Source organism: Eretmochelys imbricata, chromosome 14 (assembly GCF_965152235.1).
Source record: "Eretmochelys imbricata isolate rEreImb1 chromosome 14, rEreImb1.hap1, whole genome shotgun sequence".
In the NCBI taxonomy this organism is placed as follows: domain Eukaryota; kingdom Metazoa; phylum Chordata; order Testudines; family Cheloniidae; genus Eretmochelys; species Eretmochelys imbricata.
Window position 1 is genome coordinate 49,540,293 of NC_135585.1, and position 142,880 is coordinate 49,683,172.

Below are 142,880 nucleotides of genomic sequence, written 5' to 3' on the forward strand. Positions count from 1 at the left end.
GGCTATCACCAGCAGGAGAGTGAATTTGTGTGGGGGGGTGGAGGGTGAGAAAACCTGGATTTGTGCTGGAAATGGCTTTTAGATAAGCTATTACCAGCAGGACAGTGGGGTGGGAGGAGGTATTGTTTCATATTCTCTGTGTATATATAGAGTCTGCTGCAGTTTCCACGGTATGCATCTGATGAAGTGAGCTGTAGCTCACGAAAGCTCATGCTCAAATAAATTCGTTAGTCTCTAAGGTGCCACAAGTACTCCTTTTCTTTCTGCGAATACAGACTAACACGGCTGTTACTCTGAAACCAGTCCCTAGAAAGATCACCAAAGCAGTGGATCCTGAGAGATTTGAAGATGCTGCACTGTGGGACTCATGGAACCGCTGTGGTTGGTCCTTGCCCATGTACACCACAGAACAGGTCAGACTGACCCAGGTCAGCACAGCCCAGGGGTTAGTTTTGTTGCAATCCAGTGTAATCCCAGTGGTAAATGACATGGACCCCTGAGCTGTCTGGAGCCCTTTTGTGTGTGGATTCAAGGTGCTGGGGGGGTGGGGGGAAGGGGGGAGGTCTGTGCATTATTTAGCACAGTCACCTCCTGTGCCGGCATCTGAGTTTAACCTTCAGTAGTATCTCCCAATGAGAAACCTCATCTCCCTGCTGGGCCTGGGATGTTTGTCAAAGAGTCTTTCCTTCCTAATGGCTGCACTTCATCACTGCTCAGTGCTGTTGTGGGGTGGCAGGCTGGTCTAGCAGTTTGGGCACTGGACTGGACCTTCGGATATCTTGGTTGTATTCCCAATTCTGCCACTGACCTACTGCATGACCTTGGACAAGTCACTGCCCTCTCTGTGCCTCAGTTTCCCTTCCCCACCTCTTGTCTACTTCGTCTGCAACCTGTTCAAGGTGGGCATTGTCCCTCATTGTGTTTTATGCAGGGCCCAGATCTCATTTGGGGGCTGTGGGGACTGCTGTGATCCAAATAAAACTAATAATAAGTTCTATGATACAAATCAGTAACAAGATCAACAGCTTGTAACTTCCCCATCTCCAGCCTGAAGGCAGCATTCTCACATAGACCGGCCTGCAGCTCTTGTGATTCAAGCCTCACTGATCATTTAACCGCTTCTGTTCTATAAAAAGCAATTTTCCAATGTGCTGGGGGGAGGGGACTTGACACCTGGCTCTGCCCAGGCCCCACCCCGACTCCACCCCTTTCCCCAAGGCCCCACCCCAATTCTACTCACCCCATTCTACCCCATCCCCGGAGGGTGCCAATGCTTACTCCTCCTCCTCTCCCCTCAATAGCCCCCACAGCTGAGCTTGACAGGCGGGAGGCACGGAGAGGCACTGATCAGCAGGGCCTGACAGCAGGACCCATGCGGTCGGCACCTATGATAAAAAAGTTCCCTTATTTCACCAGGGGAAGCTGGTTTTAATAAGGATTCCACTTCTTAGATAAAAGTCTCCCATGTCAGGTATCTTTAAAGACTATTTTTTGCCCTTCTTGCCACTCTCCCGGATCATCTATTTTTCAGTAGTATCTCCCATTCAATGAAGGCTTTGGAGAGCTGAATGATGTACACTTGCAACAGGCAACTTCCGGTGAAATGAACCTTGTAACCAAAGTTATTACCATTAAATTTGACAGCAACTCCCTACCTTGTACTCCTGGGCAGCTTCCTCTATAGGAACCACCATGTGAGCTCTGTGCACTTGGGATCTGTCGCACACCACACAGATGGGGGTTTGATCCTCTTCACAGAACAGTTTCAGAGCCTCCTGGCGTTCCCCACACACCCTGCCCCCTCCTGCTCCTTTCGCTGCCTGAAAAGTCAGCCCCTTTGGCTATTTCTACATTTGCCAGCTGCCTGTTGGGCCTGAGGTTTCTCTGTTGCACAGTTTCTCTGCACGGAGGGCAGGAGGCGGCTCTGTCGGGTCCCTCCCAGCACTGGGCGATGCAGGCTCGGCAGAGATTGTGCCCACACTCCAGAGTGACAGGGTGTGTGAAATACTCCAGACAGACGGGACATGTCGCTTCCTCCTGGAGACTTTCCACGGGGCTCTCTGCAGCCATGGCTCTCTCTGGGCAGTGGGACAAGGTTACTTTCACTTTCCTGAGGTCAGGAAGGTAGGGGCAGGCTGGTGGTGGGGGTGCTGTACCAGCACTGATGGTGAAAAAAATCCAAATAAAAACAAAAAACAAAAGCCTTTCCCCCCAACTGCCCCAGCCAGGGCCCCCACAATGCCAGAGCCAGACCCCCATGCCTCCACCCCACTCTGGGCCCCATGCAACACCCCCCCCCCCACACACACTGTCCATGCTAAGGCCTCCACCATACACCCCCACACGCTGTACATACCAGCACCCCCTACTCATTCTGCATTCAAATCCCTCCCCCCATACACTCTGGGGACCCCCTGAAGCAACACGTCTCTGTGCCCCGCCAGAAACCCACACAGCCAGTGTCCCCTTTGCCCCTCTTACCCCCTCCCCCCCACACGATACCACCAGTCCAGTGTGCCCACCAGGACCCACCAACCAACACTAAGAGAAAGACAGGCCAACACACCGAGCAGAACTTTTAATATTTTTTTAAAAAAAGAAAAAGAAAAAAAAGCAGGGGAGCCGACCCGAGGTGCAGCCAGTACACACCCAGAGCAGATCCCCAACAGACAACCCCTCCCAGGCTGGTGCACCCCAGATAACCAAAGACTGACCAATAATTAGCACAGGGCAGTCGAGCCACCCCCAGCCCAGCTGTGCCAACCCCCCCAACTCGCGCAAACCCTGCTGCAGCCTCCGCCTGCCCCTCCCCCACACAGCCTGTGTGTCCCCCCGACCCCAGCTGCCCCACAACAGCCTCCCCGCCCCGGTGCACTGCAACTGCCAGGCCAGCAGGGCAAGGGCAGGTTAAATCGATGCTGCCCTGCTGCAGGTACTGCTATCCCCCCCTCAAACCACAACGCCCCGCCCCCCCCAACCAACAACCTCCCTGCCGTGAACCAGGCGCAGCAAAGCAAGCTGGTGGCTGGGGTGGCCCTGCTGAAGGGGCGGCAATTCGGCAGCAGCCCCTCTCCGTTGTTTCCCGAGGCTGCAATTCACTTCACCTCTGGGTGTCCTCGATCCCACCTGCCACATGGGGCTAATGCTGACCCTGCCTCCTAGGCTGAATCCATTCATGGCTGTGTGATGATGGGGGAAATGGCGATACCAAGGTGAGTAGATTTGGGCTGAATTACTCCACAGTCTGAGAGTGAGAGCCAGCTCCATGCAGGGGGCACGGGAGAGAGAGGGACTCAGGCCAGCTCCACATAGAGGGGGGTCAGGGCTTTAGCCCTGCAGCTTCTGTTGCTAGGGCATCTTGGGGTCCTGAACTGGGGGCTTCAGCCCCACGTCTTCTCCCAGGGTCCAGGGCTTCTCCCACCCACCCTGCGCGGCTTCTGCCGGGGTCCATGGCAGTGTTCCCTGTAATTTTTTATGTCCATGTGCAGAATGACTTTTGTTATGTGCACCAATATGGAGGTGTGTGGTGGGGCTGGGGCCAAGCGGTCTCGGGGGGGTCAGGGCTGGGGCATAGGGTTCGAGTGCGGGGCAGGTGAGGGCTCTGGCTGTGCATGTGGGGTTAGGGGTCAGGCTGGTGATGAAGGGTTTGGGGTGCTGGCTGCCCCGGGTACTACCCTCAGCCCTCTCTCACCGAAGCAGCTTGGGGCCACTTGAGAGGTGCCTCTCCATGGTCACAGCATCTCCAGTGGCTCGGCTGGGGGCATCTGTCCCCCAGCCAGAGCAGGTCCAGGCTAGGCTTGGTGGGGGTCAGGGAAGGGGCGTAGCTGAGAGGGAATTTAGGTCCGGGGCTTCTCCTTTATCCCCACCCTGCCCAGCGCATCTCCTGCCGGGGTCTGGAGCTTCTCCTCCCCCTAATCTGCCACTGCACCCATCCAGCCTGTGCGCATAGGAGCCCTGCAGCACGCCTGGGTGATTTCAAACGGCCTGGAGCTCCCAGCCACCGCTACCAGGACCACCGCAGTGGTGGCAGCCAGGGTCCCCAGGCCCTTTGAAATCTCCTGGGCCCCTAGGCAATTGCCCCCTTGCCCCCCCCCCCAGTGGCCCCTGGTGGGTGAAAGGTGTAACTGCAGCACGTCTCTGACAATGTATTTTCTGCAGAGAAAAAGAAAATTCTGGATGGCACATGAATTCTGTGCCTACGCAGGGGCACAGAATCCCCTGAGCAGTGTTTGATTCTTGTGTTGCTCTCCCTTTTATCTAAGCCCCGGTAAATGCAGTTTCACCCCTTTTAATTATTTATTTTATTACTCTCATTGTTCTTAGTTCACCATCACTTTGGGTAAGACTGTGTAGAGGTATGTCCTTGTGCTACCTGGTTCACGATTGACTTACTTCGCCCGTGTTCACTAAGGGCACTGGCCTATTGTTGGTTTAAAGCCCCTTAAACGGATGAATGTAGCAGCTTCCCTTTGTCCAGGTTAACGGTTACACATGAGAGCAAGACACAATAGCAAAGAGAAGACCCGAGGCCACTCTGGAATTTTTGTGTTGTGTGTGTGTGTGTGCGTCCACACACGCACCCAGTCACAAGTTGGCTGATAGAGTTTGGAGCAGTGAGCAAAGGAAGATTTCTGAGGTTTTTTTGGATGGGTGGGATGGTTTGGTGCCTCCTTAGATAATGGAAACAGAACTTCCTGCATACTTTGTAAATACACTAGATTGTATGAAAATACCAGACTCATCATCAAATTCTGCTCTCAGCTAGAACAGTGCGCAGGGCCTTGAACATCAGCCATCCACTCGGGTCAACCTAATAACACTCTCTTGTATGACATCTCTCTCACAGGCAAATTTCTACTGTAATTTTAACTAAACATAGATATACAGTAGTGATAACCCCAAGAAATCATATGGTACATCATGCATCAAAGAGTTATGATTTAAAACCAAATATGTTTGGGGTTCTTTTCATTTTTTGTTTCTGAGCCTTTAGGGGTGCATTAGATTCATATTTTCACATTTTTTCCAAAACCACAAGTTAAAATTTTTTTTATTGGTATACTTAGTGAAAACTGTGATTCTCAAGCAATCATTTGATTCCAGAAGCTTGTGCTTTCAGAATAAAAACACCAAATACTGCCACCCTCATGGTAAAATGGCAAGAGTCGGTAAAACTGGTGATATGTATTTGGCTATCTAGACACACATGACACTAGTATCAATGAGAATTGCACTGAATACAGCTAAGGACATGGTTACATTATGTTTCTGGATACAGGCCGTAGTTTGCAAGCTGAAATTGCAACCATTGATTGCCTGTTACTGCTCCGAAAGGTTCCATATATCTGAAATGCCTTTATGTTCCTATGACAATCAATACCATTTTGGACTTCCAATGTTATGAACTTTTTATACCTTTTAATTAAAAATAATAAACCTAATGTCTGTAACTAATCCTCCCATTCTGTGAACACTGAAGCATATGCTTTTTGGAGGTAGCTGCCCTGGGACATGTGTAAGGTGATCAGTAGATACTGCCAGGCTTATGGCCTGAGGACGTCCTGATTTTTTGTACCTCAGTGGTGGCAACCCTATTTCAAAGCCTTCGCTGTCCTTCATTCTCACTAGTTTACTTTTCTTCCCTTCCAAACAGGGGCATCGTTTGCTGTGGGCAGGTGCCCCTCCAACCTTGGTTCCCCAGCCCCCAACATTTTCATAGCTCTTCGCCAGGGGTTGTGTGAAAAACAGCCCCCTGTCAGATTTAGCCATCAGGTTTAGCTACCAGTGGGGGTTTCTGATACTATCCATATCACGTCTTGCTTTCCTATCTGAATTAACTACCCGCAACTTTCCACATGGGTGTCTCATTCAGAGGGCCCTGCCTGCCACATCCCTCCTCACCTCTGAGAGACAGCCCCCCCACCTGCCACTCGCCACATCCTTCCTCACCCCCCGCCCCTGTGAAACGCCTGCCTGCTGCTCACCACGTCCCCTGTGAGATCCTTCCCCCACTGGTCTCCAGGTCCCTCCTTTCCTCCACCCCCCAACAAAATCCACCCCCCACTACCATTTGCCTCATCCCTCCTCATCCCCCAGCCCCTGCAAGATCTCCCAGCCCGCGGGTCACTGTGTCCCTCCTTTCCTCCACCCTCCCCGAAAGACTGCCCAGCGCACCCTGTCCCTCCTCTCATCCACCCCCCTACCCGCGAGATGCCTCTACCCATCACTCACTGTGCCCCTCCTCTCCTCCATCCCCTTGCCCATGAGACCCCGCCATACCTCACTCATTATGTCCCTCCTCTCACCCATCGCCTACCCGCAAGACCCCCACCTGCTCGCTGGATCCCTCCTCACCCCTCCTCCCCATCAAGAGCCCTCCCCTCTTGCCGCATCCCTTATCAACGCTGCCCTCACATGGGCAGGAGAGTGATGCAGCCAACGGTGGTGGCTGGGCAGGGTCTGGGGCAAAGTGGGGACAGGGCCAGTGGGGGGGATGGAATGTGGATGCAAGAGGTGGGACAGGGAACTAACCTCCCCCAGGGGAAGCTTCACCCACTGCCCATGTTAAAGCTGTTTTAGTGCTTGAGGGGTTCACAGTTGATACCTGGTGAGTGAAATCTAAATACAGAACAGACAACCAGTGTGGGGTTTGTGCCCTGCTTTGTAACTGCCCTGAGGTTGGACCTCACGTTCTTGAGCTGCCCACAACAATTACAGCTGGGACATTAAGGTGAAGGAAACAAGAAGAATTGTTTGTAGTGTTTTTATTTTACAGTAAGTAGGTGGAAAGCAGGAAAGTAAAAGGAGCTAAGACAGAGTTTAATGACCACAGCATATTGTAAGGAGATCCACAGCTACTCAGAGCAGTTTGCTTAATAGCACTAAAATAGCACCAATGCCCAGGAATTAATATAGGGAATTAATGAGTTACAGTCTCACTTTCAGTAACATGTCATAAATCCCTCTGTCCCTCTCAGGTTCCCTTTCCTTCTCCCTTTTCTTTCATACTCTCCTTCTCTACTCAGCATTTTTCTAGCCCTCACTTGTGATCCCTGTTTATTTTCCTGTGTCTTTCTCACTCTCCTCCCCTCCCTCCCACAGATCAACCCCCTTGGCTGCTCCCTTCTTTCCCCTGATTTTCTGCCTTCCCCTCTTGCTGCCCCAGCGAGATCTAATCCCACAGATCTGCACAAAATACTCCCAGCTGCTACAGAGCTTCCAGCTTCTCCCAAAACCCTGATTGATTCATGCTGGGTCCCTGCCTCCTCCACCTCTGCCTGTCCCCAGCCCGGCTGTTAGTTCTGCCCCCTGCCCAGCCCCCACCTCTGCCCCTCAGGGCCCCTCTGCCCCTCCTGCAGCCCCAGGGGTTCCTTCCCCTCCCCCTCTGTCTCCTGTTGCTGCAGGGAGGGAGGGGGAGGAGCTTCCACTGGTCATAGAGATGAGGGGCCGGGGCTGGGTCGATGGGAGTCCTCCAAGGTCATAGAGACTAGGAGCCGTGAGGCTAGAGAGGCTGATTTCCGGTTCCCCCCTTTGCCGTGGGTCTCAGGGGCGCAGGCGGAGCCGGGATCCCCACCACGCCCAGAGCCAGGGGCGGATTCTCTCCCCAGGGACGGAGCCCGGCGGGAAAGTGAAGATCGGGGCCTCGTCACCAGCATCGATAAATGTCACCTGCCCCCGGTCACAGTCCAGACAAACCCAGATCCTGCTGGGGACCCGGCTCCGGGGCAGGAGGGTCACAGGGGAGGTGAGAGCCTGGAACTGATCCCCGCACCGCTCCACAGCCCAGATCCCCCCCTCAGGGCTACGGCTGATCTCTCCCTTCCTCCCCACAGACTCTCTGGCCACCCCCACAGCCCAGTATCCCCCACCCTCCACCTCCACCTCCCAGCAATGTCTCCCCGCGGTGAATCCCTCACAGCCCAGCACCCAGAGCTCAGTGTCAAATCTCTCAGGGGTGTCGGGCAGATCCTGCCACCTGTCTCCCTGGCTCACACTTTTCCCACCCTCAGACAGGACGAGTTGGGGATGAGCCGTGTCTGGATCCAGAGTCACGTTTGCTGGGGAGAGAGAATCAGAGCGTGAGGGGCAGAGCTCGGCCCTGGGGGAGGGTTTGATGGCGTCAGTGACAGAATCTGCCCCAGCTGGGGAGTGACTCAGAGAAACTCCTTCCTCCAGGATTTACCCGTCAGCTCTGAAGGGGGAGCAGCTCAGAGATGTCAGCACAGTGCAGGGGAGAGTCACGCCCTGGGCAGAGGTGGGCCAGCCATGCAGCCAAAGGGTCACTTGAGCCAGGTCTGGGACTCAGGCTCTTTCCTGTCCTGCTCCACATCTCTCCAGGGAGGGGACTAGAGACCCAGGTTTCATGGGGGGCCCCACAGAGTGGTGAGAAACTGAGCTCCCTCTCCTCAGTGCTCACTGACACGCCTCACCTCTCCCTGCAGTTTCCCATCTTAAACCCCACATTCCCAGATGAGAGAGAGCATTGCTATGGGGAGAGAATAGATGCCTCCCATCCCTGCACCCTCAGCCTACGTGAGAGCAAGGGGAGTGCTGGGGGAGAAGGAGCACGAGGTTCATCTTCCCGTCTGACTCTGGCAAAGACCAGACTAACTCAGCAGACACATATTAACAGACACACACACCCCTCACTCACTCAGCCCTTGCCCAGCATGGGGCAGGAGCGGTGACTGTGGGCAGGGATGGCCTGTGCTGGTGGAGGGTCCAGCCGGGAAATGAAAGGGTCTGAGCGGGAAGGGCAGGGGAAGGGCAGCCTGCCCTGCCACTAGTGAAATGGGGGCACTAGGACCCCGCGGCAGCAGATGATGCAGGGAGGTAGCAAGGAGCTGCAGGGGAGAGACAGGGACACTCTGCTCTGGGGCCCAGGGAGGTGCAAGGGGGGCAACAAGGGGGGAACAGGGGACACTCGGAGGGGGCACGGGGGCGGGGTGGGAGGTGGGGCCAGGGGGAGACCTGGCCCCGAACATTGGTGGAGCCGGGCCCTCAATATTGCTGGAGCCACGAGCCCATATAACTCACCGCTGCGGCTTGCCAGTAGGGCCGTACCAGGGCCTATTGGCTTCCTTTCACCTCTGCTGTTATTACCTGTAAAGCTCCTTTCTCCACTCCCGCTACCCTGCTGTTCTCTGGCAACATATTTTGTCCCTGGGGTTGGCCCATTAGCTGGTGTCCCGTGTGTGTGTTTTATGATACAATCTCCAATTCCATGATCGCACACTGTTTTTGCCACAGGACCCCTGCCTCATTCTTTCACTGCCCAGGATGGATGCACAAGGGGTGAGAATTAAGGGCGTACAGGCCAGGATAAAACTAGCATTTCCTAACTACCAAGTGTTTGACATTTCAACCTAAATCATCTTCTGTTCAGGGGGGTTGTGCAATATTCTGTACTTGTATCATGTCCCTTCTTGCTCCTCTCTTTTAAAGGTAAAAATCCCCCGTTTTTTCAATCTCTCCTTGTGCTGATTCTCATTGCCTTTCTCTGAGCCCCCTTTTCTTCTTCAGTACCCTTTCTGAGGTGGGGTGAGAAGTACCCAACACAGTACTCCCGATGAGGGCAAAACACTGATTTCTATAACGGCTGTATAATATCTCCATGTTGTTCACCATCCCCCTTTTATGGATTCTCAGATTTTGTTTGACCTTTTCCCCAGAGCTGCGCAGTGAGCAGAGGGTTTTGTCAAGCTGGCCACAGTGAATTCCAGGTTGCATTACTGAGGCCTTGGCTACACTTGCACGTTATAGCGCAATAGAGCCGCCCAGAGCGCTCTCCCTCACTCCCCGTCCACACTGGCAAGGCACGTAGAGCGTTCTGACTCCCTGGCTAGAGCGCGGCTGGTTCTCCACCTCCCCGGCAGGGATAAGGTTTGCTGCGTATTGGGTGAGACTCTGCAGCGTCAGTGTGGACGAGGAGTAACGTTACAGCGCTCTGATTGCCCTCCGGAAACGTCCCATCATCCCATTAACTGAAGTGACCGCTCTTGTCTTTGTTGAGAACTCCGGCAGGAATGCGGAAGTGGCCCTTTCAAAGCTCCATTTCGGAGCCGGCTGCTTATCAGCTCGGAGAAAAAAACAAACAGCTACTGTTTGCTTTGAGTGACGGAGAGAGAGGCGGGGGTCTGAACTTACAGACAGTGTGCTGACACACTCTCAGCATCCCAAAAACCCACTCTCTCTCCCCCCACATACACACAACACACTCCACTCCACCCCACGCCCATTTGAAAAGCACGTTGCAGCCACTTGAATGCTGGGATAGCTGCTCATAATGCACCGCTCCCAATGCCGCTGCCAATGTGGCCATGCCCCTGCGCTGTCAGCTCTCAGTGTGGACAGACTGCGGCGCTTCCCCTACTGTGCTCTCCGAAGGCTGATTTAACCCAAAATGCTCTACAGCTGCCAGTGTAGCCAAGCCCTGAGCTGCTGATGCACTTATTTTCAAACCCTGTAATGTGAATGAGTCGCTCAATTTTTTCCCTCCATGATATGTTAATTTATCACCAGTGCACTTCATATCCCACCAGGTTTCCCTTTCATACAGCTTGCGGGGGAAAAAGTCCCTCTGAACCGCCTCACAGTCTTCACTGGACTTGACTAGCCAACCTCAGCTGTGGCCCTCTGGAAGAAGAATCATTCCCCACAGGGACCACTCCCGAAATCCCCTGTGCATCCCTCTATTCCTCTCTCACTCCCTAACCTTACCCCTCCCCATACCACTCCTCTCCTGCCCCATCTTCCCCAAGGAATTCCAGAGCACGCACTGGCTCCCTCTGTGCCCTTACTGGCTTCTCATGCAGCTTGGATCCTGCCGTGTGTGTGATGGGGTCTCGGTATCTCTGTGTGTGACCTATGGGGGTCTGTGTGCAGTGAATGTGCTAAGCCCTGTTGGCTGCCATGTACCTGTGCCACGGCTAGAGCAGCAGCAGCAGCTGTCTGGGCACATGCAACCCTGTTAGGGCTTCTGAAAATTGAAATGAGCAGCCTAGACATTAACCTGGCCCCGGCTAAGCCCTTTTTCCACCCCTCCCTCCCTGAGCCTCCAGCCCCATCAGGGACTCTAACAGCATCTCGCTGAGAATCCTCTGAGCTTCCAGTGGGCACAAAAACCCCTTAGGCACCCAAAATCACAACGTTGGCCAGACAAACCTTTGAGTCTTTTCACCTTAGTACAGAGCCATCCCTGCCCCAAAGAGCTAGTGAAAAATGTTAACTGTATGAGAAAGAGGGACTGGAAGTCTCAGGGCAGGGAAGTTTTGGATATCGATGCAATAGGAGCTGTAGTTACCTGAGCAGACGATGTTTCTTCTCCAGTCTGAAACCAAACACAGAGAGAGGGATGAGAACCCAGCTGAGCGAATGCAGCAACACCAGGGCTCTGGGATGAAGAGCAGCTGGCTTAAGCTGAACCCGAGCAAGAGCAAAGTTATTGAGAAGCAGGAACACATTTTGAAGAACGAGATGAGACTCTGCCCTTCATTTCATTGAATCTGTACAGCCCCCATTCACCAAAGTTGAGGTGCAAAGACTAGGTGACCAGGTAGCATCAGTGTCTAAACAACCCAGCTCACTAGGCCCAGGTCTACACTGGGGAGCCGGGGGGGGGCTAGGGGTGGGGAGATTGACCTAAGATACACAACTTCAGCTACGGGAATAGCGTAGCTGAAGTCAACGTATTCAGGTCGACTTACTTCGGCGTCCTCACGGTGGCGAGTCAATCGCTGCCGCTCCCCCGTTGACTCCGCTTGCGCCTCTCACGGCGGTGGAGAACCGGAGTTGATGGGAGAGCGCTTGGGGATTGATTTATCGCGTCTACACTACATGAGATAAATCGACCCCCAATAGATCGATCGCTACACACCGATCCGCCCTAGGAAACTTTGCATCTTCTTGGGGACAAGAATCTGGCCAGTGATCCCTGCCTCTGCCACCGCCAGGCTGGGTTACTGTCGATCACTGAATCCACAGCTGAGTGTGAAGGCTCCAGCTGCTACCAGATGCAGCTGCCGGCCTTCTCCAGGGCTTAGGCCACAGTGAACCCATCAGGCCCATGTTCCAGTCCCTTTACTGGCTCCCAGTCCCCTTCTGATGCCAGTTTAAGGCCTTGGTTTTAATCTGCAAATCAACCAAAGAACCCAGCCCCAGTGGAGGCTATTTGTGAGCCGTCCAGGTAGGAGGCTACAGAGGTCCCTGCTCCACCCCCACCCCACCTCATTCCACCCCCTTCCCGAAGTCCACAGCCCCACCCTGCCTCTTCCCCTCCTCTGCCCCCAAGTGTGCCACATCCCCGCTCCTCCCCTTCCTTCCCAGAGCACCCTGAGTGCCGTGAAACAGCTGTTTTGCGGCAGGTGGGAGGCACTGGGAGGGAAGGGGAAGAGTTGGTCTGCAAGGCCACCAGTGGGCACTAGGGGGAGTGGGGAGCTTGGCTGTGGGTGGGTGCAGAGCACCCGCTAATTTTTCCCTGTGGGTGCTCCAGGGCTGTTGGCACCTATGGCCAGTGGTGACAGCGATAGCAGCAGCAGCAAGCCAGTTGCAGAGGTGGAGGCAGCAGCGGACATGTTGCTCAATGTCCCCCCAACCCCCAGTCCCCTGACTGACAAAAGTTTCACCGACAAAAGCACCGGTGTGGACAGTGCTATGTTGGCGGGAGACACTCTCCCACCGACATAGCTACTGCCGCTCGTTGGGGGGGGTTAAATTATGCTGGTGGGAGGTCGGCATAGAGCGGCTACACGGGAGAGCCCATTGCAGGGCAGCTGCAGGGGTACGGCTGTGCCGCTATAAGCCTTAAAGGGGCCATTATAGAGCCTTAAAAAGGCTCAGGAGTTAAATTTGCCCAGATTATTGGGTGGGGTCTCAAAGTTTTTCTGGTTTGTATTGCTAAGAGGAACCCTTCACACTGCACCCAGTCCTTGGTGCTGCCGACTCCACCTGGCAGAAGGGTGAGAGATTGATAGATCCAGAGATAGTTTCAACACCACGGAAAAGGCTGCATTCGAGAAATAGAAACACTTACCAAGTTCTCTTTGAAGATCATCTAGGTAACAAAGAATCAGAAACAAATACACACTAATTAAGTGCATCTCTTCTCAGATGGAATCAACCCCAGCCTCCCATCATGCAGCCTGTCCCTCACAAACCCATTGATCCAGGCAATGGGCAGGGAAACTCCTGAGGTCTGGGGAGAAGAGTCCCTTTCCAACCCACGGGCAGGGCACGGAGCACCTGCGAAGCCCCATAGGGTGTGGCTACACAGCAACTGAATACCCCCAATTGACCCATGGCAGCTAACTAGGCTCACAAGACATGGGCTGGGGGCCTGTAAAATTGGGGTGTAGACATTTGGGCTCATTTTGTGTCTACACTAGAGTAAAGTATCAAAAAATAACTGATTATCTGCATGGACTTACAGTTCTGAAAGTTTTGAATTCCCTAGGGAATTAGGGCCAGATTTTTAAAGGTATTTAGGTTCCTAACTCCCACTAATTTCAGTTGGCATTAGGTGTCCAAATACCTTTAAAAAGCTACCCTTAGAGCCCAATGCCGATTCCTTGCATATTCCATGTTCCCATTCACTTCGCTGGGAGCTTTAGGAGTGCACGCAATGTAATATTGGGCCCTAAAATTATCAACATTATTCTTTTAGTGATGTGACTTGTGCATTTAGTGTTGGATCCTACACTCGTTGAAATCAAAGGCACAGCTCTAATTGATGTTAGTGGTGCAGCATCAGGGCATTCAAGTTTTTCTCATTTAAAAAATAAAACACGAGGAGACAAATTTGAACGAAGTTTTCTTGTTGGAGGAAAGGGCACAACACTTACCGATTTTTGTATCACGGTTCCCTAAAAAACAGAAATAAATATAAATTATTGTTAGGAGCCTTTTTCTCATGGATATACAGTTGTCTGAGTTTTGTGAAAGTTGAACATCGTATCTCACTTTCCATAAAACCAGTTGGGGTGAAACTGATCAGGCTTAATCTCATCCCAATTTCCTTTTAACATTAAACGAAAAAATGAACAACTCCTCCTCCAATATAATTACAGACAAGATCCACATTGGACCAAATTATTTACTTGTCAGATGAGGCAAGAGGACATTTGAGGGCACAGAGTCCTCCTGGTCCCCCATGTCATGGTGCCTCTAGCACCATGTGGATTTCACCCTCAGAGAAGATACATTTCAAAGAACATTTTCTTTCTGGTTTTCTCTTACCCACATACTGAATAATTATCAATACATTATCCCTGATATTTCATGTGATACTCAAATTGATCTCTGTTTAATAATTATCATCATAAATAATAAACAGCAAACAACTTAATGGAAAAGGTTCTATGTAGAGTAAAATTGAATTTACTGATTTCTCCAAGATGTTTCCCTAAAGAAATGAAATGAAGCAAACAGATGGAAATACAAGTTATTTAAGAAGATTTCCAGTTAATGGAGATTTCAAGGTGTGTTTTCATGATATGAACGCCTGGCCCCTAAATACCAAACATTTCATTCATGTTTTACTAACCATGTGGCCACACTAGAGTTAAGTGTCCAACAGTAACTGTCTATTTTCAAGGATTTACAATTCTGAAAGGTTTGAATTCCTTATGCAATTAGGGTCTGATTTTTCAAGGCATTGAGGAGCCTAACTCCGACTGATTTCAGTGAGAGTTAGCTCACCATGTACCTTAAAAAAATCTAGCCATTAGAGTCCAATCCTGCTTTCTTGTATTATCTCTCACATTCCCATTGGCTGTGCTGGGAGCTCTGCGGATGCAGACTGGAATTTCTGGCCCTCAAATTATCAGCATTATTTTTTAACGATATGACTTGTGCATTCAGTGCTTAATCCTCCATTCATTGAAGTCAATGGCTAAGATCTAACTGATGTTAGTGATGCAGTATCTGAACTTTCATTGTTTTCTGGTTAAAAAACTCCACCCCAAAAATTCACAGATAAAGAAATACCCTTATGAGGAGTCAAATTTGTACAGAAGTTTTACTTGTTGGAGGAAAGAGCACAACTCTTACAGATTTCTATATCCTGTTCCATTAAAAATAAACAGAAATAAATATAAATTCTTATTAGGAGCATTCTTCCCTTGGTTATACAGTTCTCTGCATTTCATGAAAGTTGCACAGAGATTATACAATTCATGAGCCTTTGAGGGGTTTCATGTTCTCAACACCAGGAGAAAAAGGTTTCCCTTCTCCATCTCTGACTTCTTGTTTCTCACCATAGTCAGAACTCAGGTTAAGGCTCAGAGCTCATGTCTATTCAGACCCCTCTTTTCTACTGTGTATATTTTTTTAATATTATCTATTGGGATGAAATTTGCCAGGCTTTGTCTCATTCCAATTTCTTTTTAACAGTAAATGAAATCACAGACAACTGCTCCCAAAATAAAACAGCACACAATCTTTATGGGGACCCAACTCTGTCCAAAATATTTACTTATCAGAAGAGGGAAAAATACATTAACTAATTCCCAAAGTCCATGGGGACTGAAGAGGGAATAACTGCACAGCTGGGTGGGAAGTGAGCAGAAAAAAGTGAGGAGTGAAGAAGGTTTGGGATCAATCCCCCCCACCTTCCCCAAGCGCTCCACTCAGCTTAACTGAGGCAGTTCTGGGGGAGAAATATTCTGGGTCTGTAAAGGGCTGATGCAGATCACTGCCTCCAAGAGCAAATGGGAACCTTAGTAACATTTCCTTCCCTGTGCTGCTGCGGGGAGCACAGGGCAGGTCCATGCTTCCCCTGCTTGGCCCAGTGTAAAATTTAATTCTTCCCTTTTTTCATTTATTAGAAGAAAATTTCTTGTTAATTTCACTAAATTTTCCCCTGTGACGTTTACCTTTTATTTTAAATAGATAAACAGTGAGGCCAATGAAACCAAACAAAACCAGCAGGATCACACTCAGAGCCACCATCCATGAATTCACCCTCGGGAAAAAGGAATCTGAAAAATAACCCCCCAGGATTTGCATTAGTTTGGAAGCAGGGACAAAACTAATTTTTTTTCTATTGCATGTAAATATATAAATAGTCCCCAGCAGGACGTATGTGAAGTAAGAGTGAAAACATGACCCCCCGGCCCCCATGCTGCACAAAAGACCAAAACCTGATTTTAAAAATTACTCCAACTAACACAGCTTTAGCACTGATTAAGCTGTGAATGAACAGGCCTGGTTTGATTCATGGTATTCAGAGCTGTATTGAGTTCAGGGGCAAATTCTCTGCTCACAAAACCGCATTGACTTCAGTGGAGTTATGCCAGCAAACAATTTGGACCTCACTGTTCAGCAACATTCAGAAATTGCAAGAGTAATTAGAATGTTTTTCATAGATTCAAAGATACTGAGGTCAGAAGGGACCATCATCTAGTCTGACCTCCTGCACAACGCAGGCCACAGAATTTCACCCACCCACTCCTGCAAAAAACCTTTCACCTATGTCTGAGCTATTGAAGTCCTCAAATTATGGTTTAAAGACTTCAAGGAGCAGAGAATCCTCCAGCAAGTGACCCGTGCCCCATGCTACAGAGGAAGGCAAAAAACCTCCAGGACCTCTTCCAATCTGTCCTGGAGGTAAATTCCTTCCCAACCCAAATATGGCGATCAGCTAAACCCTGAGCATATGGGCAAGATTCACCAGCCAGATACTACAGAAAATTCTTTCCTGGGTAACTCAGATCCCACCTCATCTAACATCCCAATACAGGCCATTAGGCTTATTTACCATGAATATTTAATTTCCAAAATCATGTTATCCCATCATACCATCTCCTCCATAAACTTATCGAGTTTAATCTTAAAGCCAGATAGATCTTTTGCCCCCGCTGCTTCCCTTGGAAGGCTATTCCAAAACTTCACTCCTCTGATGGTTAGAAACCTTCGTCTAATTTCAAGTCTAAACTTCCTGGTGGCCATTTTGGTGAGTCACTAATAATTTCCCCAATTATTTTGATGTATCATAATTGCAATGAATCCAAACATTAAGTGCTAGAAATTGATTCATCTTCCTTTGCTGGTCTTGTGTTTACAGCATTTACATCATCTAGCCAGGGTGGGCATTTCAAACATGCCTAAGGCCTTCTCCACACAGGATTCATGCACTGGTTTAGTGAAATTGGTGTAACACTCATGCAGTCATTGTTACATTGATTCCACAGCTGACCACGTCACAGGACTCCCCCAATTTAACTAAATTGTAAATCAGCTGAAGACTGTCCTTTATCCATTTAGTATAAATCAGTAAGGAACTGACTTATACTAAATGCACAGGACACTCTGAAACTGACAGAAGAGCGTTTAGACAAGGGGTTTCATCAAGAACTCAGGAGATAATCAGGGCGGCTTTTGTGTGTAGACAAAAGCAAAGTGAGTTATGAGCACAAGTCCTATTGAATGTCAACAGAAACAAGCCCTCATCATTTGGTGACATTTCACTAATTGAAAAGGTAGCAAACAAACGATGGTGTAAAAATTGCTACATTCAAAAAAAATCACTGAGGGGAAGTTAAGTTTTTAGGAACAAACTCTTTCAAGGTTTGGTGAATATTTCTTCCCAAAATCATTCTTTTTTTTTAATTATTTTTTTTAAGTAAGAGTTTCAGGAGTATCAGAGTTAAGATTAAATTTACATGAAACCCAAAACTCTGATAACTCTGAATATGCAAAATTAAGGCAATCAGATTGCCTGAGTTGTGACCCTGTTAAGGTACCAGTATCTGAACTTCTTTGTTTTTATGTAGGTTGTAAAATATGCACAACTGATGCTTCAGTTCTTTGTTTCTTAGGTTTGGTTTTGTTTCTGATGGAGGTGATTTCAGTATGTGGGTTTAGCTGGTAACTGACCTGCTATATAAACTGTTGATTCCTTTTCTTGATTGAGAATGGTGTTCCTGATCAAACAGGACAGGTTCTGGTTTGAACGTTCTTTTATAATAATAGAATTTTCTGTTTCAAACAGGCCACTATCCCCGAGGGATTTTGCTTCAGAGAGCGATGGTAATTCTTTCCCACTGAGATCTCTCCAAAGAACCTTGGGCTCTGGATACCAACCAGCCGATTGACAAACCATCCGGATCCCTCCATCCTGGTGACTCGCCACAGAGATGAGAGGATTGGAGCCCAAACCTAGAGGAAAATTACATAAATGTGTGATAAATCAATGGGGTAACTTAACAGCTAAAAAAGGATGAGTGATAGATTGTGGATCCATTACTCCCACTCGAGATCACTTGCTTATATAGAAGGGATAAATAAACACTGGAATTTCTGAATTCCCAATATGCATGGACACAGGAAAACACGTGAACAAATATTTAAAATAATTTCACTGAATAAGGAGAGATATTGTCCTCTCCACCCAAGACCAGTGGAACATTGAACACCTTTGGAAATCCGGCCACTTCGTTTAAATACCTAGTGGGATATGAATTTTTCAAAAAGCCAGATTTTAGTATATTCGATAAACATTTTGATTGTTCTCTTTTTAAATAAATAAATAAATAAATCTAACTGGCTCCATGGTTCCTGTGTCAGAGCAGCAGGGGACAAACGCTTGGCCTCATCTGCTAGCAGTAAATACTTAACTTGTCCCCGCCCCCACCTTTATGTGGCCTCAGCCAATCAGAAAGCTGTAACTGATTTTGACTGCACCCCTAAATAACCAGCAGTAGTGACCATGTCAGAAGGCTTGTACGCCTGGCAGTCCCACCGTAGCCAGGCCTCAGAACCACAGCAGAGGAATTGGAAGACCAGGGGCTGTCCACACGTGAGAGGCTCCAGCAGCGCAGCTTCACCGCTGTGGTGCTTCAGTGTAGACACTACTTACCCCAAGGGCAGGACTTCTCCTGGCGTCCCAGGTGACACCCCTCTCTGAGAGGCAGGAGCTAGGTTGACAGAAGAATTCTTCTGTTGACCCAGCCCTGCCTGCATGGGGACTTAGGTCAGCTTAGTTATGTCGCTCATGGGGGGTGTATTTTTCAAATCCCTCAGTGACATAGTTAAGCTGACCTACTTTTCTAGCGTAAACCAGGTCCATATTTGTCCAGAAGTCTTTTCCCTCCTTTCTCTCCCTCCTTTTGGAGTCAGTCAAGAACATCTTTTGGGCAAGGAAATCTCTTGACCATTCTGAAAATGTCTTTAATAAAACATTGGGAAAGTTTTCAGCATATTTTCCAAAGTGTCTGAATGTGGTCGTGTGCTGAAATCTAGTCACACTGTGTTACTCTAAAATAATTCACAAGTTGCTCGTCACAGTTGTTGCAGTAGAAAAGAACAAAAACTGCAGCCCAGGCTGAGATAATACAGACAAGAACAGCTGACCTGCTATCTTCAGTTCCAATATGGCTTCTTCATAAGAAGGACCATCTTGAAGAAAACAGTGGTATTGTCCTTCATCTGAGCGTCTGATATTAAGAATCTGCAAGGAAACATTCCCATCTAGGATGCCATCTTTCAAAAGCTCTGTCCTTCCATGATAGTCTGGCATCTGCTCTCCATATTGATCCTTTCCTCCATGATACAGGTGCACAACTGAAAAGAACTCAGATCGGAACCATCTCACCTCCATGTTCACAGCGCGCATCCTGGGGGACAGGTGACAGGGTAATACAATGTTCTCACCCACAACGGCAGTGACAGGGTGACCAGGACCCATCACTCTGAACTGAGCTGTGAAATACACCAAAGCAAAAAGAGAACAACCTCAGAGAGAAAATAAAATATATTCATGATCGATTCAATAGGTTCAAACTTTCCAAAAATTCATCCTGGGGCAGACACCTGGTATGCAAATTTCCAGCCTGAACATTGAAAATTTGGCACAATAAGAAACAACTGAAAAGGGAGGGGGGGAAGAGTTACATTAATAAGTGACAGGCCAGCTCACATATAGGTGTCACTGATCACTCCCCATATATTAATTTGACATGCCACAGAGCCATTTCAGTGCCCCGTGAATGGACAGGGTGACCTGAGTATATACACTGTGTACCTGAGCTCTGTGATCTGTTCTGACCATCACTATATTTCTGATGTGATTTCTCAGCATTGGTTTTAATATGAGAAGGATGAAAAGATGAAATCCTGACTCCACTGAAGTCAACAGAGATCTCCTAGAATTTCACCCTAATGTTTTGGGACCCAGCTTCTTTGGAGACCACCACCTCTCACCTCATATGAGGACACAATTTTCATTGAGATCAGCTGAGGTTCTTGAGTTTTCCTCCTTTGCCCCTCTCCACCTGTATTTAGTGAGATGGGGTCACTGCCAGGACATTTTCAGTAAAGGGTCTTCAACTCTGGGACTCACGTGCCTTGGCCTCACTGAGCCAAATCACTTCAGCTTTAGGCCAGGTTGCCTTGGTGTTTGAGAAAGGATTGTGTCACAGAGGATGCAAGCATGTAAACTAGGATGCTCAGCGTGACCCAAGGTGCGTAGGGCTGCCCACAGTGGAAATGCCAAGCTCAGGGAAGGCTGCAAAAAGGAGAGCAGCTTCTCCCAAAACTGGTGGTTTACACTATAGTTAGATTCACCAACCAGTCACAAACTGTGCTCCTGATCCTCCACACTGGATATCAGAAAAGAAATCAAACAGCCCCCTTTACTGCATTCCAATCTCTGGCTCCCAATCAGCGAATAGGTTCAGTACAGTGAGACATTACTTAAAACTCTATTCACTTTACAAAATGTTCTTTTAATTCCCCAAAGGACCAGACACATTACCAGATCAATACTAATTTGAATCTTACCCAAAAGACCATGCTGCCAGCCAATCCTTTAGTATCTAAAACTAAAGGTTTTATTAGAAAAGAAAAGGAACGAAAGAGAAGAGAGTTGCTAAATGGTCAAAGCAATCAGATAGATAGATAGATAGATAGATAGATGAAAGAAAGTGACTTCAGAATCCATATATCAGGTTCTTAGCAGCACTGGTGAATTTGCTAGCTTGCAAAGTCCCTCTGGAACACATCCAGAGCTTGGATGGGTCTATCAGTCCTTTGTTCAAAGCTTCAATTTGTAGGGAAGTTACTCCAGAGGCGAGAAGCAGGACTGCAGACAAAATGGAGAAGATGCAGCTGCCTTTTTATATCCTTTGCCATGTGGCGTGTACATCCTTTGTCCCAAACACTAACTCACAGCACATGGGCATAAAAAGGTACTTGGAGTCCCCTGTCCATAGGCATGTCCTTACATCTCCTGAAAAACAACGAGGAGCCCGGTGGCACCTTAAAGACTAAGATTTATTTTGGGCGTAAGCTTTTCCCAAATAAATCTGTTAGTCTTTAAGGTGCCACTGGACTCCTCGTTGTTTTTGTGGATATAGACTAACACGGCTACCTCTCTGATACTTGTCTACATGTCCTGCTGACTCATAGCCCCGGGCTTCTCTCAATGGTTCATTCTACAGCTGATTGCCTTTGATGGGCCATCAAGAGGGCCGGATAGTGCTGATGCTGGACTGTCTGGGGGTGTCACCCAAATGCACAGCACAAGATTGACACACAAATATACCACACATATTTATATCTCACCATACAAAGATGATATTTACCTATAAACAAGCTTATCATATTTAGCAAATCATGCCTTTTCCACTGATACCTTACATAGAATCATAGAACTGGAAGGGACCTTGAGAGGTCATCGAGTCCAGCCCCCTGCACTCATGGCAGGACCAGCACCACCTAGACCATCCCTGACAGGTGTTTGTCTAACCTGCTCTTAAAAATCTGCAATGACAGAGATTCCACAACCTCCCTGTGCAATTGATTCCAGTGCCTAACCACCCTGACAGTTAGGAAGTTTTTCCTAATGTCCAACCTAAACCTTTCTCGCTGCAATTTAAGTCCATTGCTTCTTGTCCTATCATCAGAGGTTAAGGAGAACAATTTTTCTCCCTCCTCCTTATAACAAGCTTTTAGGTATTTGAAAACTGTTAACATGTCCCCTCTCAGTCTTCTCTTTCCCAGACTAAACAAAACCAGTTCTTTCAATCTTCCCTCATAGGTTATGTTTTCCAGACCCCTAATCATCCTTGTTGCTCTACTCTGCACTCTCTCCAATTTGTCCGTATCTTTTCTGAAATGTGGCGCCCAGAACTGGACACAATATTCCAGCTGAGGCCTAATCAACGCAGTGTAGAGCAGTAGAATTACTTCTCGTGGCATATCTTGTATAAGATTTATTGCGATTTTGTAATATTGGTATCAATGCTACTATAAATGGTCACCCATATTCCATACAGCCTCACACACAGATACTATAATAAGTATCTAGATAGATAGAGAAACTGCGTTGCCTCATATGCAGCGGGTGGAGAATTACTCCTCCAGAAGTGCTGGGGAGGAAGTGGAGACTTATTTATTGATATTGAGCCAATCTGAAATTCGTGTTACGGGTGGGTTTGGGGGTTGTTTTGGTTTTGGTTTTTTTTTTTTTCCCCCAGTTTTGTACAAAGGAGTGGAATAGGCATAATTTATAAATCACTGCGATGAAACAAATCCTACAACCAGCAGCAGGATCAGTGGGATTCCTACCTGATTCCAGCTTGTGAATGTGATAAGTAATGAAGAAAATGACCAAATGAGGCAGAGAGGTGATCATTGTGGAGCTAGGACAGAATGAAAGAACCTTCCTCTTCACTGTAACTTGATCTGGACAACAGGCTAGGGAAGAGAAAAATACTTTACCAAAACATGTTTTGCATTCAAATCTGATTTGTTAGAAAAAGGAACTATTATCTGTAGTTAGTGAATTGAACGGATTGTTTCTGGTCACCATGTCCTTCAAGATTTTAGAGCTGGTAGACCTCATCCTCTCACACCTTGTTTTTAATGATAGGTTGGAAACGGAAAACTAACTTTCCTGCTTTTTCAACTCCCAACTGGTTTCTCAACTTTGAATGGACGAGTCATTGAACTGAGCCAGTTGGGTTCATTGAAATGAATAAAATATTTTCTCTGCACTTGCAGAAGAAGCTATTGCTGTCAAAAGCTGGGTGAGCCCTTCAACAAATTCTGGTTGCACCACTTCGTTGATCTTATTTTCTTTAAAACTTCTCCAGCAAACACGTACTGCTTGAATGTTATACATTACATATATGCCTTAGCACCAGCTGTCATAATTTTAATTTGAAAGATAATTTCTAATTTTAAAAAATCCAAGTTAAAGAAAAGCCTCTGATCTAAATTTTCTTTTAAAAAATCATTTTTAAAGATGAATTTTCATCCACCCTGAGTGTCTGATATTTCCTTCAGATCCCATTGCCAAAGAACTACAGCACTTTGAAGATTTACATTAATAGGTGGGATACATTGGATTGGATGAATTATTGAAGAAAGCTGAAAATTGTTTGTCTCTTTCAAAAACAGAGCAGCAGCACTGCCAACCACAGTATCCAAAAATCAAAAGTCAGTGTAACCCCGGCCCACCCTAACGTGTTCGGTCTGTGTCGTATTGTCCGGTCTTGTGTTGTCTGCAGTGGCACTTGAACAGTTTTTAAAGTGTGGGTGCTGAAAGCCAGTGAAACTGCCCCACACTTTTCACCTCGTGCCGCCCTTACCTCTCTCCATGGCCTACACCCCCTCCCCTCAGAGCTGGGGCTGGGACCAGGGCTGTGTCTCTAGGAGTGCAGGGACACAGACAGGGGTCAAGGGGCTGAGGCTGGTGGCAGACATGGGGCCAGAAGTGGATTCCCCACATGCGGGGCCAGGAGGGGAGCCCCAGGCATGGGACCGGGAGTGGAGCCCCATGTAAAACCTGGGGATGCTGTAGTACCCCCCAACGCCCCTGCTTCCCATGCCTATGATTGTCTGGTCTTGTAGCTTTGATAAGCTGTAAAACTGTATAATTGTTTAATTTTATTAGAGCATCCATGAAGAATGTGGTATTTGGGAACATATGCAAGTTGTACATTGTTGTGGTTGTTTTGTGCTTTAAAATGTTTGTTTCTTTATGAAAATCAATCCAAAAAATCCTCTCCTCCCTCCCCATCATGCACACACATAATTGAAATAAAAATCACAATTGGGTCAAAAAAATATAAGTGATTGACTTAAAATCAATATTTTAAAAAATACATTTTGAGTTCCTATTTTTTGCCATTTGGTTTTTGAACCCTGACTGTGCACTCAGGTCTTAATCTTAAACTTTGCCCTGCAACCATAAAAGCTAGAAATTCATGTTTACTTGAAATGAAATCTGAGATTCTCACATCAATTTATAACTAGAGCATTCGGGCTTTCAGAAAATTACCGAATACTGTGAGACTTAAAATAAAAATCACACAAAGTTATGAGAGTTGACAACACTGGAGCTGGTCAAAAATGTTTAAACAAAAATGATTTTTTCAATCGAAAATGGCGTTTGGATTTTTTTTTAAAAAACTGATGATTTCCTATTATTGTAATGTTTCTAATTTCTCAGTGAAATGATGCTAAATGAAAAAAATATTTCAAATTGATTCAAAATGAGAAACCCTAATCAAATGGAATAAAAACATTTTATTCGCCCATCCCTTATCCTGTCTCAAAGGAGGAAAGGGAGCAAAAATGAAAACGGAAAAAGAAAAACTAAAATCGAATTTTTTGTTCAATAATACGTGATTGAAATTTGAAAAATAAGCAAATTCTTTTAAACAAAAACATAATTTGTAAATAGCTGTACTCCAACAGATTTCTTCATGATATTGCCCCTTGAATGGCTTTTCACACAGGAGGAGATAATCTGTTACACAATGTATAAATTTCCCTTTTTTAGTATGGCCTGAAGTCCCTACTCAGTGACACTCCTGAACACAGGATCAACTTGAGGCACATGCTCACTTCCCACTGAGTTCAGGAGGAGAAAAGGAGGCAGTTTTCTGCTTTGATTGATTCTGAGCATAATTGTATTTTTTACAAGAACAAAAGGATTCACCCCCTCCCCGCAGTCAAGAGGCAGAAAACTGCAATGAGAGCACAGGCAGAAAACTAGACTGATGGCCGCTGGGTTTGGTGCAGGAAATTTTCTGTATTCAAAATAGAGGAAGTTACAAATCTCCCCCAAGAACAGTCTTGGGTCCACTGCTCTTGAATAAAATTCAGCAAAACAAAGAAATGACGAATTCAACAAGCTGTAAAAGTCTTGTGTTACATTACTGTGAAAACAATCCGCAATGTATGTGACAGTCCATCACTTTCAATGTAGATGTACTGTCAAGTTCCCAGAAAGAGAGAAACAAATTCTCACAGGATTATTTACTCCTTGTGTTTTGAATAATCTGTCCAAGCAATAAGGAGCGTGCATTAGACGTTAGAAACAGTCCTTCTGGAGCAAAATTAACCCACCTGGTTGGGTCTTCTGAGCAGTCGGGTGTGGTCAGACTTGGCTCCTCTGGCTGGGACAGTCCCAGGCTCGGTGACTGTTCCCGTCGGTCACGGAGGCGGCTCAGCTCATTTTAGCGATTGAGGAGCTGCAGTTTTGTCTCGGGGCTTCTCCAGGGAAGGTTGTGAACAGAAACAGGGTTTGTTCCGATCGATAAACGTGGCTCAGCTCGCGGCCTTCGCCCGGGGACAGTGAAAGTAACACTGGAAATTGCCTCAGTCCAACCCCTGTCCCGGGGAAGGGAGAGTCTCCTCTTAAAGACACAGCCCCAGTCCCGCGGGGCCGCCAGTGCGGGGGGGACCGGAACTTTCTGTTAAAATTTAACATAAAGGGGGTTTGTTGTTGCGGGAGAGGGGGTTTGTTTTGGGGTTGTTTTTTTTCCTATTTAGTTGACTAGACGCAGCAAAAGCAGGAAGCAGATTCTCTCTGAAATCAGGCCTGGATTCAGGTAACTGGGTCACCTGAACAGCGGACTCTCAGCCCAGTCCGGATTTCAAAAAGAGAAAAGCTTTTGCTGACTATCATAAACTAAATGGCAACCGCCCCCCCCCCAGCCAACAACAAAGCCCCTTTTGTTAACATACAGTGACAGTTTCCCACTGACGATCGTGACCTTCCAAAACAGCAAGGTCATCAGAAGTGATTTGCTCTGTGCCGTGCTGGCCCCCGTCTATGAGAGAGACAAGGTGGAGGGTGTTTGATCTTTTACTGGATCAACTTCTGTTGGGGAAAGAGACAAGCTTTCCAGCAACACAGACCTAAAGAAGAGCTCGGTGTAGCTCCAAAGCTCCTCTCTCTCAACAACAGGAGTTGGTCCCCTAAAAGATTTGATCTCCCCCACCTGGTCTGAGTTCAACAAAACTCAAACTTCTGAAAACCAAGAAATACAGAGTTAAGGTAAAAAGAAAAGGAGTACTTGTGGCACCTTAGAGACTAACCAATTTATTTGAGATGCACAAATCCAGGTTTTCTCACCCTCCGCCCCCCCCCCCACTGCTGGTAATAGCCCATCCAAAGTGACCACTCTCTTCACAATGTGTATGATAATCAAGGTGGGCCATTTCCTGCACAAATCCAGGTTTTCTCACCCCCCCACCCCCCATACACACACAAACTCACTCTCCTGCTGATAATAGCTCATCCAAAGTGACCACTCTCCCTACAATGTGCATGGTAATCAAGGTGGGTCATTTCCAGCACAGATCCAGGCTTTCTCAACCTGCTCCCCCCCCCCACCCGGGAACACACACACACACACACACATAAACTCACTCTCCTGCTGGCAATAGCTCATCCAAACTGACCACTCTCCAAGTTTAAATCCAAGTTTAACCTGAACGTCAGGGGGGGTGGTAGGAAAAAGCAAGGGGAAAATAGGCTACCTTGCATAATGACTTAGCCACTCCCAGTCTCTATTTAAGCCTAAATTAATAGTATCCAATTTGCAAATGAATTCCAATTCAGCAGTTTCTCGCTGGAGTCTGGATTTGAAGTTTTTTTGTTGTAAGATAGCGACCTTCATGTCTGTAGTCGCGTGACCAGAGAGATTGAAGTGTTCTCCGACTGGTTTATGAATGTTATAATTCTTGACATCTGATTTGTGTCCATTTATTCTTTTACGTAGAGACTGTCCAGTTTGACCAATGTACATGGCAGAGGGGCATTGCTGGCACATGATGGCATATATCACATTGGTGGATGTGCAGGTGAACGAGCTTCTGATAGTGTGGCTGATGTGATTAGGCCCTGTGATGGTGTCCCCTGAATAGATATGTGGGCACAGTTGGCAACGGGCTTTGTTGCAAGGATGGGTTCCTGGGCTAGTGGTTCTGTTGTGTGGTATGTGGTTGTTGGTGAGTATTTGCTTCAGGTTGCGGGGCTGTCTGTAGGCAAGGACTGGCCTGTCTCCCAAGATTTGTGAGAGTGTTGGGTCATCCTTCAGGATAGGTTGTAGATCCTTAATAATGCGTTGGAGGGGTTTTAGTTGGGGGCTGAAGGTGACGGCTAGTGGCGTTCTGTTATTTTCTTTGTTAGGCCTGTCCTGTAGTAGGTGACTTCTGGGAACTCTTCTGGCTCTATCAATCTGTTTCTTCACTTCCGCAGGTGGGTATTGTAGTTGTAAGAAAGCTTGATAGAGATCTTGTAGGTGTCCCTCTCACACTCCCTTTCCTTCTCCCTTTTCCTTCATTGTCTCTTTTTCTACTCAGCATTTTTCTAGCCCTCACTTGTGATACCTATTTATTTTCCTCTCCCACTCTCCTCTCCTCCCTCCCACAGATCATCCCCCTTGGCTGCTCCATTCTTTCCCCTGATTTTATCCCTTCTCCTCCTGCTGCCCCAATGAGATCTAAGGACACAGATCTGTACAAAACGCTCTCTGCTGCTGCAGAGCTTCCAGCTTCTCCCAAAACCCTGATTGATTAATTCTGTGCCACCCTCACCTCTGCCTGTCCCCAACCCGATTGTTCATTCTACCTCCTGCCCAGCCCCCACATCTGCCTCTCAGGGCCCTCTGGCAGCTCCAAGGGGCTCTTCTTCCTCCCCCTCCCGTCCCTGAGGCTGCAGGGAGGGCGGGGAGGAGATTCTAGGGGTCATAGAGATGAGGAGCCAGAGGGTTGGGTAGGCAGAAGTCCTCTACGGTCATAAAGACTAGGGCATGCGAGGATAGAAAGGCTGATTTTGGGGCCCCCAGTGGGATATTCCGCCCCCTGTCTCAGGGACATAAGCTGAGCCTTGATCCTCCCACCCCCAACCAGAACCAGGGTCGGATTCTCTCCCCAGGGATGGAGCCTGGTGGGAAAGCGAAGATCGGGGCCCCATCATCAGCATCACTAAATGTCACCTGCCACCGGTCACAGTCCAGACAAACCCGGATCCTGCTGGGGACAGTGGCTCAGGGGCAGAGGGGCCTCAGGAGAGGTGAGAGCCCGGAACTGCCCCCCGCACTGCCCCACAGCCCAGATCCCCTGCTCAGGGCTAAGGCTGATCCATCCCTTCCTCCTCACAGACTCTCTGGCCACCCCCACAGCCCAGAGTTCCCCATCCCCCACCTCCACCTCCCAGCAATGTGTCTCCACGGTGAATCCCTCACAGCCCAGCACACAGGCCCGAGAATCAAATCTCTCAGGGTTGTCGGGCAGATTCTGCCATGTGTCTCCCCATCTCACACTTTTCCCATCCTCAGACAGGACGAGTTGGGACTGAGCCGTGTCTGGATCCAGCGTCACATTCACTAGGAAAAGAGAGAATCAGAGCGTGAGTGGCAGAGCTCAGCCCTGGGGGAGGCTGGGGCCATTTCTCACACTCCCCAGCAGCCCCATCCTGGCTGGGACAGGCCTGGATCCCAGGGAGCTGCCTCTGACCTGGGCTCCTAAGACTGAGCAGGGATGTCACTGCACTTCCTCAGTCTTTTTCTCTTCAGCTGCCAGCCAGGAAGGTGTCAGAAGTTTTTATTGAGGAGGGAACAGAGGAGGCAAGAACCAGCTTTAAACCCCAGAGGGAAGCTCCCTCCCCAATGCAGAGACGGGTCCGTGATGGAGTGAAAGGATCTTTCCCCTCCTGCGCCCACCTCTCCCCAGGGAGGGGACTAAAGACTCTGGCAGCCCCAGCAGATGGTACAACTCAGTGAACATTGGCAGAGCCTCCCCGCACCCCACCTTCAATCTCACTGTGTCCCAGCTCCCCCTGTGCTGGACTTTGCTGTGGGGCCTCCCCACTGCACCCGGCCTGCTCTGAAATGTCACAGCTCGGACAGCAACAGGCCACACGCTACCAGGACTGAACCTGCCCAGAATGGCACTGCTCAGCAGCAATCACAGCACAAAGGTCCAGTAGCCTGGGGGAGGGAGGGGTCAGCACCACTGAAGGGGGTTCATGGTGGAACGAGGCAGAAGCAATGCGTGTGGGGGGAGCAGGGGCAAACTAGGGTTTTGTGAGGCCCTGGGCCAGAGCAAGTGGGGGCTTCTCCCGACCTCTTCTCCCTGAAGTCCGCCATCCCCCCCTGCGCTTCTTCCAGGGAAATGGGGTCAGGGCACAGGGGCTTGCCACACTCCGCCCACCTGGCGCTCCAGGCGGATAGCAGGGCAAGCCCCTGCACCCCCAACTTCACTCCCCGGCTGAAGTGCCAGGTGGGTGGAGTGGGGCAAGCCCTTGAGCTCTGACCCTGCTCCTTGGCAGGACTGCTGGGCAGGCAGAACAGGTTGGGGCCCAGAGGCGTCCATTTTTCTGGGGCCGCCCAATTGGCTGGGGCCCCTGGGCACAGGCCCTGTTAGCCCAGTGGCTAATCCGCCACTAGGAGGATATGTGGAACAGGTGGCAGGTGGAAATAAGGAGAGGGTCATGCCAGTGATGTGGAGACTGAAGTGACGTCCTGTTTACCAGAGACAGGAACATACTTGGGCCATGGTGGATAGAGAGAGGAGAAAAGAGACAAGCTCACAGCTCTGATCATAGGAGCTTCCTACATCTTTATAATGGACCCAAGGGAACCCTTCTCTGTGATCAAGGCTTGAGGCTGGAGCAAGGGTCTCACACAGACACAGTCCTTGCTCACCCCATCAGTGTGGGGTCACTGCAGAGCTCCTGGCTTTCTTCAATGGGAAAAAGATGAAGGAAGAAACAGGGAGACACTGGAGATCAGCCATCAGCACAGGAAGATTAAACAAACTGCCCCTGGAGAAGTGGCTGTGGACTGGATCTGTACAATGAGTAGGAGCTGCAGTCTCAGATCTCTGCAGGGTGCAGCGCACATGCTGGCAGTGGAGGGGAAGGAAGAGTAGATGCGATATGATGTCGATTCAGTATAGTGTGGTAGGACATAGGCACAAACCCTGCCTCATGATGCGCAGTGAAATGCCGGGTGCTGGGGAGGTCTGCCCTGAACGATCACATCAACCCCCACATTCGAGGAAAAAAGGGGCACATTGCCTCATGGGAACAGATATTTGGACATTGATAAAATATGATCTTAAATTACCTTCTTCTATAGGTGCCACAGATCTTCTCCACCCTAAAACCAGCCACATAATTAGAGATGAGAGCGGATCTGAACACGTATTGCATGATTCAATATTGTACAAACTAATGACTGATGGAAAAAGAAAGTTCTTCCAGACATATACTAAAATGTAAAGCATCAGAACCTCCATTAGGTTGCATGAGTGTCTCTCTCCCAGGGTGGATCTTCACTGCAGAGTTAGCCCAGGATCTTACTTGTCTGCTTCCCCAAACTGTTACTTGTGCAAGCCCAAAAACTCTGACTCAAGTTTGGTGGTGTTTTACACCCAGGCTAGCTGGCAAGACTTTGGGTACAGGCTATTGCCCAGGGTCCACTTTAATTCAGGTTGGTTACGTCCCACACTTTGCAGTGTGGATGGAGGTTAATCATCTCAGGGGCTGATAGTTCACCAGAGCCTTCTGACAATTCCTCCTGGGCCATATTTTTTTGGCCACTACCCACTTTATTACTGTATTGCTTACCAATTTGTCAAATTAGCTTTTCGTGTGAAATTCATCCAGTCTAGTCTTTCCCCATATTTTATAAAGTTACATGAAAAAGCAACCACCCACATCCCCCAAAGGAATGACAGTAAAAAAGCAAACAAACAAAAAAGGGTTTCCAAGGGCAACAACTTTAAAAATTAAATTTAAAAGCAAACATCTCCACCACAATTAAACAAACTGCCACACAAAGATCGAATTTTGTTACAAAAACTTTCTTCTCAGAGCAAGGACAATGATACTTACTTATTTCTTTATCTCGTATGGCTAAAAATTAAACAGAAATAAATACATATTTTTGTTCGGCATTTCCCTTTTCTTATTTTTTAGCTTTCTTTATCACCAATATGACAGTGAAGGCTGAAAGACAACAAACTCATCCTCAAAATGTCAGACTAGAGGGCCCAGTGGTCCCTTCTGGTCTTAAACTCTGTGACTCTATGTGACTCTATTATCAGTTTTTCAAAATAGCTTTTGGTGTGAAATCTCTCCAATTTACCATTACCCCATATTTTACAGAATTACAGTAACCCTTCCCAGAATAATAATAAAAAGAAAGGAGAGAAACCAAAAGATGTCATATTGCAACAAAAGTGTAAACGTTAAATTTAAAATTGAACAACTCTACAAGAATGAAACAAGCTCCCACATGAGGATCCAATTTGATACCAAAAATAAATAAATGCTTGTCTGAGGAAGGACAATGACACTTACCAATTTCTGTATCTCGTTTGTCTAAAAATTAAACAGAAATACATATAGTGTTTGTTAGAAGTGTCCCTTTACTTATATTTTATTTCTCTTTATCATCAATACTAATGTTAAGGCTGAGAGATTGTTTCTATTCAACCTCCTCTTCAGGACAGTAAGGTGAGAGGATCCAGTGGCCCTTTCTGGTTTTAAACTCTGTGACTCTATAATTAATTCCTTCTCAGTTTTTCATTGGTGTGAAATATATCCACTTTAGTCTTTCCCCAGACAGTATAGAGTCACATTACAAAACAACCCGCCATCCTCCCCCAAAAGAATAATAATAATAATAAAATAATAATAATTAATAATAAATCATTCATAATAAAGCAACAAGCAAACAAACAAAAGGTTTCATATTGCAAGAACTTTAAAAGTTACATTTAAAAACGTTCTTGTCAGAGTAAGGACAATGATACTTACTTATTTCTTTATCTCGTAGGTCTAAAAATTAAACAGAAATAAATACATATTTTTGTTCAGCATTTCCCTTTTCTTATTTTTCAGTTTTCTTTATCACCAGTATGACTGTGAAGGCTGAAAGACATCAAACTCATCCTCAAAATGTCAGACTAGAGGACCCAGTGGTCCCTTCTGGTCTTAAACTCTGTTACTCTATGACTCTATTGATCATCAATTTCTCATATTAACTTTTTGCAAGAAATTTATCCAGTTTAGTCTTTCCCTACATTTTGTTAAGTTACAATACCCCCCACAAAAGAATAATAATAAAAAGCAAGTAAGCAAACAAAAAAAAAGTTTAATATTGCAACAAAATTGTAAAAGTTAAATTTAAAAGCACACAACCCCACCACAATTAAACCAGCTCCCACATGAGGATCCAATTTGGTATTAAAATTTTCTTGTCAGAGAAAGGATAATGACACTTACCAATTTCTGTATCTCTTTTGCCTGAAAAGCAAACCGACAGACACATATTGTTTGTTAGGACTTCCCCTTTTCTTATGTTTTATTTCGCTTTCTCATCAATATGAAAATTAAGCCTGAGAGATATTTTTTTCTATTCAATCTCCGCTGGAGGAGGTCAGATTAGAGGAGCCAGTCATTTCTTCTGTTCTTAAACTGTGTGACTCTATGATTCTATGGCTTATCAATTTTTCATATTAGCTTTTGCTGTGAAATTCATTCAGTTTAGTCTTTCCCCACATTGATTAAAGTTACATTACAAAACAAACCCCTGTCTGCCCCCAAAATAATTCTAGTAATAATAAAAAGCAAGCAAACAAACATAAAAGATTTCATATTGCAACAATTTTGAAAGTTCCATTGGAAAACAAACTTCCACATGAGGATCCAAACTGGTACAAAAAGTTTCTTGTCAGAGGAAGGAGAATGACACTTACTTATTTCTTTATCTCGTAGGTCTAAAAATTAAAGAGAAATAATATATACATTTGTTAGGCGTTTCCCTTTTCTTAGGTTTTATTTCTCTTCTTCAGGACGTCAGACAAGAGAGGGACAAGTGATTCCTTCTGGTCTTAAACTCTGTGACTCTATTGTTTATTAGTTTTTCAAATTAAATTTTGGTGTGAAATCTCTCCAATTTAGTGCCTCCTTCCCACATTTTATCACGTTACTGTAACCTCCCTCAACCAAAAAATAATAATAAATAAAAAAACAAACACGCAGACAAACAAAAACAGGTTAAATGTTGCAACTGAATTGTAAATGTTCAATTGAAAATCAAACAACTCCACAACAATTAAACAAACCCCCACATGAGGATCCAATTTCATACAAAAAATTTCTTGTCAGAGGAAGGATAATGACACTTACCAATTTCTATATTTCGTTTGCCTAAAAATGAAGCAGAAATACACAAATTGTTTGTTAGGTGTTTCCCTTTTCTTATGTTTTATTTCTCATTATCATCAATGTGATAAATAAGGCTTAGAAATTTTTTCTATTCCGCTGCCTCTTAAGGAGGTCAGACTAGATGATCTGGTCGTCTCTTCTGCTCATAAACTCTGTGATTCTATTAGAATCATAGAATCCTAGGACTGGAAGTCTAATCCCCTGCACTCGTGGCAGGACTAAATATTATCTAGACCATCCCCGACAGGTGTTTGTCTAACCTGCTCTTAAAAGTCTCCAAAGATGGAGATTCCACATCCTCCTTTATTCCATTTATTACTTACTCTGCCAGTTAGGAAGTTTTTCCTAATGTCTAACCTAAACCTTCCTCATGGCAATTTAAGCCCCTGCTTCTTGTCCTATCCTCAGAGGTTAATGACAACAATTTACTTCCCTCCTCCTTGTAACAACCTTTGATGTACTTGAAAACTGTTATCCCGTCCCCCCTCAGCCTTCTCTTCTCCGAACTAAACAAATCCAATTACTCTATTGCTTACCAGTTAATCAAATTAGCTTTTTGTGTGAAACTTACCCAGGTTAGTCATTCCCCACATTTTATAAATTCATATTCCCTCCCCCCATGAGAATAATCATAAAAAACAAGTAAGCAACCAAAAAAAAAACAGGTTTAATAATGCAAAAATAAATAAAAAGGGTAAATTTAAAGCAAACAACTCCACAACAATTAAACAATCTGCCGACGATGGAGTACAGCAGTTTAGAACCATGCCCTTGGGACGACATGGGGCCGCTGCCACTTTCCAGCAGCCAATGGACAGAGTGCTGCGGCTGCAGGGATCCGACACGGCCACCTACACGGACGATATCATCATCTGCAGGGAGAGCTGGGACGAGCGTATGGAGCATGTCCCTGAGGTATCTGGGGCTCTCAAAGAGGCGGGTTTGACGGCCAACCCAACCAAGTGTCAGCTGCCCACCCAAGAAGTCACTTACCTAGGGAAGGATGCCGGGGGAGTGGGGGGCGGGGTGGGGGAGGGGGAGATACGATCTTTGGTACAAAAGTCTTAGTGGGCTGCCCCGTCCCTTTCACAAAGTAGCAAGTCCGGTGGTTTATGGGATTAGCAGGATACTATTGACAGTTCATCCCGAACTTTGCTACCATGGCTGCCGAGTTGACAGACCAGGTTAAGGACACTGCACCCATGTCAGGCATTGGGAGAAGAAGAACACCCTGTTCTCTATCCCAGCAGGAAGCTATTTCCACAGGAGGTAGCCTAATCAGTCATCAAGAAGGAGGCCCTGGAGGTGAAATGAGCCACTGATGCCCTTACTTGTAGGGTTAGCCCTTCCACCTAGTAACTGACTGTGCACCAATCCACTGGCTGCGCTCAGTGACAGGCCATAATCCAGGCATTATTCAGTGGCTTCACTCAATGAAGCCATACAGCTTTCGGGTGGTAAAAGCGTGGACTTCTTTTTCACAGGATGGTGGGGACATGAACTGGCCCCAGGACACCCCAGCCCAGGGTCTGAGAGGGAGGGTGGGCGAGGGAGTATACAAACCCCACACTGCGTCTCACGTGGTGAAAGGACAGTACTGGGCCCAGGTAGCCCCGCACATCCAGCCCTGCAGAGCATGCTTCAATTGGAGAGAGGGCTGGAAAGGGAGCAACCCAGCTCAGACGGGAGAGGCTGGGGAGGAGGACAGACCTGCCCTGAAGGCTCCTGACAAAGGACTGACCGTATACTTAGCCCCATCAGGGCTGATGGTTTCATTGCCTTTTCTTTTTCTTTTCACCTTATTTTGGATTGGAACCGGGGGAGACCAGCAGTTGGTTGGAAGTGACCCAGGGAGGGCAACTCGGAAAACAACTTTGGGGACCAGACACTGTTGAACCTCCTAAGGCCCTGGCTCAGAGCCCAGAAGAGTGGGTGGGCCCAGGCTCCCCTTCCACTGCCCACCTCCCTGCCCTTCTGATTCAAAGAGGGCCAGGACTGCAAGATCTGCCCACTGGGAGGGGGCACTAAGTGTGCTAACCACTAGGTCACATAACCACCGATGACCCTATCACGCTCCTATAGGGGGATCCAATTGTGTACAAAAAATTTCTTCTCAGAAGGAAGAAAATGACACTTACCAATTTCTAGATCTCGTTTCACTAAAACATAAACAGAAATATGTTATAAATTTTTTATGAGCTTTTCTTGCCTTATGTGTTATTTCTCATTATCATCAATACAAAGTTAAGGCTGGGTGATTATTTTTACTCAACTTCCTTGTTTCTATTGCTTCCCCATCAAAAGGGAAAGTTTATCTAATTTAGACTTACCCCAAATTTTATTAAACTTGTTTAACACACCCTGTCCTGGGGCACAGCCCCATCCCAGTCAGGAAAAGACGAAAACTCCTCTGGGCTCAAGTGGCCTCATTCCTGCAGGGCCAGCTCCATTTGGAGGAAATGATCTCAAAAGAGAGAGGTTGTCACAGGAAGGGGGCCGCAACCAGCAAAAAGGCTGCTGAAACTCAGAGGAGCTGATTTCTGCAACAGAACCACTGGGAGGAAGAGAACGTGTGACCCTCTGCCACTCACAAGGGCCCTTCAGACCAGGTACAAGCAGGGATGTGTGCAGAAATTTAAATTTGATCCCTTTTGGAGGGGCACATTCTGTACCCATCCCTGGAGCTCGCTCCCCCCACTGTTCTGGCCAGGGAAGGACTTTGCTCTTTCCCCTATGCCCACCTTGGCAGAGCACTCTTCCCTCCCACACAGGAGCTTGCTCTTTCCCCCACACCAGCAGGAGTTCGCTTTACCTTGCCTCCGCCCTGGCCCTGGCAGCAGGTTACTCTTCCCTGCCTCTGCAGCCCTGGGGTTGTAGAAGCTCTGTGCCCTCGATGATTATTTGGGGCCCCGTGCCTCTGCTTGACCCCCCTCCCCCCATGCATGACCCTGGGTACAAGCTGACTGCAGCAGGAGTGGCTGAAGATAAATCCTGTCATGGGGTTCAGCTGTTCTTAAACTTCTGTCATGAATTCACTTGATCGATGCTACACTCCCTGGTGACTGGACTTGCCATTATTTTCTCAGATGCTCCATCGATATGTGGTCTAAGGCCCAGACAACTAAGCAGCACCCAGACTTATGTCTTCTAGCCTGCCCTGAGAGCAAACAGTCCTTTTACCCCAATGGATAGCAATGTCACATTAGAGGAAACTGAGGCACAAAAAATTCATTAAAATAATGCAGAAAATTCCCATTTCAGCACACCTTCATTGACAAGCCAGATCTCTATAGATTCTTCTCAAAGACTCTGAGACTGAGGCTGGTTTGCATTGAAAACTTACACTCCTCGTACACGTAGCTATGCTGACCTAACCCCCTAATTCAAAGGACTTTTAAGGGGAAAGGGTCTTTGGAAACATCCAAACAGGCCCTGAAATGGTCCAACCTGTTACACATACTAACCCTCCCCCACCCAACAAACACACAGAAATAAAAATAAATCAGAGAAACCAACAAGCGTATATGCAATTGTGTAACTTGGTCAAAGTCTGTATTTGTGGAAAAAAGGGAAATTGAAACTTACCAACTTCTTCAGTAAGTTTCGCTGAAAAGTACAGAAATAAATGTAAATTAATATCATCTCCTTGCTTCATTAAAAGTGTTTGAAGACGACTTCCTATAGGTACACAATTCATTAGGAAGGAAGTCTGATTGATTTGGAAATCAGGCAGATATTCTTTATGGATGAAGTTCAGCAGGTTAAGGACAGCTGTGCCTGAGTTATGTGACAGTGGGTATGATTTTTTAATTTCCTAACTGAGGAAGAAATGTGTTTCTTTACTGATTTACCACAAGGGCATTTCTACAGGGCCTCTCACTGTAATGTCCGGGTGCACTACACTTTATCAGCAGAAAAGAGATTTGAAGGACAAATATGAGAGGCTAGGCTTTGCAGAACCTTCTCTCAAGTGGGACCAGAGACAGACAGTGGTAATCTCCGGAGAACTAGCAGCAGAGGGAGATGAAGGACCAAGCAGAACACAGATGTATCTGCTATGATCCGATTCTCTGACTCAGTTCTATTGCCCAAGACTCTCCTCTCTCCTATTCTACTCCCCACTCCCTACACACACAGTCCTCTTCCGCTCTCCCCCCCACAGCCCTCCCCACCACCCTCTATCAATAAATTCACATGCATTCTTCTTCTTTATACAGGACAAGATCAGCAGATCACACCTTCTTTTAATATTAAATTCCTAAATTGCTCTAATTTATTTATTAGAACAAAATCTTTATTTACAGTATATTTCTTCCTCTGATATTTACCTTTCATTTTAAAGAGATAAACAGTGAGGCCAATGAAAGCAAACAAAACTACCAGGATCACACTCAAAGTCGCCATCAAGGGATTCACCCTCGGGAAAAAGAGATCTGAAAAACAAAACACCAGAACTTGTCTTAATTTGGCTGATTACAGTCAGATGTTTTGATTTCATACAAATACATAAATGGTGCCCAGCAGGATTTGTGCAAGACAAGAGTGAAAGAATGGCCATGTGTACACTACACAAAAATGTGTAGACCGCTGGGTTTGCTCTGGCCCCTTCCTAAGGGCCAGAGCATACACACTCCAGGGAGGCCCTGTTCCTGCCTAAGGGCCGGAACCCCTGGACTATTTGGGGTTCAGCCCCATTACACCGGTTGGGATGCTAACATCAGTTTGCTAATTTCCCCTGAGACTAGGCAGCAATCCCAGTGGTATAGTGAGGCGGTGTGGCCTCCCTCCAATCCAGAGTGGGAGGGACGACCACCGCACCACTACACGAGGGTAAAATGAGTCCATTTGTGGATCTTGACCAAACTGATGTAAGAAGCACAAGTCCAACTGAATGTCATTAGAAACAACATCACATGACGTAGGTGACGTTTCCCACAACAAGCAATGAACAGTGAGTTGGTGCAGCAACAAGATCACAAAGAGGCCACATGACAAACCTTACCACATTCAAAAAAATCACTGAGGTGAAGTTAAGGTTGCAGGATCATATTGTGTCAGTGGATTGAGTGAACATTTCTTCTAAAAAATGCTGGAAGATTTTTGTGTGTGTGCATACATGCGTGCAGGCTAGTATCAGGAAAGTCAGACTTCACATTAAATTTACATGAAATCCCAAACTTTGATTTTCTGAATACTCACAACTAAGGGAATCAAATTACCTAAACTGTGATCCCGTAAATATACCAGTCTCCTATTTTCTGTGTTTGTACGTGGATTCTGAAATATCCACCACAGATGTTTCCGTTCTTTTCTTCCTATGTTTTGTTTGGTTTCTGGTGGTGGTGAGTTCAGTGTGGGGTTTGGATGGTGACTGACCTGCTATATAAATGGCTGATTCCTTGTCTTGATTGAGAACGGTGTTCCTGATGCAACAGGACAAGTTTTGGTTTGAATGTTCTGTTATAATGAGAGCAGTTTATGTTTCAAACAGGTTGTTATCGCCACGGGATTTTGTTTCAGAGAGTGATGGTAAACGCTGCCCATTGAAATCTTTCCACAGCACCTCAGGCTCTGGGTACCAGCCAGCTGATCGACAAACCACCCGGATCCCTCCATCCTGGTGACCCTCCACAGAGATGAGAGGAGCAGAGCCCAGACCTAAGGGGAAAACACATAAAGGTGTCAATTCCATGAATTAATTTATAAAGCAGAAGGGATGAGGGACAGTTTGTGGATCCCTTACTCACACTAGAAAGCACTTGTTCACGGGGGTAGTCAGGAGAAGGGATAAATGAATACTGGATAAATGAGGGGATAAATGAATACTCAGTCTTGTCTAAGAGTGGTTAATATGTAGCTCCCCATCACCACCATCACCACTATAGAGTCTCAGCAAATAAGGCTGCATTTGATTTTAACTACACCCCTACATAACAACCAACCCATAAGAAGGCCATAAAAGTCTGGCAGCCCCACCTTAGCCACACATCCTAGAAACCACTGCAGAGCAATTGGAAGGCTTTATGTGTCCAGAAGGCCTTTCCCTCTTAATTAAAGACCCCTTTGGGAGTCAATCAAGACTGGGCAAGAAAGTGCCTTGCCCATCCTGAAAATGTGTTTAATAACACGTCGGGAAAGTTTTCAGCATATTTTCCCAAGTATGAAAGTGGCTGTTTGCTGAAAGTTAGATACACTGTGTTACTGCAAAATATTTCACAAGCAAGGAGTCACAGCTGTTGTGATAGGAAAGAACAAAGCCTGCAGACCACACACAGTTAAAACTGACACAAGGTACTGACCTGCTACCCGCAGTTCCAATACGGTTTCTTCATAAAAAGTACCATCTTGAACAAAGCAGTGGTATTGTCCTTCATCAGAGGGTCTGATATTGAGAATCCTCAAGGGAACATTTCCATCTGTGAGTCCGGCTTTCAAAAGCTCTGTCCTTCCCTCATACTCTGGCATCTGCCCTTCATACTGATCCTTCCCATCACGGTACAGGTGCACAAAGGATACAAATTCAGGTCGGAACCATCTCACCTCCATGTTTGCAGCGCTCATCCGGGGGGACAGGTGACAGGGGAACACAGCTTCCTGACCCAGGATGGCAGCGACAGGGTCAGGGGGTCCAATCACCGTGAATTTTGCTGGAAAATGCACCGGGACAGCAATAACAACAACAACAACCTTGGTGAGGCAGAGAACTGGGAATGGACATGCTCGGTGTATAGTTGAGACAAGCTATTCAAGTAGCCCCTTTTTCTAAGTGCTCTCAAATTGACACGCTTACTGACATTGGCATGAGATTTGCTGGTCCTCACCAGGAATAAGGGGAGGGTTGGTGGGCCATATCTGGTGTTCTTCCACCAAGGCGCTCCTGAGATCTAGGCCTATTGCTCTAGGCAACTGTTGAACTATTGTGGTTCAATACTTCATATGATCAAGAGACCAATTAACCAAACGTTGCCAAATGTATTGCCTAAGGACAAATCAGTACACTATGAAAAGGAGACATACATATCCTCCTTCTGGAAAGCAATCCTTACCTTGCAGTGTGCTCACCTTACACAGAAATTGTGCTTCAAAAATACACCACCAAAACCACTTATATTTATACCAGGGGTGTTTGCAAGTGAAAAAGCACTTTATCCATCACCCCCTCCAACCCCCCACTTCTTAATCTTGTTCTGTACGTTCCTTATTGCTGTTTCGGACAGAACATTCCAAACCAGGTGGGAGCACACGTACATCCCAGCCACTGCTAGGACATGCCATTCATGTCTCTTGGCTTTGATAGGCTTCTGATGTTCTACCGTGAACACTAACTTAACTTTAGCAAAGTTTGGTGGGATATTTGATGTGGGTGAACAGAATTGTTAGAAGAGCATAATACATTCCGTTAATTTCCCAGCACCACATGTAAAGAGAGAATTACTGTGCATATAATACCTAATAATAAGGTGGTGTATACTACACCTAACATATATGTATTAGCTAACAGGCCCAATAAAAAAAGTCACATGACATAGAATATCAGGGTTGGAAGGGACCTCAGGAGGTCATCTAGTCCAACCCCCTGCTCAAAGGGGGACCAATCCGCAATTTTTGCCCCAGGTCCCTAAATGGCCCCCTCATGGATTAAACTCACAACCCTGGGTTTCGCAGCCCAATGCTCAAACCACTGAGCTCCCTCCCCCAAATAGACTCCTAGTGGAATCAAAACGAGCTCCGATATTCCACAGTGGAGAGAGGAGGCGGCGCAATTGTCATGTAGGGCCCTCACCAGGGGCCCACACCATCAGGTATTGATACCTGTCCCCAGCCTCTCTCAGATATTCTAGTTCTTATTTCATTTTTGTGCACATGTGGGGCTCTAACTATGGCTCCGATCTCTGGATATCTCAGATCCTCTAAGATAATTTATGTACTTTATGAATTATTCTTGTTATGGTTAAACTCTTCAACAAGTGTCCAGTCAATGCTCTGGGCATCCTTGACAACCTTTTCAAGAGACTCGTGTGAAGAAACAGACCTGAGCCCTATCCCAGGAGCAAATAAAATAACCCCGCAGCAGCAACAGAATGAGAGCAAACAATGGATAATGAAGGTGCTGATCTTGTTGCGTGGTTACATTTACACACCGGGAGTAGTTACATTGACTCTGAGTGGAGCATGTTGTTCAGACACTTCAGGAGCCTCAATAAATTCTCTAAGAAACAGCAGCCACGGGGCGAATTCCTACCTGATCCCATCCTGTGAACAGAACAGGTAAGGAAGCAAATGATAATCCCAGGGAGAAGGGAGCTGTGGCAGGATGAATTCGTTAGTCTCTAAGGTGCCACAAGTACTCCTTTTCTTTAAACCTTCATCTGCACTGTAACTTGACCTAGACAACGGGAAGAAGGAGGAAAGAAAACTCATCTTAGTGAACATAACACTGAGACTAACAGGAAATCATTAAAGTCAAACATTAAAGAGGACACATTAAATAAGAAAGGAATAAATGCATTATTAAGTGAACTTTTTCATATTACGTAGTTAGAACAGCCATTTAAATAAACTGAATATGTGTTTCCTTTATGAGTCTGAATTTGTCCCATCCCTACAAAATCCACATTAAAAAAAGTCAGATCCGTGTAGAAGTTGGTAGTAATTCCATCAATGGAGAAAAAAGTTTTAAGGAATGAGAAACAGTGTGTGTTTGTCAGGTTTCAGAGAAGCAGCCATGTTAGTCTGTATTCGCAAAAAGAAAAGGAGGACTTGTGGCACCTTAGAGACTAACAAATTTATTTGAGCATAAGCTTTCATGGGCTACAGCTCACTTCATCGGATGCATGTGTGTTTGTGTATGAGAGAGAAAGATTCTTTGTTTTTTACCCATTTCTTTTCTTTCAACATATCAGAGGCAAAATGATTTAGTCCCATAAACAGAATTATCAAGTATCAGAGATAACAGAGAAAGAGGCTGCCCAAAAAGTTGGATTTGCAAGCATTTGTAACTTACTTTTCAAAACAGAAATCTACAATAAGTTAATTCATAGCCAGACTCCCTTTGAATGCATTGAGAGCAGGATCAGGTCCAGTTTTCCTGAATAAAATATAAAGAGGAAAGACAAAAAATTCTTACATTGAATAGCCACAATACACTGGTGTTAAATTCCAATGAAAGGGGAGGAAACAAAATCGCTCAGATAAAATTTGGAATATATAGTTCAAAAGCAAAGTTTATATTCAGAGTCAGATACATTTATCTGGGATTACTGGATCATTTTGCAGCTATTTATTCACCCAAAGACTAAATGTCTCGTAGGAGCTATCAAAGAGCAGCAGAGAGAGTATTCAAGTGACAGAAGCTCACCTACCTGATGACTCCTGGAAATCAGCTTTGGGACCGTTTTGAGCTCTCCCTGGCATCTCCGGGTTTTCTACAATCCTCATCCATTCTCCTCTGGGGGGTTTACATTTTCAGTGATGATTTCAGTGAGGCCAAATTAAGCGAGGAGAAATGACAGAGACAAGGAGCTGGATCCCAGGCTTTGCTTCCAAATATCTGCCAAAACGGTGTCTCTTTTTTGTCAAGACACTGAAGCGAGATGTGTCTCTCTCGAGGCCTCCACCACACTAGAAAGCGAAAGTAGGAAAGGGAGGGGCACGCGGGGGGGGGGTTCCGTCCCTTCACCCCCACATTGCCCTTTGGGGTGAAGGATCCTCTCCCGGAGAAGTCCACCCAGGGGTCCCGTCTTGACTCAGATCTACCCAAGGGCCCCAGTTTGGCGGAAGCCCCGTGAGAATTTCGCAGAGACTCGGCTCCCTGCTCCGCGAGACCTGCTACCTGCGGGACCGGATTTCTGACGGCGCTGGGTTCACACGCATCAGGGGCCCCCCGGTCGCTCCACTTCTGCTGCAGCCCAGCGGCCGCGGCGCCGGCTCCGCTCTCCAGCCCCTTCCCCTAGGACCGGCCCCGGGGCTTCTCCTCCGCCCCCCACCCCGCCCACTCGCTCCTGCTCTCCGCTGGCCGGCTGAGGGCTCCTCTCGTCCCCCCCGTCCCCCCCCGCCCGTCACTGGCAAGCAGCCTGCGGGGGGCCGGAGAGGAGCCCTCAGCCACTGCCCTGCCGCTCCTCCGGGCTGCCGGTGCCGCTTCGGGCTCCCCCGGGGTCAGGCAGCCCAAAGCCAGGGACTGTCACCCAGCCGCCCGGGGGGAGCGGAGCGGATGGAGTCCCTGCCTGCCGCTCAGCTGGGGGGGTGGGGGGGGCGCTAGGACTAGGGAGAAGGTGGGCGGGGGGGGATCCTGTTTACCCCTCCCCCGCCCTGCTGGCCTGCAGTTTACTCCTGGCACCTCCCTCGCTCCAGGGACCAACCCTAGCTCCCCCCCCCGCTGTGCTTTTGCCCCAGGCCCTGCCCCGCTCCAGTCAGCAGGGATTAATCCTCCCCCCATGCCCTACTGTGCTCGTCTTGCCCCTGGCCCCTGCCTCGCTCCAGCTGGGGACCAATCCTTCCCCCCCCACACATGCCCCCCTGTGCTCTTGCCCCTGGCCCCTGCCTCGCTCCAGCTGGGGACCAATCCTCCCCCCCCCGCACATGCCCCCCTGTGCTCTTGCCCCTGGTCCCTGCCTCGCTCCAGCTGGGGACCAATCCTTCCCCCACATGCCCCCCTGTGCTCTTGCCCCTGGCCCCTGCCTCCCTCCAGCTGGGGACCAATCCTTCCCCCCACACACATGCCTCCCTGTGCTCTTGCCCCTGGCCCCTGCCTCCCTCCAGCTGGGGACCAATCCTTCCAACCCCACTGTGTCTCGCTGTCAGGGCAGATAACAATCAATGATTTTTAAAAAAAATTAAAAAATTGGATTTTTTCATTTAAATTGGATTTTTTTGAGAAAATGCTTTTTGAGAAAAAAACCTATCTAAAGATGAGATATCTTTGAGCTATAACCTATCATAGAATAGGGATGATAAATTATATTTCTATAGTATGAGACAATATATTCATGTAATGTTTGAGAAAAGTTTTGTAAATGAGTTCTAATAGTTCATGGATTAGGGACCCAATCTTATGGGGTTCCACAGGCTTCTCTATAGATTATTTAGGTTAATCTTTCCATCTACCCAATGGGACTCAGTGCTCAGTCTAGAAGACACCATCAGAGATGCTTAATTTTTCAGTTCTCAAACTGCGGATTTGGGTCTCCAGAGGTAACATGCTTGTTAACAGCAAAAATGTTTTAAAATAAATAAATAATATGTAAAGGTGAGAAATAACAGACCTCAACTCTATTGTCCCTCTGCAAATTTGTGTACATGGAGTCAATCCCTTTGTACCTCTCTCTAAAAGTGCAAAGTTTCAAAAAGTTCAATGAATAGAAGACTGTTGGGGGCACAATAGATCTGGACAAGGAGAAGAAGTCTGGACATAAATGTGAAAAGCGAGGGACATATGCTTTTTTGTTAAAATATTATATGTTTGCTGTTGAAGAAAAAAATCCAGAATACTTAACGTTGTTTTCGTTAAATAAAATAATTGAAATGTCTGTCTGGTGATGTTCTCCTCCTAATACAGCCAGGCAAGAAAATCCTTCAATTATTAATGATTAATCTGTTGAATTGGAGATGGTTCACCTCCCAATGACAATAAATATCTGCTTCAATTACCTTTGGTAAATGAAATAACCAATCATTCATTTTCTGATATAGCTGTAAAACTAATCTGAAAAGTTTTCAAAATAAATCACTGTTTAAAAATGTATAGTGTGTACCTTCTAAAAATGAAACCTACATCGATCTCTGAGTTGTGAAGAATATGTATTAAGGTTGTAACAACAATCAAGAATGCACATGTATATAGAAAACCCTGATTAAATCGAGACTTCCTGACTAGTGATTTAAATCATGATTTAAATCAAATGCACCCTGCCTGCTGTGCTCTTGCCCCTGGCCCCTTCATTCCCCAGGGGGCCCCACAAATATGTTTGGCGCCAGGCTCACAAAAAGCTAATCCGGCCCTGTTTAATACAATCATAATAACCATTATATTTTTCATCTGCTGCGCCAAATGAAAACTCCCCTTTTAATTACTTCAGTAATAAACAGCCCTTGTACGCTACACTGGAGTTTATGGTGAAGGGAGTGTCTTTATTGCTGTAAGGTCGAAGGTTAAAGCCAAACCTCTCTCTGTTCTCAGCTACAAATCAAACAGGGACCAAACTGCGTAAGTTGTTAGTTCTAAGTCCTCACTGGTCAGCAGACATAGTGCTCCCCTTGTGACAGGATCCCCCGCGTGCAAACTGGATCTGGGGTACCACTGTGGCCCCTTACGTCTCCAGCCTGGGCTGTCTCTCACAATGCTTTGAAGCAGTAAACCCCATTGGGAGCTGTCATCACTCAGCACAAAAATAGGTGGAACCCCACACCCAGCTGGATTGCCTGAATGCTCCCAGAGCCACTCACAAATCACACAGAGAAAGGCACCAGCCAATATCCCCCAGCTCCCCAGCCTTGCACCCCAGTGTAAGTTTATTGCCCAGTGTGGAGAGGACATGCACCAGCCAGAAATGGAAATCCAGCTGAGGTGAGAAAGGAAAGCTTGCCAGAGATGTGGCTTGTTACCAGGGCTGCTGTAAACTTGGATACAATGTTGCACTATTTAATGCACTACACTGTGGAATTTGTATGTTCTTGCAGCTGAATGGTGTAAGCTGAAATTATTTTCCTTTAGGGGAAGGCTGTCATTGCTCCTTGTTTTGCTGGGGAATGCATGGCTGGAGATCTGTAGCCATCAGTCACTCGCCTTCATACTGCTGCTGTTTCATGTGGCTGGGCCCTGCAGCCAGAACTCTTCTGTGGCAGAGTGGATCTGAGATCAGGATCAAGAGGGAATCTGGGGAGTGGCCTTCTGGAGCCAGAACAGGAGCTGCAGCTGCAATGGGAAAGGTGTGCTGGACAGAGGCATCCTGGGGAAGCAGCTGGTTACTTCCTGAGCAACCAGATACAATATTATTACAGATCCTGTCTCACATTGTGATGAGATACATTGCTACCCTTGTGTAAGGCAAACTGGCTACATGGTTGTAAACTTGCTTCTAACCAGCCTTGCTGCTTCATGGCATCCAGATGCTGTCAGCTCTGGTGCATGGGCTCAGGGTGAGAATCTCACTGCTGCTGGGTTTTTGTTGCTGGTGAACGAATTGCCTGAGAATTGCAGTCATCAGTCAGACACTTTCTCCCCCCAGTTACAAAGTATTTGAGAGGCTGCACAAGGTCACTTCAGGTGGAACTGGGAAAAGAACCCAGCTCTCCAATATGGAAAACCCAGGTGCTAGCCACTCATTCCTACTGCCTTTGGGTTGAATGCATAAAATAGATATGATCTGGTTACCACCACTGCACAACAGAGCCAGGCACAGAACCTTGGAGCTCTGACCTCTAATCTGGCTCGTAAGCATTTGTGTACCTGATGGAACAGTGTGTCAAGTCCCCCAACAGTGATTGGCCTCAGAAATAATGGTGGGGGACCGGGGAGGCCATGTTACAAATCCTGCTGCTGTGGGAGTGGGGACTGAGGGGTATTAAAAAAAGAAAACTAAAATATATAATTTAATTCACCCGCTCGTTGAAAATGTTATAAGCAATTGATTGAGGGGCAATGTGCCCTGAAATCCTGGTATTCCAGATTGAAAACATCAGTCTCAAAATATGGGCTGGGATTTTCTCAGGAGCCGAGTCCCCATTGAATTCCTGCCCTGAAGCCCTGGGGATTGCACTGGTTGGACAGACATGGTCTAAGAAGCATTAGGGCCAAGCCCCATTAGACAGGCTGATTTGATGTAAGAATGGTTGGGCTTTGCCCTAGTGCTGTCCTGAACACTCTCAGCAGCAATGCCTTCCGGGTAGGTATCTACAGTCCCAGTCCCTAGAAAGATCACCAAAGCAGTGGATCCTGAGAGATTTGAAGATGGTGCACTGTGGGACTCATGGAACCGCTGTGGTTGGTCCTTGCCCATGTACACCACAGAACAGGTCAGACTGACCCAGGTCAGCACAGCCCAGGGGTTAGTTTTGTTGCAATCCAGTGTAATCCCAGTGGTAAATGACATGGACCCCTGAGCTGTCTGGAGCCCTTTTGTGTGTGGATTCAAGGTGCTGGGGGGGTGGGGGGAAGGGGGGAGGTCCGTGCATTATTTAGCACAGTCACCTCCTGTGCCGGCATCTGAGTTAACCTTCAGTAGTATCTCCCAATGAGAAACCTCATCTCCCTGCTGGGCCTGGGATGTTTGTCAAAGAGTCTTTCCTTCCTAATGGCTGCACTTCATCACTGCTCAGTGCTGTTGTGGGGTGGCAGGCTGGTCTAGCAGTTTGGGCACTGGACTGGACCTTCGGATATCTTGGTTGTATTCCCAATTCTGCCACTGACCTACTGCATGACCTTGGACAAGTCACTGCCCTCTCTGTGCCTCAGTTTCCCTTCCCCACCTCTTGTCTACTTCGTCTGCAACCTGTTCAAGGTGGGCATTGTCCCTCATTGTGTTTTATGCAGGGCCCAGATCTCATTTGGGGGCTGTGGGGACTGCTGTGATCCAAATAAAACTAATAATAAGTTCTATGATACAAATCAGTAACAAGATCAACAGCTTGTAACTTCCCCATCTCCAGCCTGAAGGCAGCATTCTCACATAGACCGGCCTGCAGCTCTTGTGATTCAAGCCTCACTGATCATTTAACCGCTTCTGTTCTATAAAAAGCAATTTTCCAATGTGCTGGGGGGAGGGGACTTGACACCTGGCTCTGCCCAGGCCCCACCCCGACTCCACCCCTTTCCCCAAGGCCCCACCCCAATTCTACTCACCCCATTCTACCCCATCCCCGGAGGGTAACAATGCTTACTCCTCCTCCTCTCCCCTCAATAGCCCCCACAGCTGAGCTTGACAGGCGGGAGGCACGGAGAGGCACTGATCAGCAGGACCTGACAGCAGGACCCATGCGGTCGGCACCTATGATAAAAAAGTTCCCTTATTTCACCAGGGGAAGCTGGTTTTAATAAGGATTCCACTTCTTAGATAAAAGTCTCCCATGTCAGGTATCTTTAAAGACTATTTTTTGCCCTTCTTGCCACTCTCCCAGATCATCTATTTTTCAGTAGTATCTCCCATTCAATGAAGGCTTTGGAGAGCTGAATGATGTACACTTGCAACAGGCAACTTCCGGTGAAATGAACCTTGTAACCAAAGTTATTACCATTAAATTTGACAGCAACTCCCTACCTTGTACTCCTGGGCAGCTTCCTCTATAGGAACCACCGTGTGAGCTCTGTGCACTTGGGATCTGTCGCACACCACACAGATGGGGTTTGATCCTCTTCACAGAACAGTTTCAGAGCCTCCTGGTGTTCCCCACACACCCTGCCCCCTCCTGCTCCTTTCGCTGCCTGAAAAGTCAGCCCCTTTGGCTATTTCTACATTTGCCAGCTGCCTGTTGGGCCTGAGGTTTCTCTGTTGCACAGTTTCTCTGCACGGAGGGCAGGAGGCGGCTCTGTCGGGTCCCTCCCAGCACTGGGCGATGCAGGCTCGGCAGAGATTGTGCCCACACTCCAGAGTGACAGGGTGTGTGAAATACTCCAGACAGACGGGCCATGTCGCTTCCTCCTGGAGACTTTCCACGGGGCTCTCTGCAGCCATGGCTCTCTCTGGGCAGTGGGACAAGGTTACTTTCACTTTCCTGAGGTCAGGAAGGTAGGGGCAGGCTGGTGGTGGGGGTGCTGTACCAGCACTGATGGTGAAAAAAATCCAAATAAAAACAAAAAACAAAAGCCTTGCCCCCAACTGCCCCAGCCAGGGCCCCCACAATGCCAGAGCCAGACCCCCACGCCTCCACCCCACTCTAGGCCCCATGCAACACCCCCCCACACACACACACACTGTCCATGCTAAGGCCTCCACCATACACCCCCACACGCTGTACATACCAGCACCCCCTACTCATTCTGCATTCAAATCCCTCCCCCCATACACTCTGGGGACCCCCTGAAGCAACACGTCTCTGTGCCCCGCCAGAAACCCACACAGCCAGTGTCCCCTTTGCCCCTCTTACCCCCTCCCCCCCACACGATACCACCAGTCCAGTGTGCCCACCAGGACCCACCAACCAACACTAAGAGAAAGACAGGCCAACACACCGAGCAGAACTTTTAATATTTTTTTAAAAAAAGAAAAAGAAAAAAAAGCAGGGGAGCCGACCCGAGGTGCAGCCAGTACACACCCAGAGCAGATCCCCAACAGACAACCCCTCCCAGGCTGGTGCACCCCAGATAACCAAAGACTGACCAATAATTAGCACAGGGCAGTGGGTGCCACTCCCCTCCCCCCACCAGCCCAGTCGAGCCACCCCCAGCCCAGCTGTGCCAACCCCCCCAACTCGCGCAAACCCTGCTGCAGCCTCCGCCTGCCCCTCCCCCACACAGCCTGTGTGTCCCCCCGACCCCAGCTGCCCCACAACAGCCTCCCCACCCCGGTGCACTGCAACTGCCAGGCCAGCAGGGCAAGGGCAGGTTAAATCGATGCTGCCCTGCTGCAGGTACTGCTATCCCCCCCTCAAACCACAACGCCCCGCCCCCCCAACCAAAAACCTCCCTGCCGTGAACCAGGCGCAGCAAAGCAAGCTGGTGGCTGGGGTGGCCCTGCTGAAGGGGCGGCAATTCGGCAGCAGCCCCTCTCCGTTGTTTCCCAAGGCTGGAATTCACTTCACCTCTGGGTGTCCTCGATCCCACCTGCCACATGGGGCTAATGCTGACCCTGCCTCCTAGGCTGAATCCATTCATGGCTGTGTGATGATGGGGGAAATGGCGATACCAAGGTGAGTAGATTTGGGCTGAATTACTCCACAGTCTGAGAGTGAGAGCCAGCTCCATGCAGGGGGCACGGGAGAGAGAGGGACTCAGGCCAGCTCCACATAGAGGGGGGTCAGGGCTTTAGCCCTGCAGCTTCTGTTGCTAGGGCATCTTGGGGTCCTGAACTGGGGGCTTCAGCCCCACGTCTTCTCCCAGGGTCCAGGGCTTCTCCCACCCACCCTGCGCGGCTTCTGCCGGGGTCCGTGGCAGTGTTCCCTGTAATTTTTTATGTCCATGTGCAGAATGACTTTTGTTATGTGCACCAGTATGGAGGTGTGTGGTGGGGCTGGGGCCAAGCGGTCTCGGGGGGGTCAGGGCTGGGGCATAGGGTTCGAGTGCGGGGCAGGTGAGGGCTCTGGCTGTGCATGTGGGGTTAGGGGTCAGGCTGGTGATGAAGGGTTTGGGGTGCTGGCTGCCCCGGGTACTACCCTCAGCCCTCTCTCACCGAAGCAGCTTGGGGCCACTTGAGAGGTGCCTCTCCATGGTCACAGCATCTCCAGTGGCTCGGCTGGGGGCATCTGTCCCCCAGCCAGAGCAGGTCCAGGCTAGGCTTGGTGGGGGTCAGGGAAGGGGCGTAGCTGAGAGGGAATTTAGGTCCGGGGCTTCTCCTTTATCCCCACCCTGCCCAGCGCATCTCCTGCCGGGGTCTGGAGCTTCTCCTCCCCCTAATCTGCCACTGCACCCATCCAGCCTGTGCGCATAGGAGCCCTGCAGCACGCCTGGGTGATTTCAAACGGCCTGGAGCTCCCAGCCACCGCTACCAGGACCACCGCAGTGGTGGCAGCCAGGGTCCCCAGGCCCTTTGAAATCTCCTGGGCCCCTAGGCAATTGCCCCCTTGCCCCCCCCCCCAGTGGCCCCTGGTGGGTGAAAGGTGTAACTGCAGCACGTCTCTGACGATGTATTTTCTGCAGAGAAAAAGAAAATTCTGGATGGCACATGAATTCTGTGCCTACGCAGGGGCACAGAATCCCCTGAGCAGTGTTTGATTCTTGTGTTGCTCTCCCTTTTATCTAATCCCCGGTAAATGCAGTTTCACCCCTTTTAATTATTTATTTTATTACTCTCATTGTTCTTAGTTCACCATCACTTTGGGTAAGACTGTGTAGAGGTATGTCCTTGTGCTACCTGGTTCACGATTGACTTACTTCGCCCGTGTTCACTAAGGGCACTGGCCTATTGTTGGTTTAAAGCCCCTTAAACGGATGAATGTAGCAGCTTCCCTTTGTCCAGGTTAATGGTTACACATGAGAGCAAGACACAATAGCAAAGAGAAGACCCGAGGCCACTCTGGAATTTTTGTGTTGTGTGTGTGTGTGTGTGTGTCCACACGCGCACCCAGTCACAAGTTGACTGAGAGAGTTTGGAGCAGTGCGCAAAGGAAGATTTCTGAGGTTTTTTTGGATGGGTGGGATGGTTTGGTGCCTCCTTAGATAATGGAAACAGAACTTCCTGCATACTTTGTAAATACACTAGATTGTATGAAAGATACCAGACTCATCATCAAATTCTGCTCTCAACTAGAACAGTGCGCAGGGCCTTGAACATCAGCCATCCACTCGGGTCAACCTAATAACACTCTCTTGTATGACATCTCTCTCAGAGGCAAATTTCTACTGTAATTTTAACTAAACATAGATATACAGTAGTGATAACCCCAAGAAATCATATGGTACATCATGCATCAAAGAATTATGATTTAAAACCAAATATGTTTGGGGTTCTTTTCATTTTTTGTTTCTGAGCCTTTAGGGGTGCATTAGATTCATATTTTCACATTTTTTCCAAAACCACAAGTTAAAATTTTTTTTATTGGTATACTTAGTGAAAACTGTGATTCTCAAGCAATCATTTGATTCCAGAAGTTTGTGCTTTCAGAATAAAAACACCAAATACTGCCACCCTCATGGTAAAATGGCAAGAGTCGGTAAAACTGGTGATATGTATTTGGCTATCTAGACACACATGACACTAGTATCAATGAGAATTGCACTGAATACAGCTAAGGACATGGTTACATTATGTTTCTGGATACAGGCCGTAGTTTGCAAGCTGAAATTGCAACCATTGATTGCCTGTTACTGCTCCGAAAGGTTCCATATATCTGAAATGCCTTTATGTTCCTATGACAATTAATACCATTTTGGACTTCCAATGTTATGAACTTTTTATACCTTTTAATTAAAAATAATAAACCTAATGTCTGTAACTAATCCTCCCATTCTGTGAACACTGAAGCATATGCTTTTTGGAGGTAGCTGCCCTGGGACATGTGTAAGGTGATCAGTAGATACTGCCAGGCTTATGGCCTGAGGACGTCCTGATTTTTTGTACCTCAGTGGTGGCAACCCTATTTCAAAGCCTTCGCTGTCCTTCATTCTCACTAGTTTACTTTTCTTCCCTTCCAAACAGGGGCATCGTTTGCTGTGGGCAGGTGCCCCTCCAACCTTGGTTCCCCAGCCCCCAACATTTTCATAGCTCTTCGCCAGGGGTTGTGTGAAAAACAGCCCCCTGTCAGATTTAGCCATCAGGTTTAGCTACCAGTGGGGGTTTCTGATACTATCCATATCACGTCTTGCTTTCCTATCTGAATTAACTACCCGCAACTTTCCACATGGGTGTCTCATTCAGAGGGCCCTGCCTGCCACATCCCTCCTCACCTCTGAGAGACAGCCCCCCCACCTGCCACTCGCCACATCCTTCCTCACCCCCCGCCCCTGTGAAACGCCTGCCTGCTGCTCACCACGTCCCCTGTGAGATCCTTCCCCCACTGGTCTCCAGGTCCCTCCTTTCCTCCACCCCCCAACAAAATCCACCCCCCACTACCATTTGCCTCATCCCTCCTCATCCCCCAGCCCCTGCAAGATCTCCCAGCCCGCGGGTCACTGTGTCCCTCCTTTCCTCCACCCTCCCCGAAAGACTGCCCAGCGCACCCTGTCCCTCCTCTCATCCACCCCCCTACCCGCGAGATGCCTCTACCCATCACTCACTGTGCCCCTCCTCTCCTCCATCCCCTTGCCCATGAGACCCCCCCATACCTCACTCATTATGTCCCTCCTCTCACCCATCGCCTACCCGCAAGACCCCCACCTGCTCGCTGGATCCCTCCTCACCCCTCCTCCCCATCAAGAGCCCTCCCCTCTTGCCGCATCCCTTATCAACGCTGCCCTCACATGGGCAGGAGAGTGATGCAGCCAACGGTGGTGGCTGGGCAGGGCCTGGGGCAAAGTGGGGACAGGGCCAGTGGGGGGGATGGAATGTGGATGCAAGAGGTGGGACAGGGAACTAACCTCCCCCAGGGGAAGCTTCACCCACTGCCCATGTTAAAGCTGTTTTAGTGCTTGAGGGGTTCACAGTTGATACCTGGTGAGTGAAATCTAAATACAGAACAGACAACCAGTGTGGGGTTTGTGCCCTGCTTTGTAACTGCCCTGAGGTTGGACCTCACGTTCTTGAGCTGCCCACAACAATTACAGCTGGGACATTAAGGTGAAGGAAACAAGAAGAATTGTTTGTAGTGTTTTTATTTTACAGTAAGTAGGTGGAAAGCAGGAAAGTAAAAGGAGCTAAGACAGAGTTTAATGACCACAGCATATTGTAAGGAGATCCACAGCTACTCAGAGCAGTTTGCTTAATAGCACTAAAATAGCACCAATGCCCAGGAATTAATATAGGGAATTAATGAGTTACAGTCTCACTTTCAGTAACATGTCATAAATCCCTCTGTCCCTCTCAGGTTCCCTTTCCTTCTCCCTTTTCTTTCATACTCTCCTTTTCTACTCAGCATTTTTCTAGCCCTCACTTGTGATCCCTGTTTATTTTCCTGTGTCTTTCCCACTCTCCTCCCCTCCCTCCCACAGATCAACCCCCTTGGCTGCTCCCTTCTTTCCCCTGATTTTCTGCCTTCCCCTCTTGCTGCCCCAGCGAGATCTAATGCCACAGATCTGCACAAAATGCTCCCAGCTGCTACAGAGCTTCCAGCTTCTCCCAAAACCCTGATTGATTCATGCTGGGTCCCTGCCTCCTCCACCTCTGCCTGTCCCCAGCCCGGCTGTTAGTTCTGCCCCCTGCCCAGCCCCCGCCTCTGCCCCTCTGCCCCTCCTGGAGCCCCAGGGGTTCCTTCCCCTCCCCCTCTGTGTCCTGGGGCTGCAGGAAGGGAGGGGGAGGAGCTTCCACTGGTCATAGAGATGAGGGGCCGGGGCTGGGTAGATGGGAGTCCTCCAAGGTCATAGAGACTAGGAGCCATGAGGCTAGAGAGGCTGATTTCCGGTTCCCCCCTCTGCTGTGGGTCTCAGGGGCGCAGGCGGAGCCGGGATCCCCACCACGCCCAGAGCCAGGGGCGGATTCTCTCCCCAGGGACGGAGCCCGGCGGGAAAGTGAAGATCGGGGCCTCGTCACCAGCATCGATAAATGTCACCTGCCCCCGGTCACAGTCCAGACAAACCCAGATCCTGCTGGGGACCCGGCGCCGGGGCAGGGGGGTCTCAGGGGAGGTGAGAGCCCAGAACTGACCCCACCACCACTGCACAGCCCAGATTCCCCCCTCAGGGCTACGGCTGATCCCTCCCTTCCTCCCCACAGACTCTCTGGCCACCCCCACAGCCCAGTATCCCCCACCCTCCACCTCCACCTCCCAGCAATGTCTCCCCGCGGTGAATCCCTCACAGCCCAGCACACAGGGCCAAGAGTCAAATCTCTCAGGGTTGTCGGGCAGATCCTGCCACCTGTCTCCCTGGCTCACACTTTTCCCACCCTCAGACAGGACGAGTTGGGGATGAGCCGTGTCTGGATCCAGAGTCACATTCGCTGGGGAGAGAGAATCAGAGCGTGAGGGGCAGAGCTCGGCCCTGGGGGAGGGTTTGATGGGATCAGTGACAGAATCTGCCCCAGCTGGGGAGTGACTCAGGGAATCTCCTTCCTCCAGGATTTACCCGTCAGCTCTGAAGGGGGAGCAGCTCAGAGATGTCAGCACAGTGCAGGGGAGAGTCACGCCCCGGGCAGAGGTGGGCCAGCCATGCAGCCAAAGGGTCACTTGAGCCAGGTCTGGGACTCAGGCTCTTTCCTGTCCTGCTCCACATCTCTCCAGGGAGGGGACTAGAGACCCAGGTGTCATGGGGGGCCCCACAGAGTGGTGAGAAACTGAGCTCCCTCTCCTCAGTGCTCACTGACACGCCTCACCTCTCCCTGCAGTTTCCCATCTTAAACCCCACATTCCCAGATGAGAGAGAGCATTGCTATGGGGAGAGAATAGATGCCTCCCATCCCTGCACCCTCAGCCTACGTGAGAGCAAGGGGAGTGCTGGGGGAGAAGGAGCACGAGGTTCATCTTCCCGTCTGACTCTGGCAAAGACCAGACTAACTCAGCAGACACATATTAACAGACACACACACCCCTCACTCACTCAGCCCTTGCCCAGCATGGGGCAGGAGCGGTGACTGTGGGCAGGGATGGCCTGTGCTGGTGGAGGGTCCAGCCGGGAAATGAAAGGGTCTGAGCGGGAAGGGCAGGGGAAGGGCAGCCTGCCCTGCCACTAGTGAAATGGGGGCACTAGGACCCCGCGGCAGCAGATGATGCAGGGAGGTAGCAAGGAGCTGCAGGGGAGAGGCAGGGACACTCTGCTCTGGGGCCCAGGGAGGTGCAAGGGGGGCAACAAGGGGGGAACAGGGGACACTCGGAGGGGGCACGGGGGCGGGGTGGGAGGTGGGGCCAGGGGGAGACCTGGCCCCGAACATTGGTGGAGCCGGGCCCTCAATATTGCTGGAGCCACGAGCCCATATAACTCACCGCTGCGGCTTGCCAGTAGGGCCGTACCAGGGCCTATTGGCTTCCTTTCACCTCTGCTGTTATTACCTGTAAAGCTCCTTTCTCCACTCCCGCTACCCTGCTGTTCTCTGGCAACATATTTTGTCCCTGGGGTTGGCCCATTAGCTGGTGTCCCGTGTGTGTGTTTTATGATACAATCTCCAATTCCATGATCGCACACTGTTTTTGCCACAGGACCCCTGCCTCATTCTTTCACTGCCCAGGATGGATGCACAAGGGGTGAGAATTAAGGGCGTACAGGCCAGGATAAAACTAGCATTTCCTAACTACCAAGTGTTTGACATTTCAACCTAAATCATCTTCTGTTCAGGGGGGTTGTGCAATATTCTGTACTTGTATCATGTCCCTTCTTGCTCCTCTCTTTTAAAGGTAAAAATCCCCCGTTTTTTCAATCTCTCCTTGTGCTGATTCTCATTGCCTTTCTCTGAGCCCCCTTTTCTTCTTCAGTACCCTTTCTGAGGTGGGGTGAGAAGTACCCAATACAGTACTCCCGATGAGGGCAAAACACTGATTTCTATAACGGCTGTATAATATCTCCATGTTGTTCACCATCCCCCTTTTATGGATTCTCAGATTTTGTTTGACCTTTTCCCCAGAGCTGCGCAGTGAGCAGAGGGTTTTGTCAAGCTGGCCACAGTGAATTCCAGGTTGCATTACTGAGGCCTTGGCTACACTTGCACGTTATAGCGCAATAGAGCCGCCCAGAGCGCTCTCCCTCACTCCCCGTCCACACTGGCAAGGCACGTAGAGCGCTCCGACTCCCTGGCTAGAGCGCGGCTGGTCCTCCACCTCCCCGGCAGGGATAAGGTTTGCTGCGTATTGGGTGAGACTCTGCAGCGTCAGTGTGGACGAGGAGTAACGTTACAGCGCTCTGATTGCCCTCCGGAAACGTCCCATCATCCCATTAACTGAAGTGACCGCTCTTGTCTTTGTTGAGAACTCCGGCAGGAATGCGGAAGTGGCCCTTTCAAAGCTCCATTTCGGAGCCGGCTGCTTATCAGCTCGGAGAAAAAAAACAAACAGCTACTGTTTGCTTTGAGTGACGGAGAGAGAGGCGGGGGTCTGAACTTACAGACAGTGTGCTGACACACTCTCAGCATCCCAAAAACCCACTCTCTCTCCCCCCACATACACACAACACACTCCACTCCACCCCACGCCCATTTGAAAAGCACGCTGCAGCCACTTGAATGCTGGGATAGCTGCCCATAATGCACCGCTCCCAATGCCGCTGCCAATGTGGCCATGCCCCTGCGCTGTCAGCTCTCAGTGTGGACAGACTGCGGCGCTTCCCCTAGTGTGCTCTCCGAAGGCTGGTTTAACCCAAAACGCTCTACAGCTGCCAGTGTAGCCAAGCCCTGAGCTGCTGATGCACTTATTTTCAAACCCTGTAATGTGAATGAGTCGCTCAATTTTTTCCCTCCATGATATGTTAATTTATCACCAGTGCACTTCATATCCCACCAGGTTTCCCTTTCACACAACTTGCGGGGGGAGAGGTCCCTCTGAACCGCCTCACAGTCTTCACTGGACTTGACTAGCCAACCTCAGCTGTGGCCCTCTGGAAGAAGAATCATTCCCCACAGGGACCACTCCCGAAATGCCCTGTGCATCCCTCTATTCCTCTCCCACTCCCTAACCTCATCCCTCCCCATACCACTCCTCTCCTGCCCCATCTTCCCCAAGGAATTCCAGAGCGCGCACTGGCTCCTTCTGTGCCCTTACTGGCTTCTCATGCAGCTTGGATCCTGCCGTGTGTTTGGGGGGTTGCAGTCAGTGTGTGATAGGGTCTCGGTATCTCTGTATGTGACCTATGGGGGTCTGTGTGCAGTGAATGTGCTAAGCCCTGCTGGCTGCCATGTACCTGTGCCACGGCTAGAGCAGCAGCAGCAGCTGTCTGGGCACATGCAACTCGGTTAGGGCTTCTGAAAATTGAAATGAGCAGCCTAGACATTAACCTGGCCCTGGCCCAGCCCTTTGTCCACCCCTCCCTCCCTGAGCCTCCAGCCCCATCAGGGACTCTAACAGCATCTCGCTGAGAATCCTCTGAGCTTCCAGTGGGCACAAAAGAGCTCCTTGGGCACCCAAAATCACAATGTTGGCCAGACAAACCTTTGAGTCTTTTCACCTTAGTACAGAGCCATCCCTGCCCCAAAGAGCTAGTGTAAAATATTAACTGTGTGACAAAAGGGGACTGGAAGTCTCAGGGCAGGGGAGCTTTGGATATCGATGCAATAGGAGCTGTAGTTACCTGGGCAGACGATGTTTCTTCTCCAGTCTGAAACCAAACACAGAGAGAGGGATGAGAACCCAGCTGAGCGAATGCAGCAACACCAGGGCTCTGGGATGAAGAGCAGCTGGCTTAAGCTGAACCCAGGCAAGAGCAAAGTGATTGAGAAGCAGGGACACATTTTGAAGAACGAGATGAGACTCTGCCCTTCATTTCATTGAATCTGTACAGCCCCCGTTCACCAAAGTCGAGGTGCAAAGACTAGGTGACCTGGTAGCATCAGTGTCTAAACATCCCAGCTCACTAGGCCCAGGGCTACCCTGGGGTGGGTGCGGGGAGGGGGAGATTGACCTAAGATGCACAACTTCAGCTACGGGAATAGCGTAGCTGAAGTCGACGTATTCAGGTCGACTTACTTTGGCGTCCTCACGGTGGCGAGTTGATAGCTGCCACTCCCCCGTCGACTCCGCTTGCGCCTCTCGAGGCGGTGGAGAACCGGAGTTGACAGGAGAGCGCTCGGGGACTGATTTATCACGTCTACACTAGATGGGATAAATCAACCCCCGATAGATTGATTGCTACCCGCCAATCCGCCCTAGGAAACTCTGCCTCTTCCTGGGGGCAGGAATCTGGCCAGTGATCCCTGCCTCTGCCACCGCCAGGCTGGGTTACTGTCGCTCACTGAATCTACAGCTGAGTGTGAAGGCTCCAGCTGGTACCGAATGCAGCTGCCGGCCTTCTCCAGGGCTTAGGCCACAGTGAACCCATCAGGCCCATGTTCCAATCCCTTCACTGGCTCCCAGTCCCCTTCTGATGCCAGTTTAAGGCCTTGGTTTTAATCTGCAAATCAATTAAAGAATCCAGCCCCAGCGGAGGCTGTTTGTGAGCCGTCCAGGTAGGAGGCTACAGAGGCCCCTGCTCCGCCCCCACCCCACCTCATTCCACCCCCTTCCCGAAGTCCCCGGCCCCACCCTGCCTCTTCCCCTCCTCCCCCAAGCGTGTCACATCCCCGCTCCTCCCCTTCCTTCCCAAAGCATCCTGAGTGCTGTGAAACAGCTGTTTTGCGGCAGGTGGGAGGCACTGGGAGGGAGGGGGAGGAGTTGGTCAGCGAGGACGCCAGTGGGCACCGCGGGGAGGGGACAGCTTGGCTGTGGGTTGGTGCAGAGCACCCACTAATTTTTCCTTGTGGGTGCTCCGGGGCTGTCGGCACCTATGGCCAGTGGTGACAGCGAGAGCAGCAGCAGCAAGCCAGTTGCAGAGGTGGACGAAGCAGTGGACATGTTGCTCAATGTCCCCGCCCCCCCACCACACACACACACACCTTTCAGGGTTGGGAGGTGAATCCATGTGAGGGCACCTCTGAACTCTGGGTCTTGGCTGATTAAGAACAACCACCTGTGAGTGGGCTGCAGCGGCGGGAGAGGGGAGTGGTGTGTTACAGGTCATTCGCTCATTGGATTTTCACACGGCAAGGTGGGAAACTGAGGCAAAGGACACTGCCCAATGTACTGTGGGGTGGGGGTTTGCTTAGGGTAACATGCTTTCAAATCATGGCTGTGGTGTTTTCCCAAAACAATGCTGGGTTCCCTTTGCCTTGTAATAAAAGTTTTCTTTTGTTACACTCAGGGCGGGTGAGTGGGAAGGTTTGTCTCTTACCCTGTATCTACACTAGCAGGCCCCTGACTGACAAAAGTTTCACCGACAAAAGCACCGGTGTGGACAGTGCTATGTTGGCGGGAGACACTCTCCCACCGACATAGCTACTGCCGCTCGTTGGGGGGGTTAAATTATGCTGGTGGGAGGTCGGCATCCAGCGGCTACACGGGAGAGCCCATTGCAGGGAGGCTGCAGGGGTATGGCTGTGCCGCTATGAGCCTTAAAGGGGCCATTGTAGAGCCTTAAAAAGGCTCAGGAGTGAAATTTGCCCAGATTATTGTGTGGGGTCTCAAGGTTTTTCTCTTCTGTATTGCTAGGAGGAACCCTTGACACTGCACCCAGTCCTTGGTGCTCCCGACTCCACCTGGCAGAAGGGTGAGAGATCGAGAGATCCAGAGGTAGTTTCAACACCAGGGAAAAGGCTGCATTCGAGAAATAGAAACACTTACCAAGTTCACGTTGAAGATCATCTAGGTAACAAAGAATCAGAAACAAATACACACTAATTAAGTGCATCTCTTCCAGGATGGAATCAACCCCAGCCTCCCATCCCATCTGCAGCCTGTCCCTCTCAAACCCATAGAACCAGGCAATGGGCAGGGAAACTACTGAGGTCTGGGGAGAAGAGTCCCTTTCCAACCCACAGGAAGGGAACAGAGCACCTGCAAAGTCCCATAGGGTGCGGCTACACAGCAACTGAATACCCCCAATTGACCCATGGCAGCTAACCAGGCTCACAAGACATGGGCTGGGGGCCTGTAAAATTGTGGGGTAGACATTTGGGCTCATTTTGTGTCTACACTAGAGTAAAGTATCAAAAAATAACTGATTATCTGCATGGACTTACAGTTCTGAAAGTTCTGAATTCCCTAGCGAATTAGGGCCAGATTTTTAAAAGTATTTAGGTTCCTAACTCCCACTGATTTCAATTGGCATTAGGTGTCCAAATACCTTTAAAAAGCTACCCTTAGAGCCCAATGCCACTTCCTTGCATATTCCATGTTCCCATTCACTTTGCTGGGAGCTTTAGGAGTGCACGGAATGTAATATTGGGCCCTAAAATTATCAACATTATTCTTTTAGTGATGTGACTTGTGCATTTAGCGTTGGATCCTACACTCGTTGAAATCAAAGGCACAGCTCTAACTGATGTTAGTGGTGCAGCATCAGGGCATTCAAGTTTTTCTCATTTAAAAAATAAAACATGAGGAGACAAATTTGTACAAAGTTTTCCTTGTTGGAGAAAAGGGCACAACACTTACTGATTTGTGTATCACGGTTCCCTAAAAAAACAGAAATAAATATAAATTATTATTAGGAGCATTTTTCTCATGGATATACGGTTGTCTGAGTTTTGTGAAAGTTGAACATCGTGTCTCACTTTTCATAGAACCAGTTGGGGTGAAACTGATCAGGCTTAATCTCATCGCAGTTTCCTTTTAACATTAAATGAAAAAATGAACAACTCCTCCTCCAATATAATTACACACAAGATCCACATTGGACCCAATTATTTACTTGTCAGATGAGGCAAGAGGACATTTGAGGGCACAGAGTCCTCCTGGTCCCCCATGTCATGGTGCCTCCAGCACCATGTGGATTTCACCCTCAGAGAAGATACATTTCAAAGAACATTTTCTTTCTGGTTTTCTCTTACCCACATACTGAATAATTATCAATACATTATCCCTGATATTTCATGTGATACTCAAATTGATCTCTGTTTAATAATTATCATCATAAATAATAAACAGCAAACAACTTAATGGAAAAGGTTCTATGTAGAGTAAAATTGAATTTACTGATTTCTCCAAGATGTTTCCCTAAAGAAATGAAATGAAGCAAACAGATGGAAATACAAGTTATTTAAGAAGATTTCCAGTTAATGGAGATTTCAAGGTGTGTTTTCATGATATGAACGCCTGGCCCCTAAACACCAAACATTTCATTCATGTTTTACTAACCATGTGGCCACACTAGAGTTAAGTGTCCAACAGTAACTGACTATTTTCAAGGATTTACAAATGCAGGAACACCAGGGCTCTGGGATGAAGAGCAGCTGGCTTAAGCTGAACCCAGGCAAGAGCAAAGTGATTCAGAAGCTGAGACACATTTTGTAGAACTAGATAAGACTCTCCCCTTCATTCCTGGGAATTTGTACAGCCCCCATTCACCAAAGTCGAGATGCAAAGACTCAGGTCCCATGTGACCCTTCCCTAGGCCTAGTTGACCAGGTAGCATCAGTGTCTAAACATCTCAGCTCACTGGGAAACTCTGCATCATCCTGTGGGCAAGAATCTGGCCACAGTGATCCCTGCCTCTGCCACCACCAGGCTGTAGATCACTGAATCTACAGCTGAGTGTGAAGGCTCCAGCTGGTATCGAATGCAGCTGCCGGCCTTCTCCAGGGCTTAGGCCACAGTGAACCCATCAGGCCCATGTTCCAGTCCCTTCACTGGCTCCCAGGCCCCTTCTGATGCCAGTCTAAGGCCTTGGTGTTAATCTGCAAGTCAATTAAAGAATCCAGCCCCACTGGAGGCTGTTTGTGAGTCGTCCAGGTAGGAGGCTACAGAGGCAGAGCATTGTACAGGGCACCCAGGTTGCAGGGTGGGACCGACACAGCTACCCATTACTCTGGATTGTACCCTGGGTGTGTCACAGTCACACCCTGAATTAAAACTCACTGGCTAAGCAGGGGGCAGAGATGCCAAAGCCCAGTGAAGATCAGAGGGGGTGGGGACAGGTGTTCCTGCCTGATGCTATGAACTCCCCTTCGAGAGCCCTAGGTACCATTTGACCCTCCCCTCCCCTCTCCCGTGTTGAAAGCCAGAGCTGATTAGACTCCATGGAGAGCCCTTGTTTCAGTTCAGTGGTTGCAAGAGCTGAAACCATTGATGAGCAGGCCTGGGGCCAAGTCGCAGACCTGGTGTGGGGACAGGGCTGCAGGGAACAGCATGGAGACGCAGCAGGAGACACGGCCTGCTGGAGCCCCTGGGCAGGTCGGGGAACCTCAGAAGGCGCCGTTGCGGAAGTGGCAGTGGGTGGCCAGCAGCAGCCGTGGTAACCCCAGTGGAGCTGAGCGGTGGCAGAGGTAACAGCAGCAGAGAAACCAGCAGAACCCGCGGCAGAGGCATCAGCCAGCGGGGCAGAGACAGCAGCCGCCGCGAGCCAGTTCCAGAGGCAGGAGTGGCAGCAGAGGCGTTGCTCGACGTCCCTCACCCTTTTTCAGGGATGGGAGGTAGCGAGCAGCCAGGGGCCTAGGTGCCGACTTCCCCTCTGGCCGGTGGGTGCTGAGCCCCTGCTCCACACCAGGCCTCGCCCCCACTCCAGCCCTTCCCCCAAACCCCTGCCCCACCTCTTCCCACCCCTGCTCCACCCCCCCACTCCACCCCTTCCCCAAACCTCTACCCCACCTCTTCCCACCCCTGCTCCACCCCCTCATTCCAGCCCTGCCCCAAGTCCCCACCCCTGCTCCGCCCCCGCCCCACCTCATTCCACTCCCTTTCCGAAGACCCCGTCCCCACCTCGCCTTTTCCCCGCCTCCTCCCCCTTCTTCTCAGAGAATTCTGAGTGCCGTGAAACAGCTGTTTTGCGGCAGGCAGCAGGTACTGGGAGGGAGGGGGAAGAGTTGGTCAGCGAGGCCGTCAATGGGTGAGATGCACTGGTGGGAGGGGGGAGCTTGGCTGTGGGTGGGTGCAGAGCACCCACGAACTTTTCCCCATGGGTGCTCCGGGGCTGTCGGCACCTATGGCCAGTAGTGACACTGATAGCAGCAGCAGCAAGCCAGTTGCAGAGGTGGAGGCAGCAGCGGACGTGTTGCTCAATGCTTCCCCCACCCCCACCCCCCAGCACCACACACACACACAAACACCCTTCAGGGGTGGAAGGTGAATCCATGTGAGGGCACCTCTGAACTCTGGGTCTTGGCTGATTAAGAACAACCACCTGTGAGTGGGCTGCAGCGGCGGGAGAGGGGAGTGGTGTGTTACAGGTCATTCGCTCATTGGATTTTCACATGGCAAGGTGGGAAACTGAGGCAAAGGACACAGCCCAATGTACTGTGGGGTGGGGGTTTGCTTAGGGTTACATGCTTTCGAATCATGGCTGTGGTGTTTTCCCAAAACAATGCTGGGTTCCCTTTGCCTTGTAATAAAAGTTTTCTTTTGTTACACTCAGGGCGGGTGAGTGGGAAGGTTTGTCTCTTACCCTGTATCTACGCTAGCAGGCCCCTGACTGACAAAAGTTTCACCGACAAAAGCACCGGTGTGGACAGTGCTATGTTGGCGGGAGACACTCTCCCACCGACATAGCTACTGCCGCTCGTTGGGGGGGGTTAAATTATGCTGGTGGGAGGTCGGCATCCAGCGGCTACACGGGAGAGCCCATTGCAGGGAGGCTGCAGGGGTACGGCTGTGCCGCTATAAGCCTTAAAGGGGCCATTGTAGAGCCTTAAAAAGGCTCAGGAGTGAAATTTGCCCAGATTATTGTGTGGGGTCTCAAGGTTTTTCTCTTCTGTATTGCTAGGAGGAACCCTTGACACTGCACCCAGTCCTTGGTGCTCCCGACTCCACCTGGCAGAAGGGTGAGAGATCGAGAGATCCAGAGGTAGTTTCAACACCACGGAAAAGGCTGCATTTGAGAAATAGAAACACTTACCAAGTTCACGTTGAAGATCATCTAGGTAACAAAGAATCAGAAACAAATACACACTAATTAAGTGCATCTCTTCCAGGATGGAATCAACCCCAGCCTCCCATCATGCAGCCTGTCCCTCTCAAACCCATAGAACCAGGCAATGGGCAGGGAAACTACTGAGGTCTGGAGAGAAGAGTCCCTTTCCAACCCACAGGAAGGGAACAGAGCACCTGCAAAGTCCCATAGGGTGCGGCTACACAGCAACTGAATACCCCCAATTGACCCATGGCAGCTAACCAGGCTCACAAGACATGGGCTGGGGGCCTGTAAAATTGTGGTGTAGACATTTGGGCTCATTTTGTGTCTACACTAGAGTAAAGCACGAAAAAATAACTGATTATCTGCATGGACTTACAGTTCTGAAAGTTCTGAATTCCCTAGCGAATTAGGGCCAGATTTTTAAAAGTATTTAGGTTCCTAACTCCCACTGATTTCAATTGGCATTAGGTGTCCAAATACCTTTAAAAAGCTACCCTTAGAGCCCAATGCCACTTCCTTGCATATTCCATGTTCCCATTCACTTTGCTGGGAGCTTTAGGAGTGCACGGAATGTAATATTGGGCCCTAAAATTATCAACATTATTCTTTTAGTGATGTGACTTGTGCATTTAGCGTTGGATCCTACACTCGTTGAAATCAAAGGCACAGCTCTAACTGATGTTAGTGGTGCAGCATCAGGGCATTCAAGTTTTTCTCATTTAAAAAATAAAACATGAGGAGACAAATTTGTACAAAGTTTTCCTTGTTGGAGAAAAGGGCACAACACTTACTGATTTGTGTATCACGGTTCCCTAAAAAAACAGAAATAAATATAAATTATTATTAGGAGCATTTTTCTCATGGATATACGGTTGTCTGAGTTTTGTGAAAGTTGAACAGCGTGTCTCACTTTTCATAGAACCAGTTGGGATGAAACTGATCAGGCTTAATCTCATCGCAGTTTCCTTTTAACATTAAATGAAAAAATGAACAACTCCTCCTCCAATATAATTACAGACAAGATCCACATTGGACCCAATTATTTACTTGTCAGATGAGGCAAGAGGACATTTGAGGGCACAGAGTCCTCCTGGTCCCCCATGTCATGGTGCCTCCAGCACCATGTGGATTTCATCCTCAGAGAAGATACATTTCAAAGAACATTTTCTTTCTGGTTTTCTCTTACCCACATACTGAATAATTATCAATACATTATCCCTGATATTTCATGTGATACTCAAATTGATCTCTGTTTAATAATTATCATCATAAATAATAAACAGCAAACAACTTAATGGAAAAGGTTCTATGTAGAGTAAAATTGAATTTACTGATTTCTCCAAGATGTTTCCCTAAAGAAATGAAATGAAGCAAACAGATGGAAATACAAGTTATTTAAGAAGATTTCCAGTTAATGGAGATTTCAAGGTGTGTTTTCATGATATGAATGCCTGGCCCCTAAACACCAAACATTTCATTCATGTTTTACTAACCATGTGGCCACACTAGAGTTAAGTGTCCAACAGTAACTGACTATTTTCAAGGATTTACAAATGCAGGAACACCAGGGCTCTGGGATGAAGAGCAGCTGGCTTAAGCTGAACCCAGGCAAGAGCAAAGTGATTCAGAAGCTGAGACACATTTTGTAGAACTAGATAAGACTCTCCCCTTCATTCCTGGGAATTTGCACAGCCCCCATTCACCAAAGTCGAGATGCAAAGACTCAGGTCCCATGTGACCCTTCCCTAGGCCTAGTTGACCAGGTAGCATCAGTGTCTAAACATCTCAGCTCACTGGGAAACTCTGCATCATCCTGTGGGCAAGAATCTGGCCACAGTGATCCCTGCCTCTGCCACCACCAGGCTGTAGATCACTGAATCTACAGCTGAGTGTGAAGGCTCCAGCTGGTATCGAATGCAGCTGCCGGCCTTCTCCAGGGCTTAGGCCACAGTGATCCCATCAGGCCCATGTTCCAGTCCCTTCACTGGCTCCCAATCCCCTTCTGATGCCAGTTGAAGGCCTTGGTGTTAATCTGCAAATCAATTAAAGAATCCAGCCCCACTGGAGGCTGTTTGTGAGTCGTCCAGGTAGGAGGCTACAGAGGCAGAGCATTGTACAGGGCACCCAGGTTGCAGGGTGGGACTGACACAGCTACCCATTACTCTGGATTGTACCCTGGGTGTGTCACAGTCACACCCTGAATTAAAACTCACTGGCTAAGCAGGGGGCAGAGATGCCAAAGCCCAGTGAAGATCAGAGGGGGTGGGGACAGGTGTTCCTGCCTGATGCTATGAACTCCCCTTCGAGAGCCCTAGGTACCATTTGACCCTCCCCTCCCCTCTCCCGTGTTGAAAGCCAGAGCTGATTAGACTCCATGGAGAGCCCTTGTTTCAGTTCAGTGGTTGCAAGAGCTGAAACCATTGATGAGCAGGCCTGGGGCCAAGTCGCAGACCTGGTGTGGGGACAGGGCTGCAGGGAACAGCATGGAGACGCAGCAGGAGACACGGCCTGCTGGAGCCCCTGGGCAGGTCGGGGAACCTCAGAAGGCGCCGTTGCGGAAGTGGCAGTGGGTGGCCAGCAGCAGCCGTGATAACCCCAGTGGAGCTGAGCGGTGGCAGAGGGAACAGCAGCAGAGAAACCAGCAGAACCCGCGGCAGAGGCATCAGCCAGCGGGGCAGAGACAGCAGCCGCCGCGAGCCAGTTCCAGAGGCAGGAGTGGCAGCAGAGGCGTTGCTCGACGTCCCTCACCCTTTTTCAGGGATGGGAGGTAGCGAGCAGCCAGGGGCCTAGGTGCCGACTTCCCCTCTGGCCGGTGGGTGCTGAGCCCCTGCTCCACACCAGGCCTCGCCCCCACTCCAGCCCTTCCCCCAAACCCCTGCCCCACCTCTTCCCACCCCTGCTCCACCCCCCCACTCCACCCCTTCCCCAAACCTCTACCCCACCTCTTCCCACCCCTGCTCCACCCCCTCATTCCAGCCCTGCCCCAAGTCCCCACCCCTGCTCCGCCCCCGTCCCACCTCATTCCACTCCCTTTCCGAAGACCCCGTCCCCACCTCGCCTTTTCCCCGCCTCCTCCCCCTTCTTCTCAGAGAATTCTGAGTGCCGTGAAACAGCTGTTTTGCGGCAGGCAGCAGGCACTGGGAGGGAGGGGGAAGAGTTGGTCAGCGAGGCCGTCAATGGGTGAGATGCACTGGTGGGAGGGGGGAGCTTGGCTGTGGGTGGGTGCAGAGCACCCACGAACTTTTCCCCATGGGTGCTCCGGGGCTGTCGGCACCTATGGCCAGTAGTGACACTGATAGCAGCAGCAGCAAGCCAGTTGCAGAGGTGGAGGCAGCAGCGGACGTGTTGCTCAATGCTTCCCCCACCCCCACCCCCCAGCACCACACACACACACAAACACCCTTCAGGGGTGGAAGGTGAATCCATGTGAGGGCACCTCTGAACTCTGGGTCTTGGCTGATTAAGAACAACCACCTGTGAGTGGGCTGCAGCAGCGGGAGAGGGGAGTGGTGTGTTACAGGTCATTCGCTCATTGGATTTTCACATGGCAAGGTGGGAAACTGAGGCAAAGGACACTGCCCAATGTACTGTGGGGTGGGGGTTTGCTTAGGGTTACATGCTTTCGAATCATGGCTGTGGTGTTTTCCCAAAACAATGCTGGGTTCCCTTTGCCTTGTAATAAAAGTTTTCTTTTGTTACACTCAGGGCGGGTGAGTGGGAAGGTTTGTCTCTTACCCTGTATCTACACTAGCAGGCCCCTGACTGACAAAAGTTTCACCGACAAAAGCACCGGTGTGGACAGTGCTATGTTGGCGGGAGACACTCTCCCACCGACATAGCTACTGCCGCTCGTTGGGGGGGGTTAAATTATGCTGGTGGGAGGTCGGCATCCAGCGGCTACACGGGAGAGCCCATTGCAGGGAGGCTGCAGGGGTACGGCTGTGCCGCTATAAGCCTTAAAGGGGCCATTGTAGAGCCTTAAAAAGGCTCAGGAGTGAAATTTGCCCAGATTATTGTGTGGGGTCTCAAGGTTTTTCTCTTCTGTATTGCTAGGAGGAACCCTTGACACTGCACCCAGTCCTTGGTGCTCCCGACTCCACCTGGCAGAAGGGTGAGAGATCGAGAGATCCAGAGGTAGTTTCAACACCACGGAAAAGGCTGCATTCGAGAAATAGAAACACTTACCAAGTTCACGTTGAAGATCATCTAGGTAACAAAGAATCAGAAACAAATACACACTAATTAAGTGCATCTCTTCCAGGATGGAATCAACCCCAGCCTCCCATCATGCAGCCTGTCCCTCTCAAACCCATAGAACCAGGCAATGGGCAGGGAAACTACTGAGGTCTGGGGAGAAGAGTCCCTTTCCAACCCACGGGCAGGGCACGGAGCACCTGCGAAGCCCCATAGGGTGTGGCTACACAGCAGCTGAATACCCCCAATTGACCCATGGCAGCTAACCAGGCTCACAAGACATGGGCTGGGGGCCTGTAAAATTGTGGGGTAGACATTTGGGCTCATTTTGTGTCTACACTAGAGTAAAGTATCAAAAAATAACTGATTATCTGCATGGACTTACAGTTCTGAAAGTTCTGAATTCCCTAGCGAATTAGGGCCAGATTTTTAAAAGTATTTAGGTTCCTAACTCCCACTGATTTCAATTGGCATTAGGTGTCCAAATACCTTTAAAAAGCTACCCTTAGAGCCCAATGCCACTTCCTTGCATATTCCATGTTCCCATTAACTTTGCTGGGAGCTTTAGGAGTGCACGGAATGTAATATTGGGCCCTAAAATTATCAACATTATTCTTTTAGTGATGTGACTTGTGCATTTAGCGTTGGATCCTACACTCGTTGAAATCAAAGGCACAGCTCTAACTGATGTTAGTGGTGCAGCATCAGGGCATTCAAGTTTTTCTCATTTAAAAAATAAAACATGAGGAGACAAATTTGTACAAAGTTTTCCTTGTCGGAGAAAAGGGCACAACACTTACTGATTTGTGTATCACGGTTCCCTAAAAAAACAGAAATAAATATAAATTATTATTAGGAGCATTTTTCTCATGGATATACGGTTGTCTGAGTTTTGTGAAAGTTGAACAGCGTGTCTCACTTTTCATAGAACCAGTTGGGGTGAAATTGATCAGGCTTAATCTCATCGCAGTTTCCTTTTAACATTAAATGAAAAAATGAACAACTCCTCCTCCAATATAATTACACACAAGATCCACATTGGACCAAATTATTTACTTGTCAGATGAGGCAAGAGGACATTTGAGGGCACAGAGTCCTCCTGGTCCCCCATGTCATGGTGCCTCCAGCACCATGTGGATTTCACCCTCAGAGAAGATACATTTCAAAGAACATTTTCTTTCTGGTTTTCTCTTACCCACATACTGAATAATTATCAATACATTATCCCTGATATTTCATGTGATACTCAAATTGATCTCTGTTTAATAATTATCATCATAAATAATAAACAGCAAACAACTTAATGGAAAAGGTTCTATGTAGAGTAAAATTGAATTTACTGATTTCTCCAAGATGTTTCCCTAAAGAAATGAAATGAAGCAAACAGATGGAAATACAAGTTATTTAAGAAGATTTCCAGTTAATGGAGATTTCAAGGTGTGTTTTCATGATATGAATGCCTGGCCCCTAAACACCAAACATTTCATTCATGTTTTACTAACCATGTGGCCACACTAGAGTTAAGTGTCCAACAGTAACTGACTATTTTCAAGGATTTACAAATGCAGGAACACCAGGGCTCTGGGATGAAGAGCAGCTGGCTTAAGCTGAACCCAGGCAAGAGCAAAGTGATTCAGAAGCTGAGACACATTTTGTAGAACTAGATAAGACTCTCCCCTTCATTCCTGGGAATTTGTACAGCCCCCATTCACCAAAGTCGAGATGCAAAGACTCAGGTCCCATGTGACCCTTCCCTAGGCCTAGTTGACCAGGTAGCATCAGTGTCTAAACATCTCAGCTCACTGGGAAACTCTGCATCATCCTGTGGGCAAGAATCTGGCCACAGTGATCCCTGCCTCTGCCACCACCAGGCTGTAGATCACTGAATCTACAGCTGAGTGTGAAGGCTCCAGCTGGTATCGAATGCAGCTGCCGGCCTTCTCCAGGGCTTAGGCCACAGTGAACCCATCAGGCCCATGTTCCAGTCCCTTCACTGGCTCCCAGGCCCCTTCTGATGCCAGTCTAAGGCCTTGGTGTTAATCTGCAAGTCAATTAAAGAATCCAGCCCCACTGGAGGCTGTTTGTGAGTCGTCCAGGTAGGAGGCTACAGAGGCAGAGCATTGTACAGGGCACCCAGGTTGCAGGGTGGGACCGACACAGCTACCCATTACTCTGGATTGTACCCTGGGTGTGTCACAGTCACACCCTGAATTAAAACTCACTGGCTAAGCAGGGGGCAGAGATGCCAAAGCCCAGTGAAGATCAGAGGGGGTGGGGACAGGTGTTCCTGCTTGATGCTATGAACTCCCCTTCGAGAGCCCTAGGTACCATTTGACCCTCCCCTCCCCTCTCCCGTGTTGAAAGCCAGAGCTGATTAGACTCCATGGAGAGCCCTTGTTTCAGTTCAGTGGTTGCAAGAGCTGAAACCATTGATGAGCAGGCCTGGGGCCAAGTCGCAGACCTGGTGTGGGGACAGGGCTGCAGGGAACAGCATGGAGACGCAGCAGGAGACACGGCCTGCTGGAGCCCCTGGGCAGGTCGGGGAACCTCAGAAGGCGCCGTTGCGGAAGTGGCAGTGGGTGGCCAGCAGCAGCCGTGGTAACCCCAGTGGAGCTGAGCGGTGGCAGAGGGAACAGCAGCAGAGAAACCAGCAGAACCCGCGGCAGAGGCATCAGCCAGCGGGGCAGAGACAGCAGCCGCCGCGAGCCAGTTCCAGAGGCAGGAGTGGCAGCAGAGGCGTTGCTCGACGTCCCTCACCCTTTTTCAGGGATGGGAGGTAGCGAGCAGCCAGGGGCCTAGGTGCCGACTTCCCCTCTGGCCGGTGGGTGCTGAGCCCCTGCTCCACACCAGGCCTCGCCCCCACTCCAGCCCTTCCCCCAAACCCCTGCCCCACCTCTTCCCACCCCTGCTCCACCCCCCCACTCCACCCCTTCCCCAAACCTCTACCCCACCTCTTCCCACCCCTGCTCCACCCCCTCATTCCAGCCCTGCCCCAAGTCCCCACCCCTGCTCCGCCCCCACCCCACCTCATTCCACTCCCTTTCCGAAGACCCCGTCCCCACCTCGCCTTTTCCCCGCCTCCTCCCCCTTCTTCTCAGAGAATTCTGAGTGCCGTGAAACAGCTGTTTTGCGGCAGGCAGCAGGCACTGGGAGGGAGGGGGAAGAGTTGGTCAGCGAGGCCGTCAAAGGGTGAGATGCACTGGTGGGAGGGGGGAGCTTGGCTGTGGGTGGGTGCAGAGCACCCACGAACTTTTCCCCATGGGTGCTCCGGGGCTGTCGGCACCTATGGCCAGTAGTGACACTGATAGCAGCAGCAGCAAGCCAGTTGCAGAGGTGGAGGCAGCAGCGGACGTGTTGCTCAATGCTTCCCCCACCCCCACCCCCCAGCACCACACACACACACAAACACCCTTCAGGGGTGGAAGGTGAATCCATGTGAGGGCACCTCTGAACTCTGGGTCTTGGCTGATTAAGAACAACCACCTGTGAGTGGGCTGCAGCGGCGGGAGAGGGGAGTGGTGTGTTACAGGTCATTCGCTCATTGGATTTTCACATGGCAAGGTGGGAAACTGAGGCAAAGGACACTGCCCAATGTACTGTGGGGTGGGGGTTTGCTTAGGGTTACATGCTTTCGAATCATGGCTGTGGTGTTTTCCCAAAACAATGCTGGGTTCCCTTTGCCTTGTAATAAAAGTTTTCTTTTGTTACACTCAGGGCGGGTGAGTGGGAAGTTTTGTCTCTTACCCTGTATCTACACTAGCAGGCCCCTGACTGACAAAAGTTTCACCGACAAAAGCACCGGTGTGGACAGTGCTATGTTGGCGGGAGACACTCTCCCACCGACATAGCTACTGCCGCTCGTTGGGGGGGGGTTAAATTTTGCTGGTGGGAGGTCGGCATAGAGCGGCTACACGGGAGAGCCCATTGCAGGGCAGCTGCAGGGGTACGGCTGTGCCGCTATAAGCCTTAAAGGGGCCACTATAGAGCCTTGAAAAGGCTCAGGAGTGAAATTTGCACAGATTATTGGGTGGGGTCTCAAAGTTTTTCTCTTTTGTGATGCTAAGAGGAACCTTGGACACTGCACCCAGTCCTTGGTGCTTCTGACTCCACCTGGCAGAAGGGTGAGAGATCGATAGATCCAGAGATAGTTTCAACACCACGGAAAAGGCTGCATTCAAGAAATAGAAACACTTACCAAGTTCACGTTGAAGATCATCTAGGTAACAAAGAATCAGAAACAAATACACACTAATTAAGTGCATCTCTTCGAGGATGGAATCAGCCCCAGCCTCCCATCATGCAGCCTGTCCCTCTCATACCCATTCATCCAGGCAATGGGCAGGGAAACTCCTGAGGTCTGGGGAGAAGAGTCCCTTTCCAACCCACGGGCAGGGCACAGAGCACCTGCGAAGTCCCATAGGGTGTGGCTACACAGCAGCTGAATACCCCCAATTGACCCATGGCAGCTAGCCAGGCTCACAAGACATGGGCTGGGGGCCTGTAAAATTGTGGGGTAGACATTTGGGCTCATTTTGTGTCTACACTAGAGTAAAGCACCAAAAAATAACTGATTATCTGCATGGACTGACAGTTCTGAAAGTTTTGAATTCCCCAGGGAATTAGGGCCAGATTTTTAAAGGTATTTAGGTTCCTAACTCCCACTGATTTCAATTGGCATTAGGTGTCCAAATACCTTTAAAAAGCTACCCTTAGAGCCCAATGCCGATTCCTTGCATATTACATGTTCCCATTCACTTTGCTGGGAGCTTTAGATATGCACGGAATGTAATATTGGGCCCTAAAATTATCAACGTTTTTCTTTTAGTGATGTGACTTGTGCATTTAGCGTTGGATCCTACACTCGTTGAAATCAAAGGCACAACTCTAACTGATGTTAGTGGTGCAGCATCAGGGCATTCAAGTTTTTCTCATTTAAAAAATAAAACATGAGGAGACAAATTTGTACAAAGTTTTCCTTGTTGGAGAAAAGGGCACAACACTTACTGATTTGTGTATCACGGTTCCCTAAAAAAACAGAAATAAATATAAATTATTATTAGGAGCATTTTTCTCATGGATATACGGTTGTCTGAGTTTTGTGAAAGTTGAACAGCGTGTCTCACTTTTCATAGAACCAGCTGGGGTGAAATTGATCAGGCTTAATCTCATCGCAGTTTCCTTTTAACATTAAATGAAAAAATGAACAACTCCTCCTCCAATATAATTACACACAAGATCCACATTGGACCCAATTATTTACTTGTCAGATGAGGCAAGAGGACATTTGAGGGCACAGAGTCCTCCTGGTCCCCCATGTCATGGTGCCTCCAGCACCATGTGGATTTTACCCTCAAAGAAGATACATTTCAAAGAACATTTTCTTTCTGGTTTTCTCTTACCCACATACTGAATAATTATCAATAGATTATCCCTGATATTTCATGTGATACTCAAATTGATCTCTCTTTAATAATTATCATCATAAATAATAAAACAGCAAACAACTTAATGGGAAAGGTTCTATGTGGAGAAAAATTGAATTTACTGATTTCTCCAAGATGTTTTCCTAGAGAAATGAAATGAAGCAAACAGATGGAAATACAAATTATTTAAGAAGATTTCTAGTTAATGGAGATTTAAAGGAGTGTTTTCATGATATGAACGCCTGGCCCCTAAACACCAAACATTTCATTCATGTTTTACTAACCATGTGGCCACACTAGAGTTAAGTGTCCAACAGTAACTGACTATTTTCAAGGATTTACAAATGCAGGAACACCAGGGCTCTGGGATGAAGAGCAGCTGGCTTAAGCTGAACCCAGGCAAGAGCAAAGTGATTCAGAAGCTGAGACACATTTTGTAGAACTAGATAAGACTCTCCCCTTCATTCCTGGGAATTTGTACAGCCCCCATTCACCAAAGTCGAGATGCAAAGACTCAGGTCCCATGTGACCCTTCCCTAGGCCTAGTTGACCAGGTAGCATCAGTGTCTAAACATCTCAGCTCACTGGGAAACTCTGCATCATCCTGTGGGCAAGAATCTGGCCACAGTGATCCCTGCCTCTGCCACCACCAGGCTGTAGATCACTGAATCTACAGCTGAGTGTGAAGGCTCCAGCTGGTATCGAATGCAGCTGCCGGCCTTCTCCAGGGCTTAGGCCACAGTGAACCCATCAGGCCCATGTTCCAGTCCCTTCACTGGCTCCCAGGCCCCTTCTGATGCCAGTCTAAGGCCTTGGTGTTAATCTGCAAGTCAATTAAAGAATCCAGCCCCACTGGAGGCTGTTTGTGAGTCGTCCAGGTAGGAGGCTACAGAGGCAGAGCATTGTACAGGGCACCCAGGTTGCAGGGTGGGACCGACACAGCTACCCATTACTCTGGATTGTACCCTGGGTGTGTCACAGTCACACCCTGAATTAAAACTCACTGGCTAAGCAGGGGGCAGAGATGCCAAAGCCCAGTGAAGATCAGAGGGGGTGGGGACAGGTGTTCCTGCCTGATGCTATGAACTCCCCTTCGAGAGCCCTAGGTACCATTTGACCCTCCCCTCCCCTCTCCCGTGTTGAAAGCCAGAGCTGATTAGACTCCATGGAGAGCCCTTGTTTCAGTTCAGTGGTTGCAAGAGCTGAAACCATTGATGAGCAGGCCTGGGGCCAAGTCGCAGACCTGGTGTGGGGACAGGGCTGCAGGGAACAGCATGGAGACGCAGCAGGAGACACGGCCTGCTGGAGCCCCTGGGCAGGTCGGGGAACCTCAGAACGCGCCGTTGCGGAAGTGGCAGTGGGTGGCCAGCAGCAGCCGTGATAACCCCAGTGGAGCTGAGCGGTGGCAGAGGGAACAGCAGCAGAGAAACCAGCAGAACCCGCGGCAGAGGCATCAGCCAGCGGGGCAGAGACAGCAGCCGCTGCGAGCCAGTTCCAGAGGCAGGAGTGGCAGCAGAGGCGTTGCTCGACGTCCCTCACCCTTTTTCAGGGATGGGAGGTAGCGAGCAGCCAGGGGCCTAGGTGCCGACTTCCCCTCTGGCCGGTGGGTGCTGAGCCCCTGCTCCACCCCAGGCCTCACCCCCACTCCACCCCTTCCCCCAAACCTCTACCCCACCTCTTCCCACCCCTGCTCCATCCCCCCATTCCAGCCCTGCCCCAAGTCCCCACCCCTGCTCCGCCCCCACCCCACCTCATTCCACTCCCTTCCCGAAGTCCCCGTCCCCACCTCGCCTTTTCCCCGCCTCCTCCCCCAAGCGTGCCACATCCCTGCTCCTCCCCCTTCTTCCCAGAGAATTCTGAGTGCCGTGAAACAGCTGTTTTGTGGCAGGCAGCAGGCACTGGGAGGGAGGGGGAAGAGTTGGTCAGTGAGGCCGTCAATGGGTGAGATGCGCTGGTGGGAGGGGGGAGTTTGGCTGTGGGTGGGTGCAGAGCACCCACGAACTTTTCCCCATGGGTGCTCCGGGGCTGTCAGCACCTATGGCCAGTGGTGACAGTGATAGCAGCAGCAGCAGCAAGCCAGTTGCAGAGGTGAAAGCAGCAGCGGACGTGTTGCTCAATGCCCCTCACCACACACACACACACCTTTCAGGGGTGGGAGGTGAGTCCATGTGAGGGCACCTCTGAACTCTGGGTCTTGGCTGATTAAGAACAACCACCTGTGAGTGGGCTGCAGTGGCGGGAGAGGGGAGTGGTGTGTCACAGGTCATTCGCTCATCAGATTTTCACATGGCAAGGTGGGAAACTGAGGCAAAGGACACTGCCCAATGTACTGTGGGGTGGGGGTTTCCTTAGGGTTACATGCTTTCGAATTATGGCTGTGGTGTTTTCCCAAAACAATGCCGGGTTCCTTTTCCTTGTAATAAAAGTGTTCTTTTGTTACACTTAGGGCGGGTGAGTGGGAAGTTTTGTCTCTTATTCTGTGCATAAACTAGCACGTTTGTCAGTAAAACTTTTGTCAGGTCGGGGTATGAAAAAAGCAGGCCCCTGACTGACAAAAGTTTCACCGACAAAAGCACCGGTGTGGACAGTGCTATGTTGGCGGGAGACACTCTCCCACCGACATAGCTACTGCCGCTCGTTGGGGGGGGTTAAATTATGCTGGTGGGAGGTCGGCATCCAGCGGCTACACGGGAGAGCCCATTGCAGGGCAGCTGCAGGGGTACGGTTGTGCCACTATAAGCCATAAAGGGGCCACTATAGAGCCTTGAAAAGGCTCAGGAGTGAAATGTGCCCAGATTATTGGGTGGGGTCTCCAAGGTTTTCTCTTTTGTGTTGCTAAGAGGAACCTTTGACGCTGACCCCAGTCCTTGGTGCTGCCGACTCCACCTGGCAGAAGGGTGAGAGATTGATAGATCCAGAGATAGTTTCAACACCACGGAAAAGGCTGCATTCGAGAAATAGAAACACTTACCAAGTTCTCTTTGAAGATCATCTAGGTAACAAAGAATCAGAAACAAATACACACTGATTAAGTGCATCTCTTCGAGGATGGAATCAACCCCAGCCTCCCATCATGCAGCCTGTCCCTCTCATACCCATTGATCCAGGCAATGGGCAGGGAAACTCCTGAGGTCTGGGGAGAAGAGTCCCTTTCCAACCCACGGGCAGGGCACGGAGCACCTGTGAAGCCCCATAGGGTGTGGCTACACAGCAGCTGAATACCCCCAATTGACCCATGGCAGTTAACCAGGTTCACAAGACATGGGCTGGGGGCCTGTAAAATTGTGATGTAGACATTTGGGCTCATTTTGTGTCTACACTAGAGTAAAGTATCAAAAAATAACTGATTATCTACATGGACTGACAGTTCTGAAAGTTTTCAATTCCCAAGGGAATTGAAGCCAGATTTTTAAAGGTATTTAGGTTCCTAACTCCCACTGATTTCAATTAGCATAAGGTGTCCAAATACCTTTAAAAAGCTACCCTTAGAGCCCATTCCCGCTTTCTTGCATATTCCATGTTCCCATTCACTTTGCTGGGAGCTTTAGGAGTGCACGGATGGTAATATTGGGCCCTAAAATTATCAACATTATTCTTTTAGTGGTGTGACTTGTGCATTTAGTGTTGGATCCTACACTCGTTGAAATCAAAGGCACAGCTCTAATTGATGTTAGTGGTGCAGCATCAGGGCATTCATGTTTTTCTCATTTAAAAAATAAAACACGAGGAGACAAATTTGAACAAAGTTATCCTTGCTGGAGAAAAGGACACAACACTTACTTATTTTTGTATCACGTTTCCCTAAAAAAAACCCAAAAAAACAGAAATAAATATAAATTATTATTAGGAGCATTTTTCTCATGGATATTCGGTTGTCTGAGTTTTGTGAAACATCGTGTCTCACTTTTCATATTACCAGTTGGGGTGAAATTGATCAGGGTTAATCTCATCCCAATTTCCTTTTAACATTAAATGAAAAAATGAACAACTCCTCCTCCAATATAATTACACACAAGATCCACATTGAAGCAAATTATTTACTTGCCGGATGAGGAAAGAGGACATTTGAGGGCACAGAGTCTTCCTGGTCCCCCATGTCATGGTGCCTCCAGCACCATGTGGATTTCACTCTCAGAGAAGATACATTTCAAAGAACATTTTCTTTCTGATTTTCTCTTACCCACATGCTGAATAATTATCAATAGATTATCCCTGATATTTCATGTGATACTCAAATTGATCTCTCTTTAATAATGATCATCATAAATAATAAAACATCAAACAACTCAATGGAAAAGGTTCTATGTGGAGAAAAATTGAACTTACTGATTTCTCCAAGATGTTTCCCTAAAGAAATGAAATAAAGCAAACAGATGTAAATACAAGTTATTTAAGAAAATTTCCAGTTAATGGAGATTTAAAGAAGTTTTTTCATGATATGAACGCCTGGCCCCTGAATACCAAACATTTCATTCATGTTTAACGAGCCATGTGGCCAAACTAGAGTTAAGTGTCCAACAGTAACTGACTATTGTCAAGGATTTACAATTCTGAAAGGTTTGAATTCCTTATGGAATTAGGGTCTGATTTTTCAAGGCATTGAGGAGCCTAACTCTCACTGATTTCAGTGAGAGTTAACTGACCAAATAAAAATCTATCCATTAGAGTCCAATCCTGCTTCTTGTATTATCTCTCACATTCCCATTGGCTTTGCTGGGAGCTCTGGGGTGCAGACTCGAATTTCTGGCCCTCAAATTATCAGCATTATTTTTTTTAGCAATTTGACTTGTGCATTCAGTGCTTAATCCTACACTCATTGAAGTCAATGGCAAAGATCTAACTGATGTTAGTGACGCAGTATCTGGGCTTTCATCTTTTTCTGGTTAAAAAAACTCCACCCCAAAAATTCACAGAAAAACAAAGAAATACCCTTATGAGGAGTCAAATTTGTACAGAAGTTTTACTTGTTGGAGGAAAGAGCACAACTCGTACAGATTTCTATATCCTGTTCCATTAAAAATAAACAGAAATAAATATAAATTCTTATTAGGAGCATTCTTCCCTTGGTTATACAGTTGTCTGCATTTCGTGAAAGTTGCACAGTGATTATACAATTCATGAGCCTTTGAGGGTTTCATGTTCTCAACACCAGGAGAAAAAGGTTTCCCTTCTCCATCTCTGACTTCTTGTTCCTCACCATTTTCAGAACTCAGGTTAAGTCTCAGAGCTCATGTCTATTCAGACCCCTCTTTTCTACTGTGTATATTTTTTTAATATTATCTATTGGGATGAAATTTGTCCATGGGGACTGAGGAGGGAATAACTGCACAGCTGGGTGGGAAGTGGGCAGAAAAGAGTGAGGAGTGGAGAAGGTTTTGGATCACTCTCCCCCCCCTTCCCCAAGTGCTCCATTCAGCTTAACTGAGGCAGTTCTGGGGGAGAAATATTCTGGGCCTGTAAAGGGCCGATGAAGATCACTGCCCCCTGGAGCAAATGGGAACCTTAGTAACGTTTTCTGCTGCGGGGAGCATAGGGCACGTCTGTGCTTCCCCTGCTTGGCCCAGTGTAAAATTTCATTCTTCCCTTTTTTCATTTATTAGAAGAAAATTTCTTGTTAATTTCACTAAATTTTCCCCTGTGACATTTACCTTTTATTTTAAATAGATAAACAGTGAGGCCAATGAAACCAAACAAAACCAGCAGGATCACACTCAGAGCCACCATCCATGGATTCACCCTCGGGAAAAAGGAATCTGAAAAATAAACCCCCAGGATTTGCATTAGTTTGGAAGCAGGGACAAAACTAATTTTTTTTCTATTGCATGTAAATATATAAATAGTCCCCAGCAGGACGTATGTGAAGTAAGAGTGAAAACATGACACCCCCCCCCCCCCCCCCACGCTGCACAAAAGACCAAAACCTGATTTTAAAAATTACTCCAACCAACACAGCTTTAGCACTGATCAACCAGTGAATGAACAGGCCTGGTTTGATTCATGCTATTCAGAGCTTTATTGAGCTGAGGGGCAAATTCTTTGCTCACAAAACCTCATTGACTTCAGTGGAGTTATGCCAGCAAACAATTTGGTCCTCACTATTCAGCAACATTCAGAAATTGCAGAAGTCGTTAGAATATTTTGGTGAGTCACTAATAATTTCCTCAATTATTTCGACGAATCATAATTGCAATGAATCCAAACATTAAGTGCTAGAAATTGATTCATCTTCTTTTGCTGTTCTTGTGTTTACAGCATTTACATCATCTAGCCAGGGTGGGCATTTCAAACATGCCTAAGGCCTTCTCCACACAGGATTTGTGCCCTGGTTTCGTGAAATTGGTGTAACACTCATGCAGTCATTGTTACACTGATTCCACAGCTGACCATGTAAGAGGATTGCCCCAATTTAACTAAACTGATTTACAATTTAAGGTTTTCTCAATCAGGTTAATAGTGTCCTTTATCCATTTAGTATAAATCAGTAAGGAACTAACTTACGCTAAATATATAGGACACTGAAACTGAAATAAGAGCATTCAAACAAGGGTTTTCATCAATAACTCAGGAGATAATCAGGGCAGCTTTTGTGTGTAGACAAAGGCAAAGTGAGTTATGAGCACAAGTCCCACTGAATGTCAACAGAAACAAGCCCACATCATTTGGTGACATTTCACTTATAGAAAAGGTAGCAAACAAACGATGGTATAAAAATTGCTACGTTCAAAAAAAATCACTGAGGGGAAGTTAAGTTTTTAAGAACAAACTCTTCTCAAAATCAGTCTCTCTCTTTTTTTTTTTAAAGTAAGAGTTTCAGGAGTATCAGAGTTAAGATTAAATTTACATGAAACCCAAAACTCTGATAACTCTGAATGTGCAAAATTAAGGCAATCAGATTGCCTGAGTTGTGACCCTGTTAAGGTTCCAGTTTCTGAACTTCTTTGTTTTTAGGTAGGTTGTAAAATATGCACAACAGATGCTTCAGTTCTTTGTTTCCTATGTTTTGTTTTGTTTCTGATGGAGGTGATTTCAGTATGTGGGTTTAGCTGGTAACTGACCTGCTATATAAACTGTTGATTCCTTTTCTTGATTGAGAAGGGTGTTCCTGATCAAACAGGACAGGTTCTGGTTTGAACGTTCTTTTATAATAATAGAATTTTCTGTTTCAAACAGGCTACTATCCCTGAGGGATTTTGCTTCAGAGAGCGATGGTAATTCTTTCCCACTGAGATCTCTCCAAAGAACCTTGGGCTCTGGAAACCAACCAGCCGATTGACAAACCATCCGGATCCCTCCATCCTGGTGACTCTCCACAGAGATGAGAGGATTGGAGCCCAAACCTAGAGGAAAATTACGTAAATGTGTGATAAATCAATGGGGTAACTTAACAGCTAAAAAAGGATGAGTGATAGATTGTGGATCCATTACTCCCACTCAAGATCACTTGCTCATGTAGAAGGGATAAATAAACACTGGAATTTCTGAATTCCCAATACGCATGGACACAGGAAAACACGTGAACAAATATTTAAAATAATTTCACTGAATAAGGAGAGATATTGTCCTCTCCACCCAAAAGCAAGGGAGCATTGAACACCTTTGGAAATCTGGCCACTTCATTTAAATACCTAGTGGAATATGAATTTTTCAAAAAGCCAGATTTTAGTATATTCGATAAAAATTTTGTTTGTTCTCTTTTTAAATCAGTCAATCAATCTAACTGGCTCCATGGTTCCTGTGTCGGAGCAGCAGGGCACAAACGCTCGGCCTCATCTGCTAGCAGTAAATACTTAACTTGTCCCTCCCCCACCTTTATGTGGCCTCAGCCAATGAGAAAGCTGCAACTGATTTTGACTGCACCCCTAAATAACCAGCAGTAGTGACCACGTCAGAAGGCCTGTACACCTGGCAGTCCCACCGTAGCCAGGCCTCAGAACGACGGCAGAGGAATTGGAAGACCAGGGGCCGTCCACACGTGAGAGGCTCCAGCAGCGCAGCTTCACCGCTGTGGTGCTTCAGTGTAGACACTACTTACCCCAAGGGCAGGACTTCTCCTGGCGTCCCAGGTGACACCCCTCTCTGAGAGGCAGGAGCTAGGTTGACAGAAGAATTCTTCTGTTGACCCAGCCCTGCCTGCATGGCGACTTAGGTCAGCTTAGTTTTGTCGCTCATGGGGGGTGTATTTTTCACACCCCTGAGTGACCTAGTTCAGCAGACCTACTTTTCTCACGTAAACAAGGCCCATATTTGTCTAGAAGTCTTTTCCCTCCTTTCTCTCCCTCCTTTTGGAGTTAGTCAAGAACATTTTTTGGGCAAGGAAATCTCTTGACCATTCTGAAAATGTCTTTAATAAAACGTTGGGAAAGTTTTCAGCATATTTTCCAAAGTGTCTGAATGTGGTCGTGTGCTGAAATCTAGTCACATTGTGTTACTCTAAAATAATTCACAAGTTGCTAGTCACAGTTGTTGCAGTAGAAAAGAACAAAAACTGCAGCCCAGGATGAGATAATACAGACAAGAGCTGCTGACCTGCTACCTTCAGTTCCAACAGGGCTTCTTCATAAAAAGAACCATCTTGAACAAAACAGTGGTATTGTCCTTCATCTGAGCTTCTGATATTAACAATCTGCAAGGAAACATTCCCATCCGTGATGCCAGCTTTCAAAAGCTCCGTCCTTCCACGATATTCTGGCATCTGCTGTCCATACTCATCCTTTCTATGCCGATACAGGTGCACAAATGAAGTGAACTCAGATCGGAACCATCTCACCTCCATGTTCACAGCGCTCATCCTGGGGGACAGGTGACAGGGTAACACAATGTTCTCACCCAAAATGGCAGTGACAGGGTGACCAGGACCCATCACTCTGAACTGAGCTGTGAAATACACCAAAGCAAAAAGAGAACAACCTCAGAGAGAAAATAAAATATATTCATGACTGATTCAATAGGTTCATACTTTCCAAAAATTCAGCCTGGGGCAGACACCTGGTATGCAAATTTCCAGCCTGAACATTGAAAATTTGGCACAATAAGAAACAACTGAAAAGGGTGGGGGGGAAGAGTTACATTAATAAGTGACAGGCCAGCTCACGTATAGGTGTCACTGGTTACTCCCCATATATTAATTTGACATGCCACAGAGCCATTTCAGTGCCCCGTGAACAGACAGGGTGACCTGAGTATATACACTGTGTACCTGAGCTCTGTGATCTGTTCTGACCATCACTATATTTCTGATGTGATTTCTCAGCATTGGTTTGAATATGAGAAGGATGAAAAGATGAAATCCTGACTCCACTGAAGTCAACAGAGATCTCCTAGAATTTCACCCTAATGTTTTGGGACCCAGCTTCTTTGGAGACCACCACCTCGTACGAGGACACAATTTTCATTGAGATCAGCTGAGGTTCTTGAGTTTCCCTCCTTTGCCCCCCTCCACCTGTATTTAGTGAGACGGGGTCACTGCCAGGACATTTTCAGTAAAGGGTCTTCTACTCTGGGACCCACGTGCCTTGACCTCACTGAGCCAAATCACTTCAGCTTTAGGCCAGTTGGCCTTGGTGTTTGAGAAAGGATTGGGTCACAGAGGATGCAAGCATGTGAACTAGGATGCTCAGCGTGACCCAAGGTGCGTAGGGCTGCCCACAGTGGAAATGCCAAGGTCAGGGAAGGCTGCAAAAAGGAGAGCAGCTTCTCCCAAAACTGGTGGTTTACACTATAGTTAGATTCACCAACCAGTCACAAACTGTGCTCCTGATCCCCCACACTGGATATCAGAAAAGAAATCAAACAGCCCCCTTTACTGCATTCCAATCTCTGGCTCCCAATCAGCGAATAGGTTCAGTACAGTGAGACATTACTTAAAACTCTGTTCACTTTACAAAATGTTCTTTTAATTCCCCAAAGGACCAGACACATTACCAGATCAATACTAATTTGAATCTTACCCAAAAGACCATGCTGCCAGCCAATCCTTTAGTATCTAAAACTAAAGGTTTTATTAGAAAAGAAAAGGAACGAAAGAGAAGAGAGTTGCTAAATGGTCAAAGCAATCAGATAGATAGATAGATAGATAGATAGATAGATAGATAGATAAAAGAAAGTGACTTCAGAATCCATATATCAGGTTCTTAGCAGCACTGGTGAATTTGCTAGCTTGCAAAGTCCCTCTGGAACACATCCAGAGCTTGGATGGGTCTATCAGTCCTTTGTTCAAAGCTTCAATTTGTAGGGAAGTTACTCCAGAGGCGAGAAGCAGGACTGCAGACAAAATGGAGAAGATGCAGCTGCCTTTTTATATCCTTTGCCATGTGGCGTGTACATCCTTTGTCCCAAACACTAACTCACAGCACATGGGCATAAAAAGGTACTTGGAGTCCCCTGTCCATAGGCATGTCCTTACATGTCCTGAAAAACAATGAGGAGCCTGGTGGCACCTTAAAGACTAAGATTTATTTTGGGCGTAAGCTTTTCCCAAATAAATCTGTTAGTCTTTAAGGTGCCACTGGACTCCTCGTTGTTTTTGTGGATATAGACTAACACGGCTACCTCTCTGATACTTGTCTACATGTCCTGCTGACTCATAGCCCCGGGCTTCTCTCAATGGTTCATTCTACAGCTGATTGCCTTTGATGGGCCATCAAGCGGGCCGGATAGTGCTGATGCTGGACTGTCTGGGGGTGTCACCCAAATGCACAGCACAAGATTGACACACAAATATACCACACATATTTATATATCACCATACAAAGATGATACATACCTATAAACAAGCTTATCATATTTAGCAAATCATGCCTTTTCCACTGATACCTTACATAGAATCATAGAACTGGAAGGGACCTTGAGAGGTCATCGAGTCCAGCCCCCTGCACTCATGGCAGGACCAGCACCACCTAGACCATCACTGACAGGTGTTTGTCTAACCTGCTCTTAAAAATCTGCAATGACAGAGATTCCACAACCTCCCTATGCAATTGATTCCAGTGCCTAACCACCCTGACAGTTAGGAAGTTTTTCCTAATGTCCAACCTAAACCTTTCTCGCTGCAATTTAAGTCCATTGCTTCTTGTCCTATCATCAGAGGTTAAGGAGAACAATTTTTCTCCCTCCTCCTTATAACAAGCTTTTAGGTATTTGAAAACTGTTAACATGTCCCCTCTCAGTCTTCTCTTTCCCAGACTAAACAAAACCAGTTCTTTCAATCTTCCCTCATAGGTTATGTTTTCCAGACCCCTAATCATCCTTGTTGCTCTACTCTGCACTCTCTCCAATTTGTCCGTATCTTTTCTGAAATGTGGCGCCCAGAACTGGACACAATATTCCAGCTGAGGCCTAATCAACGCAGTGTAGAGCAGCAGAATTACTTCTCGTGGCATATCTTGTATAAGATTTATTGCGATTTTGTAATATTGGTATCAATGCTACTATAAATGGTCACCCATATTCCATACAGCCTCACACACAGATACTATAATGATATAAGTATCTAGATAGATAGAGAAACTGCGTTGCCTCGTATGCAGCGGGTGGAGAATTACTCCTCCAGAAGTGCTGGGGAGGAAGTGGAGACTTATTTATTGATATTGAGCCAATCTGAAATTTGTTTTAGGGGTGGGTTTGGGGGTTGTTTTGGTTTTCGTTTTCTTTTTTTTCCCCCAGTTTTGTACAAAGGAGTGGAATAGGCACAATTTATAAATCACTGCGATGAAACAAATCCTACAACCAGCAGCAGGACCAGTGGGATTCCTACCTGATTCCAGCTTGTGAATGTGATAAGTAATGAAGAAAATGACCAAATGAGGCAGAGAGGTGATCATTGTGGAGCTAGGACAGAATGAAAGAACCTTCCTCTTCACTGTAACTTGATCTGGACAACAGGCTAGGGAAGAGAAAAATACTTTACCAAAACATGTTTTGCATTCAAATCTGATTTGTTAGAAAAAGGAACTATTATCTGTAGTTAGTGAATTGAACGGATTGTTTCTGGTCACCATGTCCTTCAAGATTTTAGAGCTGGTAGACCTCATCCTCTCACACCTTGTTTTTAATGATAGGTTGGAAACGGAAAACTAACTTTCCTGCTTTTTCAGCTCCCAACTGGTTTCTCAACTTTGAATGGACGAGTCATTGAACTGAGCCAGTTGGATACATTGAAATGAATAAAATATTTTCTCTGCACTTGCAGAAGAAGCTATTGCTGTCAAAAGCTGGGTGAGCCCTTCAACAAATTCTGGTTGCACCACTTCGTTGATCTTATTTTCTTTAAAACTTCTCCAGCAAACATGTACTGCTTGAATGTTATACATTACATATATGCCTTAGCATCAGCTGTCATAATTTTAATTTGAAAGATAATTTCTAATTTTAAAAAATCCAAGTTAAAGAAAAGCCTCTGATCTAAATTTTCTTTTAAAAAATCATTTTTAAAGATGAATTTTCATCCACCCTGAGTGTCTGATATTTCCTTCAGACCCCATTGCCAAAGAACTACAGCACTTTGAAGATTTACATTAATAGGTGGGATACGTTGGATTGGATGAATTATTGAAGAAAGCTGAAATTTGTTTGTCTCTTTCAGAAACAGAGCAGCAGCACTGCCAACCACAGTATCCAAAAATCAAAAGTCAGTGTAACCCCGGCCCACCCTAACGTGTTCGGTCTGTGTCGTATTGTCCGGTCTTGTGTTGTCTGCAGTGGCACTTGAACAGTTTTTAAAGTGTGGGTGCTGAAAGCCAGTGAAACTGCCCCACACTTTTCACCTCGTGCCCCCCTTACCTCTCTCCATGGCCTCCACCCCCGCCCCTCAGAGCTGGGGCTGGGACCAGGGCTGTGTCTCTAGGAGTGCAGGGACACAGACAGGGGTCAAGGGGCTGAGGCTGGTGGCAGACATGGGGCCAGAAGTGGATTCCCCACATGCGGGGCCAGGAGGGGAGCCCCAGGCACGGGACCGGGAGTGGAGCCCCATGTAAAACCTGGGGATGCTATAGTACCCCCCAACGCCCCTGCTTCCCATGCCTATGATTGTCTGGTCTTGTAGCTTTGATAAGCTGTAAAACTGTATAATTGTTTAATTTTATTAGAGCATCCATGAAGAATGTGGTATTTGGGAACATATGCAAGTTGTACATTGTTGTGGTTGTTTTGTGCTTTAAAATGTTTGTTTCTTTATGAAAATCAATCCAAAAAATCCTCTCCTCCCTCCCCATCATGCACACACATAATTGAAATAAAAATCACAATTGGGTCAAAAAAATATAAGTGATTGACTTAAAATCAATATTTTAAAAAATACATTTTGAGTTCCTATTTTTTGCCATTTGGTTTTTGAGCCCTGACTGTGCACTCAGGTCTTAATCTTAAACTTTCCCCTGCAACCATAAAAGCTAGAAATTCATGTTTACTTGAAATGAAATCTGAGATTCTCACATCAATTTATAACTAGAGCATTCGGGCTTTCAGAAAATTACCGAATACTGTGAGACTTAAAATAAAAATCACACAAAGTTATGAGAGTTGACAACACTGGAGCTGGTCAAAAATGTTTAAACAAAAATGATTTTTTAATCGAAAATGGCTTTTGGACTTTTTTTTAAAAAACTGATGATTTCCTATTATTTTAATGTTTCTAATTTCTCAGTGAAATGATGCTAAATGAAAAAAATATTTCAAATTGATTCAAAATGAGAAACCCTAATCAAATGGAATAAAAACATTTTATTCGCCCATCCCTTATCCTGTCTCAAAGGAGGAAAGGGAGCAAAAATGAAAATGGAAAAAGAAAAACTAAAATCGAATTTTTTGTTCAATAATACGTGATTGAAATTTGAAAAATAAGCAAATTCTTTTAAACAAAAACATAATTTGTAAATAGCTGTACTCCAACAGATTTCTTCATGATATTGCCCCTTGAATGGCTTTTCACACAGGAGGAGATAATCTGTTACACAATGTATAAATATCCCCTTTTTTAGTATGGCCTGAAGTCCCTACTCAGTGACACTCCTGAACACAGGATCAACTTGAGGCACATGCTCACTTCCCACTGAGTTCAGGAGGAGAAAAGGAGGCAGTTTTCTGCTTTGATTGATTCTGAGCATAATTGTATTTTTTACAAGAACAAAAGGATTCACCCCCTCCCCGCAGTCAAGAGGCAGAAAACTGCAATGAGAGCACAGGCAGAAAACTAGACTGATGGCCGCTGGGTTTGGTGCAGGAAATTTTCTGTATTCAAAATAGAGGAAGTTACAAATCTCCCCCAAGAACAGTCTTGGGCCCACTGCTCTTGAATAAAATTCAGCAAAACAAAGAAATGACGAATTCAACAAGCTGTAAAAGTCTCGTGTTACATTGCCGTGAAAACAATCCGCAATGTATGTGACAGTCCATCACTTTCAATGTAGATGCACTGTCAAGTTCCCATAAAGAGAGAAACAAATTCTCACAGGATTATTTACTCCTTGTTTTGAATAATCTGTCCAAGCAATAAGGAGCGTGCATTAGATGTTAGAAACAGTCCTTCTGGAGCAAAATTAACCCACCTGGTTGGGTCTTCTGAGCAGTCGGGTGTGGTCAGACTTGGCTCCTCTGGCTGGGACAGTCCCAGGCTCGGTGACTGTTCCCGTCGGTCACGGAGGCGGCTCAGCTCATTTTAGCGATTGAGGAGCTGCAGTTTTGTCTCGGGGCTTCTCCAGGGAAGGTTGTGAACAGAAACAGGGTTTGTTCCGATCGATAAACGTGGCTCAGCTCGCGGCCTTCGCCCGGGGACAGTGAAAGTAACACTGGAAATTGCCTCAGTCCAACCCCTGTCCCGGGGGAGGGAGAGTCTCCTCTTAAAGACACAGCCCCAGTCCCGCGGGGCCGCCAGTGCGGGGGGGACCGGAACTTTCTGTTAAAATTTAACATAAAGGGGGTTTGTTGTTGCGGGAGAGGGGGTTTGTTTTGGGGTTGTTTTTTTTCCTATTTAGTTGACTAGACGCAGCAAAAGCAGGAAGCAGATTCTCTCTGAAATCAGGCCTGGATTCAGGTAACTGGGTCACCTGAACAGCGGACTCTCAGTCCAGTCCGGATTTCAAAAAGAGAAAAGCTTTTGCTGACTATCATAAACTAAATGGCAACCCCCCACCCCCCCAGCCAACAACAAAGCCCCTTTTGTTAACATACAGTGACAGTTTCCCACTGACGATCGTGACCTTCCAAAACAGCAAGGTCATCAGAAGTGATTTGCTCTGTGCCGTGCTGGCCCCCGTCTATGAGAGAGACAAGGTGGAGGGTGTTTGATCTTTTACTGGATCAACTTCTGTTGGGGAAAGAGACAAGCTTTCCAGCAACACAGACCTAAAGAAGAGCTCGGTGTAGCTCCAAAGCTCCTCTCTCTCAACAACAGGAGTTGGTCCCCTAAAAGATTTTATCTCCCCCACCTGGTCTGAGTTCAACAAAACTCAAACTTCTGAAAACCAAGAAATACAGAGTTAAGGTAAAAAGAAAAGGAGTACTTGTGGCACCTTAGAGACTAACCAATTTATTTGAGATGCACAAATCCAGGTTTTCTCACCCTCCGCCCCCCCCCCCCCCCCACTGCTGGTAATAGCCCATCCAAAGTGACCACTCTCTTCACAATGTGTATGATAATCAAGGTGGGCCATTTCCTGCACAAATCCAGGTTTTCTCACCCCCCCACCCCCCATACACACACAAACTCACTCTCCTGCTGATAATAGCTCATCCAAAGTGACCACTCTCCCTACAATGTGCATGGTAATCAAGGTGGGTCATTTCCAGCACAGATCCAGGCTTTCTCAACCTGCTCCCCCCCCCCACCCGGGAACACACACACACACACACACATAAACTCACTCTCCTGCTGGCAATAGCTCATCCAAACTGACCACTCTCCAAGTTTAAATCCAAGTTTAACCTGAACGTCAGGGGGGGTGGTAGGAAAAAGCAAGGGGAAAATAGGCTACCTTGCATAATGACTTAGCCACTCCCAGTCTCTATTTAAGCCTAAATTAATAGTATCCAATTTGCAAATGAATTCCAATTCAGCAGTTTCTCGCTGGAGTCTGGATTGCAAGTTTTTTTGTTGTAAGATAGCGACCTTCATGTCTGTAGTCGCGTGACCAGAGAGATTGAAGTGTTCTCCGACTGGTTTATGAATGTTATAATTCTTGACATCTGATTTGTGTCCATTTATTCTTTTACGTAGAGACTGTCCAGTTTGACCAATGTACATGGCAGAGGGGCATTGCTGGCACATGATGGCATATATCACATTGGTGGATGTGCAGGTGAACGAGCTTCTGATAGTGTGGCTGATGTGATTAGGCCCTGTGATGGTGTCCCCTGAATAGATATGTGGGCACAGTTGGCAACGGGCTTTGTTGCAAGGATGGGTTCCTGGGCTAGTGGTTCTGTTGTGTGGTATGTGGTTGTTGGTGAGTATTTGCTTCAGGTTGCGGGGCTGTCTGTAGGCAAGGACTGGCCTGTCTCCCAAGATTTGTGAGAGTGTTGGGTCATCCTTCAGGATAGGTTGTAGATCCTTAATAATGCGTTGGAGGGGTTTTAGTTGGGGGCTGAAGGTGACGGCTAGTGGCGTTCTGTTATTTTCTTTGTTAGGCCTGTCCTGTAGTAGGTGACTTCTGGGAACTCTTCTGGCTCTATCAATCTGTTTCTTCACTTCCGCAGGTGGGTATTGTAGTTGTAAGAAAGCTTGATAGAGATCTTGTAGGTGTCCCTCTCACATTCCCTTTCCTTCTCCCTTTTCCTTCATTGTCTCTTTTTCTACTCAGCATTTTTCTAGCCCTCACTTGTGATACCTATTTATTTTCCTCTCCCACTCTCCTCTCCTCCCTCCCACAGATCATCCCCCTTGGCTGCTCCATTCTTTCCCCTGATTTTATCCCTTCTCCTCCTGCTGCCCCAATGAGATCTAAGGACACAGATCTGTACAAAACGCTCTCTGCTGCTGCAGAGCTTCCAGCTTCTCCCAAAACCCTGATTGATTAATTCTGTGCCACCCTCACCTCTGCCTGTCCCCAACCCGATTGTTCATTCTACCTCCTGCCCAGCCCCCACATCTGCCTCTCAGGGCCCTCTGGCAGCTCCAAGGGGCTCTTCTTCCTCCCCCTCCCGTCCCTGAGGCTGCAGGGAGGGCGGGGAGGAGATTCTAGGGGTCATAGAGATGAGGAGCCAGAGGGTTGGGTAGGCAGAAGTCCTCTACGGTCATAAAGACTAGGGCATGCGAGGATAGAAAGGCTGATTTTGGGGCCCCCAGTGGGATATTCCGCCCCCTGTCTCAGGGACATAAGCTGAGCCTTGATCCTCCCACCCCCAACCAGAACCAGGGTCGGATTCTCTCCCCAGGGATGGAGCCTGGTGGGAAAGCGAAGATCGGGGCCCCATCATCAGCATCACTAAATGTCACCTGCCACCGGTCACAGTCCAGACAAACCCGGATCCTGCTGGGGACCTGGCTCAGGGGCAGAGGGGCCTCAGGAGAGGTGAGAGCCCGGAACTGCCCCCCGCACTGCCCCACAGCCCAGATCCCCTGCTCAGGGCTAAGGCTGATCCATCCCTTCCTCCTCACAGACTCTCTGGCCACCCCCACAGCCCAGAGTTCCCCATCCCCCACCTCCACCTCCCAGCAATGTGTCTCCACGGTGAATCCCTCACAGCCCAGCACACAGGCCCGAGAATCAAATCTCTCAGGGTTGTCGGGCAGATTCTGCCATGTGTCTCCCCATCTCACACTTTTCCCATCCTCAGACAGGACGAGTTGGGACTGAGCCGTGTCTGGATCCAGCGTCACATTCACTAGGAAAAGAGAGAATCAGAGCGTGAGGGGCAGAGCTCAGCCCTGGGGGAGGCTGGGGCCATTTCTCACACTCCCCAGCAGCTCCATCCTGGCTGGGACAGGCCTGGATCCCAGGGAGCTGCCTCTGACCTGGGCTCCTAAGACTGAGCAGGGATGTCACTGCACTTCCTCAGTCTTTTTCTCTTCAGCTGCCAGCCAGGAAGGTGTCAGAAGTTTTTATTGAGGAGGGAACAGAGGAGGCAAGAACCAGCTTTAAACCCCAGAGGGAAGCTCCCTCCCCAATGCAGAGACGGGTCCGTGATGGAGTGAAAGGATCTTTCCCCTCCTGCGCCCACCTCTCCCCAGGGAGGGGACTAAAGACTCTGGCAGCCCCAGCAGATGGTACAACTCAGTGAACATTGGCAGAGCCTCCCCGCACCCCACCTTCAATCTCACTGTGTCCCAGCTCCCCCTGTGCTGGACTTTGCTGTGGGGCCTCCCCACTGCACCCGGCCTGCTCTGAAATGTCACAGCTCGGACAGCAACAGGCCACACGCTACCAGGACTGAACCTGCCCAGAATGGCACTGCTCAGCAGCAATCACAGCACAAAGGTCCAGTAGCCTGGGGGAGGGAGGGGTCAGCACCACTGAAGGGGGTTCATGGTGGAACGAGGCAGAAGCAATGCGTGTGGGGGGAGCAGGGGCAAATTAGGGTTTTGTGAGGCCCTGGGCCAGAGCAAGTGGGGGCTTCTCCCGACCTCTTCTCCCTGAAGTCCGCCATCCCCCCCTGCGCTTCTTCCAGGGAAATGGGGTCAGGGCACAGGGGCTTGCCACACTCCGCCCACCTGGCGCTCCAGCCGGATAGCAGGGCAAGCCCCTGCACCCCCAACTTCACTCCCCGGCTGAAGTGCCAGGTGGGTGGAGTGGGGCAAGCCCTTGAGCTCTGACCCTGCTCCTTGGCAGGACTGCTGGGCAGGCAGAACAGGTTGGGGCCCAGAGGCGTCCATTTTTCTGGGGCCGCCCAATTGGCTGGGGCCCCTGGGCACAGGCCCTGTTAGCCCAGTGGCTAATCCGCCACTAGGAGGATGTGTGGAACAGGTGGCAGGTGGAAATAAGGAGAGGGTCATGCCAGTGATGTGGAGACTGAAGTGACGTCCTGTTTACCAGAGACAGGAGCATACCTGGGTCATGGTGGATAGAGAGAAGAGAAAAGAGACAAGCTCACAGCTCTGATCATAGGAGCTTCCTACATCTTTATAATGGACCCAAGGGAACCCTTCTCTGTGATCAAGGCTTGAGGCTGGAGCAAGGGTCTCACACAGACACAGTCCTTGCTCACCCCATCAGTGTGGGGTCACTGCAGAGCTCCTGGCTTTCTTCAATGGGAAAAAGATGAAGGAAGAAACAGGGAGACACTGGAGATCAGCCATCAGCACAGGAAGATTAAACAAACTGCCCCTGGAGAAGTGGCTGTGGACTGGATCTGTACAATGAGTAGGAGCTGCAGTCTCAGATCTCTGCAGGGTGCAGCGCACATGCTGGCAGTGGAGGGGAAGGAAGAGTAGATGCGATATGATGTCGATTCAGTATAGTGTGGTAGGACATAGGCACAAACCCTGCCTCATGATGCGCAGTGAAATGCCGGGTGCTGGGGAGGTCTGCCCTGAACGATCACATCAACCCCCACATTCGAGGAAAAAAGGGGCACATTGCCTCATGGGAACAGATATTTGGACATTGATAAAATATGATCTTAAATTACCTTCTTCTATAGGTGCCACAGATCTTCTCCACCCTAAAACCAGCCACATAATTAGAGATGAGAGCGGATCTGAACACGTATTGCATGATTCAATATTGTACAAACTAATGACTGATGGAAAAAGAAAGTTCTTCCAGACATATACTAAAATGTAAAGCATCAGAACCTCCATTAGGTTGCATGAGTGTCTCTCTCCCAGGGTGGATCTTCACTGCAGAGTTAGCCCAGTATCTTACTTGTCTGCTTCCCCAAACTGTTACTTGTGCAAGCCCAAAAACTCTGACTCAAGTTTGGTGGTGTTTTACACCCAGGCTAGCTGGCAAGACTTTGGGTACAGGCTATTGCCCAGGGTCCACTTTAATTCAGGTTGGTTACGTCCCACACTTTGCAGTGTGGAGGGAGGTTAATCATCTCAGGGGCTGATAGTTCACCAGAGCCTTCTGACAATTCCTCCTGGGCCATATTTTTTTGGCCACTACCCACTTTATTACTGTATTGCTTACCAATTTGTCAAATTAGCTTTTCGTGTGAAATTCATCCAGTCTAGTCTTTCCCCATATTTTATAAAGTTACATGAAAAAGCAACCACCCACATCCCCCAAAGGAATGACAGTAAAAAAGCAAACAAACAAAAAAGGGTTTCCAAGGGCAACAACTTTAAAAATTAAATTTAAAAGCAAACATCTCCACCACAATTAAACAAACTGCCACACAAAGATCGAATTTTGTTACAAAAACTTTCTTGTCAGAGCAAGGACAATGATACTTACTTATTTCTTTATCTCGTATGGCTAAAAATTAAACAGAAATAAATACATATTTTTGTTCGGCATTTCCCTTTTCTTATTTTTTAGCTTTCTTTATCACCAATATGACAGTGAAGGCTGAAAGACATCAAACTCATCCTCAAAATGTCAGACTAGAGGGCCCAGTGGTCCCTTCTGGTCTTAAACTCTGTGACTCTATGTGACTCTATTATCAGTTTTTCAAAATAGCTTTTGGTGTGAAATCTCTCCAATTTACCATTACCCCATATTTTACAGAATTACAGTAACCCTTCCCAGAATAATCATAAAAAGAAAGGAGAGAAACCAAAAGATGTCATATTGCAACAAAAGTGTAAACGTTAAATTTAAAATTGAACAACTCTACAAGAATGAAACAAGCTCCCACATGAGGATCCAATTTGATACCAAAAATAAATAAATGCTTGTCTGAGGAAGGACAATGACACTTACCAATTTCTATATCTCGTTTGTCTAAAAATTAAACAGAAATACATATAGTGTTTGTTAGAAGTGTCCCTTTACTTATATTTTATTTCTCTTTATCATCAATACTAATGTTAAGGCTGAGAGATTGTTTCTATTCAACCTCCTCTTCAGGACAGTAAGGTGAGAGGATCCAGTGGCCCTTTCTGGTTTTAAACTCTGTGACTCTATAATTAATTCCTTCTCAGTTTTTCATTGGTGTGAAATATATCCACTTTAGTCTTTCACCAGACAGTATAGAGTCACATTACAAAACAACCCGCCATCCTCCCCCAAAAGAATAATAATAATAATAAAATAATAATAATGAATAATAAATCATTCATAATAAAGCAACAAGCAAACAAACAAAAGGTTTCATATTGCAAGAACTTTAAAAGTTACATTTAAAAACGTTCTTGTCAGAGTAAGGACAATGATACTTACTTATTTCTTTATCTCGTAGGTCTAAAAATTAAACAGAAATAAATACATATTTTTGTTCAGCATTTCCCTTTTCTTAGTTTTCAGTTTTCTTTATCACCAGTATGACTGTGAAGGCTGAAAGACATCAAACTCATCCTCAAAATGTCAGACTAGAGGACCCAGTGGTCCCTTCTGGTCTTAAACTCTGTTACTCTATGACTCTATTGATCATCAATTTCTCATATTAACTTTTTGCAAGAAATTTATCCAGTTTAGTCTTTCCCTACATTTTGTTAAGTTACAATACCCCCCACAAAAGAATAATAATAAAAAGCAAGTAAGCAAACAAAAAAAAAGTTTAATATTGCAACAAAATTGTAAAAGTTAAATTTAAAAGCACACAACCCCACCACAATTAAACCAGCTCCCACATGAGGATCCAATTTGGTATTAAAATTTTCTTGTCAGAGAAAGGATAATGACACTTACCAATTTCTGTATCTCTTTTGCCTGAAAAGCAAACCGACAGACACATATTGTTTGTTAGGACTTCCCCTTTTCTTATGTTTTATTTCGCTTTCTCATCAATATGAAAATTAAGGCTGAGAGATATTTTTTTCTATTCAATCTCCGCTGGAGGAGGTCAGATTAGAGGAGCCAGTCATTTCTTCTGTTCTTAAACTGTGTGACTCTATGATTCTATGGCTTATCAATTTTTCATATTAGCTTTTGCTGTGAAATTCATTCAGTTTAGTCTTTCCCCACATTGATTAAAGTTACATTACAAAACAAACCCCTGTCTGCCCCCAAAATAATTCTAGTAATAATAAAAAGCAAGCAAACAAACATAAAAGATTTCATATTGCAACAATTTTGAAAGTTCCATTGGAAAACAAACTTCCACATGAGGATCCAAACTGGTACAAAAAGTTTCTTGTCAGAGGAAGGAGAATGACACTTACTTATTTCTTTATCTCGTAGGTCTAAAAATTAAAGAGAAATAATATATACATTTGTTAGGCGTTTCCCTTTTCTTAGGTTTTATTTCTCTTCTTCAGGACGTCAGACAAGAGAGGGACAAGTGGTTCCTTCTGGTCTTAAACTCTGTGACTCTATTGTTTATTAGTTTTTCAAATTAAATTTTGGTGTGAAATCTCTCCAATTTAGTGCCTCCTTCCCACATTTTATCACGTTACTGTAACCTCCCTCAACCAAAAAATAATAATAAATAAAAAAACAAACACGCAGACAAACAAAAACAGGTTAAATGTTGCAACTGAATTGTAAATGTTCAATTGAAAATCAAACAACTCCACAACAATTAAACAAACCCCCACATGAGGATCCAATTTCATACAAAAAATTTCTTGTCAGAGGAAGGATAATGACACTTACCAATTTCTATATTTCGTTTGCCTAAAAATGAAGCAGAAATGCACAAATTGTTTGTTAGGTGTTTCCCTTTTCTTATGTTTTATTTCTCATTATCATCAATGTGATAAATAAGGCTTAGAAATTTTTTCTATTCCGCTGCCTCTTAAGGAGGTCAGACTAGATGATCTGGTCGTCTCTTCTGCTCATAAACTCTGTGATTCTATTAGAATCATAGAATCCTAGGACTGGAAGTCTAATCCCCTGCACTCGTGGCAGGACTAAATATTATCTAGACCATCCCCGACAGGTGTTTGTCTAACCTGCTCTTAAAAGTCTCCAAAGATGGAGATTCCACATCCTCCTTTATTCCATTTATTACTTACTCTGCCAGTTAGGAAGTTTTTCCTAATGTCTAACCTAAACCTTCCTCATGGCAATTTAAGCCCCTGCTTCTTGTCCTATCCTCAGAGGTTAATGACAACAATTTACTTCCCTCCTCCTTGTAACAACCTTTGATGTACTTGAAAACTGTTATCCCGTCCCCCCTCAGCCTTCTCTTCTCCGAACTAAACAAATCCAATTACTCTATTGCTTACCAGTTAATCAAATTAGCTTTTTGTGTGAAACTTACCCAGGTTAGTCATTCCCCACATTTTATAAATTCATATTCCCTCCCCCCATGAGAATAATCATAAAAAACAAGTAAGCAACCAAAAAAAAAACAGGTTTAATAATGCAAAAATAAATAAAAAGGGTAAATTTAAAGCAAACAACGCCACAACAATTAATCAATCTGCCGACGATGGAGTACAGCAGTTTAGAACCATGCCCTTGGGACGACATGGGGCCGCTGCCACTTTCCAGCAGCCAATGGACAGAGTGCTGCGGCTGCAGGGATCCGACACGGCCACCTACACGGACGATATCATCATCTGCAGGGAGAGCTGGGACGAGCGTATGGAGCATGTCCCTGAGGTATCTGGGGCTCTCAAAGAGGCGGGTTTGACGGCCAACCCAACCAAGTGTCAGCTGCCCACCCAAGAAGTCACTTACCTAGGGTAGGATGTCAGGGGAGTGGGGGGAGGGGTGGGGGAGGGGGAGATACGACCTTTGGTACAAAAGTCTTAGTGGGCTGCCCCGTCCCTTTCACAAAGTAGCAAGTCCGGTGGTTTATGGGATTAGCAGGATACTATTGACAGTTCATCCCGAACTTTGCTACCATGGCTGCCCAGTTGACAGACCAGGTTAAGGACACTGCACCCACGTCAGGCATTGGGAGAAGAAGAACACCCTGTTCTCTATCCCAGCAGGAAGCTATTTCCACAGGAGGTAGCCTAATCAGTCATCAAGAAGGAGGCCCTGGAGGTGAAATGAGCCACTGATGCCCTTACTTGTAGGGTTAGCCCTTCCACCTAGTAACTGACTGTGCACCAATCCACTGGCTGCGCTCAGTGACAGGCCATAATCCAGGCATTATTCAGTGGCTTCACTCAATGAAGCCATACAGCTTTCGGGTGGTAAAAGCGTGGACTTCGTTTTCACAGGATGGTGGGGACATGAACTGGCCCCAGGACACCCCAGCCCAGGGTCTGAGAGGGAGGGTGGGCGAGAGAGTATACAAACCCCACATTGCGTCTCACGTGGTGAAAGGACAGTACTGGGCCCAGGTAGCCCCGCACATCCATCCCTGCAGAGCATGCTTCAATTGGAGAGAGGGCTGGAAAGGGAGCAACCCAGCTCAGACGGGAGAGGCTGGGGAGGAGGACAGACCTGCCCTGAAGGCTCCTGACAAAGGACGGACCGTATACTTAGCCCCATCAGGGCTGATGGTTTCATTGCCTTTTCTTTTTCTTTTCACCTTATTTTGGATTGGAACCGGGGGAGACCAGCAGTTGGTTGGAAGTGACCCAGGGAGGGCAACTCGGAAAACAACTTTGGGGACCAGACACTGTTGAACCTCCTAAGGCCCTGGCTCAGAGCCCAGAAGAGTGGGTGGGCCCAGGCTCCCCTTCCACTGCCCACCTCCCTGCCCTTCTGATTCAAAGAGGGTCAGGACTGCAAGATCTGCCCACTGGGAGGGGGCACTAAGTGTGCTAACCACTAGGTCACATAACCACCGATGACCCTATCACGCTCCTATAGGGGGATCCAATTGTGTACAAAAAATTTCTTCTCAGAAGGAAGAAAATGACACTTACCAATTTCTAGATCTCGTTTCACTAAAACATAAACAGAAATATGTTATAAATTTTTTTATGAGCTTTTCTTGCCTTATGTGTTATTTCTCATTATCATCAATACAAAGTTAAGGCTGGGTGATTATTTTTACTCAACTTCCTTGTTTCTATTGCTTCCCCATCAAAAGGGAAAGTTTATCTAATTTAGACTTACCCCAAATTTTATTAAACTTGTTTAACACACCCTGTCCTGGGGCACAGCCCCATCCCAGTCAGGAAAAGACGAAAACTCCTCTGGGCTCAAGTGGCCTCATTCCTGCAGGGCCAGCTCCATTTGGAGGAAATGATCTCAAAAGAGAGAGGTTGTCACAGGAAGGGGGCCGCAACCAGCAAAAAGGCTGCTGAAACTCAGAGGAGCTGATTTCTGCAACAGAACCACTGGGAGGAAGAGAACGTGTGACCCTCTGCCACTCACAAGGGCCCTTCAGACCAGGTACAAACAGGGATGTGTGCAGAAATTTAAATTTGATCCCTTTTGGAGGGGCACATTCTGTACCCATCCCTGGAGCTCGCTCCCCCCACTGTTCTGGCCAGGGAAGGACTTTGCTCTTTCCCCTATGCCCACCTTGGCAGAGCACTCTTCCCTCCCACACAGGAGCTTGCTCTTTCCCCCACACCAGCAGGAGTTCGCTTTACCTTGCCTCCGCCCTGGCCCTGGCAGCAGGTTACTCTTCCCTGCCTCTGCAGCCCTGGGGTTGTAGAAGCTCTGTGCCCTCGATGATTATTTGGGGCCCCGTGCCTCTGCTTGACCCCCCTCCCCCCATGCATGACCCTGGGTACAAGCTGACTGCAGCAGGAGTGGCTGAAGATAAATCCTGTCATGGGGTTCAGCTGTTCTTAAACTTCTGTCATGAATTCACTTGATCGATGCTACACTCCCTGGTGACTGGACTTGCCATTATTTTCTCAGATGCTCCATCGGTATGTGGTCTAAGGCCCAGACAACTAAGCAGCACCCAGACTTATGTCTTCTAGCCTGCCCTGAGAGCAAACAGTCCTTTTACCCCAATGGATAGCAATGTCACATTAGAGGAAACTGAGGCACAAAAAATTCATTAAAATAATGCAGAAAATTCCCATTTCAGCACACCTTCATTGACAGATCTCTATAGATTCTTCTCAAAGACTCTGAGACTGAGGCTGGTTTGCATTGAAAACTTACACTCCTCGTACACGTAGCTATGCTGACCTAACCCCCTAATTCAAAGGACTTTTAAGGGGAAAGGGTCTTTGGAAACATCCAAACAGGCCCTGAAATGGTCCAACCTGTTACACATACTAACCCTCCCCCACCCAACAAACACACAGAAATAAAAATAAATCAGAGAAACCAACAAGCGTATATGCAATTGTGTAACTTGGTCAAAGTCTGTATTTGTGGAAAAAAGGGAAATTGAAACTTACCAACTTCTTCAGTAAGTTTCGCTGAAAAGTACAGAAATAAATGTAAATTAATATCATCTCCTTGCTTCATTAAAAGTGTTTGAAGACGACTTCCTATAGGTACACAATTCATTAGGAAGGAAGTCTGATTGATTTGGAAATCAGGCAGATATTCTTTATGGATGAAGTTCAGCAGGTTAAGGATAGCTGTGCCTGAGTTATGTGACAGTGGGTATGATTTTTTAATTTCCTAACTGAGGAAGAAATGTGTTTCTTTACTGATTTACCACAAGGGCATTTCTACAGGGCCTCTCACTGTAATGTCCGGGTGCACTACACTTTATTAGCAGAAAAGAGATTTGAAGGACAAATATGAGAGGCTAGGCTTTGCAGAACCTTCTCTCAAGTGGGACCAGAGACAGACAGTGGTAATCTCCGGAGAACTAGCAGCAGAGGGAGATGAAGGACCAAGCAGAACACAGATGTATCTGCTATGATCCGATTCTCTGACTCAGTTCTATTGCCCAAGACTCTCCTCTCTCCTATTCCACTCCCCACTCCCTACACACACAGTCCTCTTCCGCTCTCCCCCCCACAGCCCTCCCCACCACCCTCTATCAATAAATTCACATGCATTCTTCTTCTTTATACAGGACAAGATCAGCAGATCACACCTTCTTTTAATATTAAATTCCTAAATTGCTCTAATTTATTTATTAGAACAAAATCTTTATTTACAGTATATTTCTTCCTCTGATATTTACCTTTCATTTTAAAGAGATAAACAGTGAGGCCAATGAAAGCAAACAAAACTACCAGGATCACACTCAAAGTCGCCATCAAGGGATTCACCCTCGGGAAAAAGAGATCTGAAAAACAAAACACCAGAACTTGTCTTAATTTGGCTGATTACAGTCAGATGTTTTGATTTCATACAAATACATAAATGGTGCCCAGCAGGATTTGTGCAAGACAAGAGTGAAAGAATGGCCATGTGTACACTACGCAAAAATGTGTAGACCGCTGGGTTTGCTCTGGCCCCTGCCTAAGGGCCAGAGCATACACACTCCAGGGAGGCCCTGTTCCTGCCTAAGGGCCGGAACCCCTGGACTATTTGGGGTTCAGCCCCATTACACCGGTTGGGATGCTAACATCAGTTTGCTAATTTCCCCTGAGACTAGGCAGCAATCCCAGTGGTATAGTGAGGCGGTGTGGCCTCCCTCCAATCCAGAGTGGGAGGGACGACCACCGCACCACTACACGAGGGTAAAATGAGTCCATTTGTGGATCTTGACCAAAGTGATGTAAGAAGCACAAGTCCAACTGAATGTCATTAGAAACAACATCACATGACGTAGGTGACGTTTCCCACAACAAGCAATGAACAGTGAGTTGGTGCAGCAACAAGATCACAAAGAAGCCACATGACAAAACTTACCACATTCAAAAAAATCACTGAGGTGAAGTTAAGGTTGCAGGATCATATTGAGTCAGTGGATTGAGTGAACATTTCTTCTAAAAAATGCTGGAAGATTTTTGTGTGTGTGCATACATGCGTGCAGGCTAGTATCAGGAAAGTCAGACTTCACATTAAATTTACATGAAATCCCAAACTTTGATTTTCTGAATACTCACAACTAAGGGAATCAAATTACCTAAACTGTGATCCCGTAAATATACCAGTCTCCTATTTTCTGTGTTTGTACGTGGATTCTGAAATATCCACCACAGATGTTTCCGTTCTTTTCTTCCTATGTTTTGTTTGGTTTCTGGTGGTGGTGAGTTCAGTGTGGGGTTTGGATGGTGACTGACCTGCTATATAAATGGCTGATTCCTTGTCTTGATTGAGAACGGTGTTCCTGATGCAACAGGACAAGTTTTGGTTTGAATGTTCTGTTACAATGAGAGCAGTTTCTGTTTCAAACAGGTTGTTATCGCCACGGGATTTTGTTTCAGAGAGTGATGGTAAACGCTGCCCATTGAAATCTTTCCACAGCACCTCAGGCTCTGGGTACCAGCCAGCTGATTGACAAACCACCCGGATCCCTCCATCCTGGTGACCCTCCACAGAGATGAGAGGAGCAGAGCCCAGACCTAAGGGGAAAACACATAAAGGTTTCAATTCCATGAATTAATTTATAAAGCAGAAGGGATGAGGGACAGTTTGTGGATCCCTTACTCACACTAGAAAGCACTTGTTCACGGGGGTAGTCAGGAGAAGGGATAAATGAATACTGGATAAATGAAGGGATAAATGAATACTCAGTCTTGTCTAAGAGTGGTTAATATGTAGATCCCCATCACCACCATCACCACTATAGAGTCTCAGCAAATAAGGCTGCATTTGATTTTAACTACACCCCTACATAACAACCAACCCATAAGAAGGCCATAAAAGTCTGGCAGCCCCACCTTAGCCACACATCCTAGAAACCACTGCAGAGCAATTGGAAGGCTTTATGTGTCCAGAAGGCCTTTCCCTCTTAATTAAAGACCCCTTTGGGAGTCAATCAAGACTGGGCAAGAAAGTGCCTTGCCCATCCTGAAAATGTGTTTAATAACACGTTGGGAAAGTTTTCAGCATATTTTCCCAAGTATGAAAGTGGCTGTTTGCTGAAAGTTAGATACACTGTGTTATTGCAAAATATTTCACAAGCAAGGAGTCACAGCTGGTGTAATAGAACAGAACAAAGCCTGCAGACCACACACAGTTAAAACTGACACAAGGTACTGACCTGCTACCCGCAGTTCCAATACGGTTTCTTCATAAAAAGTACCATCTTGAACAAAGCAGTGGTATTGTCCTTCATCAGAGGGTCTGATATTGAGAATCCTCAAGGGAACATTTCCATCTGTGAGTCCGGCTTTCAAAAGCTCTGTCCTTCCCTCATACTCTGGCATCTGCCCTTCATACTGATCCTTCCCATCACGGTACAGGTGCACAAAGGATACAAATTCAGGTCGGAACCATCTCACCTCCATGTTTGCAGCGCTCATCCGGGGGGACAGGTGACAGGGGAACACAGCTTCCTGACCCAGGATGGCAGCGACAGGGTCAGGGGGTCCAATCACCGTGAATTTTGCTGGAAAATGCACCGGGACAGCAATAACAACAACAACTACCTTGGTGAGGCAGAGAACTGGGAATGGACATGCTCGGTGTATAGTTGAGACAAGCTATTCAAGTAGCCCCTTTTTCTAAGTGCTCTCAAATTGACACGCTTACTGACATTGGCATGAGATTTGCTGGTCCTCACCAGGAATAAGGGGAGGGTTCGTGGGCCATATCTGGTGTTCTTCCACCAAGGCGCTCCTGAGATCTAGGCCTATTGCTCTAGGCAACTGTTGAGCTATTGTGGTTCAATACTTCATATGATCAAGAGACCAATTAACCAAACGTTGCCAAATGTATTGCCTAAGGACAAATCAGTACACTATGAAAAGGAGACATACATATCCTCCTTCTGGAAAGCAATCCTTACCTTGCAGTGTGCTCACCTTACACAGAAATTGTGCTTCAAAAATACACCACCAAAACCACTTATATTTATACCAGGGGTGTTTGCAAGTGAAAAAGCACTTTATCCATCACCCCCTCCAACCCCCCACTTCTTAATCTTGTTCTGTACGTTCCTTATTGCTGTTTCGGACAGAACATTCCAAACCAGGTGGGAGCACACGTACATCCCAGCCACTGCTAGGACATGCCATTCATGTCTCTTGGCTTTGATAGGCTTCTGATGTTCTATCGTGAACACTAACTTAACTTTAGCAAAGTTTGGTGGGATATTTGATGTGGGTGAACAGAATTGTTAGAAGAGCATAATACATTCCGTTAATTTCCCATCACCATATGTAAAGAGAGAATTACTGTGCATATAATACCTAATAATAAGGTGGTGTATACTACACCTAACATATATGTATTAGCTAACAGGCCCAATAAAAAAAGTCACATGACATAGAATATCAGGGTTGGAAGGGACCTCAGGAGGTCATCTAGTCCAACCCCCTGCTCAAAGGGGGACCAATCCCCAATTTTTGCCCCAGGTCCCTAAATGGCCCCCTCATGGATTAAACTCACAACCCTGGGTTTAGCAGCCCAATGCTCAAACCACTGAGCTCCCTCCCCCAAATAGACTCCTAGTGGAATCAAAACGAGCTCCGATATTCCACAGTGGAGAGAGGAGGCGGCGCAATTGTCATGTAGGGCCCTCACCAGGGGCCCACACCATCAGGTATTAATACCTGTCCCCAGCCTCTCTCAGATATTCTAGTTCTTATTACATTTTTGTGCACATGGGGCTCTAACTATGGCTCCAATCTCTGGATATCTCAGATACTCTAAGATAATTTATGTACTTTATGAATTATTCTTGTTATGGTTAAACTCTTCAACAGGTGTCCAGTCAATGCTCTGGGCATCCTTGACAACCTTTTCAAGAGACTCGTGTGAAGAAACAGACCTGAGCCCTATCCCAGGAGCAAATAAAATAACCCCGCAGCAGCAACAGAATGAGAGCAAACAATGGATAATGAAGGTGCTGATCTTGCTGCGTGGTTACATTTACACACCGGGAGTAGTTACATTGACTCTGAGTGGAGCATGTTGTTCAGACACTTCAGGAGCCTAAATAAATCCTCTAAGAAACAGCAGCCACGGGGCGGATTCCTACCTGATCCCATCCTGTGAACAGAACACGTAAGGAAGCAAATGATAAACCCAGGGAGAGGGGAGCTGGCTCGGGAGCTGTGGCAGGATGAGAGAACCTTCATCTGCACTGTAACTTGACCTAGACAACGGGAAGAAGGAGGAAAGAAAACTCATCTTAGTGAACGTAACACTGAGACTAACAGGAAATCATTAAAGTCAAACATTAAAGAGGACACATTAAATAAGAAAGGAATAAATGCATTATTAAGTGAACTTTTTCATATTATGTAGTTAGAACAGCCATTTAAATAAACTGAATATGTGTTTCCTTTATGAGTCTGAATTTGTCCCATCCCTACAAAATCCACATTAAAAAAGTCAGATCGGTGTAGAAGTTGGTAGTAATTCCGTCAATGGAGAAAAAAGTTTTAAGGAATGAGAAACTGTGTGTTTGTCAGGTTTCAGAGAAGCAGCCGTGTTAGTCTGTATTCGCAAAAAGAAAAGGAGGACTTGTGGCACCTTAGAGACTAACAAATTTATTTGAGCATAAGCTTTCATGGGCTACAGCTCACTTCATCGGATGCATGTGTGTTTGTGTGTGAGACAGAAAGATTCTTTGTTTTTGTTTGTTTTTTACCCATTTCTTTTCTTTCAACATATCAGAGGCAAAATGATTTAGTCCCATAAACAGAATTATCAAGTATCAGAGATAACAGAGAAAGAGGCTGCCCAAAAAGTTGGATTTGCAAGCATTTGTAACTTACTTTTCAAAACAGAAATCTACAATAAGTTAATTCATAGCCAGACTCCCTTTGAATGCATTGAGAGCAGGATCAGGTCCAGTTTTCCTGAATAAAATATAAAGAGGAAAGACAAAAAATTCTTACAACGAATAGCCACAATAGTCTGGTGTTAAATTCCAATGAAAGGGGAGGAAACAAAATCGCTCAGTTAAAATTTGGAATATATAGTTCAAAAGCAAGTTTATATTCAGAGTCAGATACATTTATCTGGGATTACTGGATCATTTTGCAGCTATTTATTCACCCAAAGACTAAATGTCTCGTAGGAGCTATCAAAGAGCAGCAGAGAGAGTATTCAAGTGACAGAAGCTCACCTACCTGATGACTCCTGGAAATCAGCTTTGGGACCGTTTTGAGCTCTCCCTGGCATCTCCGGGTTTTCTACAATCCTCATCCATTCTCCTCTGGGGGGTTTACATTTTCAGTGATGATTTCAGTGAGGCCAAATTAAGCGAGGAGAAATGACAGAGACAAGGAGCTGGATCCCAGGCTTTGCTTCCAAATATCTGCCAAAACGGTGTCTCTTTTTTGTCAAGACACTGAAGCGAGATGTGTCTCTCTCGAGGCCTCCACCACACTAGAAAGCGAAAGCAGGAAAGGGAGGGGCACGCGGGGGGGGGGTTCCGTCCCTTCACCCCCACATTGCCCTTTGGGGTGAAGGATCCTCTCCCGGAGAAGTCCACCCAGGGGTCCCGTCTTGACTCAGATCTACCCAAGGGCCCCAGTTTGGCGGAAGCCCCGTGAGAATTTCGCAGAGACTCGGCTCCCTGCTCCGCGAGACCTGCTACCTGCGGGACCGGATTTCTGACGGCGCTGGGTTCACACGCATCAGGGGCCCCCCGGTCGCTCCACTTCTGCTGCAGCCCAGCGGCCGCGGCGCCGGCTCCGCTCTCCAGCCCCTTCCCCTAGGACCGGCCCCGGGGCTTCTCCTCCGCCCCCCACCCCGCCCACTCGCTCCTGCTCTCCGCTGGCCGGCTGAGGGCTCCTCTCGTCCCCCCCGCCCGTCACTGGCAAGCAGCCTGCGGGGGGCCGGAGAGGAGCCCTCAGCCACTGCCCTGCCGCTCCTCCGGGCTGCCGGTGCCGCTTCGGGCTCCCCCGGGGTCAGGCAGCCCAAAGCCAGGGACTGTCACCCAGCCGCCCGGGGGGAGCGGAGCGGATGGAGTCCCTGCCTGCCGCTCAGCTGGGGGGGTGGGGGGGGGCGCTAGGACTAGGGAGAAGGTGGGCGGGGGGGGATCCTGTTTACCCCTCCCCCGCCCTGCTGGCCTGCAGTTTACTCCTGGCACCTCCCTCGCTCCAGGGACCAACCCTAGCTCCCCCCCCCGCTGTGCTTTTGCCCCAGGCCCTGCCCCGCTCCAGTCAGCAGGGACTAATCCTCCCCCCATGCCCCACTGTGCTCGTCTTGCCCCTGGCCCCTGCCACACTCCAGCTGGGGACCAATCCTTCCCCCCCCCACATGTCCCCCTGTGCTCTTGCCCCTGGGCCCTGCCTCCCTCCAGCTGTGGACCAATCCTCCCCCCCCGCACATGCCCCCCTGTGCTCTTGCCCCTGGTCCCTGCCTCGCTCCAGCTGGGGACCAATCCTTCCCCCCCCCCACATGCCCCCCTGTGCTCTTGCCCCTGGCCCCTGCCTCGCTCCAGCTGGGGACCAATCCTCCCCCCCCGCACATGCCCCCCTGTGCTCTTGCCCCTGGTCCCTGCCTCGCTCCAGCTGGGGACCAATCCTTCCCCCCCCCCACATGCCCCCCTGTGCTCTTGCCCCTGGCCCCTGCCTCGCTCCAGCTGGGGACCAATCCTTCCCCCCCCCACATGCCCCCCTGTGCTCTTGCCCCTGGCCCCTGCCTCCCTCCAGCTGGGGACCAATCCTTCCAACCCCACTGTGTCTCGCTGTCAGGGCAGATAACAATCAATGATTTTTAAAAAAAATTAAAAAATTGGATTTTTTCATTTAAATTGGATTTTTTTGAGAAAATGCTTTTTGAGAAAAAAACCTATCTAAAGATGAGATATCTTTGAGCTATAACCTATCATAGAATAGGGATGATAAATTATATTTCTATAGTATGAGACAATATATTCATGTAATGTTTGAGAAAAGTTTTGTAAATGAGTTCTAATAGTTCATGGATTAGGGACCCAATCTTATGGGGTTCCACAGGCTTCTCTATAGATTATTTAGGTTAATCTTTCCATCTACCCAATGGGACTCAGTGCTCAGTCTAGAAGACACCATCAGAGATGCTTAATTTTTCAGTTCTCAAACTGCGGATTTGGGTCTCCAGAGGTAACATGCTTGTTAACAGCAAAAATGTTTTAAAATAAATAAATAATATGTAAAGGTGAGAAATAACAGACCTCAACTCTATTGTCCCTCTGCAAATTTGTGTACATGGAGTCAATCCCTTTGTACCTCTCTCTAAAAGTGCAAAGTTTCAAAAAGTTCAATGAATAGAAGACTGTTGGGGGCACAATAGATCTGGACAAGGAGAAGAAGTCTGGACATAAATGTGAAAAGCGAGGGACATATGCTTTTTTGTTAAAATATTATATGTTTGCTGTTGAAGAAAAAAATCCAGAATACTTAACGTTGTTTTCGTTAAATAAAATAATTGAAATGTCTGTCTGGTGATGTTCTCCTCCTAATACAGCCAGGCAAGAAAATCCTTCAATTATTAATGATTAATCTGTTGAATTGGAGATGGTTCACCTCCCAATGACAATAAATATCTGCTTCAATTACCTTTGGTAAATGAAATAACCAATCATTCATTTTCTGATATAGCTGTAAAACTAATCTGAAAAGTTTTCAAAATAAATCACTGTTTAAAAATGTATAGTGTGTACCTTCTAAAAATGAAACCTACATCGATCTCTGAGTTGTGAAGAATATGTATTAAGGTTGTAACAACGATCAAGAATGCACATGTATATAGAAAACCCTGATTAAATCGAGACTTCCTGACTAGTGATTTAAATCATGATTTAAATCAAATGCACCCTGCCTGCTGTGCTCTTGCCCCTGGCCCCTTCATTCCCCAGGGGGCCCCACAAATATGTTTGGCGCCAGGCTCACAAAAAGCTAATCCGGCCCTGTTTAATACAATCATAATAACCATTATATTTTTCATCTGCTGCGCCAAATGAAAACTCCCCTTTTAATTACTTCAGTAATAAACAGCCCTTGTACGCTACACTGGAGTTTATGGTGAAGGGAGTGTCTTTATTGCTGTAAGGTCGAAGGTTAAAGCCAAACCTCTCTCTGTTCTCAGCTACAAATCAAACAGGGACCAAACTGCGTAAGTTGTTAGTTCTAAGTCCTCACTGGTCAGCAGACATAGTGCTCCCCTTGTGACAGGATCCCCCGCGTGCAAACTGGATCTGGGGTACCACTGTGGCCCCTTACGTCTCCAGCCTGGGCTGTCTCTCACAATGCTTTGAAGCAGTAAACCCCATTGGGAGCTGTCATCACTCAGCACAAAAATAGGTGGAACCCCACACCCAGCTGGATTGCCTGAATGCTCCCAGAGCCACTCACAAATCACACAGAGAAAGGCACCAGCCAATATCCCCCAGCTCCCCAGCCTTGCACCCCAGTGTAAGTTTATTGCCCAGTGTGGAGAGGACATGCACCAGCCAGAAATGGAAATCCAGCTGAGGTGAGAAAGGAAAGCTTGCCAGAGATGTGGCTTGTTACCAGGGCTGCTGTAAACTTGGATACAATGTTGCACTATTTAATGCACTACACTGTGGAATTTGTATGTTCTTGCAGCTGGATGGTGTGAGCTGAAATTATTTTCCTTTAGGGGAAGGCTGTCATTGCTCCTTGTTTTGCTGGGGAATGCATGGCTGGAGATCTGTAGCCATCAGTCACTCGCCTTCATACTGCTGCTGTTTCATGTGGCTGGGCCCTGCAGCCAGAACTCTTCTGTGGCAGAGTGGATCTGAGATCAGGATCAAGAGGGAATCTGGGGAGTGGCCTTCTGGAGCCAGAACAGGAGCTGCAGCTGCAATGGGAAAGGTGTGCTGGACAGAGGCATCCTGGGGAAGCAGCTGGTTACTTCCTGAGCAACCAGATACAATATTATTACAGATCCTGTCTCACATTGTGATGAGATACATTGCTACCCTTGTGTAAGGCAAACTGGCTACATGGTTGTAAACTTGCTTCTAACCAGCCTTGCTGCTTCATGGCATCCAGATGCTGTCAGCTCTGGTGCATGGGCTCAGGGTGAGAATCTCACTGCTGCTGGGTTTTTGTTGCTGGTGAACGTATTGCCTGATAATTGCAGTCATCAGTCAGACACTTTCTCCCCCCAATTACAAAGTATTTGAGAGGCTGCACAAGGTCACTTCAGGTGGAACTGGGAAAAGAACCCAGCTCTCCAATATGGAAAACCCAGGTGCTAGCCACTCATTCCTACTGCCTTTGGGTTGAATGCATAAAATAGATATGATCTGGTTACCACCACTGCACAACAGAGCCAGGCACAGAACCTTGGAGCTCTGACCTCTAATCTGGCTCGTAAGCATTTGTGTACCTGATGGAACAGTGTGTCAAGTCCCCCAACAGTGATTGGCCTCAGAAATAATGGTGGGGGACCGGGGAGGCCATGTTACAAATCCTGCTGCTGTGGGAGTGGGGACTGAGGGGTATTAAAAAAAGAAAACTAAAATATATAATTTAATTCACCCGCTCGTTGAAAATGTTATAAGCAATTGATTGAGGGGCAATGTGCCCTGAAATCCTGGTATTCCAGATTGAAAACATCAGTCTCAAAATATGGGCTGGGATTTTCTCAGGAGCCAAGTCCCCATTGAATTCCTGCCCTGAAGCCCTGGGGATTGCACTGGTTGGACAGACATGGTCTAAGAAGCATTAGGGCCAAGCCCCATTAGACAGGCTGATTTGATGTAAGAATGGTTGGGCTTTGCCCTAGTGCTGTCCTGAACACTCTCAGCAGCAATGCCTTCCGGGTAGGTATCTACAGTCCCAGTCCCTAGAAAGATCACCAAAGCAGTGGATCCTGAGAGATTTGAAGATGCTGCACTGTGGGACTCATGGAACCGCTGTGGTTGGTCCTTGCCCATGTACACCACAGAACAGGTCAGACTGACCCAGGTCAGCACAGCCCAGGGGTTAGTTTTGTTGCAATCCAGTGTAATCCCAGTGGTAAATGACATGGACCCCTGAGCTGTCTGGAGCCCTTTTGTATGTGGATTCAAGGTGCTGGGGGGGTGGGGGGAAGGGGGGAGGTCCGTGCATTATTTAGCACAGTCACCTCCTGTGCCGGCATCTGAGTTAACCTTCAGTAGTATCTCCCAATGAGAAACCTCATCTCCCTGCTGGGTCTGGGATGTTTGTCAAAGAGTCTTTCCTTCCTAATGGCTGCACTTCATCACTGCTCAGTGCTGTTGTGGGGTGGCAGGCTGGTCTAGCAGTTTGGGCACTGGACTGGACCTTCGGATATCTTGGTTGTATTCCCAATTCTGCCACTGACCTACTGCATGACCTTGGACAAGTCACTGCCCTCTCTGTGCCTCAGTTTCCCTTCCCCACCTCTTGTCTACTTCGTCTGCAACCTGTTCAAGGTGGGCATTGTCCCTCATTGTGTTTTATGCAGGGCCCAGATCTCATTTGGGGGCTGTGGGGACTGCTGTGATCCAAATAAAACTAATAATAAGTTCTATGATACAAATCAGTAACAAGATCAACAGCTTGTAACTTCCCCATCTCCAGCCTGAAGGCAGCATTCTCACATAGACCGGCCTGCAGCTCTTGTGATTCAAGCCTCACTGATCATTTAACCGCTTCTGTTCTATAAAAAGCAATTTTCCAATGTGCTGGGGGGAGGGGACTTGACACCTGGCTCTGCCCAGGCCCCACCCCGACTCCACCCCTTTCCCCAAGGCCCCACCCCAATTCTACTCACCCCATTCTACCCCATCCCCGGAGGGTGCCAATGCTTACTCCTCCTCCTCTCACCTCAATAGCCCCCACAGCTGAGCTTGACAGGCGGGAGGCACGGAGAGGCACTGATCAGCAGGACCTGACAGCAGGACCCATGCGGTCGGCACCTATGATAAAAAAGTTCCCTTATTTCACCAGGGGAAGCTGGTTTTAATAAGGATTCCACTTCTTAGATAAAAGTCTCCCATGTCAGGTATCTTTAAAGACTATTTTTTGCCCTTCTTGCCACTCTCCCAGATCATCTATTTTTCAGTAGTATCTCCCATTCAATGAAGGCTTTGGAGAGCTGAATGATGTACACTTGCAACAGGCAACTTCCGGTGAAATGAACCTTGTAACCAAAGTTATTACCATTAAATTTGACAGCAACTCCCTACCTTGTACTCCTGGGCAGCTTCCTCTATAGGAACCACCATGTGAGCTCTGTGCACTTGGGATCTGTCGCACACCACACAGATGGGGGTTTGATCCTCTTCACAGAACAGTTTCAGAGCCTCCTGGTGTTCCCCACACACCCTGCCCCCTCCTGCTCCTTTCGCTGCCTGAAAAGTCAGCCCCTTTGGCTATTTCTACATTTGCCAGCTGCCTGTTGGGCCTGAGGTTTCTCTGTTGCACAGTTTCTCTGCACGGAGGGCAGGAGGCGGCTCTGTCGGGTCCCTCCCAGCACTGGGCGATGCAGGCTCGGCAGAGATTGTGCCCACACTCCAGAGTGACAGGGTGTGTGAAATACTCCAGACAGACGGGCCATGTCGCTTCCTCCTGGAGACTTTCCACGGGGCTCTCTGCAGCCATGGCTCTCTCTGGGCAGTGGGACAAGGTTACTTTCACTTTCCTGAGGTCAGGAAGGTAGGGGCAGGCTGGTGGTGGGGGTGCTGTACCAGCACTGATGGTGAAAAAAATCCAAATAAAAACAAAAAACAAAAGCCTTGCCCCCAACTGCCCCAGCCAGGGCCCCCACAATGCCAGAGCCAGACCCCCACGCCTCCACCCCACTCTGGGCCCCATGCAACACCCCCCCCCACACACACACACTGTCCATGCTAAGGCCTCCACCATACACCCCCACACGCTGTACATACCAGCACCCCCTACTCATTCTGCATTCAAATCCCTCCCCCCATACACTCTGGGGACCCCCTGAAGCAACACGTCTCTGTGCCCCGCCAGAAACCCACACAGCCAGTGTCCCCTTTGCCCCTCTTACCCCCTCCCCCCCACACGATACCACCAGTCCAGTGTGCCCACCAGGACCCACCAACCAACACTAAGAGAAAGACAGGCCAACACACCGAGCAGAACTTTTAATATTTTTTTAAAAAAAGAAAAAGAAAAAAAAGCAGGGGAGCCGACCCGAGGTGCAGCCAGTACACACCCAGAGCAGATCCCCAACAGACAACCCCTCCCAGGCTGGTGCACCCCAGATAACCAAAGACTGACCAATAATTAGCACAGGGCAGTGGGTGCCACTCCCCTCCCCCCACCAGCCCAGTCGAGCCACCCCCAGCCCAGCTGTGCCAACCCCCCCAACTCGCGCAAACCCTGCTGCAGCCTCCGCCTGCCCCTCCCCCACACAGCCTGTGTGTCCCCCCGACCCCAGCTGCCCCACAACAGCCTCCCCGCCCCGGTGCACTGCAACTGCCAGGCCAGCAGGGCAAGGGCAGGTTAAATCGATGCTGCCCTGCTGCAGGTACTGCTATCCCCCCCTCAAACCACAACGCCCCGCCCCCCCAACCAAAAACCTCCCTGCCGTGAACCAGGCGCAGCAAAGCAAGCTGGTGGCTGGGGTGGCCCTGCTGAAGGGGCGGCAATTCGGCAGCAGCCCCTCTCCGTTGTTTCCCAAGGCTGGAATTCACTTCACCTCTGGGTGTCCTCGATCCCACCTGCCACATGGGGCTAATGCTGACCCTGCCTCCTAGGCTGAATCCATTCATGGCTGTGTGATGATGGGGGAAATGGCGATACCAAGGTGAGTAGATTTGGGCTGAATTACTCCACAGTCTGAGAGTGAGAGCCAGCTCCATGCAGGGGGCACGGGAGAGAGAGGGACTCAGGCCAGCTCCACATAGAGGGGGGTCAGGGCTTTAGCCCTGCAGCTTCTGTTGCTAGGGCATCTTGGGGTCCTGAACTGGGGGCTTCAGCCCCACGTCTTCTCCCAGGGTCCAGGGCTTCTCCCACCCACCCTGCGCGGCTTCTGCCGGGGTCCGTGGCAGTGTTCCCTGTAATTTTTTATGTCCATGTGCAGAATGACTTTTGTTATGTGCACCAGTATGGAGGTGTGTGGTGGGGCTGGGGCCAAGCGGTCTCGGGGGGGTCAGGGCTGGGGCATAGGGTTCGAGTGCGGGGCAGGTGAGGGCTCTGGCTGTGCATGTGGGGTTAGGGGTCAGGCTGGTGATGAAGGGTTTGGGGTGCTGGCTGCCCCGGGTACTACCCTCAGCCCTCTCTCACCGAAGCAGCTTGGGGCCACTTGAGAGGTGCCTCTCCATGGTCACAGCATCTCCAGTGGCTCGGCTGGGGGCATCTGTCCCCCAGCCAGAGCAGGTCCAGGCTAGGCTTGGTGGGGGTCAGGGAAGGGGCGTAGCTGAGAGGGAATTTAGGTCCGGGGCTTCTCCTTTATCCCCACCCTGCCCAGCGCATCTCCTGCCGGGGTCTGGAGCTTCTCCTCCCCCTAATCTGCCACTGCACCCATCCAGCCTGTGCGCATAGGAGCCCTGCAGCACGCCTGGGTGATTTCAAACGGCCTGGAGCTCCCAGCCACCGCTACCAGGACCACCGCAGTGGTGGCAGCCAGGGTCCCCAGGCCCTTTGAAATCTCCTGGGCCCCTAGGCAATTGCCCCCTTGCCCCCCCCCCCAGTGGCCCCTGGTGGGTGAAAGGTGTAACTGCAGCACGTCTCTGACGATGTATTTTCTGCAGAGAAAAAGAAAATTCTGGATGGCACATGAATTCTGTGCCTACGCAGGGGCACAGAATCCCCTGAGCAGTGTTTGATTCTTGTGTTGCTCTCCCTTTTATCTAATCCCCGGTAAATGCAGTTTCACCCCTTTTAATTATATATTTTATTACTCTCGTTGTTCTTAGTTCACCATCACTTTGGGTAAGACTGTGTAGAGGTATGTGCTTGTGCTACCTGGTTCACGATTGACTTACTTCGCCCGTGTTCACTAAGGGCACTGGCCTATTGTTGGTTTAAAGCCCCTTAAACGGATGAATGTAGCAGCTTCCCTTTGTCCAGGTTAACGGTTACACATGAGAGCAAGACACAATAGCAAAGAGAAGACCCGAGGCCACTCTGGAATTTTTGTGTTGTGTGTGTGTGTGTGTGTGCGTCCAGACGCGCACCCAGTCACAAGTTGACTGAGAGAGTTTGGAGCAGTGCGCAAAGGAAGATTTCTGAGGTTTTTTTGGATGGGTGGGATGGTTTGGTGCCTCCTTAGATAATGGAAACAGAACTTCCTGCATACTTTGTAAATACACTAGATTGTATGAAAGATACCAGACTCATCATCAAATTCTGCTCTCAACTAGAACAGTGCGCAGAGCCTTGAACATCAGCCATCCACTCGGGTCAACCTAATAACACTCTCTTGTATGAAATCTCTCTCACAGGCAAATTTCTACTGTAATTTTAACTAAACATAGATATACAGTAGTGATAACCCCAAGAAATCATATGGTACATCATGCATCAAAGAATTATGATTTAAAACCAAATATGTTTGGGGTTCTTTTCGTTTTTTGTTTCTGAGCCTTTAGGGGTGCATTAGATTCATATTTTCACATTTTTTCCAAAACCACAAGTTAAAATTTTTTTTATTGGTATACTTAGTGAAAACTGTGATTCTCAAGCAATCATTTGATTCCAGAAGTTTGTGCTTTCAGAATAAAAACACCAAATACTGCCACCCTCATGGTAAAATGGCAAGAGTCAGTAACATTGGTGATATGTATTTGGCTATCTAGACACACATGACACTGTTATCAATGACAATTGTACTGAATACAGCTAAGGACATGGTTACATTATGTTTTTGGAAACAGGCTGTAGCTTGCAAGCTGAAATTGCAACCGTTGATTGCCTGTTACTGCTCCGAAAGGTTCCATATATCTGAAATGGCTTTATGTTCCTGTGACAATTAATACCATTTTGGACTTCCAATATTATGAACTTTTTATACCTTTTAATTAAAAATAATAAACCTAACATCTGTAACTAATCCTCACATTCTGTGAACACTGAAGCATATGATTTTTGGAGATAGCTGCCCTGGGACATGTGCCAGGCTTATGGCCTGAGGACATCCTGATTTTTTGTACCTCAGTGGTGGCAACCCTATTTCGCTGTCATTCATTCTCACAAGTTTACTTTTTTCCCCTTCCAAACAGGGGCATCGTTTGCTGTGGGCAGGTGCCCCTCCAACCTTGGTTCCCCAACCCCCAAAATTTTCATAGCTCTTCGCCAGGGGTTGTGTGAAAAACAGCCCCCTGTCAGACTTAGCCATCAGGTTTAGCTACCAGTGGTGGTTTCTGATACTATCCATATCATGTCTTGCTTTCCTATCTGAATTAACTACCCCCAACTTTCCACATGGGTGTCTCATTCAGAGGGACCTGCCTGCCACATCCCTCTGCACCCCCGAGAGACACCCCCCCCCGCCTGCCACTCGCCACATCCTTCCTCACCCCCGCCCCTGTGAAACGCCCGCCCGCTGCTTGCCATGTGCCTCCTCACCTCCACCCCATCCCCTGTGAGATCCTTCCCCCACCGCTCTCCATGTCCCTCCTTTCCTCCACCCCCCAACAAAATCCCACCCCCCCACTGCCATTTGCCTCATCCCCCAGCCCCTGCAAGATCTCCCAGCCCGCGGGTCACTGTGTCCCTCCTCTCCTCCACCCTCCCCGCAAGACTGCCCAGCGCACCCTGTCCCTCCTCTCATCCACCCCCCTGCCCACAAGATGCCTCTACCCATCACTCACTGTGTCCCTCCTCTCCTCCATCTCCTTGCGCGTGAGACTCCCCATACCTCACTCATGTCCCTCCTCTACTCCATCGCCCTGTGAGATCCCCACGTTGCCGTGTCCCTCCTCTCACCCATCCCCTGCCCGCAAGACCCCCAACCTGCTCCGCATCCTTCCTCACCCCTCCTCCCCGTCAAGAGCCCTCCCCCCTTGCCGCATCCCTTATCAACGCTGCCCTCACATGGGCAGGAGAGTGATGCAGTGAATGGTGGTGGCTGGGCAGGGCCTGCAGTGAAGTGGGGACAGGGCCTGGGGGGGGGGTATGGGGGTGGAATAGGGGTGCAAGAGGTGGGACAGGGAACTAGCCTCCCCCAGGGGAAGCTTCACCCGCCACCCGTGTTAAGGCTGTTTTAGTGCTTGAGGGGTTCACAGTTGATACCTGGTGAGTGAAATCTAAATACAGAACAGACAACCAGTGGGGGGTTTGTGCCCTGCTTTGTAACTGCCCTGAGGTTGGACCTCACGTTCTGGAGCTGCCCACAACAATTACGGCTGGGACATTAAGGTGAAGGAAACAAGAATTGTTTGTAGTGTTTTTATTTTACAATAAGTAGGTGGAAAGCAGGAAAGTAAAAGGAGCTAAGACAGAGTTTAACGACCACAGCATATTGTAAGAAGATCCACAGCTACTCAAAGCAGTTTGTTTAATGGCACTAAAATAGCACCAATGCCCAGGAATTAATATAGGAAATTAATGAGTTACAGTCTCACTTTCAGTAACACGTCATAAATCCCTCTGTCCCTCTCATGTTCCCTTTCCTTCTCCCTTTTCTTTCATACTCTCCTTTTCTACTCAGCATTTTTCTAGCCCCCACTTGTGATCCCTGTTTATTTTCCTGTGTCTTTCCCACTCTCCTCCCCTCTCTCCCACAGATCAACCCCCTTGGCTGCTCCCTTCTTTCCCCTGATTTTCTGCCTTCCCCTCTTGCTGCCCCAGCGAGATCTAATCCCACAGATCTGCACAAAATGCGCCCAGCTGCTGCAGAGCTTCCAGCTTCTCCCAACCCCCCAAACCCTGATTGATTCATGCTGGGTCCCTGCCCCCCCCCCCCCACCTGTCCCCAGCCCAGCTGTTAGTTCTGCCCCCTGCCCAGCCCCCGCCTCTGCCCCTCAGGGCCCCTCTGCCCCTCCTGCAGCCCCAGGGGTTCCTCCCCCTCCCCCTCTGTCTCCTGGAACTGCAGGGAGGGAGGGGGAGGAGCTTCCAGGGGCCATAGAGATGAGGCGCCAGGGGCTGGGTAGATGGGAGTCCTCCAAGGTCATAGAGACTAGGATCCACAAGGCTAGAGAGGCTGATTTCCGGTTCCCCCCTCTGCTGTGGGTCTCAGGGACGCAGTCGGAGCCGGGATCCCGGCCACACCCAGAGCCAGGGGCGGATTCTCTCCCCAGGGACGGAGCCCGGCGGGAAAGTGAAGATCGGGGCCTCGTCACCAGCATCGATAAATGTCACCTGCCCCCGGTCACAGTCCAGACAAACCCGGATCCTGCTGGGGGCCCGGCTCAGGGGGGTCACAGGGGAGGTGAGAGCCCGGAACTGACCCCCCCACCGCTCCACTGCCCAGATCCCCCCCTCAGGGCTGAGGCTGATCCCTCCCTTCCTCCCCACAGACTCTCTGGCCACCCCCACAGCCCAGTATCGCCCACCCTCCGCCTCCACCTCCCAGCAATGTCTCCCCACGGTGAATCCCTCACAGCCCAGCACCCAGAGCTCAGTGTCAAATCTCTCAGGGGTGTCGGGCAGATCCTGCCACCTGTCTCCCCATCTCACACTTTTCCGATCCTCAGACAGGACGAGCCGGGGATGAGCCGTGTCTGGATCCAGAGTCACATTCGCTGGGGAGAGAGAATCAGAGCGTGAGGGGCAGAGCTCGGCCCTGGGGGAGGGTTTGATGGGGTCAGTGACAGAATCTGCCGCAGCTGGGGAGCGACTCAGGGAATCTCCTGCCTCCAGGATGTACCCGGCTCTGAATGGGGAGCAGCTCTGAGATGTCAGCACAGTGCAGAGGAGAGTCACTCTTGAGGGAGGTGACAGCGCAAGAAGTTTTGCTGAGCCGAGACTGAGACTCTGAATGTTTCTCATCCTGCTCTTCCCCGATAGGGACTAGAGACTCTGGAATCATAGGGAAGCCCCAGCAGATTTCCACTCATATCATTCACATGGTCACAATTAACTACTCCCTGATGAGCCCTCCCTCACTTCATTTTAAAACCTTGGCTCTCTCTTGTTGATGCCAGCATGATGCCCGCTCCATCCTGCCACATATTCGGAGCTTTGTAGATAATGACAAGATTCAATAGATCCCTAACTAAAATTCTGTAGCCAGTCATCAGGGCCAGCCAAAGAGAATTATCAGTCCAGATTTCAGTTTTTAAAATTGGGATTTTGATTTAGAAGCAAGGAGCTTCTACAAGAGAAGGAAGTTAGGGGTGGGGAGAGGAGAAGGAGGGTTTGGACATTAATTTCATGAAGGAGAAGGTGGAAAGGATGGTTAAAAACAGCAGAAAGTTGGGATTTGGTGGAGAGAGGAAAGAGGCGAGAAGAGAAAAGATGCAGAATTTGAAGTCTGAGTAGAGTGACTCCTTGGTTTGAACTCTTGGAGCTGGTCACTCTTGTTCCTCTACCTGACACCAGGGCTGGGATCCTAATGGACAATAACTGCTCAGTCACTCGGAGCAGGGATCATTTCCAGAATCATAGGAGCAATGTGTAAGGAGGGCGGATTGTGGTAGTCCTTTCCTCTCCCTCCTTTGAGCCTCAGGACTCTGTCTTCTCTGAACAGGGACAATATTATATTACATTTTCCTTCTTGTTTTTTGTGCAGTGAAAGGGAGCAGGATCTGCCATTGATGAAATATGAGTTGTAATTACCTACATCGCTTAGGGATCTCCTCCACTCTGAAAGCAAACACATAGATGGGGATGAGAATTAAGCCAGACAAATTCAGCATCAATAGGATTCATCAACACAAGAAAAGGCTGCACCAGAGAGAGAGAGAGAGAGAGAGAGAGAAAAAAATGCCCTTACCTAGGTTTACTTGAAGTTTACCTAAACAACAAACAGAAATAAAAGGACATCCTGTAAAAGCTTCTCCTGGGTGAAATTAACCCCTGCCTGCCCCCCAATCATTGATCAATTGGCCTCTCTACTGTGCATTGTTTTACATCAGTATAATCCTAGGGATTGGACACAGGATAAGCCACACCAGTGCAAGTCACTTTTCACACTTGTGTAGTTGCACTAGGGGTCTGATCAGGTGCAGCTCTATAAGGAAAGGCAGAAGGCAGCCCAAAATTCTCTCAGTGGCCTTTATGCTAGCCTTGAGCTGGGTGAAAGGTCACACTTATAACTCACATGCGTCACCTACATGCCAGGGCTGTCGGCACTCAGTGCACAGAATCCTGATCCGGGTGACCACATCCTCACTTCAATCCTGGGCTGCCACCAGCCCCTCTCAGAAGTTGTTTTATGGAGCTGGCATGGAGCCATTTCTGCCATGGGCATCAAGTGCACAGTCCCCCCAGTCACCCACTCCATGCTGCCTCCTGAAGACACATGTCCAATACTGGCTTCCTACCCATTACCGATACAATAAGTTATGCAGTTAGTATTACTTATTATTTTCAAGTTGACATTTTTGAATAAATGTGACAATCTTTCAGAGCATAACATTGGTTCTACCAGGAGAAAACGGAACTTACTGATAGTGTTGAGATGTTTCCCTAAAAAAAGAAAATATAAATAAAATTATGTAGGACTTTTTCAGTGACTCTAGATTTAAAAGGATCTTTTCATTATGAGTCCTTGTGTAATAATAATGATGATGCTCTACCAAGCCATTGCAGCTCCCCAGGGACTTGCAGGTTGGGTGCCCAGTGCAGGAGAAATCAGCGACACAGAGTGTAATTTGATTTATTTACACATAGACCTGGCCTAGAACAGAGATGGTCACAAACAGCACACAGGCAATCGTTTCTTTTAAGAACTTCACCTAGCACCAGGGCTTGGTTCCCAGGGAACGCCAAGAATTGATGCCAGTTGACTAATAAATCCTACTCTGTTTTGAGAAGGCTGTTTCATGTCACTGCAAAAACTTGCTGTGGCACATAAGTCCCTGAAGAGCATACCAGCCTCTGTTCAGGAGTCTAAGTGTAGATTAGCTGGGGAAAGCTCTTGGGAAAACCTGAGTGCTGGAGCCCAAAGGCTCAATTAAGCAGGTGATGATGTACGGGGAGACTTTGGCAAACCAGTAAAGTGCCTAAAACCATTATGGCTTATTGCTAAAAGCAGCCAAGTAAGCAGGCTGTAAATTGGCCATTCAGGAGTCTCAGTTTAACCGCGGTGGGGGTGGGGGGGGAGTTGGGTGCCACAGAGAGGACAGCTTGACCCCGCGTCCTTCCTGATAAGAATTGTGTTGAAGTTGCTGATACATGCATCTTAGAAGAGCAGGATGTGCCCCAGGAATGTCTATTGGGGCCTCAAGACTGCAAACTCTGGAAAAACCCACACCTGGTTAATCGATAATCAGAAGGAACCTTTCGTTTGACCATTGAAACTGCTTACTTAACAAGTTTGCTTTAAGGGACATGTCATTCTATTACTAATGTATAAATAAGGGGGAAAAGTTTGAGGTGGGGGACTCTTCAGGACTAGACTCTCTCTGGATGCACCTTGTGTTTCCCACTGGCAGACGGGCTGCCGCTGTGCCACTCGAGAGCCACACTCAGCTTCGGTAAGTATCAAGGGTTCGGGGTGTTTTATTAACCTGTTGCGGACGTGTGTATAGATGCTTGAGACTAAGTAAAGTTTAGCTTTAAGTGAAAGCACTTGTGTTGTCCTGTTTGTGCCAGCCATCTATCGGTCAGACGGCTGTGTCTCGCCTGATTTATTTCCTGACACCACCTCACACAGAGTAAAAGTTACCAAGAGCTTTGGGTTGAAAGAACCCCGGGTAACAATGAGGCTGTGAGGCCTACTCTGAAGGAAGAGTGAGATTCTTTGGATGTGTGGCAAACTGAAGGGATTCCTCCAATTGACTGTTTAAGAGCTGGAGTGTGGATCCAGGACATTTGGTTCCTAGAGAATCTCAAGATTTGATACCTCAAGAATTGACTCTAACCTGAGATCAAGACAATGAGCAAACTCTCCTTGTTCCTTTCTTGTTCAGTTCCCTCTTCCTGAAACTTTGCAGAACCCCAAACTAACAACACAGCCTGTCTTCCCCAAGACTGAACATTTGCTCACACACTAAAACAAAGTAAAAAAAAAAGAAAAACTTGGAAGACTGTGTACTGGCATTCCTGGATGGAGCCGTCCATAACAACAAAACAACAAACCATTCCTTAATACTGTAATAATCTTTTGAACACACTAGAATTAAACAGCAGAAACTTCATAAGACAAGGATTTTCGTTCAAGCCAAGGGTACTTAAAACCCCCCAACCACATTGAATTACAGTGCGAGTTGGGAACCTAACTCCCTCAGACTCCATTGACAATCTAATTAAACTGGCGCAAACCAAGTGGAGGCTTATTTTAAGATGAATAGGAACAGGTTTAAGTTAACCTGAAATAAACTCCACTTAAATTGATGTGTCCACACAGAGGTTTGCATTGGTTTAACAAAATCCATTTAATTTCCAACCTTAAGCTGATGTAACTTTCTCATGTAGAAAAGTCTAAACTGTCTTTTCTACAGAGAAAATCTCATTCTGATTACACGGTATTTTCCCCATTCCAGCTTTACCTCTTAATTTGAGAAGAAAAAGAGTAAGGCTGACGAACACCAACGAAATCACCAGAGTCACACTCCAAACCACCGGCCAAGGAGACATTCTTGGGAAAAAGAAATCTGAAACACAAAGCCCACATCAGTTTGGAAATAACAAACACTATGCTATAGATTGGAATGACAAACAGTGTACACTTTTATTCTAGAAAAATGTATTACATCAGGATTTGTTCGAAAAAAGTGTGGGAAAAATTGCTCCCTGCAAGATAAAAATGGGCAGAAACCAATTTTAAAGAGAGGTTCTGCTCACACACTTTTGATAGTATTTAATACACCATTCAATACTATGTGAAGTGCTACCAGACTCTCCCTGTCTCCGTCTTCCCCTCTCCAGCATACAGAGGCACCAGTAGAAAAAAGGGCCTGGGGGGCACCTCCAGAAAAGTGGAGGGGCCCATATCGGCCACGGGGAAAAAAGGGGAGGGGCCTGCACAGACCATGTCACGCCGACGCGAGGCCTTCACGTGACCCACGTTGCCCCCCCCCTCCCCCGCCTCTGCCAGCATAAATAAGTGGGCCTGGTCACATCACCTGTTATCAAGGTGGCTCCACCCTTCCCATTATAGGGCCTTTTTTTCACTTGCTCACTAACTTTGCCAAACTTTAGTCATCTGGGCAGAAAAGTTCCATGCTGGGTATCTGCTTCAGGCTGAAATTTTTTTTTTTTTTTTTACAAGTTTCAGCTAAAATGGTTCCAATGTTTCTGAGAAGGAGGTTAGAGAATAACACATTGTTTTGACATTAAAAAAAAAATCTGATGACTTTTTCTAGGAGAAGCTTTAGTGCCCTGGGCTTTTGAGCAGAAACTTGATATTCAGCAGGGTGTGACCTTTGTGCCCTTTCCCTGTGAAAATCCATGCAATAATTGGCCAAGTGATAAGCCTCTGAAAAATTTTGGTTTTGTGCACCCTCGGTAGAGTTCTTAGAGTTTAACAGTAAAATTCTCCGAAGGTTTTGTCCTCACAGAGCATGCTCCATCCCCTCACATCCCCTACTGCTGACCAGACTTCACATGTGACATCCCCACGCTCCAGGTCAAGGATAAAAGGGCAAAGCTGAGCTTTCCCAGCTCCAAGCTGGTGTGGGGTTGGGCACTAGAATGGACAGCTGGGGGCCTGTCTCCGCTGTGCTCTCAGTGCCCACTCTGCTGGTGTCTAGGCAGGGCGGAGGTAGAAGGGGACTGACCAGGATTCAAGAGGGGGAGGGAAGCTCGACCCAGAAGGAGGTAAAAGACTAGACTGGAACAAAGTGCTTGTTGAGACTGGTTCTGGAGTGAGAGAGAAACTGTGACTGCGAATGAGGTGGAGATGGAGACTGAGAACCAGTGTGGGAAATGGGAGTGGCAGGACTGAAAGTGAGAACTGAGACCAGATGAGGAAGAGGGGGCAGAGGGACAGACTAGAACAAGGCCTGTCAAGGAGACTGGGAACCAGTAGGGAGACAGGGAACAGGGGAAGCGGGAGGGGAGTCTCATTTGACAAGGACCTGGAGTGTGGGGTTACAGCTGAGCTTGGCTGGGCAAAGAGACAGTGCAACCAGTTTTCGGAATGGAGAGAGGTAAATCGTGGTTTCCCCCAGGGGTCTGTTCTGGGACCATCCTATTCAACATATTCATAAGTGATCTGGAAAAAGGGATAAAGAGTGAGGTGGCAAAATTTGCAGATGATACAAAATTACTAAAGATAGTTAAGACCCAGGCAGACTGCAAAGAGCTACAAAAGGAGCTCTCAAAACTGGGTGACCGGGCAACAAAATGGCAGATGAAATTTAATGTTGATAAATGCAAAGTAACGCACCTTGGAAAGCATAATCCTAACTATACATATACAATGATGGGGTCTAAATTAGCTGTTACCACTCAAGAAAGATCTCGGAGTCACTGTGGATACATCCACTGAATAAGCAGCGGCAGTCAAAAAAGCTAACTGAATATTGGGAATAATTAAGAAAGGGACAGATAATAGGACAGAAAATATCATATTGCCTCTATATACATCCATGATACGCCCACATCTTGAATACTGCGTGCAGATGTGGTCGCCCCAGCTCAAAAAATATATATTGGAATTGGAAAAGGTTCAGAAAAGGGCAATAAAAATGATTAGAGATACGGAACAGTTTCCGCATGAGGAGAGATTAATAAGACTGGGACTTTTCAGCTTGGAAAAGAGAAGGCTAAGGGGAGATATGATTGAGGTCTATAAAATTATGACTGGGGTAGAGAAAGTAAAGTATTGTTTACTATTTCTTATAACAGAAGAAGTACGGGTCACCAAATGAAATTAATAGGCAGCAGGTTTAAAACAGATAAAAGGGAGTATTTCTTCACACAATGCACAGTCAACCTGTGGAACTCCTTGCCAGAGGATGTTGTGAAGGCCAAGACCATAACAGAGTTCAAAAAAGATCTAGATAAATTCATGGAGGATAGGTCCATCAATGGCTATTAGCCAGGATAGGCAGGGATGGTGTCCTTAGCCTCTGTTTGCTAGAAGCTGGGAAGGAGCAACAGGGGATCACTTGATGATTCCCTGTTCTGTTCATTCCCTCTGGGGCACCTGGCATTGCTACTGTCGGAAGACAGGATACCGAGCTAGACGGACCTTTGATCTGACCCAGTATGGTTGCTCTTATGCGAACCTTAATTTGGTCCCTTTGTGTATATGCCTTTTGACACAATCTTTAATGAAATGATCACATACTATTCCTCCCTCCCCCACAGAACTCTTGCCTCAATCAGTGCACTGGAGGCACCTGCTCTGGGGATGAATCTGGGCTGTGCAGTGAAGGAGGGTGTTGCCTGTAGGACCCTGGCCTCATTTCTTTCACAAGCTGGAAAGTGTGGAAAGAATGAGGCAGGGAATTCCAGGAAGAGAAAGGATGGTCTCATGGGTACGGCAGTTCAGTGGCCCTTTTGGAGGCAAGGGGAAATAGTATGTAATCATGGTATTAGAAACTGTATCATAGTGCATAGAGACAAAGGGGCCAAATTTAGAATGCACAGGGAACCAGAATTCTGGTATTTCCTAACTTTTGAATCCCATTTTCATTTAAGGTGTTTTGTGTGTGCACACATGGCTTAGCATGCATATATATAAAATGATTAGTGGGGTTTGTTTGTTTATATTTTAATTCTGGTTGTCCTTATGCACAGTCTTCATGCTGTTGGATAACCGGTGCTTCTGAACCCATCATCCAACTCAGGAGCCAACTCAGGGGAAAGTGCCTCCTTCTTTTCATGAAATGAATGCTACAGTTAAAACATGTAGGAAGAGAAATTATAGGTAATCATTACGTTTCCCAACAGAAAACTTACATTTAAGTAAAATTAAAACTTTTGTAACAGCAAGAAATTTCCATAGTAAAAGAAAATCTGACGATTTAAGAGTGGAAACTTATGGGGGGGGGCAGATAAATATTAAAATACTCTTCACGTCAGCTGACATAGGAGCTGATCTGATAAATGGGTACGTAGGAACTGATCCAAATCCTATTAACAGCTTTAATGGACTTTGGATCAGGCCCACAGCATTTTGTTTTTATGGCCACCCCCTTCCCTGCGTGAAGTTTGCTAGAGGACGAGAAATCAAATTTCAAATTAAAACGTGGACCTTCTGGTGAGTGACACACTCAAATGACTGTTCCCAGGGCTCCAGACTTTCTTGGACCTGCCTTGCTTCTGACCCTTCATGAGCCAGAGACTCAGTCACAAATTTCCTCTATGTTGAAGAGATCACAGCATATCACAACTCCCACTCTATAGTCCCCGGGGCAAGAAGCCCAGTCCTTGATCCACCAGGAGGCGGAAAGTCCAACCAATCAGTAAGGGCCCCAATATACCTTAACACTGCCCTGTGGTGGCTGTATGAGAAAAAAATCTAATTTCAGCTTAAATATACATTAATAGAAAGAGACATAAATAAAATACCAGTTTATTGTTATATGGGACTTTAAACACAAACCATCATGTTTTTATTATAATCATATCCATAGGGCATTTCTATGCAGAAGTACATTTGGATTTCTTTTAAATTTAACCTTAATTCTGAATTTCCTGTGTCAAAACTGCTTGTTTCTGGGATAATTACTACATCCCTGGAATGTATTTTACCCTAAATTGTGTTCTGAAGCGTAACTTAATGTATTTTTTTGTGAGGAAATATTTTAACTTTTGTATTATTTAGCAATCTAGATTTTATTTCTTCTCCCCCCAGTTTGGGATATCAGTGTTTGGTTTTGGTGGTAACTCACCGGATATATAAAAAGTTGAGGGTTCCTTTTCTAGGCTGAAGTAAGCGGTCCTTATCGAACAGGCTAAATTCTGGTTTGAATTTTCTGTTATAATGATAGAACTTTTTATTTCAAAGAGCCCACGTCCATCTTGGGATTTTGTTTCAGTAGAGGGAGATAAAAGCTGCCCTCTGAGATCTCTCCACACCACCTCGGGCTCTGGGTACCATCCAGCCAACTGACACACCATTCGGATCCCTCCATCCTGATAACCCTCAACAGAGATTTGAGGTGCAGAGCCTGAAGCTAGAGTAAAATGAGTCAGTGTTAAATGATACACATATACAGCCGAGCATATAAAAGTTTACATTTTCAATAAAATGACTGAATACACTTTCTTTATGACTGATATTTGTAGAAACAGGAAACTTGACTTTATGAAACTTAAGTACTTGTTAAGCATTTTGCAGGCTTGCGGCCTCAGAGATGGAAGTGAAAGCCTTACAGAGCGTGGGAGTGTGTAACCAGCAGCTTAGTAGGTGATATGAAGTGAGCAAGGAATGCAAAAGGATTTCTCTTGGATTTCTGATTTCTAGGCTTTGAAGGTTTCATGTTCACAGAGCCAGTAGATTTTTAAGGCCAGAAAGGACCACTGTGATCACCCCATCTGACCTCCTGGATCACACAGGCCATATGTCTTCCATGAACTAATTCAAGTCCAAAAGCTGTGGGTGACCGAGCACATTCCTTTTCACCAGCGGTGTTCGAGTTGGTGCAGTGGGTCCTGATGCAACTGTAACTCTTGCTGAACAAAGTTTCTGTTTTTAATGTAATTGAGGTGAGGAAAATGGCCTTTTTTCACTGCTGTCCCACCCGAGATCAACTTATACCTGCAGTGAAGAGTGGCATTGAATATTTAAACTGCAACTTCTTAGCATGAAGAGATAAAGTGAAGGATGATGACACAGAAAAATCTTGCCTCTCTCTCTCTGGCCCAATGACTGTTCTATTTTGTACAAATACTTAAATGGTCGCTAGTCCGGAGAGAGGCGCTCTGTTGGCCAGAGGTTAGTGCACCCCCCTGGCAGGTGGAAAACCCTGGGTCCAGTCCCCCTGCTCGAATCACCCTTTCATTATTTATCCAACCTAGAACATCTTCAACAGTAGAGACTGAGGGAGCCTCACATTAGGATTTCCCACAGCTCAGTGTTTAGAGCACTCTCCTTAGAGATGGATGATCCTGTTTGATTCCTTTCTCCACCCTGCAGAAAGAGAGGAATTGAAGCTGGGTGTTCCACAGCCCAGCTGAGTGCTCTAACCACTGGGCTAAAAGTTATAAGATGGGCACCTCCTCATCTGGTTATTTCGTGTGGAATGGGGCAGGCACCTAATTAATTCCTGCAAGAAATGCAGGACCGAATTAACTCTTCTGTGGGCCCAGGGCTATCAGATTTTGTGGGGTCCCTCCCTGTATAAAGTCTTCGTCCTAATTTAAAACAAAATGATCACATGGGGGAGGGGGGAGCTCAGGGCTTTCCCTAGGCTCTGGGGTGGGGCAGAAAATGCGGGGTTCAGAGTTCAGGAAGGGGCTCCAGGCTGGGGCAGAGGGTTGGGGGTGTGGGAAGGGGTGTGGGCTCTGACTGGGGGTGCGGGTTCTGAGGTGGGACTGTGGATGATGGCTTTGGGGAGCAGAAGGGGGCTCCAGGCTGGGGCCAAGGGGTTTGGAGTGCAAGAGGGGGTTCAGGGCAGGAGGTTGGGGTCTGAGCGGGAGTTAGGGTGCAGGAGGAGGCTCAGGGCTGGGGCAGCGGGTTGGTTCCCTGCCTACCCTGGCCCACGCTGCTCCCAGAAGCTGCCGGCATATCCCTGGCTGCAGCCCTGGAGGGTGGGACAGGTGGCTCCGCATGCTGCTCTCACCTGCAGACTCCGCCCCCGCAGCTCCCATTGGGTGTGGTTCCCGGCCAATGGGAGACGGGGGGGAGGGGGAAGCACCTGCAGGTGAGGACAGTGCATGGACGGAGCTTCCCTCCCTGATTTCTGTGAGCCAGTGCTCACAGCTCCAGCCCAGGGGAGGGTGGGGAATGGCAGCATGTGGAGTTGCCTCCACATCCCCACCAGGAAGGGCTGGATAACACAGGTGCTTTAGTGGCTGCAGCCCCGGGGCCCCTGCAAAATGATCTGGACTTTGGCAGCCCAGAGATCTTTTTTCAGGGCTCCCCCTTAGCCTGGGGCTGCAGCCCCTAAAGCCTCAGCATTAATCCAGCCCTGAAGAAATGACTTAGGCGCCTGTGCTGTCTGGCTTCAGGTATCTGGTTCCCATTCACAGATCACCTGCAGAGACAGGCACCTCCCTGCAGCCTGCACTTAGATGTCCGTCTGTCAGTGTGGGGCCAGGCCTTAAGCCACACCTCTGGGGTTGGCATTTCCCATTGGCTGGCTTAGGCACCATCCTCTCCTCCTCTGGCTGTTTTGTGCGAAGCGAGTCAGAGACCTAACCCGTTGCCATAGGAAACACATTAGGCATTTTCCATTTTCTTCCTGAATTTTAAAGGAGGGACAGAATTCGGCCTCTAAAAGAAACTGAGCTTGGACCAGGAACTAAGAACCAGCTGCTGCTATTGCTAAATAGCCAGTGAGGCTCTCCCTCGCCCCTGGGATAAAATGAAACCCACTGTTTGTGGGTGTCTCTGTCTTCTGGGGATGAGCAACTCCCTAATGTCTAGGGATATTCTCCATTCCCTCATTTGGATGGAAAGCCTGTACAGAGGCTGAAATGTTCCCAAGGCACAAACACCAGCACTGCTGATAGGGGAAACAGGGAAGTGAAAGGGGATTTAAGGGTAACAATTTGCAAAATGATAAACACTCAGGCCCAACTCCACAAAGAGAACTGGTGTTGCAATGGTGGCCTAACTTCTAAGAGGCTTAGAAAACCACTGGAATCCACAAAACCTGAGTTAGGGGAGAGATCAGTGCCTGAGAATGGGATCCACAAAATCCAGCATCTAGGGAGGAAGCTGCCTAAACTGCCCAGAACAGATGTTGATAAGAAAGGTGTATCCTAGCGGTCTGCTGTGCCAGATTTCAGAGCCTGAACCCAGGCTGGATTGAGGCCCCTATCTGTGCTTGTGACCCACAGCCTGGCACACTCTCCTGGAGTCAGTCACCTAAGCCACTTTTTACAATCCGCACTGGTGCTGGTATCTCCCATAGAATTTTTGTCCCAGTTTTTACAGCACTTGCTGACGATGTGGGAGACCCTTGGTTCAACTACCCCCTCTGCTTAATGGGGGGGAAAGAATGTGAACAGGGATCTCCTACTGCCCATGAGTGTGCTCTGACCACTGGGCTCTGGGATATTCTGATGTGGGGCTCTTTCATTCTCTCCTGCTGAAGCTGTTTCACTTAGGACAAATACTTATTTGCAGTCATTGGAGAAGGAGGATTAGACCTTCGGTCTCCTTCTAACATGTGAGAGCCCTGATCATTGGCCTCCAGATTATTCTCACTCTTTTTCTCTGGTCCAATGACTAATTTAGGGTCTCATTTAATGACTAATTGGAGGATTTCATGGGCACCTGAATTTTGGACTTCGGTGTCCGACATGGGGAGTTAGGTGCCTAAGTACTTTTGTGAACTTTTACAGACACATTTTACTGACCTTCTACCTTCAGTTCCAATACAGCTTCTTCATTAAAGATACCATCTTGAACAAAACAGCGGTACTCTCCTTCATCAGAGGGTCTGACATTCACAATCCTCAAGGCAACATTCCCATCCATGATGCCGGCTTTCAAAAGCTCTGTCCTTTCATGATATTCTGGCATCTGCTGCCCATACTCATCCTTCCCATGCTGATACAGGTGCACAAATGAAAGGAACTCAGATCGGAACCATCTCACTTCCATGTTCTCAGCGCTCATCCTGGGGAACAGGTGACAGGGTAACACGATATCCTCACCCACAATGGCAGCGACAGGGTGATCAGGTCCAATCACAGTGAACCGAGCTGCCAAATGCACAAAGAAGATAAAACAACTAAAGTAAATGTACATCATATTCCCTTTTAATTAATGACACTCATAAATTGGAATCTCTTTGTGCGTATTTCCTATTCTGTGCCTCTATTGCAGTGCTCGGTCATTGACTAGGATGTGTCCTGAATTTATATATGAATTTTACAACAAACAATGCCTTTGGGTAACCATAATTTATATTCGTTTTAATGGAAGCTGAAATACTTTCTGCCATTATCCTTACAAGCAGCTCCAGACAGAATTAATTTGCATTTGCAAACATTTCAAATCATTGCTTTCTGTTTGAAACAGTTTAAGTTTTTTGAATGTTAGAAAACAGATAAACTAAGTTAAAGAACATTATTAGGGTACCATTCAGGAAAGAATCTTTCTTTAGGAAGGAAACTTAAGCATGTGTTTAACTTTCAGCATAAGCTAAAATGCTTTACTCCAGTGGTTCTCACACTTTTGTACTGGTGACCCATTTCACACAGCAAGCCTGAGTGTGACCTCCCTTATAAATGAAAAACACAACTTTTAAACAAATACTATTATAAATGCTGGAGGCAAAGTAGGGCTTGGGGGTGGAGATTGACAGCACGTGACCCCCGTCTAATAACCTCACAACCCCCAAGGGGTCATGACCACTCGTTTGAGAATCCCTGCTTTACTCAATCAGGAGCTAAGGTTGCCAAACAAAGTACTTAAATATTAGGAGACGCCAGATTGTGCTACTTCATTTCTGCCTCCTTTTGTGTCCGATACAGTCTTCTGTTATATGACCTCATTACTGGCCTTTCCACAGAGCCCCTGCTTCACTCCGAGACTGCTCGACTGGCATCAATAGAGAGAAAGAAGAGAAGGTTTCCTACAGTCAGCCATTTGCATGACTTGCTGCTCACAGGGAGTACTTTGCTCACGAGCTCTGTGAAGTCAGCTGGGATGTTTGAGCTAATACTTCCCCACCTGCCTCTCCCCTCAGTTTTAAAATGGGGGACAGACAGGTGGCCAGGAGACCTTCAATGAAGAGTCTTAAATACAAGAACTCCTTTGCTCTCTGGTTCCTATGGAATCTGCGCCTGCACAGTCCAAGCTGATGAGGGTTCTGAGAAGAAAACGAGCATGTTGAGGAGGACACTCAAGGAGGGCCATATTAAGAAACTGGATGGATGAGGTGTAGTTATGAATCCTGAAGGCCCGGGGAGACATTTTACTGTATTGTTACCCCTTTTCAACCTCAGCAGCCAGTCCAGTTTTGGGGCCTGTTGGAAGTAGACACTGACAGAGCCTGGTATTCTCTTTGCTGCAATCTTTTTTATTTACAAGGAATGTACCAAGTCCTGCTTCTCCACATGCAGGAGGAACCAAAAGCGAAAGGAGCAGTTTTGTAGCTTCCAGCCCCAAGCCTTCCTAGCCAACAGACTCAAAAGTTCTCTCTGTCGCTTTTCCCAGCATTGCACTGTGGTCACAGCTGCTGCTTGACTTCTTTGCTTTTTTTGTCTCCGCCTCTCTCTGTTCTTGTCTGCTGTCAGTTCTGTGTGTTCGCTCTCTCAAATCTCACACTCACCGGGTCACAATACCCAGTGGAAAACCTCCCCCCTGTCTTTGCCACCTCCTCCCCCCACCCAACACATCCACAGTGCTAGGTGTCGTCTACACTAGCACTTTTGTGGGGCAAACTTTTGTCAGGCAGGTCACCCCCCGTGACCGACATCAACTTCACCGATAAAAGCGTTGGTGTGGACAGCACTGTGTCAGCAAGAGAGTGTCTCCTCCGCTGCTCGTTAGGGGTGGTTTAATTATGCACAGAGCAGCTACACGAGACTTCACAGTGGCGCAGCTGCAGTGGCATAGCCGTGCCGCTCTAAGGCCTGTAGTGTGGACATAGCCCTAGCCTCTGTGCAGACTCTATTTAGCCTTGTTTTAGGGGTGGCCACTTTACTCCCTTTTACAGCTATGTTCAGTGAAAGGCTGCATTCACACATCAATTTGAAGAAGGTCAACTCAATCCAAAACAAGATTTCGCCCAGCTCACAAGAATTCATTTATTTTTTACTGATGTTGAGACGCTTGGGAATTTGTGCTGATTTTTGTTCAGTTTTGTACAATGTAGTTAAATCGGGTAATTGTTGTTACGTTGCACTCCATATTCTTTATGGAAATACGCTTATGAATATGACATGACAAATTTTGAATAAAGCATTTCCAGTTATGTGACATACCCTTGAAAAGGATATAATGTGCTGAATGTGTTCATCCTATTTGTATGCATGTCTCATTTCTATGTCTGAAGTTAGAAATATGAAGTGTAAACTGATGTTACTGATGTAGTTATGCCAAGTGAGGGCCATTAAGGGTACTTCAGGAGCCTGATGACTCTTAAGCAAGAAACAATGGGCTGTCGATGGATTTGTTTTCCCGTAAGTCTACGGGATGCCTGCGAGGAGGAGGGCCGATGGGGGTCCCTGCATAGGTGCTGACTTCTCCTCTGCCCTGTGGGTGCTCGATTCCCCCTCTCACGGCCCCACCCCTGCACCACCCTCGCCCCACCCCAATTCCACAGCCTTCTACAAAGTCCCCGCGCACCCCACCTTTTCCCACCCTAGCCCCGCCCCACCCACATTCCACCCTTCCCCCAAGCCCCACCTCTGCCCTGCCTCTTCTCCACCTCCTCCCCCGAGTGCGCTGCATCCCCGCTCCTCCCCCTCCCTCCTGGAAAGTCCTAAGTGCCACCAAACAGCTGTTAGGCAGTGGGAGAAGCGTTGGGAGGGAGGGGGAGGAGCGGGGACATGGCGCGCTCAGAATGGGAAGAGGGGAGGAGGCGAGGCGGGGGGAGCTTGGCTGCCAGTGGGTGTGGAGCATCTGCTAATGTTTCCCTAATGGGTGCTCCAGCCCCTCAGCACCCACGGAGTTAGCGCCTATGGGTCCCTGCAAAGACACGTGTCTGTCACCTGATGCTGGAATCCATCTGGGATTTTATATTTTTCCACAAAGCGGGGGGAAAGTTTAAAGAAAGAGACAAAGGATTCCCGCCTTTTGCCAAATCTATAATAGGGTTTGAAGCCGGATAAAGAGGGAATTATGAGGACACCCCTGTTTACCACCCAAGATGCCTGCTGGAACTAACAGAGACTGAACAGATTGGGCCTCGAATAGAAACGAGTCTAGTCTGTGAAAAAAGCTTATTGGAACATCTTTGAGGGTGAGATATTACATGTAACCAGTTTCTTAGTGTATTAAGCTTAGCCTTGTGTGTTTGTTTTATTTTGCTTATTAACTTACTTTGTTCTATCTGTTACCTCTCATGATCACTTAAATCCTACCGTTTGTACTTAATAAAATCCCTTTTGTTTATTAATAAACCCAGTGTAAGTCATCATTACCTGGGAGGCAAACAGTCTGCGCATATCTCTCTTCACTTTGAGAAAGAGGGTGAACAATATGAACGTGTACAGTATAAGACGAATTTATCTGGGGTTCAGGCCCCACTGGGGCTGTGCACTGGGGTGCTGAGGCAAGTCCCTTTTAACTGAACCTTTCCAGAGCTGAGTTGATCTCAGTGTCTGTATTCTGCAGAGGGGTGCGGCCCTAGCTCTGTGTTTGTGCTGGAGGAGGCCTGGAGGGTCTGGCTCGGCAAGATAGAGGCAAGGGGTGCCCAGGCTGGCAGAAGGGTCAGGTTCAGTGGTTCAGGGAACCCGTCACAATTGTAGAAATCATACAAATGAATAAATCCTGTAAGAAGCAGCAGAAGCCACGGACATTCCTACCTGATTCCAGCTTGTGAACATAAAATGTAATGAAGAAAATGATGAAACCAGGTAGGGAGGAGCTGGCTGTGGAGCTGTGGCAGATTGAAAGACCCTTCATCTCAGTGTAACTTGATCTAGATGACACGAGGGGGGGATAAAATAACAAAAAAAAATATGCATTGAGTGTAACACAGTCACAATGATTTAAGGCAACCTGGATACAGAGAAAATGGAAAATTATGAACAGGATACATAATTGGCAAAACAAAACAAGACCCTGCAGCACTCAACTTAATTGCATTTCTCTGTTTCTAGGTAACTTTCAATAACCTTCTCAATGCTGCATCTGATCAAGTCTGACGTTTCATGGAATACTCCCGGCATTGATCAAAAGCTGTCTCCTGATCAAGGGAAACCAACCAATGTACAAATCCAATATTTTTTAGCCAAAACGACAACCCACAACCGGCAAAGGTTGTTAAAAGTGGACCTATGGGAGATACAATGGGTCTGGTCATGGCACACAACCAACCCAATCACAGTTTTCAGTCCGTTTGCCAAGGCCTTTGAGAAAAGTTTATAGTTGGAGCACCGCAGGGACACAGATCTCCAATCCTTTCCCTCCCCGAGGTACCCCTTCTTAAGCAAAAGGGTGAGAATTGCTCAACAACAACTAAGTGGTGATATCGTCTCGATGCTCTCCTGAAAAACCTGGAGCAAGTCAGTCCCAAAAAGGGTCCAAAAGGCCTTGCAAAACTCAACAGGCAAACCATCATTACCAGGTGTCTTCCCTGGAGCAATTTAGGGCATGTGACACTGTATGGATTCTGGGGGACATTTGAGCATATTATGAATAATTAAATGCTTGTCAGTTGGACCCCAAACAGATGGCTGCTTGTGCATTTGATGGAGCTGCAAAATTCTCTGGAAGACATGGTGGAGTACAAGCTTTGCTCAGAGAAAAAAGTTTAACCCTAATCTCTCCTATACACACTGCAGAGGCCATCTACGCTACGAGCTGCAGACTCTTCAAAAGACATTTAAAAAGCTATAAATTTAATGTCTTCATTATATTCTTTTTTCAGCAAGAGTCCAAAAAGACTGAATATCTTGGAAAATATAGACGATACACTGGGACGGAAGTTCAAATTAGTCCAACCTGGGAAAACCTGCTGGCTTTCTCATGAGCAATCCTTGGCTGTTGTCTTAAAATTACTCCAGCCATTATTACTGGCTTTGGAAAGTATCTACCAAGATGGGATGGATCTAAGTCGTGAGGCTGGTGGATTACTTTTGCTACTACGTTCAGAGAAGACTCTCGCCATTCTCTCTCTCGTAAGTCTACTGTTGAAACCACTTGGGTCATTAAACAATGTCATCCAGGCATCTGCTACAACAGCAGTAGATCTTTGTCGAGCAACAGAAGCTACATTTGGATCAGAGAGCTATCCATTGAAAGAGCACTGGAAGAAGCAAAGACTTCAGTCCAGAAGTTGACTAATGAAAGCATTTATATTGAATCCTTAAGTGAAGAGGACAAGAAGCGTTTGTTAAGGCAACTGAAAAAGTACACAGACTTGATTCTTGAAAATCTACAACAGTGACTTCTAGATTCTACTCAACCACTGTGTAGCTTTTACAGATGCCTGTCCTATAAAACACTGGCAGCTGAGTGGAGTGAGACACTACCAGCCATGGGGCTGCCATGTGCTCAGGACAAAATAGAGAACTTGAACACAGAGTGGAATATCATACAACGAATTAATGAAGATTTGACTTCAAACTTCTTTTTTATCATCACTAGTGGCTCGACCTGATCTTTGTGCTGTGTTTCCTGGGCTGAAAGAAGTAGGAATTCATCTTTTGCTACTCCCAGTCACAACAGCTACAGTTGAGCGTTCTTTTTCATCACTGAATAGAATTGTGTGTTTTGAAAGAAGTCGCCTTCTGCCTGATCACGTGAATGAACTAATGAGCATCTCAATTGAAGGAATGGAAGTTCCGGACACAGGAGAAGCCACCGAAGATGAACGCATTGCATTCAAGAAGTTCATTAACAGAGTTGTGTAAAATTATAACAAGAAACCAAGAAGGATGTAGATCAGAGGTGGGCAAACTATGGCCTGCGGGCCACATACAGCCTGCAGGACCGTCCTCCCGGCCCCCGGCCCCTCCCCAGCTCTTTCCGCTCCCCTGCGGGCACACCGCCTCATGGGCAGCGCTCTGGGAGGCAGGGCTGCACGCTCCTGCAGGGCAGAGCGGCAGCGTGTCTAGCTCTGGCCGGATGGCACAGCTGCCAGACACGCTGCTCTGAGCAGCATGGTAAAGGGGCTGGGGGGTTGGATAAGGGACAGGAGGTCCCAGGGGGCAGTCAGGGGACAGGGGGTGGTTGGATGGGACGGAGGTTCGGGGGGGGGGGGCAGTTCCGATGAAGTGAGCTGTAGCTTACAAAAGCTTATGCTCAAATAAATTGGTTAGTCTCTAACGTGCCACAAGTCCTCCTGTTCTTTTTGCGGATACAGACGAACACGGCTGCTACTCTGAAACCTGCATTGTTAGAAGTACCAGGACCAGGGCTGGCTCCACATCAAATGATGCCTCAGGTAAGGAGCATCTTTGACACCCCCCCTCCATTTGTTAAACCTTTAAATACTTTATTTTTTAATCACATTTGTAGCTCATTTCATGACTTTGATGCATGATTTCTCTCTCTCACATAAGATGATGCAAATTTGCAGACTAGGATCTGTAAATATTCTTAAAACTAAGAAGTTTCTATAAGAACAGAAATGTACTAACATCAAGAAATTGAACTGCACACCAACACTGGGTGGACAAGTATTGAACAGCGTGACAGCAGGTGACAGACTTAGAACGTTAACAGGGCCACAATTAGGGGCATTATACTTCAAACATTCTATTTTCCCTTTTATCGCTACCAACAAAAACAGCACCCTGAGCCTGGCACCCCCCAAGCCGGGCACCCCAGGCAGTCACCTGTCCCTAAATCCGGCCCTGACCAGGACACAAAAGAAAAGTCATTCAAAGAGAAAAAATATTTTACATCTGCCCCCTCAATTCTGCTGCCACTGGCAGTAGCGTGCTCTGCCTAGAGAGTAGGATTAGGCCTGGTAAACTAGGGAAACTGGAGGATCTTTTAAGTGGCTGGGAACCTGATCCCAATCCTGCTGACGTCAATGGAAAGAATCCCAGTGATTTCAATGGGATTTGGATCAGCACCTCAGGGCCTTGCCAGCTTTTGGTGCTCAGGTTTGCAGTGTGAGAATCCCGTTATCACCTGAGGACTAGTTGGCAGTTCCTGCAGACTCATCTCCTGTTTCCTTGTCTGTGCTCTTCAAACAGGATTCTGTGACCCTAGCACTGGGATCTGCTCTGGCTCCCAGTATATATCTGGTGCAATTCAAGGTGTTTGGTTTTTGACACAAGAAGCACTGAATGGTTTAGGACCAGGCGATCACCTCTCTCCTGATGTGATACAAGGGTGGCGGAGAGCAGCTGGGATGCTCAGTCTTACACTCTCACTGGTTTTAGTGGGAGAAGAATGGTGGTGGGAAGCTTTCAGTGAAGGATCTTCAGCGCTGCAACACCCCATTGGTCTGGCACATCTAGAGTACATTCTCTGTCGGGAAGGGAATGGATGGAAGAGGATGTAACTGAGATAAGGTGTGTTGGGGAGTTATTAGTCCTGAAGGCTTAGGGAGGCAGGAAGGTGTTTATAAAACAAACCAAACATAACCAACCAACCAAACTGCTCCTGGTCCCTTCACCTTTGTACTTGCAACTAAAGAGAGAGTGATGGGCTCTTTTTATAAATATAAAACCTAATCATTTTAATGGTTTAGGTTTGTGTTACCCACAGTAAAAGAACATCCATCCAATGAGCTGGGCCCTCTTGGCAATTTTTACAAAAGACATGGATGAACAAGCAGACTGCAAATTACCCCAAGGTCAGATCAAGTAGTCCAGCAACAACAGAAACACAGCTAAAGAACAACAAGTAAGGGCCCGCTCCTGCTCTGTGCTTACATTTACACACTGGGATTACTTCCATTGACTTCAATGGGACTGCTCGCAGTGCATAAAGCTCAGCCCATTTGTAAGGCACTGCAGGCCTGGGGCCTAAACAAAAACCTATAGGAAGCAGCAGAGGCCTTGAGGATTCCTACCTGGTTCCAACTTGTGAACATCAAACAGTTATAAAATAAATAATAAAACCAGGCAGAGAGGAGATGAATCCGGAGCTGTGGCAGAACGAGAGAACCTTTATCTTCACTGAAATGTCATCCAGACAACAGGAAGAATAAAAAGAACACAACAACAGTATAACTTAATGAGTAGGCTGCAGTGATTAGGATAAGCTGGATATTAGAGTTTGAGGAACAGAAAATTGCAAAGGACACATTTAATAAAAATAGGGATAAATGCATTGTTATGTGAACTCGTTTGCATATTATGCAGTGACAGCAGTCGTCCCATAGTCTGCACAAAAAAGAGCAGATCAGTGTAAAATGATATTAATGTCCCATGACCCAGGGAAAAAAAGAAAGAGAGAGAGAAGGAACTCCCCTGAATATGAATTAAGAGAATTAAGGGCAGGATTTTGAAAATCATTGAGTACTGGCCTAATTCTGCCCCACTGAAGTTAATGGGAAAACTTGAAATATGACTAACAGGGGCACCAAGGTTAGACCAATACTGAGAGGTTTAAATAATCTGACCCTAAAATAGTAGGTGTCAGGATATTTCCTTCTTGTGATTAGAATGACAGCTTTAGAATTTTTTCTTCACAACAATCCCATAACGCCCCCCCCCCCCCCGACACAGATTTTTCTGTTCCCATCATGGGAAACAATTAGCGAATGTAATAGGTAAAGTTGAATACAGTGAACATAAAAAACATAGCAGGTGGGAAATATATAGGAACAGAACATGTTATGATAGTTTGTTTTTATTGCCAAAGCATGTAGGCACCAGTCACTGATCAGGACCCCTTTGAGCGAGGCACTGTACAAAACATGTAACAAAATCCAGATCTCTGCTCATGGAGGAGATCCCCTCACTCATGAATCTCTACTGTTCCACACGCACAAAAAAATACATGTGGGGTTTTTTTTAAAGTTGCCTTTTGGTATCTGAGATTTTAGGTCACACTCAGGTCATATTCTCTAGCTTTTTTCTGCAATCACAAGGGCTAGAAACTTTCTTTAAACATTAAAACTGAAATTCTCTCATAATCACAGGACAAGAACAGTTGGGGTTTTAAGGAAAATATCAAATATTTCAAGACTCAAGACAAAATTATGAGAGAATTGACACCACTTGAATATATTTCAATATATTTCATTAAACAATAAATGAAAAAATGGCATTCAGAACAATGCAGAAATAACCACAAAAGCTTTCTTGTGATTGATTTAAAAAAAAAAATTTCAAAATGAATGTTATTTCAAGTAGATTTCAAACAAGTTCAAACTAAAAGGAATGAAAAGATTTTTTATTACTGTTATGTTTCTCATGCATCATTTCTTTTAAAAAATGAGAGTGAGGGCGAGAAAATTGGAAACTCCCGAAACCCACTCCCCCAAAATCAAAGTGTTTGTGTCCATTCATTTTTTTTCCAAATTATTTCAAGCTGTTTTTTTTTCCAATGGAAAGTTCCATAAACATTTCAAGTCAAACAAACAAAAATCACGCAATTTTTGGGGTGAAAAAAATAACCCCCCCTTTTTATAATCGTGCACAGAGATACCCTCATGAATTCTCCCCGCTGACAGCTTTTCACACAGGGAATAACCTGTCTCACAGTTTGTAACGTGGGCCTTTCTTGCCATTATGCCATCAAATCTTCCCTAAACACAGGACCATAAAATCACCCCTGCTAGCCATCCTTCTACAGCTCTGTGGCCAAAAAGATAGGAGGCAACATTAAGTTATCACAGGATAACAATGCAATGTGTACAAACTGATCACTCTGGTTGTTGTGGATCCCTTGACATGCATACAGAAGACCAATACCAAGCTACAAGTGGTGACATCCCCTCATTGTCTAATTGCATTAAAGATTCTGGCCCAGATTCAGTCATTAAGTCCATCCCTATTCAGCACTACATTTCAAAGGGTGCTTCACTTTAGGCACATGCTTAATTCCCACTGATCTCAAAATAAATAAAGTAATTTCTTTCCATTGATTCTGGACAAAACTGGACGTGTTTTCCTTTAAAATATCAGAAGCAAAAAGACTCAGCCCCACAGACAGCTCGAAAACTACCGACAACAAGCAGGCCAGGAAACTATACCGATTGCTGCTAAGTTTGCAGTCCCACGTTTCTTCCTATATTCTAAATACAGGAAGTTCCTTTGTTACAAATCTCCCCTTAACGACACTAAAAACTGGATTGGGCCCAGGATCCTTGGGTGAAACACAGTAACAGAGGAAAGGAATGACCTAGTGAATGTACTGTAAAAACCCGGCAGGGCTAGGAAACCGATCTGAAATGGATTGGAGGGCATGTCATTCTCCACGTACACATGCGGTACCGTTCCCATAAAGAGCAAAACAAATTCTCACGGGATTCTCAAGTCTTTGTGTTATTACCAATCTGTCCACGACAGAGCCCTGACTGTTATCGAGTCAAGCAGCCAGAGTTCACCTACCGGATTGATCCTCCGGAGACGGTTCATGGCGCGTAGGGGCCGGTCTGTCCTTCTGAAAGCCTCAGGCTTTGCCGAGATAGTCCTCAAACTATAAATTATTTCATTTCACCAAGATGCCCAGTTACTTCTGGGTATCAAAGAGCTGCCGTTTGATCACAGCCTTTTCTAGCAAGTTTAAAAAAAAATCCTGTTGTTCCACAGGGATAAACGTACTTTCCTCCGGCAGCATTTACTGAGTGTGAAAGCGAAAGTAACAGAGGGACTCGGAAATGGCATCAACCCCGGGTGGGATCTGAGAATCTCCTCTTAAAGAAACAGCCACGTGGCTGCGGAGACAGAACTGGCCGGCCCGGAAGAGTCAAAGTTTCTGGGGCTCCAAATGACCTGAATACAGGAGTGATTGTGAAGAGACTGGCTCTTGCTTTTGGGTGAACTGTAGTAAATGTCACAAATAATCATCACCTTTTACACTATGTCACCAGAATAAATATTCCCCTGTGGACGGTTAGGAATAATATGAACAATACCTTTGCAGTGCGAAACTGGAGTAGAGGGTGAACCTCATTCTTTGTGACTGTAACATCAGAAGATTGAAGCCCTGACTCTCCCTAGGGACAAGACTCAGTCTGAGGTGGAAAAGAGAAGTTAGAGAATAGAATAGCATTAAGGAATCCTGAGTTCTGACCCGACACCAAACAACTTTCTGTCCCGGAATAAGTGATAAGTTGGAAATACTAATAGTAACACTGCAACCTGCATTCTTCATAGAAATGTTATTATTATATGATTATGGTGTAACTAAAATATGTTTTATGCAACATGGGTCATGTAAGATGTCGTTGCAAAGGTAGGGACTATGGATACTGAATATGATTATCCTGTTTGTATGCATGTATCAATTCTGTATCTAAAGCTAGAGATATTGACTCTATAGCAATTACAACTGTGTTTGCACCTGGGGAACGCCCACTAGACAGTGAGCACTCAACCTGGATGGGCCATTAGGAAGGACAATAGAGCTGTAAAGATACTAATCTCCCTGCTTCCTGAGAAGTCTCCTAGGAGGCTCCTTTGACACTGCAAGGTCAGGTGATCCTGTTACCTGGCACTGGCCACCATCTTAACCTGGTACTTTCCCACTGGGATGGGTGTGGGTCAGACTAGGAGACAAAGGATTCCTGCCAAATACTAAAGCTATATCGGGGAAGGAGTGACACCATCAATGATTCTTCTCTGTTTCTGTGCCCAAAGAAACACTTAGAAACACCTGAGAAACAAGGACTGAACTGGGGAGAAGGGCTGAATGCAGGTTAGAAGGATTTCTAGCCTGTGAATGAAACACCTGGGAAACCCAAGCTGTGAAGCTAATGCAGCTTGTGCCTTGTGAATCTGCCAATCTGTATGCATCATCACTTA

At 47.5% G+C, this 142,880-nt stretch overlaps 4 protein-coding genes and 1 pseudogene across 4 annotated transcripts; all 5 read right to left on the minus strand.

Moving 5' to 3' along the window:
- Positions 1-7,542: 7,542 nt before the first annotated feature.
- On the minus strand, positions 7,543-23,598 carry LOC144274147 (butyrophilin subfamily 1 member A1-like). The gene is made up of 7 exons (XM_077832791.1): positions 23,589-23,598; positions 22,564-22,692; positions 19,348-19,695; positions 17,872-18,153; positions 15,864-15,974; positions 11,650-11,653; positions 7,543-8,098 (listed from the first exon to the last, which is right to left on the minus strand). The coding sequence occupies exons 1-7, from the start codon at positions 23,596-23,598 to the stop codon at positions 7,543-7,545; spliced, it is 1,440 nt and encodes a 479-aa protein (XP_077688917.1).
- A 4,080-nt stretch (positions 23,599-27,678) lies between these two features.
- On the minus strand, positions 27,679-41,896 carry LOC144274148 (butyrophilin subfamily 1 member A1-like; annotated as a pseudogene).
- A 12,584-nt stretch (positions 41,897-54,480) lies between these two features.
- LOC144274530 (butyrophilin subfamily 1 member A1-like) lies at positions 54,481-88,970 on the minus strand. Its single transcript, XM_077833407.1, has 9 exons — positions 88,888-88,970; positions 86,100-86,228; positions 82,874-83,221; positions 81,403-81,684; positions 79,996-80,100; positions 78,674-78,694; positions 77,319-77,339; positions 58,422-58,448; positions 54,481-55,152 (listed from the first exon to the last, which is right to left on the minus strand). The coding sequence occupies exons 2-9, from the start codon at positions 86,164-86,166 to the stop codon at positions 54,638-54,640; spliced, it is 1,386 nt and encodes a 461-aa protein (XP_077689533.1). The 5' UTR covers positions 86,167-86,228; positions 88,888-88,970; the 3' UTR covers positions 54,481-54,637.
- A 1,891-nt stretch (positions 88,971-90,861) lies between these two features.
- LOC144274541 (butyrophilin subfamily 1 member A1-like) lies at positions 90,862-105,360 on the minus strand. Its single transcript, XM_077833417.1, has 7 exons — positions 105,251-105,360; positions 103,310-103,657; positions 102,387-102,668; positions 101,339-101,443; positions 100,596-100,616; positions 93,905-93,937; positions 90,862-92,161 (listed from the first exon to the last, which is right to left on the minus strand). The coding sequence occupies exons 1-7, from the start codon at positions 105,348-105,350 to the stop codon at positions 91,644-91,646; spliced, it is 1,407 nt and encodes a 468-aa protein (XP_077689543.1). The 5' UTR covers positions 105,351-105,360; the 3' UTR covers positions 90,862-91,643.
- A 12,721-nt stretch (positions 105,361-118,081) lies between these two features.
- Positions 118,082-141,686, minus strand: LOC144274523 (butyrophilin subfamily 1 member A1-like). Its single transcript, XM_077833401.1, has 9 exons — positions 141,465-141,686; positions 134,808-134,923; positions 130,686-131,033; positions 127,049-127,333; positions 122,753-122,857; positions 120,708-120,728; positions 120,034-120,054; positions 119,877-119,903; positions 118,082-118,840 (listed from the first exon to the last, which is right to left on the minus strand). Exons 2-9 carry the CDS (start codon positions 134,905-134,907, stop codon positions 118,332-118,334), a joined length of 1,416 nt encoding a protein of 471 aa, XP_077689527.1. The 5' UTR covers positions 134,908-134,923; positions 141,465-141,686; the 3' UTR covers positions 118,082-118,331.
- Positions 141,687-142,880: the final 1,194 nt, after the last annotated feature.

What these genes read in the sequence shown, in the direction of transcription:
- LOC144274147 (XM_077832791.1), bottom strand. An exon ending in ATTGGAACTGAAGATAGCAG is followed by an intron (nt 18,154 to 19,347) that starts GTCAGCTGTTCT and finishes ATTTTCCTCTAG; the next exon opens with GTTTGGGCTCCAATCCTCTC. An exon ending in ATCAACAGTTTATATAGCAG is followed by an intron (nt 15,975 to 17,871) that starts GTCAGTTACCAG and finishes GTTATTTTTCAG; the next exon opens with ATTCCTTTTTCCCGAGGGTG.
- LOC144274541 (XM_077833417.1), bottom strand. Translation starts at nt 105,350, where the DNA reads ATGAAGGTTCTCTCATCCTGCCACAGCTCCCGAGCCAGCTCCCCTCTC. An exon ending in TGTTCACAGGATGGGATCAG is followed by an intron (nt 103,658 to 105,250) that starts GTAGGAATCCGC and finishes TGCATTTTCCAG; the next exon opens with CAAAATTCACGGTGATTGGA. An exon ending in TGTGGCACCTATAGAAGAAG is followed by an intron (nt 92,162 to 93,904) that starts GTAATTTAAGAT and finishes CTCTTTTCCTAG; the next exon opens with TGAATGTGACGCTGGATCCA.
- LOC144274530 (XM_077833407.1), bottom strand. Translation starts at nt 86,166, where the DNA reads ATGATCACCTCTCTGCCTCATTTGGTCATTTTCTTCATTACTTATCAC. An exon ending in CATTCACAAGCTGGAATCAG is followed by an intron (nt 83,222 to 86,099) that starts GTAGGAATCCCA and finishes TGTATTTCACAG; the next exon opens with CTCAGTTCAGAGTGATGGGT. An exon ending in GAAACATCTTGGAGAAATCA is followed by an intron (nt 77,340 to 78,673) that starts GTAAGTTCAATT and finishes TTTGTTACCTAG; the next exon opens with ATGATCTTCAAAGAGAACTT.
- LOC144274523 (XM_077833401.1), bottom strand. Translation starts at nt 134,907, where the DNA reads ATGAAGGGTCTTTCAATCTGCCACAGCTCCACAGCCAGCTCCTCCCTA. An exon ending in ATTGGAACTGAAGGTAGAAG is followed by an intron (nt 127,334 to 130,685) that starts GTCAGTAAAATG and finishes ATTTTACTCTAG; the next exon opens with CTTCAGGCTCTGCACCTCAA. An exon ending in TAAACTTCAAGTAAACCTAG is followed by an intron (nt 119,904 to 120,033) that starts GTAAGGGCATTT and finishes GTTTGCTTTCAG; the next exon opens with AGTGGAGGAGATCCCTAAGC.